The 120,734-nt window shown below is 45.1% G+C and overlaps 2 protein-coding genes across 2 annotated transcripts; one reads left to right on the top strand and one right to left on the bottom strand.

Annotated features, from left to right (window-relative positions):
• The first annotated feature begins 1,798 nt into the window (after positions 1–1,798).
• LOC311523504 (haloacid dehalogenase-like hydrolase domain-containing 5) lies at positions 1,799–59,333 on the top strand. The gene is made up of 8 exons (XM_084633550.1): positions 1,799–2,008; positions 40,178–40,384; positions 41,837–41,949; positions 46,150–46,243; positions 50,216–50,249; positions 52,476–52,650; positions 53,240–53,428; positions 56,299–59,333. Exons 1-8 carry the CDS (start codon positions 1,865–1,867, stop codon positions 56,714–56,716), a joined length of 1,374 nt encoding a protein of 457 aa, XP_084489676.1. The 5' UTR covers positions 1,799–1,864; the 3' UTR covers positions 56,717–59,333.
• A 19,444-nt stretch (positions 59,334–78,777) lies between these two features.
• RAB43 (RAB43, member RAS oncogene family) lies at positions 78,778–107,356 on the bottom strand. Its single transcript, XM_084633066.1, has 3 exons — positions 107,063–107,356; positions 91,829–92,012; positions 78,778–90,587 (listed from the first exon to the last, which is right to left on the bottom strand). The coding sequence occupies exons 1-3, from the start codon at positions 107,279–107,281 to the stop codon at positions 90,334–90,336; spliced, it is 657 nt and encodes a 218-aa protein (XP_084489192.1). The 5' UTR covers positions 107,282–107,356; the 3' UTR covers positions 78,778–90,333.
• Between the last annotated feature and the right edge of the window lie 13,378 nt (positions 107,357–120,734).

Genomic DNA, 120,734 nt, shown 5'->3' with positions numbered 1-120,734 from the left:
AGTTTTGCAACTGCTAGTGGCAAGTATGGCTGTGAAGTTAATGTATCCAAGGCCTTAGGGTAAACCTTTACTTGAGAATTACACTGTTGCAATTTTCACCAGTGCTGCTGGAACAGTGGATAACACCCACAGTCTTGTTTTGGGTACACACAATTAACTGCTTCCACATGCAGAACTCCATGGAAGCCTCAGAAGGCTGTGCCTTCTTGGACCTATCCTACAGTGCCTAGCACAGCTTTCTGAAGTGAGTGTAGAATGTGGTTTATCATGGCAATTAGAGCCTGTTGATATGTCTGTTTTTGTTCTGTTTCTGTTTCTGCCTAGGTCGAACGGTTCTGTCCTGCACCTGATTTGTGCAGGAGCTGCAAGGGGAGAACCCCTGTTGTGCTGTCACACACAAGGGAGAGGTCACATTGATGAGTTTGCATCATATTTCTTGCTCTCACATACAAAATGCTATGGCCCTTGAGATGATGGCCTCGGGCAGAGTGTGTGTGTGCCCCGATGGTGTGACATCTGTGTGTCAGAGAGACAAGGTGGGTGAGGTAATATCCTTTATGGGACTAACTTCTGTTTATGAGAGAGACAAGCTTTCAAGCCACAAAGAACTCCTCTTCAGGTCTAGGAAAGGCACTCAGAGCATCACAGCAAAATGCAAGGGAACAGATAGTTTAGTTTAAATTTATTGTTTGACCCAGTGTCTCGCTCCCAGGTGCAGTGTTGTGTAGCTTTTCTTTGCAGATGAGGACTGATAGGTCAGATATAGAGTGATCGCTTTGTGAAAAGCATTCTCCCACAGTTGATGGGGTGTTTTGTTTTTTATCACTTTCCTGTGTGAGTTCATTCAAGTGATTAGTGATTGTCTTGTTACACCCACATAGTTGTTGTTGGACCACTTAGTGCACTGGTACACCACATGTGATAGGCCCATGGATCTTGAAAGGTGTGTTGTGAGGAGTGTTGATCACAGTAGCAGTGGAGATATGTCTGTAGGTTTTGCATCTGGTGCTGCTTTGAGTTGTTTTTTTCCTCACAAAATATTTTTTAAAATTTCACTAGGAGTTTAAATTCATTACTCTGATAGACACTAAAAGTCCTGGACTGAAGAGAGAGATTGGATTTATGGCTTATTACAACACTGTAACTAGCTAAGGCCAGGTTTATAGTACAGACTTACATGGGTGAAACTACGTTGTTCAGGGGTGTGAAACATCCAACCGAATCCCCAGTGTAGACCCTGCTATGTTGCTAGGAGAGCTTCTCCCTCTCCTAGAGGTGGATTAAATATACTGATAAAATGTTGCATAGCAGCTTCTCCTAAATTTAGTCCAGGCCTAATCTCTTCTTTTTGTCCTATAACTACAGGAGTGGAAGCAGGCTAGTCTTCCTTGACTGGTCCCTTACAATATGTGCTTGCATGTTGCTCTGATGTTCGGAGTCCCTTTCCCTGAAGGCGAGCTGGTCCACCCACCTTGTTTGGCTAATACCCTGGGACCCCCAGGCCTCCACCTCCATGTGTGTCACACGCGAGGGGCGGGGTGGCACCCACCCTGAGCTAGGTGCATGGAGGGACTGGGCCCCCTGGCAGCACAACTCCCCCTACCCCTCAGCTGTGGGGCAGGGTCGGCTCCTGACAGGATCCAAGGTGGAGCCCACCTCCCCTGTGGGTGGAGCTAGGGGGCGTGACCCCGGCGGGGTTGCCGGCGGCGTCGAGGGAGGGAGGGAGGGGGGCGGTTACAGGCTCCGCCCCTTGGCGGCGGCGTATGGGGGGGCGGGGCTAGGGGACCGAGTTCGCTGCCCCGGCCGCTGCCGCGGCTCTTCGGCAGGGCCGGGCGGGCTGTGGGCCCCGCGCGCTCTTGGGGCCATGCGGAGGGGGCTGCCGCTGCTCCGCAGCTGGCTCGGGGGGCGGCCGGCCGGGCCCACGGGACTCCGCGGGCTCTGCAACGCCGCCGCCGCCGCCGCCGGCCTCGCCGCGCCACCCCCCGGGGAGAGCGGAGGCGGCACCAAGGTAACCGGGGTGCAGGGCTCCGGGGCGCCCCTGGTGCGGAGCCGGGTGCGGCGTCGAGGCGCGGGGAGCAGCCGCCTCCGCACCCCGGGGCAGAGGACTCGTGGCGCGGGGACAGGCGGCAGCATCGCCCGGGGGAGCCGGGTCGGGGGCGGGGAGCTCTTCTAGCTCCCACCGGCTGAGCGCATGGAGCCGGGCGATCCCCGCGCAGCTGAGCGGTGGCCGGGAGGGTGCACGGGCCAGCTCTGCCCCATACCCCCCGGCTGCGCTTTATCATGGCTCGGAAGGGAACCGGAGTGAAACCGAAGCCGCTCGAATCCGAGCTGGCCGTGGCCGTGTCGCCTGTCCCCGCTGAGGTTTGACACCGTCCCGAGAACAGGGATGCTCGTGGGGTGCGCAAGTGTCTGGAGGGTTTCTTCTCTTTTGGCACGCTGTCATGTGGGTGAGCAGCTCTGTCCTGTGGCTATAAGACTGTAATGATTCATACTGGTGTTGTCAGGCACTATGTATGTTCGTGAAGCTTTGGGATAGTGCCTCACGGGTATATATTGCTGGACGGTGTAATTATGTGCATAGATAGTAGACTGAAGTTAATGTGAGTAGCTGATATGCAAGAACAACGGAAATCCTCTTTGCTAGTGCCTTCTTGATAGGGTTGGTATCGGTTATGGATTCGCAAAGCTATTAAGCATCTATTGTCAAGTGCTGCTAAAGTAAAAATGTAATTTTCAAGCAACAGGAATATTCTAATAATCTTTGTAACCATGAAATTGATGGACAATAACGAATTGTTTATATAGTAATTACACTAATGAGAACATTTTCTGTTGTACTACTTTGTGGTCCATAAATATCCAGGGAGTAAGAATTGCAAAGCAAAATAGTTCTAGTACTCAAAAGATTCATGGAAACACTTGGAAAACTGAGAGATGTACTCCTGTTCAAACACAGATATGTGGAAGTGAAATGTAAGTACTTGAGAGAGTCTTCTTTGCAAACGTTCACAGTCTGATCTTCCAGTATGATGCCAAACAATAATGTTATGTTATTGTATATAAACAGGCTTACACAGTGGAAATCACCCCTCTGCCCCTCCCTCCTGCCCAGTAACTATTAGCCTGGTGGTAGGTAAGTGAATAGTGTCAGATTTTTGTACAGATTCATTATGGCTTAAATGTAAAAATAAATGGAAGTTGTCTCCAAAATCCTACTGTGAGCTGCAGTGGAACTTGTTTTAGAACGCTGAACAAAATATGTTCTTGTTCAAAATCTGAGGTAGAATGTATGCTGTCTGGCTATAGTCTTTGATCCATCTGTTATACAATCACAGTTTCAGTGGTGAGGACTTGGTTGTTACCAGTACAAATAGGCTTTTAAAAAAAAACAAAACCGGACATATTTCTTGAGCATTGGTCCAAAATTGTACTGTTTCAAAATATGTGAAAGCTCACTAATTAGTGCCATCTTGCAAAACTATATATACTAAGGGTAAGAAATGGTGTGTTTGGCTTTTTATTTTTGGCCAGAAGAGTGAAGTATTAGGGTTTTATTTTTTTATTGTGATGGGTAATAGGCAGGTGAGTAGACTTCTGCCTGTCATCATCTCCGGACTGTATTGTTAGTTTTTTCTTTGGCTCTTCTTGATGTTGATCTTGCATCTGAATGCATCTGGTACTGCATAGGTGTGTGCATGTCAGTAAGTTAGCAGCGTAGGGGCACTGGTGGCTATTTAATTCCCAGATACACATGAAAGTCTTTAAAAAGCCAATTTAATCAGATTATTAAGTGTTCTAAATATAAATGTACCACAATACAATATTTAGAGAATGTAAATAGTTAAAATTTAAAAAAAGCAGATGTGAAGAGTGAGACAAAACTGAAAAAAAAATTCACTCAGGATTTGAAAATAGATGGAAAGGTGATAGGACAGAGCTACAGAAAGGTTCAAGCAACTCAGATATTTTGTAAAGTATGGTTTTGAACTGACTGACAGGAAAGATTGAGGGTAGGCTGACATTTTCCGCGTATACCAAGGAAACAGGGTAGGTGACAGTGGTCTGCCCAACTGAGACCCTTGGAGGTCATGAAGAAGGGACAGTCATCAAGGGAAGAGGAGATGATGTGGATGAGCACCTCAGCAAATATTTTTTGTTTTAACATTGCCTTCAGCTTCTGGTACCTAAGCTAGAAATGTGACCTTTCAGTGGATTTCTGTTTGTAATTATTTAATTTTTAAATTGTGCCATAAGAGTATTTGTTCATTGACAGACATTTATAGGAATTGCTTTGTTACTTCCTGGGGGCGGGGGATGGGGAAACTGGGGAATTAAGGGATTTTGGGGTTGGGTGAGGAAGATAAGCTGTGTACAGGAGACCGAGGAAATGAAGAGCTCCTTCTCCAGCTGCCACCTTTTTCTTGATCTGGTCTGTGGCGCTGACCAGCAAAAGTAGCTCACCAGTGCCTGATGGACCACACTGAAGCTCCTATTTAAAATATTGACTTACGAAATTAGACTTTAGATCAGATAATTTTTATGCTGTGTGCTAGATCTCAACAAGCTTAATGCAATTAATTTAGTCATCACTCTCCTATTTTCTGTCATGCTGAAAATTGGTTTTAAAAAAAGTCATTTTTGGAATTCAGTCATCTCTATTTCTGAAGTTTTATGATTTGGAACTCTCACCTTCTAATCACTTCAGATATCTGAAGAAGAAAATCTACCTTGATCCAGCTCTGTTTTGAGGCTGTTCTTTTTTTTAGTTGGCGATGGAGGGCAGAAAAATCATGCTTATAATGGAAACTTAACTGAAACTTGTAACTGTGGAATGCTGCTCTACAAGGCGTCGATGTTCTGTATAGTACAAGGGGTTTTCAAATTTTGACCCTACAAGTTGCCATACATTTCAAGGCAATACCCCTGCTCTCCTTCCAAAACATTTAATTTAAATCGTTTGATATTTTATCTTCATTTTTCCTTCTGTTTGCTTACATAGATCTTGCTTTTATACCCTGTGCTTAACACAGTCACTCTTAAGTTATAGAGAGTGAAAGTCTTAAAACAGTAGTGAGAGGAAATGATTCAGCGACTTACAGATCGGTGAGATGGGGAAATACAAAGCAAGTGGTTATATCCTTTTTCAACATAATGGGGAGGAGATAGAGCAGGTCAGTCAATATTAGAAGCGGGTAGTGAATGGTCAGGACTGCTGAGTAGATGGATGGGGCAGAGAAGTAGGAAAGAAGTAGTCTATGTAGTTTAGTAAAGCTAGTAGATAGTTTTGCTATCATGATTGTGTCTGCATGGGCATTTTTCATGAACTTTTTGCTGTCACTGGTGGAACTGTACTAATGTTAGTGCAATGGCAGGAGATTTAAGAATATTGCCAGTGTAGTTGAGGCTAAGGGATCTAGAAAACCATTAGACACCGAGATGAAAATTTGAATTGCTATCTACTTCGCATTCACTAACTATCTTTAGAGCTACGTTTCTCAAATGCGGCCACTGGGGCCACCAGGGGCTTTTCTTGCAGCCACAGCCTCTTGGGCTGTGATTGGGTGGGGAGGGGGGAAGAGAGCAGTGGCCCCTCTCCAGGGGGAGCAGTGGGGGATGGGCCTTGCCCCCCTTTGAAGAAACAAACACTGGAGGTATAGGCAGCTGGTGAATATCTCTCTTCACAGCAGCAGACTTACTATCTAGCAAGTTTTTTTTTTTTTTAAAAAAAAGCAACCAAAAAAGCAAAAGGCACAACAACAAAAAAACAAGAACATGCAAAGCACCCTATTTGTGTTTCTATTCTGTTTAGGTCCAGTAAAGAATAGAGACCACTGTACATTATTTTTATTACTGAGTCTGAAATAAAACCCTACATAAATAAATTACAATGCTTTGGACATGTATATATGCATATTTGTTTGTTTTTCCAAAGTTAATTAAGAATTTTAGGAAAAATTGTCAGCACAGCCACCAGCACGAGTTGGTGGCTGCACTCTGAGGCCACCAAAAATTTTGTTGTGAGAATCCCTGCTTTAGAGGCCCCTCAAAACAAAGCAAAAGAAACTGGTGCCTCTTTGAAATTTCAGTCTTTAAATGAGTTGTCAGGACCATACTGTACACTTGTTGAAATGTATTAGTTAATGAGCTGAGGAAGGCATGAAGAGAGGCTATATTTGGGTGTGTAGCCAGAAGCAGCCTTCAGCCAAAAAACTTTTCAGTCTAATCTTCAATGTTTTGGAGCAGAACTGGGATTAAGAAAGAAGCGTGTTACAGATTGAACCATCGGTGTTACCAACTCCAGCAGCTAATTTGAGTCTTCAGAGGAAACACTGGTTTTTAAATGCTGTATAAAATGGCTCAAATCAACTCCTCCGGTAACCATAACATTAAGTAGGTTGTGCTTAGTCAACTGTGCTCCTGTTGTCATCAGCGTACTCGGAGAAGATCAGTGCTTCAGCTGCAATATAATTCACTTTTAAAGTCTTGAGCCTAATTTATTTTCAGTATGTTCCTTAAGTCAAAAATATAATTTTCTTTTCCCTTGTCAATTGCCACAGTCGGTGAGTCTTCCCTCCTGAAGGAATAGCCATTTTCATCCACTGATGAGCTGCTATAGTTCTACCTGTCATAAACCAGTGATTGTCTAAAGCTTCCTAAAAATCTATCATGAGGTTTGGCAACCAATCTAATGAATAGATTAAGGATTTGCTAATAAAGCAGGCTTCTGTGTGCCAGTCTTATGACAGTGCAGTCTGTTTTTGCATCGTTCACTTGATCTTGCAAACAAAAGGAAGAAACTAAGAATTGTACTTACATTTTCTCATGCTGTTTGAGTGTCATAGTCTGCATTTCCCCTCATTCTCATAGCATTGCTTGATGAAGTAGACATTGTCAGGAGAGAGTTCTTGTGTTTTGTAAAGAAAAAATTAAACTCATACGTTTTATAGTTTTACAGTCTTGAATATTCAGTACCTTTATATATGCTCTTTCTGTGTAATTAGCAGCAGGCTGCTTAAACAGCAAAATCTAACTTTGAATAAATCAAAATTCTTTGCTTTAAAACTGATCTTCCCCATTCTTCCCTTTCCCTTTTTAATCTTGTTCGGTAGGCACATTTGTCAATGATTTCACTTGTAAAATGTTTGACATGTTGATGTATTAAAGATTGCAACATTACTATCTTTATCTCATGCCAACACTTGTACGGTGATTGATTTGCCAAAACCCCCCCTGCAAGTTAAAGCATATTAAAGTGCTTTGAGGAAGTCTACTTGTATGATCCTGGAGAATATGCACTTTGAAGAGTACTAATTTACAGGCTAAGTGTTGTTTCTTGTAATTAAGGAAGTAATTACTCAAGCAGGGTGCTTTTGCCAAACCGGTTTTTAAATCAAATATTGGCATTTGCTCGGTGAAATGTTGCAGTTATCAGTATACTGAAATTAAAGTGGGCATTTTTTCCCTCTAAGGCTGTTAGTTTTTGACAGCAGGGAATCAGTTTTTGCAAACCCAGAGGACTGGACTTCATTTTCTTTAGAGTCTGGTGATTACAGCAAAATCTACAGAGAGAACCTAAATCCACAAAATCTCTAGAATTCTGTTGCGAGCTGTTTGCAGCCCTTGTGAAAGTTAATCCAGTTCTGGATCTGAATTAACTTTCAATTTGATACAACAAAGTAGGTTTTGAAATTATGGAGAGTCAATCTTTGGGTCATGCAAAAAGAGGTGCTTGTGGTTTCAGCAGTTTTTTTTTTTAAAAACAAACTTTGAGCTTGCACTTAGCTTAACAATTCTTGCCTGTGCTGTGACAAGGAATTCCTTCACTTACCTTCATTTCAATATGCCCTGGTCTACACTAGGACTTTAGGTAGAATTTAGCAGCCTTAAATTGATGTAAACCTGCACCTGTCCACACAATGAAGCCCTTTATTTCGACTTAAAGGGCTCTTAAAATCGATTTCCTTACTCCACCCCTGACAAGTGGATTAGCGCTTAAATCGACGTTGGCGGCTCGAATTTGGGGTACTGTGGACACAATTCGATGGTATTGGCCTCCGGGAGCTATCCCAGAGTGCTCCATGATGACCGCTCTGGACAGCACTCTCAACTCAGATGCACTGGCCAGGTAGACAGGAAAAGAACCGCGAACTTTTGAATCTCATTTCCTGTTTGGCCAGCGTGGCAAGCTGCAGGTGACCATGCAGAGCTCATCAGCACAGGTGACCATGATGGAGTCCCAGAATCGCAAAAGAGCTCCAGCATGGACCGAACGGGAGGTACGGGATCTGATCGCTGTTTGGGGAGAGGAATCCGTGCTATCAGAACTCCGTTCCAGTTTTCGAAATGCCAAAACCTTTGTGAAAATCTCCCAGGGCATGAAGGACAGAGGCCATAACAGGGACCCGAAGCAGTGCCGCATGAAACTGAAGGAGCTGAGGCAAGCCTACCAGAAAACCAGAGAGGCGAACAGCCGCTCTGGGTCAGAGCCCCAAATATGCCGCTTCTATGATGAGCTGCATGCCATTTTAGGGGGTTCAGCCACCACTACCCCAGCCGTGTTGTTTGACTCCTTCAATGGAAATGGAGGCAATACGGAAGCAGGTTTTGGGGACGAAGAAGATGAGGAGGAGGAGGAGGTTGTAGATAGCTCACAGCAAGCAAGCGGAGAAACCGGTTTTCCCGACAGCCAGGAACTGTTTCTCACCCTAGACCTGGAGCCAGTACCCCCCAAACCCACCCAAGGCTGCCTCCTGGACCCAGCAGGCGGAGAAGGGACCTCTGGTGAGTGTACCTTTTAAAATACTATACATGGTTTAAAAGCAAGCATGTGAAAGGATTACTTTGCCCTTGCATTTGCGGTTCTCCTAGATGTAGTCCTAAAGCCTTTGCAAAAGGTTTCTGGGGAGGGCAGCCTTATTGCGTCCTTCATGGTAGGACACTTTACCACTCCAGGCCAGTAACACTTACTCGGGAAACATTGTAGAACACAGCATTGCAGTGTATGTTTGCTGGCATTCAAACAACATCCGTTCTTTATCTCTCTGTGTTATCCTCAGGAGAGTGAGATATAATTCATGGTCGCCTGGTTGAAATAGAGTGCTTTTCTTCAGGGGACACTCAGAGGAGCCCATTCCTGCTGGGCTGTTTGCCTGTGGCTAAATAGATATGTTCCCCGCTGTTAGCCACAGGGAGGGGGGAAGGTTGAGGGGGTAGTCACGCGGTGGGAGGAGGCAAAATGCGACCTTGTAACGAAAGCACATGTGCTATGTATGTAATGTTAACAGCAAGGTTTACCCTGAAAGACTGTAGCCACTGTTTTATAAAATGTGTCTTTTTAAATACCGCTGTCCCTTTTTTTTTCTCCACCAGCTGCATGTGTTTCAATGATCACAGGATCTTCTCCTTCCCAGAGGCTAGTGAAGCTTAGAAAGAAAAAAAAAAACGCACTCGCGATGAAATGTTCTCCGAGCTCATGCTGTCCTCCCACACTGACAGAGCACAGACGAATGCGTGGAGGCAAATAATGTCAGAGTGCAGGAAAGCACAAAATGACCGGGAGGAGAGGTGGCGGGCTGAAGAGAGTAAGTGGCGGGCTGAAGACAGGGCTGAAGCTCAAATGTGGCGGCAGCATGATGAGAGGAGGCAGGATTCAATGCTGAGGCTGCTGCAGGACCAAACCAGTATGCTCCAGTGTATGGTTGAGCTGCAGCAAAGGCAGCTGGAGCACAGACTGCCACTGCTGCCCCCCTGTAACCAACCGCCCTCCTCCCCAAGTTCCATAGCCTCCACACCCAGACGCCCAAGAACGCGGTGGGGGGGCCTCCGGCCAACCAGCCACTCCACCACAGAGGATTGCCCAAAAAAAAGAAGGCTGTCATTCAATAAATTTTAAAGTTGTGACCTTTTAAAGTGCTGTGTGGCATTTTCCTTCCCTCCTCCACCACCCCTCCTGGGCTACCTTGGTAGTCATCCCCCTATTTGTGTGATGAATGAATAAAGAATGCATGAATGTGAAGCAACAATGACTTCATTGCCTCTGCAAGTGGTGATTGAAGGGAGGAGGGGCGGGTGGTTAGCTTACAGGGAAGTAGAGTGAACCAAGGGGCGGGGGGTTTCATCAAGGAGAAACAAACAGAACTTTCACACCGTAGCCTGGCCAGTCATGAAACTGGTTTTCAAAGCTTCTCTGATGCGTACCGCGCCCTCCTGTGCTCTTCTAACCGTCCTGGTGTCTGGCTGCATGTAACCAGCAGCCAGGCGATTTGCCTCAACCTCCCACCCCGCCATAAATGTCTCCCCCTTACTCTCACAGATATTGTGGAGCACACAGCAAGCAGTAATAACAGTGGGAATATTGGTTTCGCTGAGGTCTAAGCGAGTCAGTAAACTGCGCCAGCGCGCCTTTAAACGTCCAAATGCACATTCTACCACCATTCTGCACTTGCTCAGCCTGTAGTTGAACAGCTCCTGACTACTGTCCAGGCTGCCTGTGTACGGCTTCATGAGCCATGGCATTAAGGGGTAGGCTGGGTCCCCAAGGATACATATAGGCATTTCAACATCCCCAACAGTTATTTTCTGGTCTGGGAATAAAGTCCCTTCCTGCAGCTTTTGAAACAGACCAGAGTTCCTGAAGATGCGAGCGTCATGCACCTTTCCCGGCCATCCCACGTTGATGTTGGTGAAACGTCCCTTGTGATCCACCAGAGCTTGCAGCACTATCGAAAAGTACCCCTTGCGGTTTATGTACTCGGCGGCTTGGTGCTCCGGTGCCAAGATAGGGATATGGGTTCCGTCTATAGCCCCACCACAGTTAGGGAATCCCATTGCAGCAAAGCCATCCACTATGACCTGCACATTTCCCAGGGTCACTACCCTTGATATCAGCAGATCTTTGATTGTGTGGGCTACTTGCATCACAGCAGCCCCCACAGTAGATTTGCCCACTCCAAATTGATTCCCAACTGACCGGTAGCTGTCTGGCGTTGCAAGCTTCCACAGGGCTATCGCCACTCGCTTCTCAACTGTGAGGGCTGCTCTCATCTTGGTATCCATGCGCTTCAGGGCAGGGGAAAGCAAGTCACAAAGTTCCATGAAAGTGCCCTTACGCATGCGAAAGTTTCGCAGCCACTGGGAATCGTCCCAGACCTGCAACACTATGTGGTCCCACCAGTCTGTGCTTGTTTCCCGAGCCCAGAATCGGCGTTCCACAGCATGAACCTGCCCCATTAGCACCATGATGCATGCATTGGCAGGGCCCATGCTTTCAGAGAAATCTGTGTCCATGTCCTGATCACTCACGTGACCGCGCTGACGTCGCCTCCTCGCCCGGTATCGCTTTGCCAGGTTCTGGTGCTGCATATACTGCTGGATAATGCGTGTGGTGTTTAATGTGCTCCTAATTGCCAAAGTGAGCTGAGCGACTTTCATGCTTGCCTTGGTATGGCGTCCGCACAGAAAAAAGGTGCGGAACGATTGTCTGCCGTTGCTCTGACGGAGGGAGGGGCGACTGATGACACGGCTTACAGGGTTGGCTTCAGGGAGCTAAAATCAACAAAGGGGGTGCCTGTACATCAAGGAGTATTTCAGGCAGGACTGCACGGAGGGTTCCAATAAGAAATGGTGCACCTAAGTTATCGTTCTTATTGGAACAAGGAGGTTATCCTGGCCTCTGATTGATACATGGCTAGATTTACCTCGCTGCACCTTCTCTGTGAGTGACTGCAGTGTGATCTAGAGGAATGAGTCCCCTAGACAGGGGAGGAGGCAAATGAGTACAAAACAAATCTGGTCTATTTCTTGTTCTGACCCACTCCATCTATCTTTTACATCTTTGGCTGTCAGCAGACAGTGCAGAAGGACTGCATGCCATCCACATCTCATGGCTGCTCGGCAGAAGATGGTACAGTACGACTGCTAGCAGTCTGTATCGCCTGCCCGCTCACCATAAGACGGTTCAATAGGACTGACTGCAGGACTAAAGAGAATGATCTGGTCAAGTCACTCCAAATTTAGTCCCTGCGCCCATGTCTGCCCAGGCGCTCCTGATTGACCTCACAGAGGCGACCAGGAGCATCTCGGACATGACGATGACGGCTACCAGTCGTACTGTACCGTCTGCTGCCACAAGGCAAGGGGTTGCTGCTACTGTGTAGCAATGCTGTACCGCGTCTGCCAGCACCCAGAAGACATAGGGTGACGGTTACCTGAGCGGGCTCCATGCTTGCAGTGGTATGGCGTCTGCACAGGTAACTCAGGAAAAAAGGCGCGAAATGATTGTCTGCCCTTGCTTTCACGGAGGGAGGGAGGGAACGGGGGCCTGACGATATGTACCCAGAACCACCCGCGACAATGTTTTAGTCCCATCAGGCATTGGGATCTCAACCCAGAATTCCAATGGGCAGCGGAGACTGCGGGAACTGTGGGATAGCTACCCACAGTGCAACGCTCCGGAAGTCGACTCTAGCCTCCGTACTGTGGAAGCGCTCCGCCGAGTTAATGCACTTAATGCACTTAGAGCATTTTCTGTGGGGGGACACACACTCGAATATATAAAACCGATTTCTAAAAAACCGACTTCTATAAATTCTACCTTATTCCGTAGTGTAGACATACCCAAAGTAGGATAGTCTGGGAGTAGGCCTGTTGTATAATCATTCAGACTAGATGTGGGATGTTGTTTAGGGGCAATTTAGGACTGGTGGGATGAGGTGTTGGGCAAGAGGTCCCCCTTCCCTGCAGGAGCAACTGCTTCAACTTTCATTATTTCAAAATAATTTAGAAGTTAACTAAAGAATCCTCACACCTGGTATCATTTTGGGGAAATAGTATGTCTTGGGAGAAAATTCAAGAGGAAGAGAAGGCAACACTTCATAGATGCCAATATATTACAGCAGCCTAAGCCTCCCCCATACTCTTTTGCCTGCCTGTACAAATAGAAGGTGGTTATTACAAGATGATACAGTGTATTGAGCCTTGTGAAGAGTGTAAGTAGCATGACCTAGCTTCAGCCTGTCAGTTTCTTTTTCCTGATGATTATTGAAAAAAATTTACTCTTGAGGCTCTGGAAATCTTGTAATTTCATCCAGCCAATCTGAAGGGTTTTTTACCTTGGCTGCTGAAAGAATAATCTACTTGACAAACAGGGGACGCCATCATAGGGCCTAATCACATCAGCCACACTATCAGAGGCTTGTTCACCTGCACATCCACCAATGTGATATATGCCATCATGTGCCAGCAATGCCCCTCTGCCATGTACATTGGTCAAACTGGACAGTCTCTACGTAAAAGAATAAATGGACACAAATCAGATGTCAAGAATTATAACATTCATAAACCAGTCGGAGAACACTTCAATCTCTCTGGTCACACGATTAGAGACCTAAAAATGACAATTCTTCAACAAAAAAAACTTCAAAAACAGACTCCAACAAGAGACTGCTGAATTGGAATTAATTTGCAAACTGGATACAATTAACTTAGGCTTGAATAGAGACTGGGAGTGGATGGGTCATTACACAAAGTAAAACTATTTCCCCATGTTTATTCCCCCTGCCCCCCCCCGCAACTGTTCCTCAGATGTTCTTGTCAACTGCTGGAAATGGCCCACCTTGATTATCACTACAAAAGGTTTTCCCCCAACCCCCGCCCCCGGCTCTCCTGCTGGTATTAGCTCATCTTAAGTGATCACTCTCCTTACAGTGTGTATGGTAACACCCATTGTTTCATGTTCTCTGTGTATATAAATCTCCCCACTGTATTTTCCACTGAGTGCATCCAATGAAGTGAGCTGTAGCTCTCGAAAGCTTATGCTCAAATAAATTTGTTAGTCTCTAAGGTGCCACAAGTACTCCTTTTCTTTTTGACAGAGTACATAGAATCATAGAATCATAGAATGTCAGGGTTGGAAGGGACCTCAGGAGGTCATCTAGTCCAACCCCCTGCTCAAAGCAGGACCAATCCCCAATTTTTGCCCCAGATCCCTAAATGGCCCCCTCAAGGATTGAACTCACAACCCTGGGTTTAGCAGGCCAATGCTCAAACCACTGAGCTATCCCTCCCCCCATAAAAACATAGAATCATAGAATATCAGGATTGGAAGGGACCTTAGGAGGTCATCTAGTCCAACCCCTGCTCAAAGCAGGACCAATCCCCAATTTTTGCCCCAAATCCCTAAATGGCCCCCTCAAGGATTGAACTCACAACCCTGGGTTTAGCAGGCCAATGCTCAAACCACTGACCTATCCCTTCCCCCCCCCCAAAAGGAGGGGGGAAAATGGAAAGTGACTTCAAACCCATCTACCTCTGTGGCGTGTGCATCCAACTGGTTGGTGCTTTCAGCAAAGCCGCCTTTATTGCTGCCCGCCCTGGGAGTTTTCCCACAGGCACAAGGTAAGCTGCTGGCCGCGCACCGGCGAATGCAAAGCAGCTCGCTGACTCGCGGGATTCGAACGCCCGACTTCCTGTTTCACACGGGAAGGCTCTTTCCGCGAGACCACGGAATCAGTGCTCTTCCAGTATGTATGGATTTGTTCTCTGGTTGTGCAGGAGCTTTAAAGTGTATACCTTTCTTACACATCAATGAAAGAATAAGCATATTCTCCATACAAAATAGTGTGTTAAGGTTAAGAATTTAAATACAAACACGTCAAGAAATTCTACTCCACAAACCTTACTGCTTAGGTTTCAGAGTAACAGCCGTGTTAGTCTGTATTCGCAAAAAGAAAAGGAGTACTTGTGGCACCTTAGAGACTAACCAATTTATTTGAGCATAAGCTTTCGTGAGCTACAGCTCACTTCATCGGATGCATGCCTGCTTAGATCAGTGAGGAATACCGCAATCTTCATTAAATTTCACAATGTTGACAATGTTTATCCTCTGCTTCTCATCCTTCCCCATCTACTTTTGCCTGCATTGACGTCCTTTGTCCTCTGTTTTAACTGCTTTCCTAACTCCTGATGTCCTCTTTCCAGTTGCCTGTTTCAGATTGATTGTGTGAGTGAATGGTAGCAAAGGGAGGGTAAGTAGCATGGAGATTGAGAGATTCCTGGTAGCTGTGAGGTGGAGCAGGTTAGGACTTCACTCTGTGCAAGAGTCCTGAATCCTGAGCTACCTTGTATCTCAGCTACTTAGGGTTCTTCCTTGCTTTCTGGATTATTACCCCTAAATGATCTCCTAAGCAGCTTTTTTCCATTATGCTATACTTGGGGACCAGTAGGTTTAAGAGGTAATGTCATGTATATGATTAAACTGATTCAGGCAATATAAAAAACTAAAACACGCTTTTGGTTTCCCCTTAAATTGAACCAGAAATCTTTTTGCCATTCTAGGTCCATATTCTTGAAGGCCCTAATCCTCATCTTTTAGCTCTTGGGGTTGGGATATAAGACTGCCACAGAAGTTCCTTTTTAAGGCTTTTTTTTTTTAAACCAATGGTGTCCCATCATGCACAACATTCATGGAGAGACCCTAGTCCTGCACATTTCCAAGCCCTCCCAGATATATGGTAACACAGCTGTGAAATATCCTCCTCAAGGCCCCATGGGGAGTGTAGGTGGAACACTGAGAAGTGCTGCTACTACAGGAGTGAAAGAAGGCCCTCACTACGTACAAAACTGAGCATACAGAGGCATGTACTGTACAATCTAATGAAAACCAAACCACTGATCGTAATGTTTGGTACTGTGTAAGTGCAGTGCCAAGTGCTTAACTGGATTCAAAAAGGGATTAGATACTTACATGGCTAATGAGAACATAGAATCATAGAATATCAGAGTTGGAAGGGACCTCAGAAGGTCATCTAGTCCAATCCCCTGCTCGAAGCAGGACCAATCCCCAATTAAATCATCCCAGCCAGGGCGTTGTCAAGCCTGACCTTAAAAAGCTCAAAGGAAGGAGATTCCACCACCTCTCTAGGTAACACATTCCAGTGCTTCACCAGCCTCCTAGTGGTGGATATTTCCTAATATCCAACCTAAACCTCCCCCACTGCAACTTGAGACCATTACTCCTTGTTCTGTCATCAGCTACCAGTGAGAACAGTCTAGATCCATCCTCTTTGGAACCCCCTTTCAGGTAGTTGAAAGCAGCTATCAAATCTCACCTCATTCTTCTCTTCTGCAGACTAAACAATCCCAGTTCCCTCAGCATCTCCTCATAAGTCATGTGTTCCACTCCCCTAACCATTTTTCTTGCCCTCTGCTGGACTCTTTCCAATTTTTCCACATCCTTCTTGTAGTGTGGGGTCCAAAACTGGACACAGTGCTCCAGATGAGGCCTCACCAATGCCGAATAGAGGGGAACGATCACATCCCTCGATCTGCTGGCAATGCTCCTACTTGTACAGCCCAAAATGCCATTAGCCTTCTGGGCAACAAGGGCACACTGTTGACTCATATCCAGCTTCTCATCCACTGTAACCCCTAGGTCCTTTTCTGCAGGACTGCTGCCTAGCCATTTGGTCCCTAGTCTGTAGCAGTGCATGGGATTCTTCTGTCATAAGTGCAGGACTCTGCAGTTGTCCTTGTTGAACCTCATCAGATTTCTTTTGGCCCAGTCCTCTAATTTGTCTAGGTCCCTCTGTATCCTATCCCTACCCTCCAGTGTATCTACCACTCCTCACAGTTTAGTGTCATCTGCAAACTTGCTGAGAGTGCAGTCCACACCATCCTCTAGATCATTAATGAAGATATTGAACAAAACCAGCCCCAGGACCGACCCTTGGGGCACTCCACTTGATACTGGCTGCCAACTAGACATGGAGCCATTGATCACTGCCCATTGAACCCGACAATCTAGCCAGCTTTCTGTCCACCTTATAGTCCATTCATCCAGCCCATACTTCTTTAACTTGCTGGCAAGAATACTGCGGGAGACCGTATCGAAAGCTTTGCTAAAGTCAAAGAATAACATGTCCACTGCTTTCCCCTCATCCACAGAGCCAGTTATCTCATCATAAAAGGCAATTAGATTAGTCAGGCATGACTTGCTCTTGGTGAATCCATGCGGACTGTTCCTGATCACTTTCCTCTCCTCTAAGTGCTTCAAAATGGATTCCTTGAGGACCTGCTCCATGATTTTTCCAGGGACTGAGGTGAGGCTGACTGGCCTGTAGTTCCTGGGATCCTCCCTTTTTTAAAGATGGGCACTGCATTAGCCTTTTTCCAGTCGTCCGGGACCTCCCCCGATCGCCATAAGTTTTCAGAGATAATGGCCAATGGCTCTTGAATCACATCCGCCAACTTCTTTAGCATTCTCGGATGCAGCGTGTCCGGCCCCATGGACTTGTGCTCAGTTAACGTGCATGGTTGGTTTAGATAAGAAAAAATGAGAGATGAACTCTCCTGCTTAACTCAACCAATGACATGGATTAGGAAGACATTTCCCCTATGGGCATTTCATAACTGTCTATTATGGAGTTTGTTGTGCCTTCCTCTCAAGCCTGTGTTATGGTCAACTGTAGGAGATAATATGCTGAACTAGATGGACTGCTGCCCTCATCAGTCTGAAAATTCCAGTCCATACTGGACAGTATTCTGTCTTGACCAGTGGCCAATTCCAGATGCTCAGAAGAAGGTGAAGGAAACCCACAATTTCTAAGAGGAAAAGACACAGTGTCTGTAGACCAGGAGGGTCCGTAGGTAGGCTAGTTTTCTATCCATCTGTGGGAGTTGACCTCATCCCTCCACCTTTGCATGTCTCTCAGGTTTTGACTCCTGATCCAAGATCAGCCCACCACGAATTAGGGAGTGGGTGCTGTTATGCTTCAATTCTAAAGTCATTGTCTTCCAATTTTCTTCAGAAAACAACCCAGTTCTTCCTTCCCCTGTTGTAGAATGTATAGGTTTCTAGGACTTGATGAAAACTGCCGTACCATACCTTGACCTACTTACTAGGCTTCTTTTAGTCAAGGAAAACTGATCTAGCATGGGACTCCTGACTGCATGGGTAGGTCTGTGGACATTTCTCCCCACGCTGTTTGCAGAGGATCAGACAACATTCAAGGTGCTCTGTGCAACTGAAGTGGTCTGAATGGAAGTTGGTTGCTCTCTTGCTTACAGTGTCTCTCAGCAATTCATTCATCTATTGTAATGTCCCTCTGGGAAAGCCCCATATGCTTTTGTTGCTCTTCCACACTTAGCCAGTCAAGCTCTCCAAACACCTCGAGCTCTTTAGGGAATGGATGGCCACTTCATCTTCTCTGGATCCCTTCGTAGATTTCTGCTGCAGGAAGAAAAGGGCTTTCTCCTCAGAGAGATGCCATAGACTTTGAGCAGGAAAAGGATCCTGAGCCAGAGGCATATTATCTGCCCCTCTCATAAGACCTGGAGTCTCTTATCTCCTATGACTTTATCACTTTGGAGTTGAAACACCCCTAGAGGTTTGCTGAAAAGAAATGCTTTTGCAGAGGAAGTCCTCTCATTTCTGTCATTCTGAATGTCCTTAGCCAGAAATAGGATAATTAATTGTGGTGGAATTTGGAAGCAGTTATCCTGTTCCGTCATCAGAGGGTAAACAATTGTATCTTTATTAGTTATGCGTAGGAGTCCTAGTCATGGGTCATGCTTTCATTGTGCTAGACATATTACAAAAACATATCCATACTCCTGAGGGAATTCTGTGCCAAAAAATTAAAAATTCTGTGCACAAGATTTTAAAATTCTGCATATTTTGTCAAAATAGCACAATATAGTCACACCAGTTTCAATTATTTTGGTAATTTATTTCAAAATACCTGTCGGCAAATATGTCTGTAACAATACAGACAAAAAAAAAACCATTCAGGTTTTTGACAAATAGATTCCTTACTAGGCTTATTAATACAGAACTTTGAGTAATTCATTTAAACTACAATACAGAAATGTATTTCCCACACCCCACAAAAGCAGTGTGCAGGCTTGGGGGAGTCAGGGTAACAGAGGAGCTGAGGGAGAGGGAAGGAGCCTGGGAGTGAAGCTGGAGGGTTGTTGGGTGTAGATGGCAGAAGTATGGAATAAGTTTTTTTTGAGGGGTGGAAGAGGGAGTGTTAGGGAGTTGGGAAACCTCCCCCATGCAGACCCTGGCTGACCCTCAGCCTCTCCCATTCAATCAGGAACATCTGCCCCTGTCTCCATGTGGTCCTGCAACACCCTTCCCATTCAGTCCCTGATTCAGTGCTGTCACCCCACTACCTCCTGAGCCCGTATTCCAGTCTGTTCCCCGACTACCCTTCTGAACCCCAGTCCATGACCTCCTAGTAGTCCCAGGTGCCCCACTCTGTCTGTCCTGACCTGGCTTGGTGGCAGGGTGCTGTGATGAACGCATCCAGCTGCTGGCTGTTCTGGTGCCACAGCAGCCTCTGGTGGGTGAAAGGCAGAACTTCAGCACTTCTCAGGCAGAATGTATTTTCTGTGGGGGGAAATCTGCGCTGGACATGAATTCTGCATGTGTGCAGTGGCGCAAAATTCTCCCAGGAGTAATACCAGAGAGACAGTCCTTGCCTCAGAAAGCTTATCTATTCCCAGCCTGCATCTGTTTGTCCTTTCACACACCATTTTTTTTTCTGTTCTTGCCACAGACACCATCAGCTTTTCTCCCTTTCAGTTTGAGAGAATGGAACCTGAACCAAAAAAGTCTTCTGGATGCACTATCCCCTGGATCGCATATTGCTTGGTTTACAATTCTCACTTCTGCTTCTGGGTGTTCACCTTTAAGAGTAAAGGGTATAGGTGCATTCACTTGAGATGGGGTGAAAGAGCTGTGATATATTTTCCCTTTGTTTTTCCTTCATTTTCTAGATTCTGAAAATCAGTATTGCATTGCTGTAGTCCTTTCAGCTGGCAGAGGTGCAATATTGGTGATGAAGTGGCCAAGGCAGATGAATTTTTTAAAAAATCACAAGTTTGTGGTTCTATGCAAGGTGCTATTAAACATGCTTGAAACTTCTTGGTTCTCTGCATTCTTTGTCTGACAGAATGAAATGGATTCTTCAAACCACAGCTAATAGTGTTACTTAAGTCTTCTAGAATCCAAATTAGAGTCTTATTCAATGAATCTCTCAACAGTGATGTTAAAGGCTAATGTGTAGATGATTTTGGGACTTTCTTGTACCTGTGCTTGGCCAGTAATCCATTAAGGGAAGATCTGCTGGTTGACCTAAATTCTTCTTTTTGTAAATTACATAACAGCTGTCTCCCCTCCAAAAGAGTAAAATTGGCTTTAGGGAGTGTGACAAAATTCCTGCTCTACCTTGGTGGGTCTTGCGCTTATTGGTGGATTTGCTCGCCTTGGAGCTTCACGGCAGCCTTCAGCTTGGCCATTTTTCTGAATTCACAGTCCAGGTCGACTCCTCCTGTGTCTGACCAGGAGTTGGGAGGAACCCGGGCCCGCCCTCTACTCCGGGTTCCAGCCCAGGACCCTGTGGAATGCAGCTGTCTAGAGTGCCTCCTGGAACAGCTGTGTGACAGCTACAACTCCCTGGGCTACTTCCCCATGGCCTCCTCCCAACACCTTCTTTATCCTCACCACAGGACCTTCCTCCTGGTGTCTGATAATGCTTGTACACCTCAGTCCTCCAACAGTCCACGTTCTCACTCTCAGCTCCTAGTGCCTCTTGCTCCCAGCTCCTCACACGCACACCACAAACTGAAGTGAGCGCCTTTTTAAAACCCAGGTGCCCTGATTAGCCTGCCTTAATTGATTCTAGCCCCTTCTTGATTGGCTGAAGGTGTTCTAATCAGCCTGTCTGAATTGTCTCCAGAAGGTTCCTGATTATTCTGGAACCTTCCCTGTTAGGAAACGGAACGTCTTTTGCTTGCTCCTTAGCTATCTGCTTTCTATTCTTTCCTAAAGCCCCCTGGCCCGGATTTTTCTTACTTTTTGCACCTGCCTTAGTCCCCCCCTGACCGGGCCAGACGCTTTTTTGTTTTTTCTTTCCATTTTTTTGTTTTTTTTCCCATCTACGTCCTTTGCCGGCCATCCCCCCCACGCCTGCTTTCGGGCGCAGCTATTTGCCTCAGCTGAGCCCCCGGAGGAGGGGGGGGAAGATTGCCGATTTTGCTGTCCGGAGGGGGGAGTGGAAACCCCCAGACCCAGCCGTTTTGCCAGCGGCTCGGACCTTCTAACATTCTTAACATACCGGAGGACTTGGAACACAGCCAACACGGCCGGAGACGGAGATTTCATCGGACAGAAGAAATAATATAAATCATCGTGACGGAGGCCGTAAGATTGAGTAACTTTCTGAATTATACTCTCGTGGGGGGGAGTTTGACTGTGATTACTTGCGTTTGTGGCGGCACAGGGGGTGTGGCGTGGAGCCCCCCACCCCCGATCCATCGGTGCCCCTACCCTCCCCCCATCGTTATTACAACTGTCACGGCCCCCCCGCAGTCTGTCCCTGCTGGCAATCTGCCATCTCCCTTCGGATCCAGCTGTTTGCTTTGAACTTTGCCTTCCGGACCGGACCTAACAACCGACCAACCGAGACTCTTTGGACAAACGTGTGTGGGTCTGCACCCCCCCCCCGGATTGCTTATCCCACAACTTGCCCCTTTTACTGGACCCCGATTTTGTTCCCCCCCTCCTCCCAGCCCCCCTCCCTCGGCATTTTTTCCCTTCCCGTCCGCAGCCAGCGGAGGGAGGGGCTATTCTGCCTCCCCCCCCCCTTCCGGTGTCTCCCTGTCTCTCCCTGCTCACAATGGCGGGGAACGAGAGGGGTGAGACTGCTTTAATAAAATTAGTTGTCCCTTCCCCACCACCACCCCAGCCCAACCCCCAAGGTCCCCCCCCTACTACTATTGTTAAGGTACTTGCCACCCCCCCTGCTGGGGCACCGGTAGCAGGAGGCACCAGGGTGATTGCTGCTGCTGCTGCTGCACCCACCACCCCCCCAGATTCTAGGAAACCCCCCCCGGTTCGCAAGAAGGGCCAGGGCGGGTGGAAGGGAAAGGGCCCCGCTAAAACCACTGAGCCCTCCATGGCGGGAGTTGCCCCCACCGCTGCGGCCTCGTCATCAACCGTGGCGCCCCTCCCAGCGTTTCCCTCCACCAGCTCTGCGATTGTCCCTCCCCCGGCCCCCAGGACGTATGCCCGGGCGGCAGCGGGCTCCCCGCTGCCTGCCGCCTCGTCATCTCGCCCCCCCCCGCCTCTGCCACCATCACCAGCGGCCGAGGCCCTTTCCCCGCCTTGACCAGGAAGCACGGCGTCCGTTGCCTCCTGGTGCCCGCCTCGCCCCACGTGGAGACATACGTGCAGGCGTTGGCGAGGGTGGTGGGACCCACAGCTATTGTGGCGGCCTCCAAGATGTATGGGAAGGTCGTTTTCTTCTTAGCCTCGGAGGATGCCGTCCAGGAGGCGGTGGAGAGGGGCCTGACGGTAGGGGGGGTGTTTGTCCCCCTAGAACCGTTAGAAGACCTGGGCGTTCGCCTCGTCCTTACCTCCGTTCCTCCCTTCTTACCCAATGCTGCCCTGTTACCTGCTCTTTCCACCCTGGGGAAATTTGTTTCTGTCATCAGCCCTCTCCCGTTGGGCTGCAAGGACCCCACCCTCCGTCACATTTTTTTGTTCCGCCGGCAAGTGCAGCTCCTACCACCGGCAGGGGCGCGTGACAGAGAGGCGCTCGAGGGGTCCTTTCTAGTCCCCTACGAGGGAGCCCGCTATCGGGTCTTTTATTCTACCGGAGAGGCCCGGTGCTACCTCTGCCGCTCAGCGGGGCATGTCCGCAGAGACTGCCCTTTGGCTCGGGGGGGAGGGGCACCCGAAACCCCCGAGACCCGGCAGGACATCGGCCCCGTTGCTGCCGACGCCCCTGGCTGCCCAGTACCTGAAACCAACCCTCCTCCTACTCGACCCATCGCTGCTCCCGTCCGGGCCCAAGAGATATCTTCCCTACAATGCCCGGGCGAGCAAGGGGTTTCCACCCTTGCTAATACCAACCCAATAGAGCCCATGGAGGAGGGTGTGGCGAGGATATTATCGGGTATAAGAGAGGGCCCTCCCCAAGGAGAAGCCCCCGCCCCTTATGTTGCCCCACCGCTACCTCCCCGAACCCCTAAACCATCGCCTCCGCCCCCCGACACGACCCCTGCTAACCAACCCCCAGATGATGCTATGGAGGGCTGGACCCTAGTCCAGGGGAAGCGAGGCAAGCGGAAGGCTCGAGCTCCGCTGCATCCACCCGACGTGGAAGCCCCCCGGAAGACCAGGAAAGGAGGCACTGCTATCGAGCCTCCCGCCACGGCCGCGAGCGAGATCCATCCGCCGGTGTCGGGAGGGGAAGACGGACTGGCATTGGAGGGCAGAATCCCCCCTCCACGGGAAACCCTCCCCTCCGAGACTCCTGAGGACACCCCTTCTGCCTGGATGCTACCCGAACCCCCCGCGGACCCCGAGGCGGCCGTTGAGGCGGGCCCTGGAGGAGAAGCCCCCGGGGTGGCAGGAGTTGGCCTCTCCTCCGTGTATGCGGAGATTGAGGCCCTGGATTTGACCCCGGTCACCCAGGGAGGGGATGATTTGCTGCCGGCTGGCCTCGAGCTGGGCAGCCTTACCCCAGCCTCCCTTTCCCCATGCTCCCTCCCCCTTTTTGCCTTCCCGGGTGAGCACCCTGCAGAAGGCGGTCCACCACCTGATGCCGTGACCGCTAAAACCACCAAGGAGCCAGCACCTAGCATTATTGGGAGCCCCTCCCCTTCCCCCTTAACCCTTGATTCTGCTCAGGAGGCACTTTCCTTTAGCTGCTCTCCTCCTGCACCCCAGAACCTTACCCCTGCCCCTGCCCCCACCCCCGCCCCTGCCCAAGGTCCCTCCTCCTGCAATGTTAATGCCGCCCCTGGGGTTATTTCCTTTCCGCCTTTTGCAGACTCCCCCCAGGGAGCAGTCTTTGCACTTTCTAGTCGCAACCCGTTAGGAGTGGCAATTTTTCCCCTGCCATCCCCCTCCACCCCAAGGCGTGAAGTGAATTTAATAACCCCAGCCTGTCAGACGCCCCGTCGGTGGTCCGCACCCTGTCTACCTGCCTTAGCGGACCACGAGGCTGTATTAAGAGGCCCATCAGGGAATACCTTGGGAATTGTAACCCCACCCCCCCATGAGCTGCGGCATGCGCTACGGAAGTTCCTAGAGCACTCCCGTGGCGCCCGCGATAGGGCACAGCTGGCTCTACGGCTATGGGGGGACTTTGATCAACTCCTCCAGGCCACAAAGGCCCTTATAAAGGAGGGCAAGGGGCAAGGAAAGCGCGGTGCTGCGGCCTACGAGCGAGCCCGCAGCTTCCGCAGCGATCTACTCACCTACGGGATGGGTCATGGGTTGCTGTGCAACCCGCCGAGGGCCCTGAACCCCCCCGCCAATACGAGACCCCCACCCCCCCAGCCCTCCGTATGACGCCTCTTACTATTGCGACCCTGAATACCAGGGGCTGTAGGATGGCTCTCCGCAGGTCCCAGGTGCTCTCTTACCTTCGGGAGGGGAGGTACTCTGTAGTTTTCCTGCAGGAGACCCATACAGACCCGGCCGCCGAGGACAGGTGGCGGCTGGAGTGGGGGGACGGGGTATACTTTAGCCACTTTGCGACCTGGCAGGCTGGAGTGGCAACCCTATTCTCCCCCAACCTACGGCCTGAGGTGCTAGGGGTCAATGAGGCCGTGCCGGCCCACGTGCTGCACCTTCGAGTCCGTATGGAGGGGCTCGTGGTTAATTTTGTTAACATCTATGCCCCGCAAATGAGCTCCAGGCGGCCACAATTTTATCAGCAGGTGTCCGACTTTCTCGGCACCCTGGATTCGCACGAGTGCCTGGTCCTGGGAGGGGACTTTAACACCACCCTCGAGGAACGGGACCGCTCAGGGGCCGAACCGAGTCCGGCCGCTGCGAATATTCTCCAAGGGATAGTTGACCATCATTCCCTAGTGGACGTCTGGCGTGACCATCACCCAGATGACACCTCCACGTTTACCTTTGTCCGGGTGGAGGCCCATCGGTCACACCACTCTCGGTTGGACCGTATTTACTTATCCCGTTTCCATCTTTCACAGGCCCACTCCTCCGCCATTCGGCCGGCCCCATTCTCCGATCATCATTTAGTCGCTGTAACGGTTTCCCTCCGTGCAGAGAGACCGGGGCCGGCCTATTGGCACTTTAATAACAGCCTGTTGGAGGACGAGAGCTTTGTGATGTCCTTCCGGGAGTTTTGGTTGGCCTGGCGAGAGCAGTGGCGTGCCTTTCCCTCGGTGCGGCGATGGTGGGATCTCGGGAAGGTGCGCGCCAAGCTCTTCTGCCGTGACTACACTCGGGGCACCAGCCGACGGCGAAATGCGGCGATAGAGCAGCTGGAACGGGAGGTCTTAGAGATGGAGAGGCGCCTGGCCGCCGATCCCGAGGACCCGTCCCTCTGCGGAGCGTGCCGGGAGAAGCGGGAGGAGCTCCGGGCCCTTGAGGACCACCGGGCCCGAGGTGCCTTCGTTCGATCCCGCATCCGCCTCCTTCGGGAGATGGACCGCGGCTCCCGCTTCTTCTATGCCCTGGAGAAAACGAGGGGGGCCAAGAAACACGTCACCTGCCTTCTTGCGGAAGACGGCACCCCCCTCACGGGTCCGGAGGAGATGTGTGGGAGGGCCCGTGACTTCTACTCAAGCCTTTTCTCCCCGGACCCGACCGATCCTGACGCTTGCGAGGTGCTCTGGGAGGAACTCCCCACGGTCAGCGTGGGCGACCGAGACCGACTAGAGCTGCCTCTCACCCTGGCCGAGTTCTCGGAAGCCCTCTGTCGCATGCCCACCAATAAATCTCCGGGCATGGACGGGCTGACCGTGGAGTTTTACCGCGCGTTCTGGGACATTCTCGGCCCAGACCTAGTCACCGTCTGGGCTGAGTCCTTGCAGAGCGGGGTCCTCCCTCTGTCATGCAGGCGAGCGGTGCTCGCTTTGCTGCCGAAGAAGGGGGACCTCCGCGATTTACGAAACTGGCGTCCCGTCTCACTCCTTAGCACGGATTACAAAATCGTAGCGAAAGCAATCTCGCTGCGGCTAGGGTCCGTGATGGCGGACGTGGTCCACCCAGACCAGACCTATACTGTCCCGGGTCGCAGCATTTTTGACAACCTCTTTCTCGTCCGAGACCTTTTGGAACTCGGGCGGAGAGATGGTCTATCGTTCGCCCTCCTGTCTCTTGATCAGGAGAAGGCGTTTGATAGAGTAGACCATGGGTACCTCCTGAGCACTCTGCAGGCGTTTGGATTTGGACCTCAGTTTGTGAGTTTTCTCCGGGTGCTGTATGCCTCCGCGGAGTGTTTGGTTAGGCTCAACTGGACCCTGACTGAACCGGTCAGCTTCGGGCGAGGAGTGCGGCAGGGGTGCCCCCTCTCGGGCCAGTTGTATGCTCTGGCGATCGAGCCTTTCCTCTGTCTCCTCCGCAGGAGGATGACAGGGTTGGTGCTGCGGGAGCCGGAGCTGCGGCTGGTCCTGTCGGCGTACGCCGATGACGTACTCCTCGTGGTCCAGGACCCGGGTGACTTGGCGCGAGTGGAGGCATGCCAAGCCATTTATTCGGCAGCCTCCTCCGCCCGAGTCAACTGGGTCAAGAGCTCTGGCTTGGCGGTGGGGGACTGGCGACAGGTGAGCTCCCTCCCACCCGCACTTCAGACCATCCGGTGGAGTGCGGGTCCACTGCTCTATCTCGGCATTTACCTTTCCGCCACGCATCCTTCCCCGCCGGAGAACTGGCAAAATTTAGAGGGCGGGGTGATAGAGCGGATCCGGAGATGGACGAGGCTTCTTCGATGTCTCTCCCTCCGAGGGAGAGCACTGGTGCTTAACCAACTAGTCCTGTCCACGCTCTGGTACCGGCTCAACACCCTGGCCCCGGCCCCGGGTTTCCTGACCCATCTCCGGAGATTGATTCTAGAGTTCTTTTGGTCAGGAATGCACTGGGCCCCTGTTGGAGTTCTTCATCTACCCCTGAAGGAAGGAGGGCAGGGCCTGAAGTGTCTGTACACTCAGGTCCGCGTCTTCCACCTCCAGGCCCTGCAGAGGCTCTTTTATAGTGCAAGTAGTTCGGCGTGGAGCATACTGGCGCACGCCTTCCTGCGCCGTTTCCAAGGGTTTTGATATGACCGGCAGCTCTTTTATCTTTCTCCGAGGGGTTTTCCGCGAGACCTCTCCGGGCTGCCGGTCTTCTACCAGGACCTCCTCCAGACCTGGAAATTGTTTCTAACAACCAGGTCCGTGGCGGCCACCGTGGGGGCAGATCTCCTCACGGAGCCCCTGCTACACAACCCCCAGCTCCGTGTGCAGGTGGCGGAGTCCCGCTCGGTGCGCCAGAGGTTGGTCCTGGCGGAAGTCACGAGGGTCGGAGACCTCCTGGACTACGACCGGAGAGACTGGCTGGATCCCCTGATGCTCGCTCGGCGCATGGGGCTCTCCAGCCTTCGTACCCCCCGGCGCGTACTTCAGGAGGTGAAGGCCGCCTTGACCCCCGCTGCTCGGGCTTATGTTAGCCGAGCCTTGTGCGAGGGCGCACCCTGCCCATCCCTTACCCCGGGCCCGCCGGACCTTTCCATCGGGCCCCCACCCCGTAGACCCCAACAAACCCCTCACCCTTTCACTGCAAGCCGGCTACACGAACTGCAGCCGGTTAGCTTTCAAATTGCTCCACGGAAATATTTATATACACTTACACTTCACACCCTTCACGCCCACACCCTGGTGTCCCGCCCCGATACAAAGTGGCGGGATCTCCTGCCACCTTTGGAGGGTGAGCAACCTCGGTGGGCCAGCCTGTATTCCACCCTGGTCCCAAGGCCCGTCGGGGACATCAGTTGGCGGCTCCTTCACGGAGCTGTGAGCACGGGCGTGTTTTTGACACGGTTTACCCCCATTTCGGACACTTGTCCTTTTTGTAATGTGAGGGAAACCCTGGCGCACGTGTATTTAGAGTGTGCCAGATTGCAGCCCCTTTTTCGGCTCCTCACAAATATTTTATTACGCTTCTGGCTTCATTTTTCCCCCCACCTTTTTATTTATACACTTCCCATTCGTGGCCCCACAAAGTCGCGGGATCTTCTGGTCAACCTCCTCCTAGCTTTGGCTAAAACAGCCATTTATAAAACCAGAGAGAGGAGGTTGGCCCATGAAGCGTCCTGCGATTGTGGGGCCGTTTTTCGATCCTCAGTACACTCACGTATCCGGGCGGAGTTCCTCTGGGCGGCATCCACCGACTCCCTTGAAGCCTTCGAGGAGCGGTGGGCGCTGTCTGGGGTTCTCTGCTCGGTGACCCCGTCCGGTTCCCTCCGTCTGACCCTTTGATTGAGGGGAAGAGCGAGAGACGCCAGCCCCAGCCGTTGCCGCTGTGGATACCATCATTCCTGTCATCTAGGAGGGGTCCTACAATACATGGGTGTCTAACTCCCCCCCTCCCTAACCTGCCCACCCCGCAGCCGTGCCCATCTTACCGGGCACTCTCAGGAGGGGGAGGATCGGTGACACTGGGCGCGGCACTGGGTAACTCGAGGGGGTGGAAGACCACGAGTGTCGAGGAAGCCCCCCCGCTCTAGGCCACCAGGTAACTCAGGAGGGTGGAAGACCACGAGTGTCGAGGAAGCCCCCCCGCTCTGGGCCCAGGCTAGCCTGAACACTTCTCCCTCCTGAAAGCTGCTGTGTTATACCTTCTGATTGCGTTGTTTTGTTGCATAGTTGTTTTGTTTTTTTTGGTAATTTTGTAAGCGTTATTAATAAATTTTTTTTCTGTTTCAAAAAAAAAAAAACAAACAAACAAACAAAAAAAAAAAAACCTTCCCTGTTAGGAAACGGAACGTCTTTTGCTTGCTCCTCAGCTATCTGCTTTCTGTTCTTTCCTAAAGCCCCCTGGCCCAGATTTTTCTTACTTTTTGCACCTGCCTTAGTTCCCCCCCGACCGGGCCAGACGCTTTTTTTGTTTTCTTTTCATTTTTTGTGTTTTTTTTTCGTCTACGTCCTTCGCCAGCCATCCCCCCCCCCACGCCTGCTTTCGGGCGCAGCTATTTGCCTCAGCTGAGCCCCCGGAGGAGGGGGGGGAAGATTGCCGATTTTGCTGTCCGGAGGGGGGAGTGGAAACCCCCAGACCCAGCCGTTTTGCCAGCAGCTCGGACCTTACAACATTCTTAACATGCCGGAGGCCTTGGAACACAGCCAACACGGCCGGAGAAGACGATTTCAGCAGACAGAAGAAATAATATAAATCATCGTGACGAGGGCCGTAAGATTGAGTAACTTTCTGAATTATACTCTCGTGGGGGGGAGTTTGACTGTGACTACTTGCGTTTGTGGCGGCACAGGGGGTGTGGCGTGGAGACCACCACCCCCGATCCATCGGTGCCCCTACTCCCCCATCGTTATTACAACTGTCACGGCCCCCCCGCCGTCTGTCCCTGCTGGCAATCTGCCATCTCCCTTCAGATCCAGCTGTTCGCTTTCAACTTTGCCTTCCGGACCGGACCTAACAGCCGACCAACCGAGACTCTTTGGACAAACGTGTGTGGGTCTGCACCCCCCCCGGATTGCTTATCCCACAACTTGCCCCTATTACTGTGCCCCGATTTTGTTCCCGCCCCTCCTCCCAGTCCCCCCCCCCTCGGCATTTCTTCCCTTCCCGTCCGCAGCCAGCGGAAGGAGGGGCTATTCCGTTTTTTCCCCTCCCCCCTCCTTCTTCCGGTGTCTCCCTGTCTCTCCCTGCTCGCAATGGCGGGGAACGAGAGGGGCGAGACTGCTTTAATAAAATTAGTTGTCCCTTTCCCACCACCACCCCTGCCCGACCCCCAAGGTCCCCCCCCTACCACTATTGTTAGGATACTTGCCACCCCCCCGCTGGGGCACCGGTAGCAGGAGGCACCAGGGTGATTGCTGCTGCTGCTGCACCCACCACCCCCCCAGATTCTAGGAAACCCCCCCCCCCGGTTCGCCGGAAGGGCCAGGGCGGGTGGAAAGGAAAGGGCCCCGCTAAAACCACTGAGCCCTCCATGGCAGGGGCTGCCCCCACCGCTGCGGCATCGTCATCAACCGTGGCGCCCCTCCCAGCGTTTCCCTCCACCAGCTCTGCGATTGTCCCTCCCCCGGCCCCCAGGACGTATGCCCGGGCGGCAGCGGGCTCCCCCCTGCCTGCCGCCTCGTCATCTCGCCCCCCCACTGCCTCCGCCACCATCACCAGCGGCCGAGGCCCTTTCCCCGCCTTGACCAGGAGGCACGGCATCCGTTGCCTCCTGGTGCCCGCCTCGCCCCATGTGGAGACATACGTGCAGGCGTTGGCGAAGGTGGTAGGACCCACGGCTATTGTGGCGGCCTCCAAGATGTATGGGAAGGTCGTTTTCTTCTTAGCCTCGGAGGATGCCGCCCAGGAGGCGGTGGAGAGGGGCCTGACGGTGGGGGGGGTGTTTGTCCCCCTAGAACCGTTAGAAGACCTGGGCGTTCGCCTCGTCCTTACCTCCGTTCCTCCCTTCTTACCCAATGCTGCCCTGTTACCCGCTCTTTCCACCCTGGGGAAACTTGTTTCTGTCATCAGCCCTCTCCCGTTGGGCTGCAAGGACCCCACCCTCCGTCACATTTTTTCGTTCCGCCAGCAAGTGCAGCTTCTACCACCGGCAGGGGCGCGTGACGGAGAGGCGCTCGAGGGGTCCTTTCTAGTCCCCTACGAGGGAGCCCGCTATCGGGTCTTTTATTCTACCGGAGAGGCCCGGTGCTACCTTTGCCGTTCAGCGGGGCATGTCCGCAGAGACTGCCCTTTGGCCCAGGGGGGAGGGGCACCCGAAACCCCCGAGACCCGGCAGGACATCGGCCTCGTCGCTGCCGACGCCCCTGGCTGCCCAGTACCTGAAACTAACCCTCCTCCTACTCGACCCATCGCTGCTCCCGTCCGGGCCCAAGAGATACCTTCCCTACAATGCCCGGGCGAGCAAGGGGTTTCCACCCTTGCTAGTACCAACCCAATAGAGCCCATGGAGGAGGGTGTGGCAAGGATATTATCGGGTATAAGAGAGGGCCCTCCCCAAGGAGAAGCCCCCGCCCCTCATGTTGCCCCACCGCTACCTCCCCGAACCCGTAAACCATCGCCTCCGCCCCCCGACACGACCCCTGCTAACCAGCCCCCAGATGATGCTATGGAGGGCTGGACCCTAGTCTAGGGGAAGCGAGGCAAGCGGAAGGCTCGAGCTCCGCTGCATCCACCCGACGCGGAAGCCCCCCGGAAGACCAGGAAAGGAGGCACTGCTATCGAGCCTCCCGCCACGGCCGCGAGCGAGATCCATCCGCCGGTGTCGGGAGGGGAAGACGGACTGGCATTGGAGGGCAGAATCCCCCCTCCACGGGAGACCCTCCCCTCCGAGACTTCTGAGGACACCCCTTCTGCCTGGACGCTACCCGAACCCCCCGCGGACCCCAAGGCGGCCGTTGAGGCAGGCCCTAGAGGAGAGGCCCCCGGGGTGGCAGGAGTTGGCCTCTCCTCCGTGTATGCGGAGATTGAGGCCCTAGATTTGACCCCGGTCACCCAGGGAGGGGATGATTTGCTGCCGGCTGGCCTTGAGCTGGGCAGCCTTACCCCAGCCTCCCTTTCCCCATGCTCCCTCCCCCTATTTGCCTTCCCGGGTGAGCACCCTGCAGAAGGCGGTCCACCACCTGATGCCATGGCCGCTAAGACCACCATGGAGCCAGCACCTAGCATTATTGGGAGTCCCCCCCTTACCCCTTAACCCTTGACTCTGCTCAGGAGGCACTTTCCTTTAGCTGCTTGCCTCCTGCACCCCAGAGCCTTACCCCTGCCCCCACCCCTGCCCCTGCCCAAGGTCCCTCCTCCTGCAATGTTAATGCCGCCCCTGGGGTTATTTCCTTTCCGCCTTTTGCAGACTCCCCCCAGGGAGCAGTCTTTGCACTTTCTAGTCGCGACCCATTAGGAGTGGCAATTTTTCCCCTGCCATCCCCCTCCACCCCAAGGCGTGAAATGAATTTAATAACCCCAGCCTGTCAGACACCCCGTCGGTGGTCCGCACCCTGTCTACCTGCTTTAGCGGACCACGAGGCTGTATTAAGAGGCCCATCAGGGAATACCTCGGGAATTGTAACCCCACCCCCCATGAGCTGCGGCATGCGCTACGGAAGTTCCTAGAGCATACCCGTGGCGCCCGTGATAGGGCACAGCTGGCTCTTCGGCTATGGGGGGACTTTGATCAACTCCTCCAGGCCACAAGGGCCCTTATAAAGGAGGGCAGGGGGCAAGGAAAGCGCGGTGCTGCGGCCTACGAGCGAGCCCGCAGCTTCCGACGCGATCTACTCACCCACGGGATGGGTCATGGGTTGCTGTGCAACCCGCCGGGGGCCCTGAACCCCACCGCCAATACGAGGCCCCCACCCCCCCAGCCCTCCGCATGAAGCCTCTTATTATTGCGACCCTGAATACCAGAGGCTGTAGGATGGCTCTCCGCAGGTCCCAGGTGCTCTCTTACCTTCGGGAGGGGAGGTACTCTGTAGTTTTCCTGCAGGAGACCCATACGGACCCGGCCGCCGAGGACAGGTGGCGGCTGGAGTGGGGGGATGGGGTATATTTTAGCCACTTTGCGACCTGGCAGGCTGGAGTGGCAACCCTATTCTCCCCCAACCTACGGCCTGAGGTGCTAGGGGTCAATGAGGCCGTGCCGGGCCACGTGCTGCACCTTCGAGTCCGTATGGAGGGGCTCGTGGTTAATCTTGTTAATATCTATGCCCCGCAAATGAGCTCCAGGCGGCCACAATTTTATCAGCAGGTGTCCGACTTTCTCGGCACCCTGGATTCGCACGAGTGCCTGGTCCTGGGAGGGGACTTTAACACCACCCTCGAGGAACGGGACCGCTCAGGGGCTGAACCGAGTCCGGCCGCTGCGAATATTCTCCAAGGGATAGTCGACCATCACTCCCTAGTGGACGTCTGGCGTGACCATCACCCAGATGACATCTCCACGTTCACCTTTGTCCGAGTGGAGGCCCATCGGTCACACCACTCTCGGTTGGACCGTATTTACTTATCCCGTTTCCATCTTTCACAGGCCCACTCCTCCGCCATTCGGCCGGCCCCATTCTCTGATCATCATTTAGTCACTGTAACGGTCTCCCTCCGTGCAGAGAGACCGGGGCCGGCCTATTGGCACTTTAATAACAGCCTGTTGGAGGACGAGAGCTTTGTGATGTCCTTCCGGGAGTTTTGGTTGGCCTGGCGAGAGCAGTGGCGTGCCTTTCCCTCGGTGCGGCGATGGTGGGATCTAGGGAAGGTGAGCGCCAAGCTCTTCTGCCGTGACTACACTCGGGGCACCAGCCGACGGCGAAATGCGGCGATAGAGCAGTTGGAACGGGAGGTCTTAGAGATGGAGAGGCGCCTGGCCGCCGATCCCGAGGACCCGTCCCTCTGCGGAGCGTGCCGGGAGAAGCGGGAGGAGCTCCGGGCCCTTGAGGACCACCGGGCCCGAGGTGCCTTCGTTCGATCCCGCATCCGCCTCCTTCGGGAGATGGACCGCGGCTCCCGCTTCTTCTATGCCCTGGAGAAAACGAGGGGGGCCAAGAAACACGTCACCTGCCTTCTTGCGGAAGACGGCACCCCCCTCACGGATCCAGAGGAGATGTGTGGGAGGGCCCGTGACTTCTACACAAGCCTTTTCTCCCCGGACCCAACCGATCCTGACGCTTGCGAGGTGCTCTGGGAGGAACTCCCCACGGTCAGCGTGGGCGACCGAGACTGACTAGAGCTGCCTCTCACCCTGGCCGAGTTCTCGGAAGCCCTCTGTCGCATGCCCACCAATAAATCTCCGGGCATGGACGGGCTGACCGTGGAGTTTTACCGCGCGTTCTGGGACATTCTCGGCCCAGACCTAGTCACCGTCTGGGCTGAGTCCTTGCAGAGCGGGGTCCTCCCTCTGTCATGCAGGCGAGCGGTGCTCGCTTTGCTGCCGAAGAAGGGGGACCTCCGCGATCTACGAAACTGGCGTCCCGTCTCACTCCTTAGCATGGATTACAAAATCATAGTGAAAGCAATCTCGCTGCGGCTAGGGTCCGTGATGGCGGACGTGGTCCACCCAGACCAGACCTATACTGTCCTGGGTCGCAGCATTTTTGACAACCTCTTTCTAGTCCGAGACCTTTTGGAACTCGGGCGGAGAGATGGTCTATCGTTCGCCCTCCTGTCTCTTGATCAGGAGAAGGCGTTCGATAGAGTAGACCATGGGTACCTCCTGAGCACTCTGCAGGCGTTTGGATTTGGACCTCAGTTTGTGAGTTTTCTCCGGGTGCTGTATGCCTCCGCGGAGTGTTTGGTTAGGCTCAACTGGACCCTGACTGAACCGGTCAGCTTCGGGCGAGGAGTGTGGCAGGGGTGCCCCCTCTCGGGCCAGTTGTATGCTCTGGCGATCGAGCCTTTCCTCTGTCTCCTCCGCAGGAGGATGACAGGGTTGGTGCTGCGGGAGCCGGAGCTGCGGCTGGTCCTGTCGGCGTACGCCGATGACGTACTCCTCGTGGTCCAGGACCCGGGCGACTTGGCGCGAGTGGAGGCATGCCAAGCCATCTATTCGGCAGCCTCCTCCGCCCGAGTCAACTGGGTCAAGAGCTCTGGCTTGGCGGTGGGGGACTGGCGGCAGGTGAGCTCCCTCCCACCCGCACTTCAGACCATCCGGTGGAGTGCGGGTCCACTGCTCTATCTCGGCGTTTACCTTTCCGCCACGCATCCTTCCCCGCCGGAGAACTGGCAAAATTTAGAGGGCGGGGTGATAGAGCGGATCCGGAGATGGACGAGGCTACTCTGATGTCTCTCCCTCCGAGGGAGAGCACTGGTGCTTAACCAACTAGTCCTGTCCACGCTCTGGTACAGGCTCAACACCCTGGCCCCGGCCCCGGGTTTCCTGACCCACCTCCGGAGATTGATTCTAGAGTTCTTCTGGTCAGGAATGCACTGGGCCCCTGTTGGAGTTCTTCATCTACCCCTGAAGGAAGGAGGGCAGGGCCTGAAGTGTCTGTACACTCAGGTCCGCGTTTTCCGCCTCCAGGCCCTGCAGAGGCTCTTTTATAGTGCAAGTAGTTCGGCGTGGAGCATACTGGCGCACGCCTTCCTGCGCCGTTTCCAAGGGCTTCGATATGACCGGCAGCTCTTTTATCTTTCTCCGAGGGGTTTTCCGCGAGACCTCTCTGGGCTGCCGGTCTTCTGCCAGGACCTCCTCCGGACCTGGAAATTGTTTCTAACAACCAGGTCCGTGGCGACCACCGTGGGGGCAGATCTCCTCACGGAGCCCCTGCTACACAACCCCCAGCTCTGTGTGCAGGTGGCGGAGTCCCGCTTGGTGCGCCAGAGGTTGGTCCTGGTGGAAGTTACGAGGGTCGGAGACCTCCTGGACTATGACCGGAGAGACTGGCTGGATCCCCTGATGCTCGCTCGGCGCATGGGGCTCTCCAGCCTCCGTACCCCCCGGCGCATACTTCAGGAGGTGAAGGCCGCCTTGACCCCCGCTGCTCGGGCTTATGTAAGCCGAGCCTTGTGCGAGGGCGCACCCTGCCCATCCCTTACCCCAGGCCCGCCGGACCTTTCCATCGGGCCCCCACCCCGTAGATCCCAACAAACCCCTCACCCTTTCACTGCAGCCGGTTAGCTTTCAAATTGCTTCACGGAAATACTTATATACACTTACGCTTCACACCCTTCACGCCCACACCCTGGTGTCCCGCCCCGATACAAAGTGGCGGGATCTCCTGCCACCTTTGGAGGGTGAGCAACCTCGGTGGGCCAGCCTGTATTCCACCCTGGTCCCAAGGCCCGTCGGCGACATCAGTTGGCGGCTCCTTCACGGAGCTGTGAGCACGGGCGTGTTTTTGACACGGTTTACCCCCATTTCGGACACTTGTCCTTTCTGTAATGTGAGGGAAACCCTGGCGCACGTGTATTTAGAGTGTGCCAGATTGCAGCCCCTTTTCCGGCTCCTCACAAATATTCTATTACGCTTCTGGCTTCATTTTTCCCCCCACCTTTTTATCTATACACTTCCCATCCGTGGCCCCACAAAGTCGCGGGATCTTCTGGTCAACCTCCTCCTAGCTTTGGCTAAAACAGCCATTTATAAAACCAGAGAGAGGAGGTTGGCCCATGAAACGTCCTGCGATTGTGGGGCCGTTTTCCGATCCTCAGTACACTCACGTATCCGGGTGGAGTTCCTCTGGGCGGCGTCCACCGACTCCCTTGAAGCCTTCGAGGAGCGGTGGGCGCTGTCTGGGGTTCTCTGCTCGGTGACCCCGTCCGGTTCCCTCCGTCTGACCCTTTGATTGAGGGGAAAAGCGAGAGACGCCAGCCCCAGTCGTTGCCGCTGTGGATACCATCATTCCTGTCATCTAGGAGGGGTCCTATAATACATGGGTGTCTACCCCCCCCTCCCTAAACTGCCCACCCCGCAGCCGTGCCCATCTTACCGGGCACTCTCAGGAGAGGGAGGATCAGTGACACTGGGCGCGGCACTGGGTAACTCGAGGGGGTGGAAGACCACGAGTGTCGAGGAAGCTCCCCGGCTCTGGGCCCAGGCTAGCCTGAACACTTCTCCCTCCTGAAAGCTGCTGTGTTATACCTTCTGATTGCGTTGTTTTGTTGCATAGTTGTTTTGTTTCCTTTGGTAATTCTGTAAGCGTTACCAATAAACTTTTTTTCTGTTTCAAAAAAAAAAGAAAACCTTCCCTATTACCTTACCCAGGGAAAAGGGATCTACTGAGCCTGGGGCTAATATATCTGCCTTCTGTTACCCTCCTATAGCCATCTGGCCCGACCCTGTCACAGGAGATAGAGTACATATTGAGATGAAGCAAAGGTTTCATAATTAATCTTACATAATTGAAAAAAATATGGCTCATAACTGAAAGGATTCTAACACCTTAGCTTTCAGTATTAAGATTGCCATTCACCAGAAAAGATAAAGAACAGCCTATTAAGAAATACGACATTATTTATCAAACTACAGTATATTAGTTATTTAGTAAGGCTTCATGACTTCTTAAAAATACACCTGAAACCATTTTCTTTTTAGATCAAGGAATTATGTACTGAAATTTATATCAAATACAACAAATGCAGAATTCATTCAAGAACAGCAATGCAATGTGCTATGCCAATATTAGTTCTAGAATTTAACATTCCCATTTAAAAAGATGACAGTATGAGAATCAGAAAGTTTTGTAGTAGGATCTCAACAGATGTGGTTATCTAGGGCAGCATTTCCCAAATTGTGGGTCAGAAGCCCAAGGGAAGAGAGCATGGTATTGTAGTGAATGTCTCTGGGTGGAGAAGTATGAATTCTTAACAACAAGAAAATCTTTTGATTTTTTTTTTAAAAAATAAACAGCTCATGCCTAGTTAAATACAATTAACAAAAGAAAAAAAACCCCAAACCAAAAGCCACCCTATCTTAAAAGAACATTTTTTAAAGTCAAACCCTCAAAAGTTAGGACATGCCTTCTTGCATGTGCATTTTGATTGTCTTGTAATTACATTATAAACTCCTTCCTCGTTCCGTGCAGAGGATGGACAGTGCTCATTTAAAGAGCAGGTGTTCAAAATATTGAATATCTTCATTGTTCAGTGTGTGGTCCTATGCCTTATTTACTGTATGATATTCACACTTTGCTTTACCTTCTCATGGGCTATTCTATGCTGCTTATCACTACAGTATCTGAGTGCTTCAGAAATGTGAATGAATTTATTTTCGCAACACCCATGTGAGAGGAAGGGGGTGTGTGGTATTATCCCCATTTTACAGATGAAGAATTGAAGCACAGAGATGAATGTAAAAAGTTTCCACTAATTTTGTTTGCTCAATTTTCAGATGCCTAGGACATGATTTTTCAGTACTTGGTATTTATATAGTAGTTCATATGTTCAGAGCACACTCCTGTTGACTTCAGCTGTGAGTGTGCATCACTTCTGCAGATCAGACCCCAGATAGCAAGTCTGGGCATCCAAAAAATGAGGAATGCCATTAGTGATCACCTGTAGAAAAAATTGATTTATGTGACTTGTCTTGGAGAACTGGATTCTAGACCTGCCTCTGCTATACAACATTCAGCTGCCTTAGTCATGAGACCATCCTTTCTCTTCCTGCAATCCCCTGCCTCATTCACGACATATCTTCCAATTTCTACAACAGATAAGGAAAGGATCCTACAGATAACGGCCTCCTTTGCTACATCCAATAGTATGATAGTCTTTAATTATATGATCATAATGCATATGAACTAGAAGGTGATGAGATACACACTTAGTCATGGATTTCACCCAGATTTACTGACAGCAGAGGAATCTAGAGACTCAGGAGTATTTGTTTCAGTCCCAGTCTAGTCTTTTCCCTTCCCTCTAATCTGGCTTCTTTCCCCTTTGCATTTGAATCAGATGCTTTCTGGGTGTCAGTGAGAGCACAGGATGAGACAGTCTCCCTGCTCTCAGTTCCTGTGCCCAGCCCCAAGCAACCATTTCAGAGGAAGTCTGGCTTTATCCCTATAGTCCTGGGCTGGAGGGAGTATGCTCCATCACTGTGTGGGGATGATGGATATGCAGTCATCTTATACACAGGCGCTATGAGGGGATGGAGCATGCTCAGGGAGGACACTTTTCAGATTTTAGCTGCTAAAATCTGAGCATGTGTGAACTGCAGTTTTTCAAAAGCTTGTAACTTGGCCAAATTTGGACACTTTTCCAAAGAGACAGCAAAAGGCTCATCCCTGATACAACGGCCACCCCCTGCCAAATTTCAAGTCCCTGCTCAAAAGCAGGAAGGTGCTAGAGTTGTTCAAAGAGAGAGTCTTCAGAACGTTTTTAACATGAATAAAACATATTTTTCTCCAGCCTCCTCCTTGCAATGGCTGAATCGTTTTGTGTGAAATTTTCCAAAAGCTTCTGTCTGCAGCAGACACCCAGCATGGGAAACTTCAGCCCAAATGGTTAAAGGCTGGCAAAGTTATTAGCAATGGAAAATAGGGTCTTGTAATGAGAAGTGCTGGGCAACCTTAATAGGCTACCCTACTAGTTCCTCCTATAATACAGTATTTCTTGCATTCAGGAAGGTGAGCACTTGCTGGAGTGGGGTGTGAGAAGGAGGAGCCCTGTTAAGCTATAATTCAGTGGTTCTCAAACTGGGTCAAGACCCCAAAGTGGGTCCCAGCCCTGTTTTAATGGGGTCGTGAGGGCTGGTTTAGACTTGCTGGGGCCTGGGGCCAAAGCCAGAGCCCTAGGGCTTCAGGCCTGAGTGATAGGGCTTAGGTTACAAGTCCCCCTGCCTGGGGCTGAATCATAGAAGGTTAGGGTTGGAAGGGACCTCAGGAGGTCATCTAGTCCAACCCCCTGCTTGAAGCAGGTCCAATCCCCAATTTTTGCCCCAGATCCCTAAATGGCCCCCTCAAGGATTGAACTCACAACCCTGGGTTTAGCAGGCCAATGCTCAAACCACTGAGCTATCCCTCCCCCCGAGGTGGTGAGGTCCCCACTTCTGGGGCCATGTAGTCATTTTTGTTGCCAGAAGGGGGTCGCAGTGCAATGAAGTTTGAGAACCCCTGCTATAGTTTAATGTGCCTGGAAACCGGGTGTATCGAACATCACAAGGGAAAACTTAATATCTAAGTGTTGTGTAAAATGAACGCTCTGCTGCACTTGCAGTCACAGCCCACCCACCATGATAACCACATTTGCTTTGTATTATGTTTTGTTGGTAATGGAAAGCACCAGTCTTCTCATTAGACACACGTACAAAATACTGATAAATATTCAGATCAGGAAAAAAACACAGCTTCCACCACCACTCTACAGAGAACATATCTCTCCCTGGCACAAAAAACTAACTGACTCTGAAATGTGTACTTTACATCTCCTTGTACCAGTTTTGCTGAATTTGGGCCAATGTTCTGAAGTATTTTGAAACTTATTCTTATTTGTAAGAATCCCTAGGGAGGTCACAGTTATTTGGGCAGTAAAAAGGGGCTTGGGATAGGGAAAATTTTTTGCACCCCTAACTTTGGCAGTTGTGTTCCCATAACCATAAGATATGTTGCAGTGTCTGGTTTTATCTGTGTTGCACCTGGTGCATGGAATGAGATGACCCATTCACAGAACTCCAGGTGGTCTCACAGCTTTTCTTGGTTTGTATCTAAGCTTTATTGAATGTGTGCAGTGATGGAAATAATTACATATTTTTTCTTGTTACAGCCCAACATACCTACCTTTGGCTTTCTCTTCGACATTGATGGGGTACTGGTACGAGGAAAGACTCCAATTCCTGCGGCACAAAAAGCCTTTAAAAAGCTAGTTAATTCTCAGGGACAGTTATTGGTGCCTGTAGTATTTGTCACCAATGCAGGAAACTGCCTTCGCCAGAAGAAAGCTGATCAGTTGTCTCATATTTTGGGAGTGCCTGTGAGTAATGTAAACTTCTTTTAAAGGTTTCAAAATTTTGTTAGAGGAAATGTAACGGGGGGAGGATCTTGCATTAAATGCATTTCAGCGTTCAGTTAACAATCTTCTGGTTTTCTTTTTTGCATAAGAGAAAATCAGATATTTTGTAAAGCCTTTTGAAATCTTTGGTTGGAAGGAACTATAGAAGTGCAAAGTATTATTATTACTAACTACTCCCAATGGTATTTCTGAATATCAAAGGGTACGTTACTATTTTGGTAGTAATTATCCCCCTAAGAGTTCCACACTAGTAGCTCTATCTCCTGCTGGCATGAAATTCTGCTCATGCAAACTGGTCTCCCGCAGGGACATCAACATCCAAGATGATATCTTGCTCCTACCTCCTTCCTCTCTCTTGAATGTGAAACACTTCTGTCCTGGTATATGATACAAGAAGGAGTGGGCACTTTAAATAAGCTATTACCAGCAGGAGAGTGGGGTGGGAGGAGGTATTGTTTCATGATCTCTGTGTATATAATGTTTTCTGCAGTTTCCACAGTATGCATCCGATGAAGTGAGCTGTAGCTCACGAAAGCTTATGCTCAAATAAATTGGTTAGTCTCTAAGGTGCCACAAGTACTCCTTTTCTTCATGGGGTTAAAGTGCGTGTTGTGAGTCAAGGGCTGGGTGTTTGAATCCTGCTAAGATCAATGTTTAAAGTTTAGAGCAAGATTTTTTCACTCTATAGTGATCCTCATTTCAATAGGTGCCATGGGCAATATATATTTACGAATAAAATAATATCCTAAAATATTACAGATCATTTAGTTAGAAATTCACTTACTCAAGGACAGGATATTGACACTAAGACAGAGTAGTGTAGTGACGTAGCATGGCCCACACAGCAATCTAGTGACAGATCCAGGATTAGAAATAAGGCATTTCTGAGTCCAGAGATTCCATGTTCAGTCTATTAATGGTGTCTCAATTTGATGATTGTGCAGACCCAGGAGGGAAAAATATGATTTGTGCCCATGCTGAATACAGGAATTCTGTACGCTAAAATGGAGGCTTGCTGTGTGCATTTGTAAGCTAAGACTCAGAAGGCTTTTTCCACCATGTATCATACACCATGTATCATACAGTATTCTGGCTAGGAAATTTGGGAACTAATTGAATGATGATTGTAGCAGAGGTGGGGAGGCATATTTTCTGTAAAAAGAAAAGGAGGACTTGTGGCACCTTAGAGAGGAAGTGAGCTGTAGCTCACGAAAGCTTATGCTCTAATAAATTGGTTAGTCTCTAAGGTGCCACAAGTCCTCCTTTTCTTTTTGCGAATACAGACTAACACGGCTGCTACTCTGAAACATATTTTCTGTAGTGACTTTTGGTTAACAGACTGAAATACATTAAAAGTAGCAAAGACAAAGATGATTTGAAAGCAATACCAAATTCTTATTTTATCCCAAACAGATTTCACAAGACCAAGTTGTGATGTCTCATAGTCCTTTACGGATGTTCAAACGTTACCATGACAAATGCGTTCTGGTGTCTGGGCAAGGACCACTTCTTGATATTGCCAAATAGTATCCTTGTGAAAAGTACGTTTTCTGCTTTTAAGTACTTTCATTCAGCCAGTTCAGATTATCATGTAGAACAGGTAAAGGCCATCTGTCACTTGGGCAAAAGTACATGGTGTATTTTAGAGAGTGAGGGAATCCTAACACAATGTTCACCTCCTACATTGAAAAGTAATGAAATTGATGTTCTGGTGTAATACCCTCCAATTTTTTTTCCACTTACTATTGTATATGTTTAAGGAATATTTTCTCATCCTGGCCTAAAACTTAAATGAAAGCGACAAATCACAGCTTAAGGGTTTTGACTGCTTCAGGGATGAGTCTTGAGATGACATAATGCTATTTAACAGATGATGTAATATGTCTAAAATCAGTTTATAGAGCCTCACTTTACAGAGCCTAACAAATTTGCTGGGCCACTTGTCTCAGGTTATACCAGTTCATGAATGAAATTGTTTTTGTTAACTTGAATATTTTTTTTTAAAAAAAAAGCAGAAATGGGCTTTTTGGTGTGAAGTCTGCATTTTCAAATTTGAAACTGCCTCTATATTTTTTCTTTTCCTGGGAACCCATAGTTAATATTTAATGTAAACTGACATAATAATGAACACTATCTTCTATGTCAACTAATGTCCTGCTATAGTGTCTCATTAAAAATTAGTAATATATTAGTGTGCATTTTACCTGTTCTGTCATGAAGAGGTATAGTAAAACATGACTAATGCCTAACACTGTAAAGGTCAAATGTTTCTACAGATTTTGAGATGTGAAAGGTGTTGTAGGAGCAGCAGTGATCTGTATGCTCTGTGTGACTATGCTATGTATAACCTGTATGCTCAAAAGGTCTGTTACACTTCCCCCCCACTTTTGTCTCCTCTCCCTCTTTGAATACCTGTGAAGTGTCTTTCCCCCTCCTCCTCTCTCCTGGAATGCTTGTGGAATGAATGGGCTGCTTGAACAGCTGGAAGATCAGAAGAGCTCCCAGGTAGACAAGGTGTCTGGCACTCTAATTAGGCAGCGATCACACACCCAGTGCATAGACGCTGCATGGACACTGCCCAAGGTGGAGTGTGACCAACCAGATGCGGACAAGTCATCTCTAGTCGCAGGCCATGAGGAGCAAGTCCTTAAAAGGGGAAGGGGCCATGTGCTCAGGAGTGCACTCACAAGCTTGTATCTCCCATGAAGGCCCTTCGCCCGGATCGGCTGGCCAGTGGTTCACCACATTGCATTCCATCGTGCCTTGGGAAGACTTACCTTCATTGCACCATCCATCGCTGCACTGTGGGACACTTACCTTGAAGAATCCTGACATCTCCAGTGCTGAGCTTGTCCTGGGAGCGTGAGTATGTGAGTGTGCCGCCCCGCCCCCATCGCCCCTTCTTTTGAGCTTAGCTATCAATATAATAAACGTACTGCTTTCTGCCAAACTCTGGTGGGTCATTCGTCCTCCCTAAGCTTACTAGCTGGCCCAATTTCGGGTAACAAAAGTTACTAATATTCAATTAAAATGAGATCTAATGGGGGGACGCTGAGCATGGATGTTTGTATTCTTTTTAGTACTTACTACAAATGTTGGGAAATATGACATGTACATGAGGGATTAGTTTTCTTGTCTGGATCTGGCAGAGAGAGAGTAGATATTAAGAAACCATGCGTGTTGGATATTGTACAAGACTGAATTTGAAAATCTATGTAATCTACAGTATAAACCTCAGGTATGATTAGATAATATCTTTACACCGGATAGTATAACTTTAACATGTGACTGAGATGATAGTTCTGAAAGAAACAAATTCTGATCATTTAATTTTCAATTGTTAAACATTTTTATCACTTCTTCTGTGCTGTCACATGAATTATGAAAGGAAGTCCATTTAGTATTGAGTGTAGAAACTATGTGCTGCTTTTACGCAAATTAAACTTTGTTTTTGATTAACTAGGGTTGAAATTAATGGGATTTGTCTCCATTTAAGTGCATTGCTACACAAATTAAAAAAATTCTTTTTCAACATAGGTGACATTGCTCTTTCCCCTTTCTTCCTCCTTTCCATTCCTTCCTAAGAAGCAGTGAATTGCTTATTTTAAATACTTGTAGACGGTAATTTAACTACAGAAATAGCCAAACTGTTTTTGCAACTGATTAACAATTTTAGAATGCGTATTTAACTGGTGTTGCCTTGATTTTTGATTAACTCATTTATGTTTCTCTTTAAACAAAGATAAGAAAGATATGGCAAGTGTGGTGGTTTCTTTCCTTACCTGTGCTATCATTGAGGATCTGAACAACACAGGTTAACTGTTTTTACTAGGTGTGTTGAATAATCGTAGTTAACTCATGTGATTAACTCAAAAAAATTAATTGCGATTTAAAAAATTATTCGCAATTGGTCGCACTGTTAAACAATAGAACACCAATTGAAATGTATTAAATATTTTCGGATGTTTTTTTACATTTTCAAATATATTGATTTCTATTACAACACAGAATACAAAGTGTACAGTGTTTACTTTATTATATTATTTTTTCTTACAAATATTTGCACTGTAAAAATGATAAAAGAAATTTTTTTTCAATTCACCTAATACAAGTATTGTAGTGTAATCTCTTTATTGTGAAAGTGTAACTTACAGATGTAGATTTTTTGTTGTTGTTGCATAACTGCACTCAAAAACAAAACAAAGTAAAACTTTACATCCTACAAGGCCACTCAGTCCCTTGTTCAGCCAATCACTAAGACAAACAAGTTTGTTTACATTTACGGGAAATACTGTTGCCTGCTTATTTACAGTATCACCTGAAGTAAGAACAAGCGTTCGCATGGCACTTTTGTAGTCGGCATTGCAAGGTATTTACGTGCCAGGTGTGCTGAACATTTATATGCCCCTTCATGTTTCGGCCACCATTCCAGAGGATGTGCTTCCATGCTGATGATGCTCGTTTAAAAAAAAAAAAAAAAAGCGTTACTTAAATTAGTGACTGAACTCCTTGGGGGAGAATTGTATGTCTCCTGTTCTGTTCTACTCACATTCTGCCATATGTTTCATGTTCTAGCAGTCTCGGATGATGACCCAGCACATGTTGTTCATTTTAAGAACACTTTCACAGCAGATCTGACAAAACGCAAAGGAGGTACCAATGTGAGATTTCTAAAAATAGCTACAGCACTCAACCCTAGGTTTAAGAATCTGAAGTGCCGTTCAAAATCTGAGAGGGACAAGGTGTGGAGCATGCTTTCAGATGTCTAAAAAGAGCAACACTCCAATGTGGAAAGTACAGAACCTGAACCACCAAAAAAGAAAATCAGCCTTCTGCTGGTGGTATCTGACTCAGATAAGGAAAATGAACATGCGTTGGTCTGCTCTGCTTTGGATCATCGAGCAGAACCTGTCATCAGCATGGATGCATGTCCTCTGGAATGGTGGTTGAAGCATGAAGGGAAATAGGGATCTTTAGCACATCTGGCACATAAATATCTTGTGTCGCCGGCTACAACAATGCCATGCGAACACCTGTTCTTACTTTCAGGTGACATTTTAAACAAGAATAATTTGCAGCATTGTCTCCTGCAAATTATAACCAAACTTGTTTGTCTGAGTAATTGGCTGAAATAGAACTGAGTGGACTTGTAGGCTCTCAAATATTACGTTGTTTTATTTTTGAATGCAGTTATTTTTTATTACATAATTGTACATTTGTAAGTTCAACTTTCATTATAAAGAGATTGCACTTCAGTACTTGTATTAGGTGAATTGAAAAATGCTATTTCTTTTGTTTTTTACAGTGCAAATATTTGTAATCAAAAATAGAGTGAACATTGTACACTTTGTATTCTGTGTTGTAATTGGAATCAATATATTTGAAAATGTAGAAAACATCCAAAAATATTTAAGTAAAAAAGCTATTCTATTATTGTTGAACAGTGCGATTAATCGCGATTAATTTTTTTAATCGCTTGACAGCCCTAGTTTCTACTATTACTTTCAATCTGAGAATTCTCACAGTAGATCTGAAGGACAAAACCCAGTTTTGTATATGAAATATTTTATCTATTTCATACACGAACAGTCAGGCTCATTGATATGTGACTTGCTTTGCCAGCATTGTAAACTTTATATGATAGAATTTATTGACTTCACACACTTTTAAAATCTGGTAAGCTGTACAAATAAGTATTTTTGGATCCTTAACTGGTGCTTTCCCAGTCTGGGTTTTTGTCAACCTATTACCATTGATATACTGCGTGAGACATACCCATTGCTGGATATGGTTGACCATGACAGACGGCCTAAGGTTTTGGTGAGTGCATGATTTATGTTGAAACCTTTCTGTGTCTGTTCATTGGCTGACATTCTACTTTTGAAGATTTCTTCTTAGTATAAAATCACAAAATTGGCTTTTTAGTTTATTCCATTTTGTAATATGTTTTTGACTTTGACTTCATGAGTTCTACTGATGTACTTGTTTCTCTGCAACACTTAAAAAAGCTATTCAGTATACTTGTCTAACAAGTCAGCTTGGCCAGTACTTTTATTGAAGTTCACATTGACTTTCCAGTATAAAGTCTAGGGCATTTTTTAATTGGTTGACTTGAAAAAAGTGTTGCATTACAGTCTTTGATCTATCTAATATTGAGGAAAACAGGCAAAACTTTGGATTTAATGCAGTTGCCTGACAAATCTGCTGCTTTGGAAAGTCTACCAGTTATCTAAGGGAGATGGAGAGGTAACTTCCCCCCCAGCTCCCATAAGAATGTGTCAGTAGTGGCAAGTTACTACTGCTAAGGTGTGGTGTTGCTTTGATTGTACATTAATGTTTTGCAAACAGTTGCATTCTCTCCAGAGGAACTGTTTGCTTATCTATCGTATTAACTAAAATATATCAAAACAGATACACAGGCATACATAAGAGTGTGTTTGTATTTCTGCTGAATTTCCCTTTCACGCTGAACTTCAGGCATTAGGATCCTAGGCTTGCTATATGAATTGTTTCTTCTTGTGGATTGCCAGATCCCTAGCTGTGACTGCATGCATAGCTGCCTCAGCACAGGGATCCAGCATTAAGCCAGTACCATTTCCCAAGATTTCTGAATTTGCTGCAATGGATTCTCTTCATAAATTTACTTCAGTGTCATTGCTGTAGTACAACCTGTGAGATGGAGGCACATTGGTAAGGAAACTTGTAGGTAAATGGAGCGCTGCTTCAGTTTGTAGTGCTCTCAATTCACTACCTTTCATAAGCTCGCAGAAGAAATCTCTTCTCTTTTTTTTAAATAGTATTCTTCTTTGTAGTTTCTCAGACTAAAGAATCTTTTTAGGCTAGTTCCTTAATATTTGGGGTACACTGTCTGAAATTCCTCTGTCAAAAATAAATTCCTTCTCTCCTTTCTTGAAGTTTCTTGGGAGTTTCCTTGTGTAACAGTGTTTCCCTTGCACATTTAATTGTTTGAAGTATTTTTTCTCTTTTAAAAAAATTTTTTTTTTAAACTCAACAATCTTACTTTAATTTTAATAGGCTGCGAATATCTAAATATTTACTTCTTTAGCAAAAATTGGAGCTATACTAACAGTTCTCCAAAATGTTCTTTTCAGGTGATTCTCCCTCAGTCTCCTCCTATTCATCCTGCTCGATCTGTTTCCTTTAAATCTAGGTTATGACTAGTAGAACTGGTCAGGAATTTTCCAATGAAATGTATTTTGTTGGAAAATGCAGATTTGTCTAAACCAAAACTGATAGTGGGGAAGGGTCATTTTGGATGAATCTCCCAATTTTATTTTTTGGCAAAAAGTACTGAAACTATCAAAATATCCCATTTTAACATTTTCTAAATGAAAGATTTGTTTTTTGTCAAAACTTTTGTTTTGAAATGTTAATTTATACTTGTTAGCGTAAATTAAAGGTCTTAATTAAAAGATTGAAACCAAAACATTTTGAAACTATCAACATGAAATGTTTTGATTGACCTGATCTGAAATTTTGTTTGGATTATCAGTTCATGAAAGTTTTTTTGAGATTTTTGCCTTTGTCCCAGTTTGGGTCAGGAATATTTTTTGAAATATCAAATTCTTTTGGGATTGAAAAACAGTTTCCCATCCAACTCTAACAACCAGTTGCCTAACAAAATATAGTACAACATATGCTCCTTTTGAGGCTGGTGTAATACAGGCCAAATGGTTGTGCCCTGAAGTCAAAATCTTTACTAACTGAGTAGCCAGTCAGCCCTTGTTTCTCTGATGCCTGCTCTGGAAATGCTTACCCCAAATCTGTGGTTTCCATTGGAGAATATACAGTATGGCTGCTCAGTAGCTTCAGTCATTTTGCGTGCACGCGTGCACACACACACTCTCTCAGCCAGTTTTCTACAGCAGGTGATGTTCATGTGGTATCTGTCAAAACAAACCAACAACCCAGGATAGCCTTTGTCTGCCCTCGGAATGGTGCCTTTACTGTATTGTTGACTTGATATACATGTGATACTAACTTAAGTACAAATCTGTTTGTCTGCAAATAAGTATTAATGAGAGTTAATTGAAGCATTTAGTTTAACTTCTGTCTGTAAAGGTACAGGTTGTTCTCAGTCACTCAGTATTTACTGATTACAGAATAAGTTTGAACAGTTGAGAACAGCCAACCACAAGAGCATCAGGAAATGACTGCAAGGTAGAATTTGTTAAGTGTAAAAATGCACATACAGTACTTTTAGCAGCCTGGAAAGATAGAGAGAAAAATAGTGTGACTAAGGAACCCAAAAAGGTTGTAAGAGCCTAAATCTTACCTGTCTCTAGGAAACATCTGTTGCATATCTCAAAGTAAACTAAATAATAGTAATTTTTACCCTTTAGTGACTTTATATACTTTAGATGAGAAAATAGCAACTGAATATTATTACATAATCTTTGACATTACTCATAGGTATGATGTACATTATTCAAAATCATTAGCCTGAAGTATGATGTTTCCATAATATGCAAATCTTCTAATGACATGGTTAGAAGCCCAAGTAGCTGTGTTCTAAAGAAGTGTGCAAGAAGAGTACAATGAGAACTAAAACACACTTTTCTTGCTATCGTATGATATGCTATTATGATAGCATGATATCGTGATATCATAGCAAAGCCGGTTGTGTCAGCATTTTGAACATAAATCTGTTTTATTGCGACAGTACAGAACTGTCATCAGAACTACCATGCAAGGTCTCTCAAAAAACCCACTGTCACCACCAGTGCCACTAATTGATATTCTTGTTGGCAGTCTCTATAGAGGTTGATTAACTCCACATGATTAACTGTTTGGGAAAACGAACACTTACCATATAGTTGATTTCCTTGTTATCAATGTGGGTTACTGATGGAGTTAGGAAGCTTGCACTGTGATTACCAGCTATGTGCAGAGAATTTCTAATATCAGTTATTTCATGATCATTACAGTTTGCTTTAAAAATGTACAGGAAAAATGTTTCCCCTTTTTGTATTTTGCGAGATTAAAAATAGGAGCTATAAACATAAAAACATTTTAAAAATGGCTTAGCGCTTGCTGATCATAAGCAGGCCAAATATATGCTCATACTGCGTAGAGAAATCTTGGGGGCAAAATAAACAAAGAAATGACTTTGTTTAGAAATGCAGATTATTGCCCAGAGGCACCTGCTTCCCCCTCCACATTGCATTTTCCAAACAGATATTTGATAAAAGTATTGTGTGTGTTTAGGAACAGCTCTAGAGGGGTCACTAACAATCTATTTTATGAGGAAAGAATTACACAAACTTCAGCTGCTCTTTTGGAGCTCTTGCAATTCTCGATTTTTTTTTTTTTAAATTGAAGAAAATTCATTTTCAATGACATGACAAAATATGGACTTGGGCCAAAATACACCTAATGGGTTAATGTGCATATGAAAAGAGAGCTAGAATCTGGTAGCAGATGCTTTGGAAAGTAACTCAATATATACCTATTTTGCGGATGAGCAAACTGAGGAACAGAAATTCTGATTTACCCAGAGTCTTGCAAATAGAGCAGAGCTGTGAATGTAGAACACAAAAATAGTCAGTCCCAACGTGTCCTTGCTGCTGGACCACGCTTCAGTGTTTGGAAATATTAATTTTTAAGCAAAGTGACATCAAGAACTAGCTACATCCAAATGTAAAGTGCATCTTCTATCAGTTTTCCAAGGAACAGTTGTGGGAGTAATGCTTTGTATTTCTTTTTGTTAGTAACACCAGAGGATGTTTAACTTAGTGGAGAGTACTTTACTTTACTTTTTTCTTGTTGCAGCATTTGCCAGCTGTGGAACTTCCCAAAATTGAGGGTATGACTTCTGTTTTCCTATCTTGCAACTGTCCTAGCATATATTAAATGTCATCTCTTCTTCATTGTAAATTTTATTTACAGTTACAAATTCTTGAACCCCACATTGATGATTTGGACGGTTGGCAGAGGGAACCCTAGTATTTCTTCATAAAATGTATGCAAAACATGCGTGCGCAGTACAGTAACATAGTCATTTGTGTGTGTGACGGGATCCCCGCAGTGCAGCCTGGGACCATGTGTCCCCTGAGCTGTCTCTCACAATGCCTCGCTAGTGACCAGCAGCAAACCCCTCCAGGTGCTGTTACCACTCAGCACAACCGCATGTGGAGCCCTACAGCCAGCTATATTGCATGAATGCTCCCAGAGCCACTCTTGAATCACATAGAGAAAGGCACCAATGCAAAATCCTCCCAGCACTGTACCTCAGGAATTGCCTGTCTTGCACTGCTCAAGACGGGCAATGCAGATTTATTAATTGATTCACCAGTGGAAAATGGATATACACCAGCCTTTGCAAACCTGAGCACATTTGCCACACAACTCAGGCAAACTCACTGGTAAAGATGAACAGTAAAAGAAGTTTATTGACTACAGAAGAGAGATTTTAAGTGATATGCAAAAAGTCAGAGTTAGTTAGCAAAAGAAAATGAAATGTAACCACGCAGTCTAAACTCTCAACCCTATTAGACTGGGCAACATCTAGCTTAAGCAGTTTTTCTCACTGCACTGGATATTGCAGTCTAAAGTATACAGATTTCACCCTTGAAATCTGGGCCAGTCCCCTCAGTTGAATTCTTCAGAGTGTCCTTGTGGCTTGCAGCATAGATGGGTGAAGGAGAAAGGCCCAGCATGTGGCCTCTGTGTCTGTTTTATACCCTCGCTCCTATGTGCTTGGGGATCAGGAGTCCAGGCATGTCTGGAAGTATTGCTGAGTCTCCAGGCAAGGCTGAGCAATTCCCCTGGTGTGACCTCATGCAGGTGAATCATTGAATTGTAGCTCCCTAGCTGGACAATGGTTATTGATGGGTTGTTTGACATCCTTCCTGGGTGCTGGTTACTTTCCTTGCTGTTGCCTCTGGGGAGCTAATATCTGGCTGATTCCCCAACTTATAGCATGCTTTAGTGACCACCATACAACACAATTTTCATAACTTCACATGCATTAGTGATATACATATATGGATAGAGAAATTACTTTCAGCAGATCATAATCTTGCCCCTGATACCTTAAAAGGCATGCTTTATATTCAATATCACAATTATATACAGATGAGGAATATGGGGGCGTTACAGGATGCTTCCCCAAGGCACAGAATGTTCACCCATAGGCCTCTTAGGGGTGATAGAAGGATGATAAGGGGCTTGCTTTCCTTTTTGCCTTCCTCTAGCAGATTGTGCTTCCTTGTTTCTGGAAAGGAGGGCTGAACTGGAATCCCATTAGAGTCAATCAATCCTGCTCCTACACTGGTCAGCAGTCATTTGCAAAGTTGTGGCAAGAGGCATTCCTTCCTCTTCTCACCTCCATCTGTTTGAAATGTGGGGAGTAAGAAACTGGGCCTGAGAATGAAAGAAAAAAATTATGAGCTAGATCTTTCCCGTGACTTATTCCTAGCGTTCGGCGAAATCAGCTAGGAATATAAACATCCATACTGTATTTTGTCTAGAGACAAACAGATGGTAGTTCTGGTAGATCTGATTATTATTTACAGTGCTGTATGTTAATCCATGGCATTCACAATATTATAAATGTGATTAGACAGGTCAGTGCTGTTCAGTGGTATGGGGCAATTTAGTTAACACTGAAGATCAAGTAATTCATCTTGTAAAATCTGTGGATTACAGTATGAGGTTTTAACAACTTCTGAAATTTCCTCTGTAACAAGAGATGTGAAATTTAAGGTAGATTGAACCAAAATCATCATCTTATTATTTATTATTTGTATTATCATAGTGCCTCAGAGCTCTAGCTCATAGGCCAGGACCCCATTGTGCTAGGGGCTGTGCAAACACAGAACAAAAAGATGGTCCCTGCCCCATGTTGCACTTTGATCATTTTACTGAATTTTTAAATATAGAAGTTTGTTCAAATTGATTTAGGATATTTCCTTTTCTTTTATATCAAATTTTAACATGGGTGTGGTGCTGTTTAGAAATCTGAGAAAGTTATTGTACTATATCTACCTTTCATTTTTAATATTTCACAAATGTTTTCTTCTTCTTGCAGCTGTTGTTTTGTTTGGAGAACCAGTCAGATGGGAGACTAATCTTCAACTGATAATAGATGTTCTGCTGACCGGTGGCTGTCCTGGAAAGCCTCATCATCAAGCCAGTCACCCACATATACCTGTGCTTGCTTGTAATATGGATCTGATGTGGATGGCTGAGGCACAGTCTCCAAGGTAGGTGAAATTGTAGCACATACGCCATGTAATGTAGACAGTTTCACCATTCGGGGCTTCTCCACATTGCTAATAAAAGGGAGTAGTCAAAATTCAAGAAGAGACAATGTTTCATACTAATTTTTCATTGAGGTAGTCATTGCCATAGGCATCAAGACCCCAAGCAGAGCTGTGCAGAAGTAACACACCTTTGGCAAAACAGGCAAAGTGCCACATTCTGTTCTTGCAGGGTTTGCAAAAACACACATTTTTTTCCTTGCACCAAATTTTTCAGTTGTAAAAGTTAGCCTTCTTACATGAAACCTCCTTTTTCAGCCCCGAGCCATTTCTCTTCTTCCCCCAAAACACAGCATGAGGTTGCTGCTCTCCGCATCCTACCCCAAGTGCTTCCCAGTGAGTTAATGCAGTGTTCCATAGCATCCAACTGGCTTTAAAGCAGTGCTCAAATCTGCAAGTGGTACCAGTGTCCAGGAATTAATAGTATAGGTTTATTGTTTTAGTATCACCAAAAGTCCATGAAATTGAAACTCTTTATTTTATTTTCTTTGTGTAATTAGTGCAATTTGATTTGTAATAATCTCTTTTCCAGATTTGGGCATGGGACATTCATGGTTTGTTTGGAAAATATTTACAAGAAGATCACTGGCAAAGAACTGAAATATGAGGCCTTGATGGGCAAGCCTAGTGAACTGACCTATCAATATGCAGAGTACCTGATTAGGATGCAGGCAGCACAGAGACACTGGAAGAAGCCTATTCAAACTCTTTATGCCATTGGGTAAGGGATAAGATCATCAAATATGCACGTTAGGAAATTGTTTACAACACAAATAACAGCACGGAAAATTCTGTGGCTCCCACTATTTTATTCCTAGTTTGTCCTAATCTTTTGTTTTAAAAAAAAATAACTTCTTTTATTTGAAAATCTGTTGTTTATGTGAAAGTTAGTGTTGTATTCATCTCAAATGGGGACCTCCAAATGAACCTTCCTTTTCCTGAACATTTTCCTTCTTTTCCTTTTTAACTGCATTTGGAATATAAAAAATGTAACATTGCCAGTAGAAGTTACATTTTCTGTTAAACCAAATGGCTGGCACACTATGAACAAACCTTTTTCTGTGGATCAGGGTCTTCCAGGGCACTTTCAATATTTTAGGGTAAACTGTGACATCTTTCTGAATGTTATAATTCCTCCTCTTTCCTTGTCGTTTAACTGGTGTTGCATTTCTCAGTATAGGGGGATTGGTAGCAACCCCTGTGTTAAGGTTGCCTAACAACCTAACACCATTAAAAAAAAAATGTTCTGAAGAATTTCTATAAAGCTTTGGAACCTCCATGGTTTACAGCAGGACTTTGAAATTTGGGAGACGGATAGTCATGGACAGAAGGAGGTGCCTTGTACTGTCCACCTGTAAATCCATTCAGATTTGGCCAATTTATAAGATGTCAAAAATCACCATTTTTCTTCTGTTTTTTCCTCAGTGCAGCATGTTTTGACAGCTTGCCAAAACCCCTCAATATTCCAATACATGGTGCATAAACCATCCTGGTGTTACTTCAGCATGCCATGTAGCACTTCCTGAAAAAGATTCAGACAAATTGGTGGGAGCAACTGCTTTCTCCTATCAAAATACCCTTGACCTATGGGAAAGTGCAGCGTGCTGGGAATGAGGAGACCATGAATCCCACACCAGTTCTAATAATTCTGTACCCTTCACAACCCTTATTTATTGGGGTTTTTTGTCATATCCCACTGAAAGTCTGTGCAAGCTGGGAAGAGAACCCAGAACTCTGTTATGACAGGCCCAGGTCCCAACCACTTAGCCACAGTGTACCATTTCCAATTCTTTGTGCTTAGCTATACTGTCTGTAAAATGTGGCAACACCTGAATAATGGAACCCCCTGTTTGTGTGTTACATGTCATCTTGCAGTGGCTGGTCCATGGAAGATAACAGCTTTCTGCCACCAGATGTAGTTAGTTCTTTACTTCAGTTGGTAGAAGTCTGTGCCAGTGATTTTTAACCTTTTTTCATTTGTGAGCTCCTAAAATATTTCGATTGGAGGTGTGGACCCTTTTGGAGATCTTAGGCATAGTCTTCTGACCCCCCTGGGGTCCATGCGCTCCAGGTTGAAACCACTAGTCTATGCTGAAAGTTGAGGGTTCACCCTCCCGCAATGATCAGTCATCATGGGAAGGTTGTTAATTACACATAGTAAAATGTATTTTTTTCTTAATCTAGGAGAATACACTTACAAATTGTTAAAAGAATCTAGCTAAGGTTGCAAGTCAAGAACTCAAGTTAGGACATTACAGAATGAAAGTGGTCCTTGCAGCCTTAGTTCTGAACCCTTATGTGTATGTCTCAGTCTTTAATTGCATGACCACATAGTTTATTTTTTCCACTTGACTCCCTATTTCCTTAAGTGCCACAGGATGAATGCCACTGACAGAATGAACCGGGGCTGTGAAGTGAATGTGGACTCCTGTCTCACTTCCAAATGCTGGAAGATGTATGAGATGTGTGGAAAAACTTCATTCTGGCATTTCCCAACTTTAGACTGCTTGACTTTGAAAACCAATAACATTTCCTTAACTTTTTTTTATGTACTAATAGTTTCTGTAGAAGAATTTGGAGTAATTTATACACAACTCCTTTTTCCTCAATTAAAAGTTTCATTTTCTGAAGCAGGCTGTGCAAGTATTTAAGGAAAAGGTGTTTGATTTTTAGATTGTTGGTATATACTATTGGCAAGGACTGATAATAAATGCATGGTTTTTTTCTCGTCCGCTGTCTGCATTAGCAAGAATTATTCGTATCTATAATGTCTCATGAATAAGGCTGCATGTCTATCACGGAAGTCATGGATTTCATGACTTTCCGTGACTTCTGCAACGGCTGGTACTGGCTGAGGGACTTCCCGAGCCAGGCATGTGTGGGGCGGCGCATACCTGTGGGAGGCTACCCGGATCCAACTGGCATGTCCCTGTGGCTCCTAGGCGGAGAGGCCAAGGGGCTCTGCACACTGCCCACAGGCGCTGCCCCTGCAGCTCCCATTGGCTGCAGTTCGTGGCCAGTGAGACCTGCGGAGCCGGCGCTTGTGGCGGGAACAGCGCACGGAGCCCTCTTGGCTGCCCTTCGCCTAGGAGCTGCAGGGACACGTCGATCGGAACAGAGTAGGGAGCCTGCCATCCTTGGCAACCCCCACCCAGCATCAGCAGGAGTTCTGGGCCGTGCGCTGCCTCCCACCCCTCCCCCACCCAGTAGCAGCAGGGGGCCTTCCTCCCCAGCACCTGCAGCACCCCACCCCAAGTTTTAGTTAGTGGTATAGAGTAAAAGTTATAGCCAGGTCACAGGCCATGGATTTTTTTTTATTGCCACTGACCTGTCCATGACTTTTACTAAAAATACCCGTGACTAAAACGTAGCTTTACTCATGAATGATGAAAAAGATATAATAAAAATAGCTATTATTGGGCTGACTTTTTTCCCTATCTATCGTTATCAGATACTTCACATATTTTCATGTATTTGTGTGGGGAAATGGAATTCTGTTGACCAAAACTTTGCAAAAAATATTTTAGATACATCTGAAGTCTGCTAATTTGACTGTGCTTTGCTGATGAAACCATATTTTTGGCTTTCCAGGGACAACTTAATGACTGATATCTATGGTGCTAACCTTTATAATCGTTACCTTGAAGAGAAGAATTCCAGAAAAGGTTCCAAAGGGCGTATCCAGGCCAAAGTTGCTGCTGGGACCAGGTCTGCCACTATTTCTCAGGATGATGAAATAAACCACACTTGGCAAAACGAGCTAGCACCTGCTACTGTCACCAGTTGTAGGTCTGTTCTTGTTTGTACTGGGGTTTACAATCCTCACACAGAGGTGCCCTCTGATACCAGGGAGAGTATAACTGAGACTGTGTTCCATGGTCACAGAGATTTTAGATTTGATCCTGCTTTGGTAGAGCCAGACCATATTGTACCAGATGTTGATGCTGCTGTAGATCTGATCTACCAACTGGAGAATTTTGCACCTAATCAAGATACTAGAACTTTTTAAGGATTACACTAGGTAATTGTCTAAAAGCACATCAGGATTTTTACAGCACAATACAAAATTTTGGTTTCTAACATGTTTAACCCTTTAACCTCAATATTTTAAAACACTTTCCCGAACTCGTTTCTCCTACGTAGCACAGCAGAACTGACCTTGTTTGTCATAATTACCTCCTGACAGTAATGTTATGAGGAAAGTAGAATTTCCATGTATTTTAAAATTTATTAATCATGTTTCTGACATTTCTTCTGTCAATTGTATTTAACTGCAAACAATGCAGGTGGTACCAGAGAGGTGCAACAATGCATAGTTTTTTTACTTGAAACTTCAAACCAGTGTGGTCTCTAACCTGCCTTAGGTTTAATATGCAGCTGAGTTTGTCATGTGTCTAAGTATCTCATATTTTTTTAACAGGTGACTATTCCCATGGCTTTTTGTTTTAAACAGTGATTTAATTTATTTAGTCTGTTACCATTTTTATAAAACACTTCAGCTGTTTTAACACAAAGAGATTGTCTTCTGAAATATTATTTATAGCTTGCTCCAGTTATAACACTGTAGGTCTACTTGCAAAGCATGCTTTGCACATGTCCTATGTTGCATGAGCAAAAATAGCCAAACTAACTAGATGGACCAGTGATTCTATTCATGATTATATCATTGGACCAGTGACATAGAAACATCAGTTAATTGCAGGAAATGCAAGTTCAGTTGCAACTTCATACACAGAATCTTCTCTGGACTGGAAACTCTTTTTTTATAGATGAAAATCCCAGGATCTGCAGCTAACTATGTTTTTGTTTTGTTTTCTTATACGGGTGAGACATTAGATCTGCTCTCTTTAAATAGGAACCTGTTCAGTGAAAAGGCCTTCTGGCCAACTTTTCTTTTCACATCTTCAATTAAATTAGCAGCATGAAATCAAGAAAGCTGTAAAGTCATTGAGTGATGGGGAGAGAATATTTATGATGTCAAATATTTTCAAGCAGTGTTTTTATTACTCTTTACAAACTTTTTGAGTCCATTCTCTACCATCATCACTGCTGATTCAGTCATTCCTAATGTTGCCATAAACAGACTCTAACAAATATTAACAGAATCTAGTCTTCTAGATTTAATTATTTTGATTCGAGTCGAGTAGGTTTCCTGCTCCTTCACTGGAAAAAGCACAACAGCAATACTGTGTGCTTGTGCCTTGCCTTTACTGGTTCTTTCTGTTGTGATTAACCAGATGTGCCTCTTTCCTTAGCAGTATGCTGTGCCATCTAAGTGTACCAAATACTTATATATAAAGACTATGGTTAGGGAATTTTGAAATGCCAGGATTATACTAAAGCTCTGCCACATTTTAGTACTGAAGCGTGTTGCAGAATTCTTTAACTCCCAGTGCAGGAAAGTGGCCTCAACATACATCATGGAGAAGAGTGTGGCGGTTGATGAAGAACAACAGAAAACAGTCTAGTCAATGTTTGTTTTTGTGTGTGTGTGTGAGGTTTTCACATATTTAAAAGGAGCTCACACCTACAGAAGTACCTTCCAGCACCTAGTCTGATGTACAGCTTATGCAAGAATAATGTATGCAGCTTGTCCAAACCAACTAAAATATTAACTCGCGCTTCAGCTGTTTGGAAAACATTTAGTCATATTAGAGATGTAGCAAAATACTTAGCATAATACAGTTGCTAACAAAACTTTCTTCTACCTTTTGCAGTCAATTAAGCTTTAACTGAAAGTAAGGAATTTATTGGCATTGAAGCTCCTTAGCAGTTTAAATGTCTGAGAGGTCTTGTTTGTTCATTTGGATCTGTTTTTACCTTAGTGCACACGAAGGTGATACGCTAAGAAAAAATATAATCCTTTGACTTCTGTGGCTTCTGTTCATCCTGGGGAGGGTGCAGAATCCAAACTAGTGTGAAAGAAGTGTTGTACAAGCAATAAATGCCACCCAAATGCTCTGAAACCCTTTGCCAATTAACTACAATTGGGCAGTGTCTCAAGTACTGTAAATTAAACTAAAATATAGTGATCCCATGTTTGGGAACTGGATAACTAAAATCAAGATGCGGAAATCCCCAAAGGATAATCTCCAAATGGTCTTCACAGTGGAGCGAGGGCCTTAGTTTACAGGTCTGCATGGTAACTACATGCAATGGAGCATTGCTTTTAATTATTCCCCTGAGGACTCAAATTAATATATCAGACATAGGAAAAGACCAGGAACATGAGTTTAACCTTTTCTAGACAATTCCAAGGCAAGCACTGAAACTGACATTCTATACCTGTTGGGGCTAACCTTTGAGAGGTGCTTTTTCCTTGTTCTGCCCCATTATCTGTGTTTTCAGTATCTCTTTCTTCCACCTGTCTCAGGTTCCTACTCTCATTACACTGGAATTGGCAGTGTTTCACACGCATTGCTCCTATGGCATCTAAACCCTATGTTAAGCAGGCTACAGTGCAGTATAGTAGCATCTGCAGATTTAAAATTTAGTACTAAAACAGCTAGAAGAAGGTTAGTGTTTGAATTCCCATAAAGAACTTGCTCCTCATTTCTCTGAATGTTTTATTCTTCATCTTTGTACTTTTTGAAAAATAGTGTATCCTGTACTGATTTTTACTGAAATAAAACTGACAGTATTTTTAATCCCAAATTATGTGTGCTCTTCACTTTTGTAGAATCTGTGCTTTCTTTGAATTTGGAAAATAGCTCAAAAAGAGGAGTGCATCAGGATTTAAATATTTAAAACAAATATATGTGAATAGTTTTTGAATGTCTCCCTGTGCACCACCAGTGAAGGATTGGTTCATAAACTGAAAAATAAGAATTCTCAATTTGAAATCCTTGGCTAGATAAAATGATACAAAATAGATAATTCCTTTCATTGTACTTCCTACATTTGTTAAGCTAGAGTTGTGCTAGTTTTAAGAATAGCTGATACTCCTTGTCTGTTCATTAAGTGAAGAATTTCTTTAATTGTGGATAATTTGTAGAAAATTTTAATTTTTTTAGTTATTTTTTAGATCAAGAGAACTTGACTCTTAAGATCTACTTAGGTGAGCAAACCAGAGGTTTTTGGGGTTGTGGTTTTTTGTTTTTTAATATATTTTCTTTTCCCAGACTCCATGTTGGGAAAGTGTAATGAGAGAGGTCCTTCAAACAAAAGCCAAGTCTTAAGTGCTGCCCATGCTGTGATATATAGTAATCTAGTCTATTTAAGAGAATGAATGAGTTTCACAATGCAATCTTTTAAATTTGTCCATATTTTTAATGTAGACTTTTATGGTGAGATGAAAGTATACATAACACAATCTCTCCAGTGTTGGCGTCAATGGAAACTTTTGGGAAAGAGTGCTGATAACCACTATCAGGAATCATGCCCTTTTTTTGTGAAGCGTTCGGGGGGGGAGTACCCCTACATGCTCTGTAAGTATATTCCTGAAATCTAACACTTGTAAGTCTACAAAATCTTTGCCATAAAGTGGAGATCTAAAACAGATCCTGAACCTTATTCTGCAAATTTTAAGAGGCTGAGTAGACCGTTTTTCTAGACTGACTTACTGCCAGATTTAGGAGCCATCACTACAAAGAACAGAAAGTAGGGATGCAGAAAGAAATGAAAAGTACAAAGCATGAAGGAGCTGATCTGTCTGTCTCGCTCTTAAATCCAAGAGTTAGGGCCCTGCTGCTTAGGAAACAGGTGAGGGCTCAACTTGATAAACTGGGTGAGCACAGAGAAGTGGGTTGTAGTATTGGTGTTTAGAAAGCAGTTAATGCCCAATTGGGTGAGACTGGCAAACTGGCTAATTCCCAAAGGTGCTACTGAAAGCAGTGTGAGCATGGGGAAGGGGATGTAACAGGGCTGTTTCTTTAGAGCCCTGCCTTGCTTTGCACACACTTTCCAACTGTAGCCTTCCCCTCCCCCCATTATTTGTCCAGGAAGCAGATTGGTGATGAAAATAAGTCAAGGACGGAGAACAGCTGGGGGCATGAAAGAACCACGGTGAAGTCCTAAATGATCCTGAATAGGAAGGTAAATGAAGCCTACTTGACGGGGGAGGTGTGGGATGCCTGTGTGTAGGGAAGGAGAAGGAAGTTCAACCTCCTGACTCAGTGGGGAAGAAGGGCTAATAAATTGCTGATTGCTGGTTCTTGATGCCAGCTTCTATCAAATTCACTCCCTTTCATTGCAGAACACTGAGGGTGAATATCCTCTGCTGTGATAGGCTGAAGCTTGCTGCTGAGCAGTGTACCTGTGCCAAAGCTGTCACTGTTCTGTTGAAAACTGCTGCAGTGATCTCCTTCAAGGCAAGCGTGTCGAAGTAATTATGGGACTCTATAGGCCTGCTTTACTTAAAGCAGTTAGCATGGGTTGGTCCCAATGAGGACCTTGCACTTAAGACTGTACCTCCTTGAACTGAATGAGAAGTTCCGGATCACGTAGTGCCTGGAAACTTGGGCTTAAGTTCAAATGTGAATGCTGTGGAAAGCTGATAAGGCCATGGGAGGCTTTCTGGGTGGGTTTGCCCTGGCCCTGCTAACATGGAATTTGCTCTTTGGCTTGATAATGCCATAGAGACATTAGCAAAGACCATTAACCAAGCTTCCAGATGAGGTATCCGGCTGCCTGCACACGTTTTTTAGGGCTGTAAGAACACTTGACAAGATGCTGTCTGCAGCTCACGCCCCACTGCATGGACTCTCGTGAGACAAGGGTATTACTACCTCAAGCTGAGTCAAATTCTCTGCTAGCACCTCCCTGCACTGATGATTACAGTTGGCAGCTGCTAGTCAGTTCTTTGCTGCTGCTAATGGAGGGCACTTCATGTTTTCCACCAAGAGTACAAAGAGCCGGGGGTGGTGGTGAGGTTCTTTGAGTATGCAGTAAACTGGGGGCTCCTCCTATTGCTGCTGCCTCTGCATTATGCAGCTGATGCAATGATGCTGGGGGGGAGGGCAGAAGGACCCTTCAAGTACCCATGCTATTGTGGCAAGGCTCTGGTCTTCCCTTGCTCCCAGGCTCTCACATGGCTCTCTGCCAAATCTCCTCTCCTTCAGCATGGTGCTGTCAATCATCCTGGCCCCTCCAGCCCTTGCTGACTCCTCACAGCCTCAGATGCTGTCGATGCTCCATCCCACAGCCCCTTTTCTCCTCTTCTGCACATGGTTCTCAGCCCTTCCCCTTTTGGTGGTGCTGCTGCTGCCTGGTATGCCTGGGTGCTGCACCAAGCCCTTCTGTCCCTGCACAGCGGCCATGTCTCCCTGCTCCCTTACAGCACTGCTCAGCTATCCATACCTGTTCAGACCCCCATGTTTCCTCCATGCCCCCCCTCCACAAACACACACCCCAGATCAATTCTTGCTGCCCACTCTGCTGAGTGAGCTGGAGAGTTACGTTCTTAAGGATGGGCTTGTTTCTCTGCCAAAGTTAGTAACTATTTTTTAAAGAAAAGATGATTGAGAATTCACTTGGCCAATGAAGGGTAAATCTGTTGAATTTGGAGACTAAATGTAAATATTGATGTGAAAGAGAGAGATGATATTCTTGCTCTAAGTGCAAATCTGAGCACAGCCTTAACTATAGCTCTTCTAGGAACCTCCATCACTCAATGGCATGAAATGTTTGTATAAGGTTCTTCTGCTGTCCTGTAGCTAAGAATATAAGAATGGCCATACTGGGTCAGATCAAAGGTCCATCCAGCCCAGTATCCTGTCTGCTGACAGTGGCCGAAGCCAGGTGCCCCAGAGGGAATGAACCTAACAGCTAATGATGATCCAAGTGATCTCTCTCTTGCCATCCAGCTCCACCCTTTGACAAACAGAGGCTAGGGACACTGACAGAGGCTAGGGACACCAGCTGTTTGAGGTCTGATAACACTTCTGCACAGTGACAAGTCAATTAATCAGTTTTGCTTATAAAAGTCTCATTCCAGTTGTCCTGTGTCCTCATCCCAAATTTATACCACACATGAGGTCCTGGAGCCTCCACCTGCCCTGAGCAGGGAGCTGGGGTGCCTGAGAGCAGCTCTGGCCTGTGTCCCCGCCCCCAGGGCATGCTGCCCAGGGCAGGTGGTGGGTCCAAGGCTCCCCACAGCGGCGCAGGCTTCTTGGGCAGCTCTTACTACTGCCCAGCCCCCGTCCTCTGGCCAGGCCAGAAGCTGGACCTTGGTGGGGAGAGGAAGCGGGGGGTGGGGCCTCGTGGTGGGGGCGGACAAAGGCCCACCTCAGCCCCTCCTCCCCCCACTGGGAAGAGGCTGGCGCTGCCTTGAGTCTCGGGCAGGCGTGGAGCAGCACCCCAGGAAATCTGTGACAAATGCTTCCCAGAGTTATTCATCTTGGGACTGAGATTTGAACTCTGCATTTTGGGACTTTCCCCCTCAACTTGGGACAGGTGGCCACCCTATTTCTTCTACACAGACGCTTGGAAACACAACATGAACAACCCAAGGACAAACTACCAGAATTTTTAAAGCGGACGTTGGCACAGCTAATTGCAAGCACAAAAGTTTTGCGCTCTGCTGCTGCTGACAGTATGAAGGCCCTTGAAGTATAATACTTAGTGAATTACGGAGTTGCAAAGTTAGGGAAACCTCACACCATATCAGAGGAACTAATACTACTTGTGGCTGCAGACGTGGTAAGCACTATGCTTGGAAAGAAGGCACAAAAATTAATTCAGTTAGTGCCATTATCAAACAACACGGTGTCACATTGAATTGATGACATGGCCAACGATGTCCTAACTCAATTAGTTAACCGTGTCAGTGGCCGCCAATTCTTTGCTCTGTAGCTGGACAAATCCACAGATATGAATCATAGAATATCAGGGTCGGAAGGGACCTCAGGAGGTCATCTAGTGCAACCCCTTGCTCAAAGCAGGACCAATCCCCAACTAAATCATCCCAGCCAGGGCTTTGTCAAGCCTGACCTTAAAAACACCTAAGGAAGGATATTCCACCACCTCCCTAGGTAACCCATTCCAGTGCTTCACCATCCTCCTAGTGAAAAAGTTTTTCCTAATATCCAACCTAAAACCTCCCCCACTGCAACTTGAGACCATAACTCCTTGTTCTGTCATCTGCTACCACGGAGAACTTTCTAAATCCATCCTCTTTGGAACCCCCTTTCAGGTAGTTGAAAGCAGCTATCAAATCCCCTCTCATTCTTCTCTTCTGCAGACTAAATAATCCCAGTTCCCTCAGTCTCTCCTCATAAGTCATGTGTTCCAGTCCCCTAATCATTTTTGTTGCCCTCCGCTGGACATTTTCCAATTTTTCCACATCCTTCTTTTAGTGTGGGGCCCAAAACTGGACACAGTGCTCCAGATGGGGCCTCACCAATGCCAAATAGAGGGGAACGATCACATCCCTCGATCTGCTGGCAATGCTCCTACTTGTACAGCCCAAAATGCCGTTAGTCTCCTTGGCAACAAGGGCACACTGTTGACTCATATCCAGCTTCTCGTCCACTGTAACGCCTACGTCCTTTTCTGCAGAACTGCTGCCTAGCAGTTCGGTCCCTAGTCTGTAGCGGTGCATGGGATTCTTCCATCCTAAGTGCAGGACTCTTCACTTGTCCTTGTTGAACCTCATCAGATTTCTTTTGGCCCAATTCTCTAATTTGTCTAGGTCCCTCTGTATTCTATCCCTACCCTCCAGAGTATCTACCACTCCTCCCAGTTTAGTGTCATCTGCAAACTTGCTGAGGGTGCAATCTACGCCATCCTCCAGATCATTAATGAAGACATTGAACAAAACCAGCCCCAGGACCGACCCTTGGGGCACTCTGCTTGATACTGGCTGCCAACTAGACATGAAGCCATTGATCACTACCTGATGATCTAGCCAGCTTTCTATCCACCTTATAGTCCATTCATCCAGCCCATACTACTTTAATTTGTTGGCAAGAATACTGTGGGAAACCGTATCAAAAGCTTTGCTAAAGTCAAAGAATAACATGTCCACTGCTTTCCCCTCGTCTACAAAGCTAGTTATCTCATCATAGAAGGCAATTAGATTAGTCAGGCATGAATTGCTCTTGGTGAATCCCTACGGACTGTTCCTGATCACTTTCCTCTCCTCTAAGTGCTCCAAAATGGATTCCTTGAGGACCTGCTCCATGATTTTTTACATGGCAGGCTTAGCTCACCTTCTAGTGTATGTGCAGTACATTTATGAAGGTGCACTACAGGAGGACATTTTGTTTTGCCTCTTGCTGCCTACCAGAACAATAGCTGAGGAGATTTTCTGGTTGCTTGACAGCTTCATAAATCAACTTATATCACCCAATGTGATGTGGTGCATTGCAGCATACATAGGGAAGCACTTGCTGCTAAAAGCATGCCAATCAACTTGAAGGAGGTGCTGGACAATACGGGGAGGATGGTAAACTTTATAAAAGCTCGACCCTTAAATCCCAGAATCTTTTCTGCTCCATGTAATGAGATGGGAAGCGAGCACATCAATCTATTGCTCCACATGGAGGTTTGATGGCTGTCCCGGGGCAAGGTCTTGGCACATTTCTTTGAACTTCACTCTGAGATCAAGGTATTCTCTACAGACCACCCATTCCCACTCTTTCACTGACACGGCCTGGCTCTCACAACTGGGATACTTGTCAGATATAGTCTCTTGCCTGAATGAGCTAAATTTAGGATTTCGAGGGCTGAATGTAACCATCGTCAATGCCCAGGACAAAAATGAGTCAATGACAAAAAAGCTGGAATTCTGAGGTCGCTGCATGGAGGAAACACTGAAATTTTCCTAAACATGCATGAATTCCTGACAGTGAATGAACTACAGTTGCAGGACAGTGTTAAAGGTGATATCAAGCAATGTCTTACTGAACTGATGAGACAGTTATGTGAGTAGTTTCCCTCAATGGGAAATCCAAACAGATGGGTCCACTACCCTTTCACAAGTTTTTCTGTAGTACTCATGCTGCAAGACTTGTCAATAAAAGAACAAGAGAATCTCCTGAACATCTCAGCTAATGCCAGACTCAAGAGTGAGTTTGAACAAAAGCAGTTTGCTTGCATTTGGATCCAAAATTAGCCGAGTTCCCCGAATTATCAGACAGGGCTGTCAAGGTTTTGATGCCGTTTGCTACAACTTACCTGTGTGAAAGTGGTTTTTCATCACTCACTGGATAGAAATCAAAGTATCGTCAGCACCTTTGTGTAGAAAACAATTTATAACTCAAACTATCACCTATCACTCCAAATATTATAGGCCTGTGCTTGGACAAACCACTTCAGCTGTCATATTAATGGTGAGTAGTACTAGTAAGCCATTTTTAAGTTGGTCAAAAGAAAGCATACATTCAAACTAAAACCATAAATTTATATGTATTATTATAGTCCTATATATTGTGTATATATGTGTATTATAATTTGTACATTTTGTACAATGCTTGGGCATTAAAAGGGTTAAAATATAAAACCTGTATTCTACTAGCGGTATGTGGGCAACTGGTCGATCCGGAAGTGGGTATGCAATATGAAAAGTTTGGGAACCTAGAGGATTACTTCTGCGTTCACATCAGTTGCCCTCTTCCCCAGAGATTTAGCAGAAGGAAGTGAAATGGCTTGAACAAATGGTCTGACTTTTTTGTGACCTCAGCTCTGACTGTTTAGTACTGCGAGAAGATCCTTGTGTGGCTGCAAAGGGCACTGCTTTCTAGAACATTCCATAAACATTCCATAAGCTTAGCAACACTGGCAATGAGCGTGACATAGATTACTGGGTAGTTATAGGGTGACCAGATCGCAAGAGTGAAATATCAGGACACATTGGGTGAGTGGGGGGTGGGGGGAGAGGAAGGAGGAGAGCCACAGGTGCACAGCCCCGACCGGAGCCATGAGAGGGGGCGCACAGCCGTAGGAAGCTGCAAGAGGGGTGTACGGCCCCTGCTGCAGCCTGCACCACAAGCCACAGGGCAAGGACTCATGGCCCCAGCTCCAGCTCCCAACAGAAGCCATGGGGCCAGGGGCACAGGGCTCCAGCTCCAGCCCCCGGCTGAAGCTTCAGGACAGGGGCCCAGGATCCTGGTTGCAAAGTCAGACCCAGTTGCAGGGCAGGGGAATGAAGGGTCCCAGTTCTAGCCGTGGTTCCAGCCCCAGCCGCAGTCACAGGGGGGAGGCCCACAGTCCTGCCTTCAGCCCCAGCTTCAGCGTTACACCTGAAAACAACCTGAAAACCCCAAATTGCCAGTAGATAACAGATCACAGTCGGGTTTAATGGGACATTCCCAATCGACTAATTTTCTATTTCACTACCAAATGTTAAAATGTTACCTGAATTTCGAGACAAATGGCGTCCCGATTGTACATCGAGCAGATGTCCGCCGCCAGGTGCAATCCCTGCTTGCCAATGTGGGTAAGTGAGCTGGGCAGCAGCTTAGCAGTGCGCAGCCCCGGCCTGTCCTGGGGGGAATCAGCACGTGCAGAGGCAGGTGCCTCCTTTCCTTGGCTCTGCAATGAGCTAGGTGGACCAGTCTGCACACACTTTGCTGTGGGGAGCCCGGGCCATGCTGCTGGCTCAGCCCAGCTGACACTCACCTTAGGGACCTGCTGGCTGCTTCCCAGGAGCCGCCCCAGGTAAGCACTGCCAGGACCCACGCCTGCACTCCCTACCCCCACCTTCAGCTGAGGAGGAGAGCAGCGGGAAAGGTGGGGCCGGCCAGGAGCAATGGGGTACACTGGTCCGCCTGGCCCTGTGCTACCAGCATGCCCCGTCCTGTTGGGGGTGGGCCCATGCTGCGCCACACAGCTCCCCTGCCCAGCACCCACTGGATCCACTATGCCCTGCACCCCCTGAACTCACTATGCCCAGAGCCCCCCCACATTTCCACCACAAATGCACACTGCTGTGCACACCACCACCCCTGCCCAGTGTTCCCCCACACCACAGCTGCCCAGCACCCCACACAGAACCCCCCACTCGCTAGTTTCCCAATACACACAGATTTCTCCTCCCTCCCTCCCAGTGCCCTTCCCCACAACTAAACAATGCCCCACACAGATCTTCCCCACTGCCCAGCACCCCCCAACAGGTCCCCACTGCCTAGCACCCCAAAACACACAAACCTCCCCCACTGCCCAGCGCCCTCCACACCCTCACAGCCCAGCACCCCACACACACCTCCCAGACACGCACTCCATCATACCCTGCCCCCTTCCCTGGCCACACTCACCAGCCTTGCTGGGAGGTCTCTGGCTCCTAGGGTCAGAGCGGCGAGGGGGGTCTCCAGACTCTCCATGTGCTGCGCCTGCCACAAGTGCGAACTCTGTGGCTCCCATTGGCTGGGAAAAGGGCCAATGGGAGCTGCTGGAGCCGCAGAGTGGGGCTTGCAGGTGGGAGCAGCCCGCAGAGCCCCCTACCCTAAGAGCCAGAGGGACCTGCGGGGGGGCATGGTGGGGAGTCCTGGCGGTGCTTACCTGGGGCAGCTCCCAGGAAGCATCCGGCAGGTCCCTCTGGCTCCTAGGGTTGGGTCGGTGAGGGGGGTGGGTGGAAGGCTCTCTGCCCGCTGCTGGTGCCTGCAAGCCCCGCCCCCGCAACTCTGATTGGGCAGGAGGGAGCCGGTGCAGCACACGGAGACCCCCTCCACCTCTGTGCATAGGGGCTGCCCACACTGCAGGCCCCTGCTGGTGGGTGGGTGCCGGGAGCTGCCCCAGGAAGCGATGCCAGCCCTGGGACTTTGGTGCGCGCGGTGACTCATGGTGAGTAGTCCCCGATATTGGGACAAAGGGCGTCCCAACCGATGTGCGGTCGGGACATGGGACAAATGTTTTAAAATTATACCTGCATCTGGTCACCCTAGGTAGTTACTTTTCTTTTTTAAAAGCACAAAACTGATCGTCAGAGTTGCAGAGATTAAGCAAACCTTTGTCAATAACTTGATGAGTTTAGAAACATACGACAAGTGTTGCTAAAGCTGAATACATCACATATTGTTGCCTAGGAGAGCTACCTCTCACTGGGCCAGAGAGTTTATTTAGCGTCTGTTTTGTATGGCACCAGACTTATTATCTACTAGGGGGCAATAGAGGAAAGCTATTGTCAATCCCTCCAGTGTGCTATTCTGGTGCTTTTTCTGGCCTGCCTTGCCTTGCAGAGGCATGGTTGGTTTGGCTTTTACAGTAGGATAATATACAGTACTGGATTTGGTTTTTTTGTTCCAATAGTAGAATATGGAAGGAGAATGAGCATCATGCTGGCTTGTGGGATAGTGAAGAGAGGGCCATAAACAAGTATGATGAGCAGATTTTCAGCGCAACAGACAGTGAGAGTTTGTTTTTGTAATTAAAAAAAGGGGCAGCGGACAAGGGAGAGTGAATGAAAGTAGCAAAAAGGAAAATAATACAGACTTAAAGGTAAATGAGCTACATATAGAAAGGAAAATGGTCTTGCTTATCCTTAGAAAATGATTGGGTTTTTTTGGAACAAGCCCTAGACTTTAATTCATTATGGAGTCACTCTAGCAGCTCTGTAGTTAAGGTTGCATTTTTAATTTAAAACAGGGTCCTCTTAATTAAACATGAAAATGCCCCATCATTGTCAAACACTGACTATTTCAATATGAAAGGGTGATTGTTGTACAGATGAGGAGCTTCTGGCCGTAGCTGGGTATTAGAGTAAGCAGGTGCAAGGCATGTGTGATTGATGTGGATGTTAATTTTGCTTTAACTGGTAATTTTTTTGAATATATAGCATTTCGTTAATAGGAAATGCACTTGAGCAACCTTATCTCTAAAGGTAACAAACTTTTTTGTGTGAGTAGATGAAAGATGATCATTCTCTATTAAATTCTGCAGCTTTTTAGAATAATTTCTATAGTACCCTTTTGGTTTCATCTCGATGTAAGCAGTGTCAGGATGAGCTCCACCCTGACATCTGGTGGTGAGGTGTGGCAAGTTGTGGAAAAGAACTTCAGGGGCCGATCTCATTTGCATAGGCACACCCACCCCGCCTAGAATGAGGCCATAGCTGCCCAAATGGTCACTTTGGTTGCTGTGGGATCCCCAGTGTCTCTGTTACTGGGGCAGGAAGAATAAATTGTTGTTATGCTGATTATGGGAACTGTGCTTGGAACTGTACTTGGCCTTTTGTTATGATGGAAGGACTCACCATCAACTAAGTAGCACTCGCTAGGCAAGGGTCATGGATTTTAAAACTCTGTGAAGGGAGAGAGGCTGGGGACAAGTATTAATACTTGGTGGCATGGGCCCTTTGGTGAGGGCCTTACATGCTAATTGCACTTCCTCCTCTCTCCACTGTGGAATATCAGAGCTAATTTTGATTCCATTAGGAGTCTAGTTACAGGCTGCTGAGCTCACTTTGGGCTAATAGTGCACCAGCACTGAGGCTCCCCTCCTACAAGCTGAATTCACCAAAGAGCTGAACTGACTAAGAGCTGAAATCACTGAGCGTTGTGTTAAGTAGTGGGGGAGCCTGAAGATATATTGTGGAGCAGTTTGCGGGATGGCTGGAGTGTCTTGTGGACAGGCTGGTGGAGCAGTTCGTAGGACGGCGGGAGCTGCTGGTGGGACGCGGAGCAGTTTGTGGACCGGCTGGTGGAGCAGTTCGTGGGACGGCGGAAGCTGCTTGTGGGCTGCGGAGCTGAGCGAAGGAATTCGTGGGGCGGCTGGCAGAGCGGAGTGGAGCGGAGGCCTATGGAGCTGTGGGGCGGTCAGCTTCAGATCATGTAAGGTGCCTTTTACCCCCGTCCCATCTCCACCCAGGTTGGGAGGTAAAGCTCCACAGATAAACTTTCGAACTCTGGGGCTGCCCTGACCAGGGACAGAGACTTTTGGGTCATTGGACTTTTGGGACTTTGGGTGATTTGGATGCTGGACTCAAGAACCAAAGGGAAAGGGGCATGCCCCAATTTGCTTGGGGTGGGTTTTTTGCTCATGGGTTGTGTTATGAATCCTGTTGGTGGTGTTTCCCCAACATAATGCCACATTGTTTCTCTCTGTTATTAAAAGGCTTTTTGCTACACTCAGTCTATGTGCTTGCGAGAGGGGAAGTATTGCCTCTTGGAGGCGCCCAGCAGGGGTGGTATATATTTGTCCCAGGTCACTGGGTGGGGGCTCGAGCCGGTTTGCATTGTGTTATTGGAATGGATCCCCTAGATATTGAACCCGGCCCTTGTTGCTGCCAACTCTGACGGGCAGAAGGGTTACATCTATGAAATCCAATAAGCCCTTTAAGAAAAGCAACCTTGGGGTTTTTTTGTTTTTTGTTTACCTTCTTCAGAACTAATCCAGAACTAATCTGCATTTAGAGCTAGACCCGCTTCTGATGCAATCTTAAATCTGATGATCTGCCCCCTAATTAACATAATTCCACTCCTGGGAAGGACCATTTTTAGAAAAGGTCTGTCCTCCATTTTGTATTTGCTTCAGACAAACTTTGTGCTTGAGAGAGAGCATGGCTGGTAGGAAGTAGATGTGAAACAAAATGAGAGAGTGAAGAGGGAAAAAGAAGTGAAAATGCTGTGATACAGAAGGCACATGTTTGCTCACTCTCTGATTGGATGGCAAAAGTATTAATATGCAAAACTTATACTCCATGCATTTCTTTGTGGTAGACAGCACTTCACACTTCTCTGCCTTAATGGGTTAAACTTCCAACCCTGGTAAATAATGTTAAGGATTAAAAAAAAACAAAAACCCAAAATCAAGAAATTGTTTTAAAAGGGTAATGGGGCTTCAACTACTATTTTTAGTCTCCTCTGTAAGTGTCCCATCTTTTCTTGGTTGAAATTCAAATAATGTTAAGTTGCTGATAGCACCTGGGAGTTTGTGGTTTGAATTTCTTTGTATTCTGTTTGTTTTTTAAGGAATGAGAAAACTTGCATTCAAGTACATGAGAGCTGAGCCAAAATTTTAATGGTGGTTTGAAGCCATTGCAGAATGTTAGGTAAATACACAGACTTTTAGATTTCAGAGTAGCGGCCGTGAACAGGAGTACTTGTGGCACCTTAGAGACTAACACATTTATTGGCGCATACAGCCCATGAAAGCGTATGCTCTAATAAATGTGTTAGACTTTTAGATGTGTTTACTTCCCACTTTTGAACGGGTTTGCTGTAGTTTGGGATAGACACATCTAGATGATGCCAGCTTGGTGCATGAGAGCTATTTAAAATTAAAAAAGGCCGAGAATTGTTCAGGTTTGTTGTGTCCTGAAAAATGAGCAGCTACGGTATGGAAATAATACTAGGAATGCTGCTGCTGTGCAGCATGGAAGAGACATGCTCTTGAAAAACCCTTATGCCTTTTTTTTCACCAGTCAAATGATCTGCAAAGAGCCTAGAATTGAGCTATACAGTTATTTCTTCCATAATGGATTTTTGGAGGTTGTATAAGTGATACTGTTGCTAATTTGTCAGGTAGGAACTTCTGAAAACTTGTGTTTCAAAGTGACACATGGTCTCTGGAAAATGAAAAACAATCATTCATAAAGGTGCTCTATTTAAATGAGACTTTAGTCTCGTAATGTAAATCCAACTCTTGTTCCACAAAGACTAACTGTACAGATGAGTTATTTAAAAAAAAAAAAAAGGAACCCAAGGACTGTAGTGTATCCAATTCCAGTAAGCAGTATGTTTATATACAATGACTTCACGACCTCACAGACCAAACTTGTAGTAGCTAGCTTCCCTCTTGTGCATGCGTTTTTATTTCTGTGGCATGTGCAAATGACGTTTAAATTATAGTAATTAGACAGCAAATGTAGGCAAACACTTGTGGACAGAGCTTTGGCTCATGTGTAAGCTTGACCCTACATTCACCCTGTTTGTGGAAAGGGTTAACTAAGTTAGTGCTGACTCTCTGCTGTGGCTGGCTCCTTAACCCACCTGGCTTAAAGGAAGTGGAAGGCTTTGGGCAGATGGAGCTGGGCCAGTGGGAGGAGTCAGAGATGGGGTTAATGCAGAACTGTTTGGTCTGGAGGGCCCCAGAGCAGGATTAGCTTGTGGGCGGGGGAGGCCTGTCTGGAGTGTTTCCTGTGGAGTTGTGTGCTGAGAGTCCCCAAGCACCCTGAGGGGGTGTGACTTTGTTTGTGGGAAGTCACTTGGTGATCAGATCAGAACTGGTGGAGGCAGGGGTTGGCTGTGTTTGAGACTCTGGTATTTTGTGAATAAACAGACCCCAGGCAGAGTGACTTTGGTTAAGACATGAAGAACTTGAAGGTGAGCTTGGAGTGAGTGGGTATATGATGGGATGTCCACCCCACACAGGCAGATCAGACTAAATCAGGGCAATTAACCTGATAGGCTGCATCTGGGGGACAGGCAGGGACTTAGGCGCCGACTTCTTCTGGCGCTGGTGGGTGCTCGACCCCTCTCCCCCGGTCCCGCCCCGACTCCACCCCTGCCCTGCCCCCTCCCGCCCCAACTCCACCCTCTCCCTGCCCCTATTCGACTCCTTCCCCAAATCCCTGCCCCGGTCCTGCCTCTTCCTCACCTCCTCCTCTGAGGGCGCCACGTTCCTGCTCCTACCCCCTCCCTCCCAGACCTTGCTACAGCTGTTTGGCAGCGGCAAGCACTGGGAGGGAGGGAGGAGCGGAGACCTGGCGAGCTCGGGAGGAGAAGGTGGTGAGGTGAGGCGGGAGGGGGCGGGGCGGGGAGCTTGGCTGCCGGTGGGTGCAGAGCACCCACTAATTTTTCCCTGTGGGTGCTCCAGCCCCAGAGCACCCACGGAGTTGGCGCCTATGGCCAAGGACTGAAAGGCTAGTGGATGATGAAATCCAGCTGGGTAGAAACAGGCTGAGCTTGTATAAAGCCAGCAAGCTGAGAACAGGAGAGGACTACAGGGGAAGTAGTCTGCAGTCTCCCCTATGAGAAAGGACTTTGAGCTGGTAAACCCGGGGCAGAGCAGAAGATAGAACAGAGAGGTAGGAAGGAGTCCAGAGAAATAACGTCAGGGTCTGGGTGCATGCAGACCATAGCTACTAGACGTAGGGCCCCTGGACTGGAAGCTGGAGTATGGGTGGGCCTGGGTTCCCCTACCGGCCATTGGGAAAGTGGCATAGGACCTGGCCTTGGATTGGAAGACTTGTCTGGAGCAGTATGAGGACAGCTGATTCAGTGGGACTTTGATATCCTTGAGGAGGAGAATTACATAGTGATCTGGATAGAGGGCGGAGTCATGAAAGGGAGAACTGTGAGTCCTGGAGAGCGAGAGGGGGCGTGATCTGAGCAACCTGTGGAAGGCAGGCATCAGACTTGAGTGGAGCTAATCCCCAGACATGGCCACAAGGAGGCGCCCCAGTGGTGAGTGAACCCTGTGACAGTAGGAAATGGGGCCTTAGTTACCCCATATACCAATGTCTTGTACCTGCAGTATTTAATTAAAAATACAGAAGAACCCCATTTATCCAATCTAATTGGGACCAGGGCCAGACTGGAGGTTTTGATTATCTTGATAAACCAGAGAATGGGGAAATGAGATGCTGCAGCACCGTCTAGTGACCACAGGAGGGATCCCCCACTTCAGGCTCTGGAGTCCTGATTGTTCGGTAAATGCGGAGAACCGATTAAGTAAGGGTTGGATAAACGGAGTTCTACTGTACAATGAACATAGCCTCCTAGTGTTATTGGTCTTTCCCTGATTCTTTAGCGGAATGGCTGAGGCTTACAATAGAAGGTTACACTTTCTGTTTCATGTCCCTTAATGTAGAGCTCAAAAGAGAGGGCAGAAGAAAAACTAGGCTGGCTGAATGACAGAAAACATTAGGGGAAAAGTGATCTCTTAGACAGGAGAATGGTCTCCCCAGGGAAGTAGGGGAAGCCTAAGTGCTTGAGGAATTTTGAACTTTAGGTGAAGTCTAGACAATATCTGGAGTATGGTGTGGTGAGTGGAGTGAGAATGGGCAAGAAAATCTACCAGACTCCCTCATTTCTATGTGGGGGGAAGCAAAGGGAGGCCACAAAGTTCTCTAAAGCCAATGATTCATATATAAAAGGAGCTTTTTGACTCATGTTCATGAAAGCCTCCTGTGGAAACTGCGAGAGAACTGATGGGGGGACAAAGCTCAGGGTGGCTGAATTCCCCAAAGTTACAGAAACAGCTTTTCGACCTACAAACTTTCATAGTTAAGTTCTGCTCTGGGGCTGCTAGTTGATAGAGCCCAGGACACATGAAATTTGATATTTTGCTTGCTAGATGAATGATCCAAGACAACATCATGGTCAGAGCTAAAGAAAATGAATTACCGAGACAACTTTAGAGGTTTCAGCTCTGGCACTTACCAACCACAAAAGCTGTTTAGTGCAGTTGTGTTAACTGTAAACATATTCAGCCACCCTTACCCATAAAACCAGTGTTCTGCCACCATTGAGACTATCCAGAAAGGCTGAGATGGATGAATAGTGATTTGGAGCTTTGAGAAGAGAGAACTGATCAAGAGCTGGTTTCTAACATGAATAACAAAAAGGAGGGATTTAGGAGCCAGGGTGTCTGTGCCAGGACTACTTATGTAGGCAGTGTTGGTGTGGATAACTTAATTAAAATATGTAATAAATGGAATGTTTCACTAATGTTTAGATGCTTTACTGATAGGAACTACAGATGAAATACTTTTACAGTGAAGGCGATGTGGCAAGACGCTTCTGTTGACTGTTGGTGGTATGGTTAGGCAAACTATTGAGGAATATGATGACTCCAGCCTATCAACATACCTGAGGTGGAGGTCCGATCTGTGCACATTTCTTGTGCATGCACCCCCTACCCCCAGTGCCTGATCTTTTTGCCTTTGTATCATCATATCTGTAAACAGTTTTGGAAATTCTAAACTTAAGTTAAGGAGTACTTGTGGCACCTTAGAGACTAACCAATTTATTTGAGCATAAGCTTTCGTGAGCTACAGCTTACTTCATCGGATGCATACTGTGGCATGCAGTTGATAGATTTCCACTCCATACGGCTAAATGCAGTGCCTTGCATAATGACAGGTTTCAGAGTAACAGCCGTGTTAGTCTGTATTCGCAAAAAGAAAAGGAGGACTTGTGGCACCTTAGAGACTAACCAATTTATTTGAGCATAAGCTTTCGTGAGCTACAGCTTTCATGAGCTACAGTGAAGCTACACTTCATCAAAGTGAGCTGTAGCTCATGAAAGCTTATGCTCAAATAAATTGGTTAGTCTCTAAGGTGCCACAAGTACTCCTTTTCTTTTTGCGAATACAGACTAACATGGCTGTTACTCTGAAACCTAAACTTAAGTTAGTGTCTTGGGAAAACCTACATGCCATGGGGTTGCTGCAGGAGAGGTGTAAGTCTTATTGCTTGCAATGTTGTTATAAACAACATGCATTTGAACAGTTCTTTCTTTTTAATCCTAAATTACACTTGTACAGTTTCAGTAGGCCGCCTTATTCAAGTTAGTCTCATGCAATGTGGAAGCATTGGGTAAACAGTGTGTGTGTGTGTGTGTGTGTGTGTGTGTGTGGCCGCCTTATTCAAGTTAGTCTCATGCAATGTGGAAGCATTGGGTAAACAGTGTGTGTGTGTGTGTGTGAAGGACACCAGGAAGCATGGAAGGAATTTTGATTATGTTTGTGTCTCCTCTTTTCCCAGGATTCCGTGAAGGACCCAAAAAGGCCAGTGTCTCAGGAGCAGGAATGTTATTGATTTAAATTTTCATGTTTGTGGGAAATGATGGGGGAGGGGGTCAGATAATGTGGGGATTAGACAATAATTATTCTGACAGTAGACGCTGAAGCTCTATAACCATTAAAATACACAGTCAAGTCACACGTCAAAATATACAAAGTAAATATCATTCAATCAAACTCTAAGTTCTCAAGCAGCATTTTTCTAGCTTTGCCTCTCTGCACATTTTGATTATTATCAATGGAAATATTTTTTGTTGGTTTGTGTGTGTGTGATGAAATCAATGTTTACTGACATTTACCGTTTTAAAAAAAAAATCTAAACCTTCCAAGCCTATAGATAATGGTTCTAGTCTTTTCTGCTTGGATTTTCAAGGCTGCACAACATTTGTATGAAGTGCATTCTGTGAAAATCTGGCTAACCATCACATGCTGTATCAGCATCTGATGTCAGAGTCAGAGGATCGTAGTTGTTTTTCACATGCTGTCATACACTTTGAAATGCGTTTCCCAAAGAGATCTGGGAGGTAGGATGCCATACTAGCCCAGTTACACAGATGCAGGTGTCTCCTTCTACACAGAAGAACTACTAGGTCAGTGGTTCTCAAACTTCTGTACTGGTGACCCCTTTCACATAGCAAGCCTCTGAGTGCGACCCCCTCTTATAAATTTTAAAATATTTTTTTATATATGTAACACCATTATAAATGCTGAAGGCAAAGCGGGGTTTGGGGTGGAGGCTGACAGTTCGCGCCCCCCCATATAATAACCTCGCGACCCCCGAGAGGTCCCAACCCCCCGTTTGAGAACTCCTGTACTAGATGCTGGTTTCAGTCTCTAAGGTGCCACAAGTACTCCTTTTCTTTTTGCAAATACAGACTAACACGGCTGTTACTCTGAAGCTTGACAGTCATGATACAAACTTGGTACAAATCTGACATACAGGCTTTTCCCTTGTTGGTGTGCTGTGAAATTGTAGAATTGCCTGTGAGGGTCAGCTAACATGGTTCTATAGCCAACCTAGAGAACTGACCTAGAGGTGTCAAGATTGTGTTACAAGAATTCCAGTCTTGCCTGTGTAGAGGTGAGACCTAATGGTGTTTTACCCATTACGGCCTCATATTACAGCTGTGGACTTCACAAGTTGTTGTTGAACATATGTATCCTCTGGTATTTATTTTGATTCTCTTACACATTTGCAGATACTACCTTGTAGGCTTGTAATCATAATATATTAAAACTTGATCAAATCTCTCAAAGGTTTGAAACACTTCACTGCTATGTGCCATAGTTATGTTACAGTTGCGTGTGGTATCAAAGAATTCTCCAGAGCATCATGCACACTAATGGCAAAGAATAAATAATTGCATCCAAACCACTGTTTAAAAAAAAAAAAGGGTATGGTTGAAAAGTCAAGATGTCGCTTATAAGGAAGGAAGTCTGTTCAGGAAGCATTTGAAAGTGGGAGCTTGGCATCCATATTAAGGGTGGAAAACTAGAATGTGTTCAGACTTGGTTTCCTATCCCTATGGGAAGTTCCTATGGTCTTATAGTGCCCAGAAGGCAGTGTTGACTTTGTAACTGTTGTCCTGATCCTGAGAGATGCTCAGTACCATACTGAAAAAACAGAATTATTAGTGTATTTTACAATAGTCTCAAATACTGCAGCAGTAGCACTAGAAGAGACATTTTACTGTAGGATAATTGCAGTGCTCTCTTAAAAGGGCATGTGCTACTCCCACTGAAGTAATGGGGAAATGATTGTGCTAGGTGCCTCCCAGTATTAGCCTGCTAGTTTGCAAAGGTAGTATTAGTTGTTAAAACTGCTTTAGCTTTCTCCTAGTGCCAGTTGTGCTAAACTGTGCATCTGAGTCAGAGAGAGTGGGGGAAGGGACTTGCTCTAAATAATTTAATTAGCTGACTGAGCTGAGATCAGATTCTGTGTGGTGGTTCCTCCTCCACCACCCCCAAAGTCTCCTTCTGGAGAAAGTAAACTCCCAACTATGATCTTCAAAGTTCTAGCTAGCTAGGAGTATCAGTGCATTAACTGTAAACCTCAGAGAGGCACTCTACGAAGTACAAATTTCCAGTATGTAAGTGTCCACCTATAGTTTCTCATCTTGAGCCTCTAGGGATAATGGTCAGTAGGAACCCTCTATGTTAGCCATCTTCACTTGAATTCGGACAGAAGCACAAGTGAGTGTAGGGATGCAGTTAATACTTTCATGTGAAGTGTATGCAAATTCCATTCCTGCACAAATGGAAGATCATACACAGCATCAGCAAACAAGTGAAAGATAGTGTACATATTTTCTTAAATTACTGGATTTAAGCTTCCAAAAATTGTTACATTTGTGGTGGGGTGTGTATTAAATGACAACACAAATACTAATTCCCAAATGCATATTTTAATGAAATTTGTTTAACGATACACAGTACCATGTATCCACCATAGGAATTTACCCCAAAAAAGCAGGTTTCATATTTTTAAAAATAAACTTATTTTTATTATAAATTCATAAATAGATGAATGTAAAATATTAAAAATCACTATAGTATGCAAGCTTGCTCCCTTATCTCCACATTCCAAACAATCTGGTCAATATCATAAGAAAGCGTAAATGCAAAATTGTTATCAGAGAGAGAAATGTGAGGCTTGCATCTCTTCATGGAAACATAGACAACTAGCAAGCGATCTGTCATAGTAAATGAAGACTACTTTGTAACACTGGAGTTCTCCAAACCTTTAAGTAATTTTGGAATGCAGTGAGTGAATTCAATATGAATTAGAGCTTTTTGCCCCTAACCAAATGTGTAAGCCAGACTCTTTTGAATGCTGTGGATCCTGGGCCACTGGATTTTCTAACCATCAGTCATCAAGTGAGACACTATTACAAAAGAGGGAAAAAGCACTGAGCACAATTAGGATCTCAAAAGTCTCAGCATTTATCAGTGTAGATTTACAAAATAACAATCTTCCTCTTCTTTAAATATTACAAATAAGCAATCCACCTTTTCTTCATTATAGGCTGAATTCACAACTTTGCTCCACCTCACCCATAAAATATGACAAGTGGGCCAGAGTCTGATCTCAGTTGCTGGAGTTATACTTGGTTTTTACACTGGTGTAATCACGAGTCATACAGGGCTTTGAATTGGCACATTTGTCATTCAATTTGTGATTTTCACTCTATTCCACTTACAATTTTACTGAGCAGTTATGATGTTCAATCCTCTAGGAAGGGGGTCTTAAACAACTGATGTTATTTTGTCAGCATTATTCTCCTCAGTGTATCAGTCCTTGCTGTTAAAGCAACAAATATTATTTTATCAAGTATGAACTGCCTCCCATATTTAAAATATCTTTCCAATTTTTTAAAATATTCATTTACTTAGTAAAAAATACTTATTTATACACAAGGGGTTGAAATAAAAATGGGCTGGAAATGAATAATACAAAATACCAGACACCCTTGTCTTCTGAGCTCTGCTTTTCATCTTAAGATGCGCAATGTCTTTTAATAGAATCACGTTCTGTTAGTGCAAACCTTTCCTAACACAAGTCATTTTGTACTGAACTCTTAGGTCCAGACTTTTACATGCAGATAGGCACCTAGTGGAATTTTCAAAAGTGCTTAACAGCCTGACTCCTACTGAAAATCCCACTACATTCCTATTTCAGTTTTAGGCATCAGCACACCTTAAAAAGAAAACTGGCCTTTATAGCCTTACCTTAAAAAAAAAAAAAAAAAAAAAAATCAAAAATGGTCTTCAAATTGCAAGTACAAGTTTGCATGCCCCTGTTTTTCAATGCACAATTTTTTCACACCCATGTTCTTTCAACTTTGGATGCCCAAAATCGCACCCACTATGTCCTCAGAGGAATGCATACCATCTGAGAACATCAAGTGAATCTGAGAATCAAAGGGCAGAATTTCCTACTTAAAGCAAGAAAAGAAGCAACATCTCATGGCCTCTTAGTCTATTGCAGAAAAATGACACTGACCTTCACCTACTCAGGAGCAGACTGAAATTGCTGCTGTCTGATAATTTACTGTAAGGAGATTGGCTTTTTGGAGTGTAATTATTAATTATGGAAGTGATTCTTGTCTAAGTATTCCTGCATAAATACATGTTTGGGTGCATCAAACAGATGTAACTAAGGGGAGAAATACACACTTTTCTAACCTTAACTCTCATACATAGTTTTTCTCTGGGGACTTGGGGTTTTTTAAAACAGAAAGGGGAGGTGTTATTTTGCATTATCAATTGTCAGAACTGGCATTACATATGTATACACTTTTGCAATTTTGGGTGGGGTTGGGGTCTCCAGGGGCCATGGTCATTAAAGCAATAATTCACCAGGTAAAAGGGGGTGGATGGGTCTCTTCCCACACTACCACAACACTTGTTTATGGCCCACTGGACACAGCTTCCCACCATCGTGAGAGCTGTAGGATTTTGTCCTTTGATAGCTGAATGTGTGTAGTCTAATGTTGGAAATAACTTGACTGAGCTGCAATGCTTTAAAGGTGACTTGAAAAGACTTTTTTAAATAAAATGGATTGCACCCTTTGTTCCCTATAATATATAAAGGAAGCTTCAAAGACTGCCTTAAAATATTTTAATTTTTTATATCAGGAATATCAAGTCTGATCTCCCCTGGTTTTGCTGGAGCTTGTTTGGGGGAAGGGGCCTGTGGATATTAGGCTCTCTCACCTCATAACTGAAGGGGCTAGGGATGTTAAATATTTAACACTACATTTGGAGTTAAAGAGATGTCAACAAATGCCAAACTTCAAAACAGGCCCTTTCCTAATTATTCATTTTATAAGCTCTTGTCATATCCTAATTCCACTACTTCTCCAGCACTCCATGGAGTTCCAGGGTAGACAATGCCTGCATTTCTAATGTAAAAAAAAGCAAGCAGGAAAAAACAGTAACTGAATGTGTGAGGTGTTTAATCCTCAAGAAAAGAATTTTCCTCCAATTTTGTGTTTAAATCTGTTTAGATGTAGTTATTTAACAGTCCAAAGAAAAATCCCCTCGCATCTGAATGCTGTGATGTCATCATGCTGGTTTGCATTCCAGTGTCCACAAAAATCTAAGAGGAAAAACAAGGCAGCAGTTTTGGGCAAGGACTGTGTGTGTACATGTACATACACCACCTAGCATAAGGAGTGACAAATACAAATTATTTGAATTTCTAATGTACAAATTTCTGGAGGGTAGGGATAGGATACAGAGGGACCTAGACAAATTAATCTGATGAGGTTCAACAAGGACAAGTGCAGAGTCCTGCACTTAGGATGGAAGAATCCCATGCACCGCTACAGTCTAGGGACCGACCTGTTAGGCAGCAGTTCTACAGAAAAGGACCTGGGGGTTACAGTGGATGAGAAGCTGGATATGAGTCAACAGTGTGCCCTTGTTGGCAAGAAGGCCAATGGCATTTTGGGTGTATAAGTAGGGGCATTGCCAGCAGATCGAGGGACATGATTGTTCCCCTCTATTCAACATTGGTGAGGCCTCATCTGGAGTACTGTGTCCAGTTTGGGCCCCACACTACAAGAAGGATGTGGAAAAATTGGAAAATGGCCAGCGGAGGGCAACAAAAATGATTAAGGGACTGGAACACATGGCTTATGAGGAGAGACTGAGGGAACTGGGATTGTTGAGTCTGTGGAAGAGGAGAATGAGGGGGGAATTTGATAGCTGCTTTCAACTACCTGAAAGGGGGTTCCAAAGAGGATAGATCGAGACTGTTCTCAGTGGTAGCAGATGACAGAACAAGGAGTAATGGTCTCAAGTTGCAGTGGGGGAGGTTTAGGTTGGATATTAGGAAAAACTTTTTCACTAGGAGGGTGGTGAAGCACTGGAATGGGTTACCTAGGGAGGTGGTGGAATCTCCTTCCTTAGAAGTTTTTAAGGTCAGGCTTGACAAAGCCCTGGCTGGGATGATTTAGATGGGGATTGGTCCTGCTTTGAGCAGGGGGTTGGACTAGATGACCTCCTGAGGTCCCTTCCAACCCTGATATTCTATGAAAACAGAAATGTCCCCTTCTTAAAAAACAAAACCAACTTTGAAGAGGGCACAAACCTATTTTTACCCTTTGCTAGTCCCCTTAAAAGAAATAATCTCCTATCCTGATCCTAGTTCCCAAGTATGCACTGGTCATTCTCATTTTACCATAAAAGACAGCATTTATGTGGATATGAATTTTCCTATCCATTTTTTTGTGTAGTTAATATTTTTGAGTAAATTCAAAAGAAAATCCATTGATCTGATAAACAGAGGGATCCAGTTCCAGGAAGAAGTTAAGGATTGGCTATCCTAAAGCAGTGCTTAATTTGTACTAGGGCTTGCCAGGGTTGGGCCCCGGCCCCTCTAGGCCTGGCAGTTCATAGCTACAGCACCCCTGGGGTTGGTGTGTCAGGTATGAAAGTAAAAAAATTGCTTGAGCCCTGGCACCTCTTTCATTACAAATTAAGCACTCTCCTAAAATACTAATAGACCCTGTATCTGAATGCTTGAATCACTCTTTGCGTCTACCACCTCAAAGGATTCCAAAACTTATTCCAGCTTTGGTGTAAGCATGCAGGTGTAACATTATTACCCCAATAACAAATAAGAGCTAGGGTTGCCAATTTTAGTTGGACATATTCGTGGAGGTTTCATCACATGATGTGAGCTTCAATTAAAGATTAATCTTTAATTCCTGGAGACTCCAGGACAATCCTGACGGTTCATCTGAAAGCTGTTCCTCAACAGAATGGTCAGCACTAAAATGAAACACGGAAAAATCTAAAATTAGCTAAGGTTTCCAAAGGCCTACAAATCACTTGAGTGCATGGGAAAGAATTGTAAGGTCTGATTGGTCAATGACACACTTCAAGCCACCTTTTTCCTTCCAATTATTACATGTAGTGCCTGAATGTTTTCCCCTCTCTCTACTTCTAATGCGTGCCTGTGCACAGACCTGCCTGCTTTCAACTTTATCTCTGACATTATTTCAGTTATATAAAAATCTCCTTTTGACATAAAGGAAAAGATGCTTATGTCAGGAAGGACACAATGGAAGTAGGTTCAGTTTCAAACATTATTCTCTCCCGACCATTTCACCTCTAGACTTGGTGCAAAATGACCTGACTATACTGTCCTTCAGGGCATGCTGCAAGATCTCCCCCACCCCCATTTTTTTGGTCACATTTGGGGGGGGGGGTGGAATATACAGAGAACCGGGGAGTTCAGGATAAAATGGAGTATTTGTTTGCTCTTTGACTCTGGTAGGATTTTGTTAAGGGATGAGGACCGACCGGAGTCTGTATCAGTTCTGTTTTTTATTGAAACTAAATTAAATAAAATGGAGCCAGAATTCAAAAGCTCAATGGCTTTACATGGAGGGATCTGTAAGACTCAACTCCCAGTTATTTTGAGCAGATATTCAACCCTAGTCATTTACACCTGTGAAAAGTCAGTGTAAAATGCTACCTTTCTCTGACCTGATAGGGTCTTGTATTCACTTTGCACTGGTGCAAATGGCTGCATAAGATTTAGTTCTGCCAGGGAAGATCTTCAAAGGCACAAAGAGGAGTTTGGGGGCTTAACTGCTCTTTGTGATGTTGAAATCTGCCCTCAAAGTACATTACAAAGTGGTCAATTAAATCCTGGTGATGCTGTGACTGTGCAGGCCAAAGGGACTGCCCATGCACTCTGAACTGAATACAATACCAACAGGGGGAAATACTGGCCAGGGCAACACTTGTGCCAGTCCTGCAACAAACAAAGTGTCTTGGGATGGCTAGTGTGCAGCCAGCAAACACAGGATGGACCAAAGGGACCTATGTGTACTGTCTAATTTGAAAGATAGTGTGCCAAGATACATTAGCTAGAATCTTCCAGTAGCTTCATATTGTTACCAGTAAGTTTGTAAGGTTTTCTAGGGGAAAGATGCATGAGGGTAACCACAGGCTAAATATTTCCTTGCAACAGATAGCTGTCAATTTAGAGTGTGCACAGTACAATCGTACTTCACAAGGTCTGTAGGAAATGGACAGTAACAAACAATGTAAAACTGGTGTTGGAAAAGAAGCTTTACTTCCCTCCTGCCCCCCAACCTATTTACAGACAGCTGCTAATCAACTTCACAATGGCTTTCAATGTGCAGTGGTGAAACAATAGCCAAATCTCTCTTGCCTTTGTTACTCAGCCCTGGTCTACACTACAAACTTATATTGGTATAACTGTGTCGCTCAGGGGTGTGGAAAATCCACTCACCTGAGCGATGCAGTTATACCAACCTAAACCCCAGTGTAGACAGCGCTCAGGGAGGTGGCACATCTTCATTAAGCGCTACAACGGGCAGCTGCACTGATGTTGATGTGCCCACTGCAGTGCTCTAAGTGTAGACAAGGCCTCATGCCCCATAGAAGCAATGGCTTAGTCCCAGGGCTATGGTTGAGGAGTACCCAGAGCCAGCTCAGAACGGGGCTGGGCCTTTGTGCTCCCAAAGCTGAAACAGTTGTATGCTGGTCAGCCCTGCAGTGCATCTGAGCAGCCTAAAGGCCCAATCTAAGGACTAGTCAGGTCTGGAATAACTTAGAGCCCCGGAACATTGCCAGAGTGCATTATCACTTTTGCTCTGCCCCTTTCCCCACCTGTGCCTTCTACACTATGGCTGTGAGGGGAAGGTCCTCCACTATAGACTGCGTGTGTGACTTCGGGCAAGTCACTTAGGCCCTGTCTACACTACTACAACCTAAGTTACGCTACTCCAGCTACGTGAATAATGTAAGTGGAGTTGATGTAGCATAGGTCGATTTACTGCAGTATCAATGGAAAACGCTCTACCGTTGATTTACCTTACTCTTCTCGTTACAGTGGAGTACCAGAGTTGACTGGAGAGCACTCTGTGGGCAATTTAGCAGGTCTTCAGTAGACCCGCTAAAACGACCCCCGCTGCATCGATCGCATCTATCCCCGGTAAGTGTAGACATAGCCTTAGTCTCTCTGTGCCTGTGAATTGGGATAACACCACCTCTCTACCTCACAGGGGTGTTGTGAGTATAAATCCATCGAAGACTGAGAGACATTGAGATGCTATGGTAATGGAAGCCATATAAGTACCTTAGATTTTCCATGAGAACTAAAAAAAAAATCATTTTAACTCTGTCTAGATTTGTCTACATCTGGTTTGTGTGTCTGTTTATCTACCTCAGTCTTGAGCCTTGTTAATGTCCTGAATGAGTCTACAGAGAACAGGACTAACACGTGCTAAACTATACCTTCCAATCTTGGAAGATATCAGACAGTCACTTTCCCTTTTATTTTCCAGCTCTCAAAGAATGGTTTGTTCTCAATGAGTTTTCCTCCATTGTACAGGCTGATCTGTTAAAGTACACCTGAACTCTGGGAGGCACAGTGGTTGAAGCTAAATAACTTCAACTACTCAGTAATTTATTAGCCAATAAATGCTCTTTAAATTTTAGACTTACATTATGCAAATCTGCTTGTGTGTATTACCTTAATTTTACTTTAGACGTGTGTGTGTAGTTGAGAATACCACTACAGAGTCACTGGGAATCAATACCAGATGGCAAGAGACAATCAAATGGCCAGTCAGATACCATTTTCAACTATAACATTAAATAATGGAACAATACATGGTAGGAGATAATCAAAAACTGCTTTTCAATATTGTTTAAGAATAGTGCTGCTTGAACAATTTGTCAGCACTACACAACAATAAAACCTACTGTTTTAGTAAATCTGATCTTATGCAGTCTTGTTGATAGCGTACCATTCATTATAGAACTCCAGAGGCAATGAAAAAACTGAAGTAAAGCCAAAGCTCTTGTGAAACTCCATGAAGTGGAGGGTCAGCTGGGTCAGATCCTGTTTGAGGTTAACAAACACTGCAGAATGTGACATGACCTTGACTGTAGTAAAACTGATACCATAATTAGGGGATTTTTTTCTCCAGTGTTCAGTTTTTTAGTTTGTTTTACAAAACAAATTATTATCAGGGTTCTATGCTAATACACATTCATTTGAAAATGACACAATTATAAATATTTGCACAAATTCTGCCCATCAAAATGGACTGCATCAGCAACAGGAGGTGAATTTAAAAGTTAGTTCTATCCAAACCAAAACAGGGAAGAGCACCATTCACACAAAGAGAACAAAATTCTGTAAGAATTCTCATTTCACCGTTTGCCATTGAATTTCACCTTGTAAGCTGTTTGGGGCAAGGACCAATACCCCTTTTTTTACACTCTACTGTACTTAGCACACTTCGGGTACTGCCAAAAGCAAACGATAAATACTATAAAAGTAATGGTAGGCTAAGATGATCTGCCTAAAGCAATTAATGCACTACCCAACAGTGTAATGGCTATATATTGTTTTGCTAATGTTCAACTGCCAGCAAACAGGGCTCTTAGCAAATATTTATGCCTTAAACTGTGTTAGTATGCTACTGAGCCACTCATTTGATGTACATCATTGCAGGTTCCTAACCTGAGATTTCCAAGAAATAGTTTTGTGCCTATAAATGTAGGGCCAAATCCTGCTCACCCTCCTCTAGTGCAATTCTCCTTTTGGTTTCAATGGGATTACTGAAAATAAAGCAAGCAGGATTTAGCTCCTACTGCTTAGATTGCATAGCTATGGATATGACATCGATCAAAGGCTAGCTAAACAGTAAAGTTTATAAAAGGGATTATTGAAAAAGATATAAATTCTGTTTTCATGGTTAAATATATTTCAGTACAAAGAACCATGCATCTAGGAGGACTGTACCATTACTATCACATGCAGGTGATATGTATGGTATACGCTGCTGGGGTAGTTGAAACAGTGTATTATGAACCTAAATGCTGTACAGTTGACTGATATGTGGCAAACTGATTTGGATAAATGAGGTTCCTCTCTCCATTTCTTTATTCCCTGACATTTTGCTAGGTAGGACATGCAAACTTGTATTATGGGGGTGTTGTGTTTTTTTAAGTGAGAAGACATAGCTGCTCTAAAACTAAAGGACTATAGCTTTACAGGAAAATCTGAGAAGCTAAAGCATATCCTTCATTTGAAGGCCCAGTAAACAAACAACTGGTACTGTGTTTTATAGTAACTTCTGACTGAAACAGACTAAGCTCTGCAGGTGGATTCTTAAACTTCAACCCTGCAGTTGAAACAGCAGGTGAACTATGGCAAAGGATTAAGAAAAAAATAAAGTGCTTGATTTATTTCTATTCGGTTGCTAAACTTAGGTCAACATTAAAGAAACTCGCATGCTTATATTCTTTAACATGATGGGCTCAAATCTGCCTCCATTTATAGTGAGTGGCAAAACTTTCGCTGAATGCAATGGGAATAGGGTCCAGGTCCTTTCTGGCTCTTGAGATATATAGCTCATCCAGGCCTAGAATGCATTATCTAAGCTACAGAAGATTAGCTGTGATCTAAGTAGTTTCAATATTCTTGTTTTTACATGCACATGAATTTTTATTAGCATGGTTTTAAGAATGTAACTTGGCACCAGTCCTGCAAATAATGGGACTGTGGATTGATGTAAAGGTCCATGTGTTGGCACACCAAATTGTTGGATTTGGGCTTATAGATGTACACTAAAACTTATGATGACAAGACACAAGTATTCTCTGCTTTAAGACCTTGTCAGCTTTTCTACTGTAAGCACTTCAGAAATGGACAGAATAACTCTACCCAGCCTATTCAGGCTGATCAACAAACAGGAGAGGTTCTTAAATATATTTGCTATGGAACCTTTTCACTAGAAAAAAGATTTCAAGACTGAATTTTAGTTTTTAATCAGACCTCTTTTCTAGATTAAACTGACTTTTAACCCCTCTTTGGGGATGGAGTAGGGGGTTTGCTGTTTAGTAACCAATACTAAGTTAGTTGGCTAGAGTTTTGGAAAAACTTCATCTCCAGTGTTTAGTTACTTCTGGGCACTCAGTGCCTCTTATCTTTGGATGTAGGAGACCCTAGAGTATCCTGGAAAACTGCCCTATTTAAAACCAAAAACTATATTTGTGCCTCACCCTGCATTTCCATATAAAATAGAAATGTGAAAACTAAACTAACTAAATGTTTTAAGGCCCCTTTATTCTTACAACTATAAAATCTGAAGTCAAGTTTATCTTAAATTACAAGCAAACAGTCTACAAAACATACATCATTTTTTAGTCAACTACTTCAGTAGAAAATAGTTCAACATTTTCTGCAGGAAAATGATTTTTCTGATGAATCAACATTTAAAACAGGGTCAATGATATTAGCCCTTTCCTAGTTTCTTGGCTTTCATTCTATGTGTGGAATGGCCATAAACTGTATTCCTGGTAATAATAATCCAAATACACCCTATCCTTTTAGGTTAAGACTTTCAAAAACAACTACTGATTTATTTTTTTTTAAATAGGTGCAGCAACCTGAAACACCTTAAGGGGACCTGATTTTTGAGGACGTGTATTCTGAAAATCAGGCTCTTTTAAAATATCTTGAGTCAGGCACCCAAAATCACTATTCTGAAAACCTTGGTTTTAAACTGTAGATTTAAAAAATCCAGCTTCTGTTCCTTTTGTAAATCCCTGTTTGTAAGGTGCTTGAGAGGGTAAATCCAGGGATAGTTGATGGCGTCAGCACTTTCTAACTGCAGACACAACATAAGCTCATAATAAAGAGCTACATCTTTAAGCCAACTACTTAGCTGGGTTATTAAAATCAATTTTAGTTAATATTGCAGACTTTTGGTCAACAGTAAAAAGATTTTTCTTGCTGAAGATCTGCAAGAAATGAAAAGCAACCGGCAACTTGTGATTGTGAGAGAGGGAATCAGAAAGATCTCAATACGTTCCTATAGCCAAGAAATCATGTTTCATACAATCCTCAGCTAATCTGAAGTTCATTGTCCCATCAAATGCCCAGGCTGTAGTTAAAGAATGGGACAGTCACAGTCACTTGTGCAATGAAACCTCTGGCAACAAAAATTAATCACATGTGATTGGAACTAACTTTGTATGTGACCAGTTAGACATACTACAGCATTCCAAAGTCAGTCATGGCTAGCAAAGTCTTTCAAGGCTTCTCCAGTTCTTATTTCCAGTGGTGCTGTTCTTGAGTTATGGAATGAAATGAATAAAGCTGAGGGTAAAAACTCCATGACACCAAGTAGGAAAAGGAACTATTCACTGTGCAAATAAGTAACAAAATAATCAAAGCCCTCCTTCTCCAAGAGTGAATTTAAGAAACATTAAATGTATTGACTCATCTTGCTAAACAAGCAGGCAATCAGTATTGCTCAGGCTTATTTCACTATTTGAATGATGATTTTTTAAAAATCAGTGAGACAGCCCACTTAAGCTTGTACCAACAGTATTTAGCAGTCCATGTGCCACATTTCATTTTCAAGGAGAGAGCTTCCATGGTGGTACAGTGTTCTTGGACAGAGGATTGCTGCTTGGTCCTGTGTTCAAAACATTCAAGTTTTTGATACTTGAAACACCTTTGCCAGTCACTGTCTAACCTGTCTGGTGTATGTGGTCATTGGTGGAATGCTGAGAATTTAAAAAGACCCTATCAAGGGACTGACCTACAGGCAGAAATAGTTACACCTTTGCCAGCTATCCCATACGGAAGGGTTTAGGACTTCAGGTATGTGGTGGTTTCTTGTGTAGTTACCTTCCCTGCCCTCCAACAAACAGATCCATGCTGCTTCCCTCAGATTCATAACTTACTGAGAAGGTTGCAGCAAAGAAAATAATGGGGGCAAATTCAGAGTAAATGTCAAGGAAGGTTGAATTTTCAGGTCTAAACCTCAAAGTCCCTTTTTAAAAGTAAAAGACAAAATCTTGATTGCATTGGTGTCTAACATCTACAAAAATGCTGGTCTCTCAGGAGGAGGATACAGCTACTGTGCTCCCCAGCCTGAGGGGGAAACATCCCTCTAAATTCCAGTACAGTCAGGGATACCACCTAGCTTGTATCAGCAACCGCATGGCCCCCAGCCTTCTACTATGTCTTTGCTGTCAAGTTTGATGCTGTCTGTGTTTTTCTCATTGAACATGGGGCCTCCATGCCTTATCATGAGCTCCGTTGCCATCTTCACAAAAGCTTCCTCCACATTGCTGGAGTCTTTCGCAGATGTTTCTATGGCACAAATGATATCGTAGTGTTCAGCCAGATTCTGAGCCTCCTCCAGCTGAACCTCTCGAAGGTCACTTAAGTCAGACTTGTTTCCTGGCAGAAGAAAGTGGAATTGTTTACAGATTAACTTTTTTATAATTACTGATGTCTGTGCAAATGTTCAGGAGGGGGCGTGAAGGAGAAGAGATAGTAGCAGGAACCATGGGAGTGGGGCAGGAGTTCAGCAGCAAGAGCCTTTGGTGAAGCAGGGAAAATGGGCTGGCGGTCAAAGCCAAAACCGTTGCAGGGGTGGGGATAGGGAAAGGAAGGTAAAGTGAGAGCGAGTGCAAGCTGTTGGTCAGCCTGCAGGATCTGGATGCAGAACTGTGACCCATGTTATTATATAAAATTAAACTAACATTCACTCTTTGGACTCTCAGACTACAATTTAGTCTTCTGGTGCTTATATATATATATATATATATATATATATATATATATATATATATATATAAGCTGCCATGATGACAGTCATTGCCCTTGAGAAATGAAATTACACACAGGGACTGACTTTTCAAAAATCAGGGGTCAACTGTGTGCCTAACACTCAACTTGCACATACAATTGCGGTAACTGAATGTACAAATCAAGTGCACAACAGTGCATGCATTTTCACCCGTGCCTGACTTTGAAATTCAGATCTACAAGAACGACACTGAACAGTGAGTGAAATCAGAGAACGCAAGCTCTACCAGGGTTAATAAAAAGTGAAAAGCAAAGGAAACCTCCTATCTAACATAATATGAACTCAGTAAATTTTAAACTTCCAGGAACTGTCGTTTGGTGTGTCTGTACCTTGTCTAGCACAATGGGGTCCTGGTCCATGACTAGGGATACCAGATGGTATGTAATACAAGTAATAAATAATAACACAATGTGGTATAAATGGTATATGCTGGACTGAAGCCATGACTGAAGAAGGGAAAATACTGATTCAAGTACACAATATACTCACCAGAAAGTAAAGTATTTAAAGGACAGAATGGTAGGCTGGCAGTCTCAAAACTAGCGCCTTAAAAGTTGGGAATAAACATGTTTGCTGAGGCAATGATTAACAAACAGGAGAGTGGAACCCAGAAACCTCTTGAGTTAGAACCTTGTGTGTGACAGTGACTTCTCATAAACATATGATTGAACTTTATTCCATCCGCTCTGACTTCTGTAAAAGGAGGATAAAACTCTTACCTGCCTCACAGAGGTGGTCTGTGTGGTTAGTGTTTGCACAGTGCTTTGATGCTGTATAGTTTTATTTGAGTTCCTCACTCATCCAGAAAGGGATTAATTTCCAAACTCACCAATCAGTAACTGTACTATGTTGGAACCAGCATACTTCCTCACATCCTCAATCCAGCGAGGAATGGACTGGAAAGAGCCTCTCTTGCTGATGTCGTAGGCTAGGATTGCTCCATTGGCGCTTCGGTAGTAGCTCTGTGTGATGGTTCGGAATCTCTCCTGCCCTGCTGTGTCCCAGATCTGCAACTAAACAAAATAAAACATGCAGTGAGATACTGGCTATTCACATATAGGGAACTGGTCTTGCTTTTCAGGTTAAGTCCTTTCCTCCTGAATGAAATGTGACTGGGTCAGGATTTAAACACACACTGAGCTCTGCTGGTTAACAAGACAGGAGTTGGTTCAGTGACCTTATAGAAAATCTATGCACAAACGTGGTGCTTTTTAAAATTTCTCTTAAAAAAAATCCTGTGTCCCTCAGCTGAGATGAAAATTATGTACTCAGGGTAACATTTTCAAAGTTGGCTGCCTAAAGTTAGCACCAAAATCCATAATTAGGCACCTATGCAAAAGTGACCTCATTTTTAGGAGTGCTAGTATTTCCAACTCCCTGTGAAGTCATAAGGAGCTCAGAATGCCTGGTAATTTGAAAAATCAGCCTAATTTTGCCTAGATATCTAAATATTTTACCTAAAAATCTTCCCTCCACACAACTAGGAAGATAAAGAGTGTCACAGAACTGAATGTCTGTCAGCCATCCTCTTCATTTAGGAGGCTGAATAGACATTATGCACAGGTAGTAATGGGCCTGTCTAAACTGTAATGCTCTTGCTTAAATCCAGTACCATAGGAACTGCCATCCCATATCAGATTGACGGTCCATCTAGACTAGTACGCAGTGTCTGAGTAGTCAGCCTGGGATGCATCAGAAGAAAGTACAATAAAACCGATGGTGAACAGTAGAGAATAACCTGCTCATGGAGGAAGTTTCTTCTTATCCTGTCATGTATTGGTGGTCTTATCTCCTGAAGCCTGAGAATTTATCCCATACAGCTTTTTAATTTAAAGTAACTGTGGATATTCTCATTCACCATATACATTTCTAATCCTTTTTGAACGCTATCAAGCTCAATATATAGTAGCAATGACTTCCACAGTATTTTCTTTTCAGTTTAAATCTGTTGCCTTTCAATTTCATTAAATGTTTCCTTTTCCTTGTATTCTGAGGGGGTAAATGGGAGTGTCTAGTTTACTTTCTTTGTACTATTCATTATATTATGTACCTCTGTCATGACTTCTCTTTTTTTTGTCCCCTCTCTAAGGTAAACAGTCTTAGCCTTTTCAATCTCCCCAGACATGGAAGTCTTTCCATTTCTGAGCCCTTCTATTTCTTTTATATTCTTTTTCAGATGACATGACCAGAACGTAACACAGAATCAGAATCCACAGAATCTGGATCAATATTATTTTCCATACCATTCCTTGTGCATCCTAACATTGTGGCTGCATTTTTTTGACCACTGCTGCATAACTGATCAGAAGTTTTGTTTTTGCTGTCTACAATGCCCTGATCTTTTATAGTTAAAATTAATCCTTCCAATTAACAGGTTATTAGAAATCTTGGTTAGAGAGCATTTTCAGAGGAGTGGAGAAGGGTAGAAGCTATATTAGAACACATCCAGGATGGAGAAGAACTCCAGGCAATGGTTGTCAATGATCTGGAAATGATGGATGCTATGTACGTGGGGCAGTAACTGGAGAGTTGTAGGTTATGTAGGTAGTTTGTGACAGTGCTGGGAACAGAACCTTAATCTCTGAGAAGGAAGACCCATACTTTTCCCACTAGAACACAATGCCTTTCATGGGTTCAAATCTCAGCACTTGGTCAGGCCAATTGTAAAATGAAGGTAATAATGCTAACCCAACGTTCTGGAGAGCTTTGAGATCTCCTGTACAGATGAAGAACCACTATATAACCATAAAGTGTGAATTATTAGCCACACTTATCAGATAACGTAATGAAGAGTGATTTACCTGTGATGTGACTTTCGGTATGTCTATACTGCAGCTGGGAGTGAACCTCCCAGGCTGGGCAGACAGATTTACACTAGCACCCTAAAAACAGAAGTGTGGATGTTGCTGCACTGGCAGAGGCTTGGGCTAGCCACCTGAGTCTGTCTACCTGGGCTGGGAGCCTTGCTCTTAGCTGCAGCGTAGACATCCCTTAGCAGGTTAGGCAATGGCTTTGCGGTCAGGCAACCTAGGTTTTAGTCCTGGGTCTCATTACTATGGGCCCAATCCTGCACACGCTTCTGCATATGAGTGACTTTACTCACCCATGTAAGTGTTTGCAGGTTCAGGCTTCAGAATGGTCAGAGTTCCTATGCTATTCTCAACAGAGGATACAGACCCCAAGTTTGACTTCATTGGTAGCTCAAATGGTAACGCAACAGATCTTCTCCTAAGCCTCCTCCCTACGTTGGGTTGTTTCCTTCTAGAACCTCTTGGTCTTAGCTCCCTAAATCCCTCTACATTCCTATACAAGGACTTAGGTAGCCTCTTGCAGGACCCTTACATTGCTGACTTTTTACCAGTATTACAATGATTATAGGCTGTGCTGTGTGTGACTGATTTACCTTCCTTGGGATCTTGTATCTTGACAGCTATATACTGAATGAGGAAGGCTATTATTTTGACCAGCACAACTCACCTCTTTTAATTTAGGAAGGAAGGAAGGAAGGAAGATTAAGTAAAAACTCACCTTGGAAATTCTAAAAATCAAACAACTTCGTTTAAAAAAAATTAAGGTTGCTAAGTGGCAACACTGTTTTGTTTAGACAGCATCACTAGAAAACCCAAGCACTTCAAATCAAGGAAATCAATCGTTGATCCAAACCAAATGCAGTTTTTTCCAATAGTCTCAAATACATACACATACAAAATCCTGTTGAAAAAGAAACACAAATACTCTCTATATGTACACATTAGTCAGCCTCAAATGCAAGTCATATATATAATTTTATGAGGAATCAACAGTTACACATTCTCCCATTAAATTACATATGCAACATCATTGGCAAGAAACAGCAATTACAATTTCTTTACCAAAAATTGTACTCTTAATAATGACTGTTTCTCATTTAAAAGCATCCTTGAAAAAAATGTAAACACTAAAATAAAAATAAATACATAAAGGAACTGTACGATCCAGGAATCATTGTTAAGGATGTGATAAAATATTTTTATATTTCATAACAATGTTGTGTTCACAATATTGTGTTCACAGTGTAAGAGATGAAGCTCTTAACTATTTCCTTGTAAAGTGCTTAGGTTCTGTAAATGTGATAAGAAGGTGCATTTGTCACTTAGCAACCTTAACTGTTGTTTAAACAATTTTTGTTTTTCTAATTACATTGGCAACAACTCACATTAAGACAATGAGATAGAGAAGTTGGGGAATAAATACATGGAGAAGGCCAAAACAGCTATATATTGAGAGACTGGCAGGACGTTTTTAAGCAATGATCAGCAGGAGCAAGTGGGTACAGGAGAGAGGATAAATACTCACTGTTCTCAGAAAGTGTGACAGGATATTCTTATTGAACAAAACAGAGGAGCTGCCCTTGTCACCCATCCTGTGATACTGAATGCCTATTTATTACATGAATTAGTTATTTTGGTCTGTTTTTCGCTTTGAATTTTGTGGACACCACAGGACTTAGCACTGGCTGGCACTGGGCTACACTGTGCTAAACAGAGTGTACTACTTTGACACACAACCACCTACTTGTACAGGAGCTACTCCTATTGCAAAAATAATGAGCATACTGCACACAAACAACAGACGTTTCTCCTATTCTTTATTGCTGCGTAAAGTTTAATGGCGTGAATGCTGAATAACTACCAGATAAACTGGGTAAAATGCACATCCAATGCTGTGCATGTACACAGGTATGTTACTTTGAACTATCCCACAGTGCTAAAGCAACAATGAAAGAGAGCTTTTAAAGACCAGTGGAGAACCTTCCCCCCTCAACCCCCTCTTTTTTTCCTTTAACATTTTGATAGCAGATGGATCAAAATGTTACAAAGAATTTTGCCAGCTGCAATTACAAACCACACAATCCAAAAGAAGATGGCACATCAGGTATCCCTCAGGGATCAATGTATTATCATTACTTAATATTACACAAGAAAACAGAAGTGATTGTAAAGAAAGCCTGGGATGGAAAAATACAAACAAATATATACCATACCATCCACATATTTCAATGTGGATTTAGCAATTCCATATACATTAGGAAAAAGGTTACCAATATTTTATGGAATCCATCAATACTCTTTTGTTCCCTACAGCAAACTCTCTATGTTCCAAGCAACAGGGCTGACCAAATTCTCAGGTCACAACCTCTCCCCAAAGTCCAAAGCCTGGTTCTTTTGTTTTCTTGAGGGAGGGAACAGAGCACAAATACCTAGGGTGTTCCCCCCCTCACTTTTATATTCCAGTCACCCTTTGAAAAGCATTTTCCTGGGGGTTACCCCTAGATAAAGTTCCTTCCCACTGTGAGGACAGAGAGACATGGAGTCTCGTGGTAAATGAGCTTCCCTGTTGTTTGTTAAAATGCAGATCGATCTGTTCCTGCCCCCTTTGATTGCCAAAAAATGATTACTTGACTGGTGATTGCCAGTCAACGTTGAAGCCACTTGGCTTGAGTCATTAGCTTGTTTTTTGTGCTCGAGAAACAGGTTTACCTCCTCCCCAGACTTGTCTGGTAAATACATTTCAGTCATAATTTTATCTTATGTTCATGTCACTGTCACTGTATGTCATGTCACTGCATACATTGCACCGTGATATTATTGACCAGTGAATTATTAGTTTTCAAATGATACCTCACAAGGCACATTTTGTATGAAGATTATTACAGTGCTGTATAGGGTGTGATTACATGGTGCACACATGATTACTGGTCACAGCTAGCCTCCAAGAAAGCTCTGATTCAACTAACTGAAAATGGACAAAGTTTACATAATCTTGTCATTGCAGAAAATGGTAAGTTTATCATTGGACTTAACAATACAGGATTAGGTCAACATATGTCGTGCAATGTACATTTAGAAGAGAATTTTATCTGTGAAATAAGATAGCAAAATAAGCATCTGGAATTTAGGCTTTTGCTAGATTTTAAAAGAGCAATTCCAAAAATTAAGCACCCAAAATAGCTTTCCTGTGGGTTCAGCTTAAAAGTTACAAGCAAACAAAAACATCTGGGGTGAGCACAGAGGAGTCCATTAGCCAAAAGAAATAAAGAGAAATAAACCTAATCACGTCTTTCTAAACATTCCTGATCCACTTACACATCTGGGAGTTCCAAGTAAGCAGTTCTAGGTATGATCTGATGATTTATCTGGCTTAAAGCTTCTCAAAGCATAACTGTTCCCCTCTTTCCCGGAGGAAAAACAACAGAGCAAAGGGGAAGTTTTTCACCATTTTAAAAAGTTCTAGCCTTCCCATTGGCTCTTTTGGTCAGATGCCCACTCCCTTTTCTTCACCTGGGGGACTTTTTTTTAACCCTGTACAGGTAAAGCAAGCAGAGAACAGCCACTAAGGGGGACTTTATAGCTAACTGGCTGGCTGGGTGTCCATAAAAGGGAGCTGCCCCACTCCCTTCATTTATCACAATTCCTAAAGAAGTTGGAGATAGTGGGGATGCATGTTCACTTTGTTTTTGCAACAGCATCAGTGATATTTCATCTCTAGGAAGTATTTAATCGTTTAGCACTATAAACACAGCGGGGGAGTTTGCATGTTATGAATCCTGCAGAGAGTAGAAACTTTCATATAATTTCTTTGGTAATGGATGCAAAGGGTGCTTCCTCCTAAATGATTCTAAGCCAGCTTACCATGTTTAAACCCTTTCATATCAAATGGCAAACAACAGGATAGATTTCAGTACACCAGCAAATTCCTGTATGTACTTGGAAAAAGCTTTACCAAAACAATTTTTGTAACTTAATCTGTATGATCTTTCCCAACAAGAACAAAAGCAAGGTTTGATCAGGCAAGACTTCCTTTCCACTAACGCATTTCAATTTAAAATTCTATTAATATACAGAACAGCGAGGGGAAATAAATGAATGCTCATCCTGTCATGTGACATTCTAAAAGAAAAGAGGTGCCAGGCTGAATTCCAGTTTGCTGGGAATGTTGCACTCCTGTTTTCTCCAATACCAGGGCTGTCAATTTCATTGAGGAGAAGGCCAAATTCTACCTTTGTTTATGGTCTGTGGGCTGGGGTAAAAAGAGATCCGGGGAGAATATGGCCTATATATAGTAATTCAGGCTGAGATCCACAAAAGGACTTAGGTGCCTAAGATCAAAATTTAGGCACCACTGATACTCAAGACCCTGCTCAGCTGCTGCCTAACTCTGGAGGTGCCTAAAATCCTGCGGCACCTACATTTTTGGCATAAAAGTCCCCTAAGTTTCTGCTATTGGGCATGCACACAAGGTACGCAGGTGCCTAGCTCATGCTGAAGCCCCAACCCACCTCAGCATCCTCAAAGCAGGTGAAAACAAGCATTGCCTGGCCTACGTTACCTGCAGAGTCGGATCTGGTAGGCATCCTCAAGCACGCCTGACTATGCAAAATGGTCAGGGGTGAGAAAGAGGGCCTCCCTGATAACCTTTAGTTCAGTGCACTCATGCAGGAGATGGGAGACCCCAGTTCAATTCCCCCCTCTGCTTGAGGTGGAGAAGGAATTTGAACATGATTTCCCACCTCTCAGGTGAGTACCCTAACCACTGGACTCTACAGTTATGCTAACTTTTTCTCTGGCCCAATGGACAATTAATGTACTATGTGGAATGGCTTCGACAAGCGAGACAGAGAGCCCCACATCAGACTATCCCAGAGCTCAGGACATATGGGAGATCCCCCCGTAACCCTGCTTTTGTGTGGAGTTGGGTACGCTCTGCTGCCATTCTAATAAGAAACAGCTTAGGCGCCTGACTCCAGAAGAGGGTTCCTGGCTGTAGATCCCAAGCAGATATAAGTGCCTCCTTTCAGCTCAGATTTAGGCACCTAACTCTTTGAGGAGGTTCGGCTTAGGAAACACTCCTCTCCTCAGTATCTGGTTTGGTGGGTCCCCACTGGCTTTTGCAGATCCCATTCTGAGGTGATATTTCTCCCCTGCATCGTAAAGGGAACCTAGGCACCTAACTTAGGGTCTGTGGAGGACATGACTATTTCTGTCCTTTGTTTTTCATCTGTTCTTCCCTCTATTTCTTTCCGTGCTGCAAATCCCAAATCATAACACCTGTTATCTTCACTCACTCCCACTGTTCCAATTGATTAAATGACCGGCGATTAAATAATTCATGTTGCCACTGATGTGTGAACTCATTGGGCTTTAGAGCAGACACTCCAGATTGGGGTGAGGAAAATGTAATACTTAAGTCACGGTGTGATGAGGTTTACAGACCTCTCGCTGAGACTCAGGAAGTGATGGAGAAGTATTGGTCCAAGATGGCTCTGTTTCTCAGCAGCTGCAGAGCATGCTCCAAATGTTAAGACCTGCTTAAATGGGGACTCTGGCAATCAAGCTGGGGAAGAGTGAAGAAGGGGTTGTTTGCAAGAAGCAAGCCAGTTAGTAGCTTCTTAGACAGAAAACTTTACAGGGAAAGGCTCTGGACTGTGAGTAAGGCCTGACTGGGCAGCCAGGGGCCACCTGACCCCTCTTTCTCTTGTCTTCTTTCTGATAAGGGGGAATAAATGGACACTGAGAAGGGAGCTTGGAAGCTCCCATTGACTATCTGAATAGTTGAGACTGTCTGAGGCTGAGCAATCCTCTGCTGGGAGGGAAGCAGAGTGCTGTGACCACACCCCAAACAGAGGAGAGAAGAGAACAGGGGAGGCAAGAAGTGGCCTGGGGAGGCTGGCCTGCAGTATCAGCTAGAGGGGACTGACAGCCAGTGGAGAGGGAGGGCCTGGGTTCCCCTATCCTTCTCTCTGCCCTTTGTTTGACTGGGAGGACCCTGAGATTGCTGGGGGATGACAGATTTTCACTCAGCTGTCTGGCTCTCAGATTGCCCAACAAAGCCATCCTAGGACTTTGGGGACTGTTGAACTGCAGCCTGCCCACTAGGCATGCTGGTCCCTAAGTGATGTCCACAACACACAGTTTCAGGCTGTCTGCAGATTCAGGCAGATGTCACTGCATTAGTTGTGGTTTGTTCGCACTAGGAAGACTGTCACTGCAGCCACAAAAGCTGAAACTGTCAGCTTTCATTTAAAAAGAAAAAAGGAAATCAAAATATATGCCATGTGGGCCACACAGAAGCATCATGTAGGCAGAATCCAGTCCACGGGCCTATGTTTGACACCCCTGCTCTATACCCCGTGTGAGCTCCACAATTGTGACTACATTATGTAACACATACATAAACAGATGATGAAATTATTAATTAATTCTTAAATACTGATATGAGACAAAGCCCAATAACCAAAATGTTGAAGATTTGAATTTTTAAAGAATATTTATCAAACCAAGGAAACCCATGAAATCACGTCAAAAGGACTTGAAGGAAATCATCATACTGACTCCAGTCCTTTAGACTTCATTGAGACTATCTCCTTTAACTGAATCACACTCCCATTTTCCCTATCTCATTGACATAAGAGATTTTATCAGCTCTGTATTTTTTTTATTTTTTTTTATCATAAGCTCTTGGACAGAAACTGTGCCTCCTTCTATGTTTGGAAAATGACTCCCACATTCTGGGTGCCATTGAAAGTAATGAGTAATTTGAAAAAGCCACAGCAGTCTATCAAACCAAGGGAGCCTTTGTCATGGATCGATTCATACATTGTAACTCTGTTCTAAAAATCTTTAGCTATTTTGCAATTAAATAATCAGCCATTTGGTTATTTAACAGTGCCCTAAACTGGGTGATTAGGCAGAAATTTAAAAACTGTCAAATGAAGGACTGGGTAGCTCTGGGGAGACTTGATGGCTGATTGATGGCTTTTTCAACATGTGAATTAATAAATCCAGTACTCCATAAAAAAGGATTCACATTACAAAAGCTATTTCCCTGATTTAAACAGAAAGCTTCTGTTGCTTTAAGAAAGACAAACAGGAGGAACTCACTACACAAAGGAAATAGTGATACTGACTACATACAAAGTGCTATCAAATGAACAAAGTAAGCAAATGGGGGAAGGGATTATTCACTAATCTTACAGGTATTACAATCTTAATTGTTACTTTTAACAACAGTTGATAAAGTTTTTAGAAGCGTGATTCATAAACTGTTGTCTCTTTAAGACAAGGACAGTTGTCAGTCTCACAGACTAATGCCCTGATCTCTCATTCAAATCTTTGCAGGCAGATTTCGTGAAGATAGATATCTAGGGGTATGCAAAGGTCAGCCTGCATAGATACAACAACAGAATTGGGGCCTCTGCTGTTTAGTGTAAACTTATTTTATAAATGAAAGCCTCAGAGCTTGTGTTGAATGGACAGTTACAGGCAAATGCACTTTGCCTGCTCATCTGAGGGCCACTACTTGTTCTGAACTACTGCCCTGCTATTGCTTTAATTTTGGCATTGACTGTTTAAATGAGAAGATTGAGAGGTTCTATTTAGGACACAACAACTTAAGGAAATCCAACAGGTGTTTATACAGAACTTTAAAATGTATATCAGCTGATATGTGCTTTTCTCACAAACCAGTAGGTGAGTGTAGTTTTTAAAATCGCCAGTCTAACAACTAATCCCAAAGATTAATGTCAGATTTAATTCATGTTTTTTTGTAAATTTCCAGCCAAAATAAGTCACTGTTAGGTAACCTAAGGGAACTTTCACCTGTGTAAGTGATAAGTAAACATAAACAAAGGAAATTTTGCTACCATGCTAATAAGGATTTGCAGATTTGTATTTTGTTATCTGTCTCAAAAGTTTTCTATTGCTCCCTCAGAACAAACTACTGTTTTATTGATGGGAGTGTTACCATTTACTTCAATAGGGAGCAGTTAGACCAATGCTGAACACTCTTAAAATCCCACCATCTATCCTCATAAATTTTAATCTGGTTAGAGGGATACAGTTAGGTCTTGTATACTATAGTTGTATACTACAACTTTTAACTATACTGAATTGGGTTGCCTGGCACTGTTGTTGCTAGAGATCAGGCCTATGTTCTTCATCTTTAATAGAGCTGGTTGGAAAAAAATCAGATGAAATGTTTAGCAGAGACTGGTTTTTGACAAAAAGAAAAGGAGTACTTGTGGCACCTTAGAGACTAACCAATTTATTTGAGCATAAGCTTTCGTGAGCTACAGCTCACTTCATCGGATGCATACTGTGTAGAAGATCTTTTTATATACACACAAAGCATGAAAAAATACCTCCTCCCACCCCACTCTCCTGCTGGTAATAGCTTATCTAAAGTGATCACTCTCCTTACAATGTGTATGATAATCAAGTTGGCCATTTCCAGCACAAATCCAGGTTTTCTCCCCCCCACAAACCCATTCTCCTGCTGGTAATAGCTTATCTAAAGTGGCCACTCTCCTTACAATAAAAAAAGGAGTACTTGTGGCACCTTAGAGACTAACCAATTTATTTGAGAGTGAGCTTTCGTGAGCTACAGCTCACTTCATCGATGAAGTGAGCTGTAGCTCACGAAAGCTCATGCTCAAATAAATTGGTTAGTCTCTAAGGTGCCACAAGTACTCCTTTTCTTTTTGCAAAGACAGACTAACACGGCTGTTACTCTGAAACCTCTCCTTACAATGTGTATGATAATCAAGGTGGGCCATTTCCACCTTTCCTATCCCGCCCCCAGGTTTAACAAGAACGTCGGGGGGGGGGGGAGGCGGGATAGGAAAAAACAAGGGGAAATAGGTTACCTTGCATAATGACTTAGCCACTCCCAGTCTTTATTCAAGCCTAAGTTAATTGTATCAAATTTGCAAATGAATTCCAATTCAACAGTTTCTCGCTGGAGTCTGGATTTGAAGTTTTTTTGTTGTAATATCACAACTTTCATGTCTGTAATCGCGTGACCAGAGAGATTGAAGTGTTCTCCGACTGGTTTATGAATGTTATAATTCTTGACATCTGATTACTCTGAAACCTGGTTTTTGACAAAGTTCCAATCAGGCAGGTTTCCTGCCACCTTGCCCACCTGGCCAGTGCTTCATTTGTAACGAAAGAGGTGCTGGGTCTCAACCAATTTTTTAAAATTTCATAACTGAAGTAGCAAGCCCAGAGGTGCTGGGGCTGAGCCTTGGCACAAATTAAGCACTGCGCCTGGCTACTTAGCAACCTGCCTATCTTGGAGCTGGCTGGAGAGACTTCAGGGTCTGCAGCAACCCACCAAGCGGACAGCCCCGGAGCTGAGACTCCATTCCCTTTCTGGAAGAATTTAGAAATTTTTGACTTTCCTTCCAAATTCCAGTGAAACCAAAATTTGAAATATCAATATCCTCCGTAAAGTGGAATTACCTCTCTCCACCCAGCTCTAATCTTTAAATTGCAAGTTTAAATCCAGCCCAAGTCAGTAGTGAGCAAAAAGTGACTACTCTCAAATGGCTGGCTGCTGCAGTTCCCAGTGGACAGAGATCTACCTCACAGAAACACCACATGTGGCAGCCTTATTGACAGATCAAGCAGAGCAACCAAGGGGTGACTAGGCGGGAGTGGGGGGAGGTGTTAACTCTCACTCCTTGAAGATGGTAGGGTTGAGGCACACTGTGGAAGCTTGTACTGGGGCTGCCAGTGCTGTAACTGTTCTATTTCTAAAGAGAAATTTTCAGGGCTGTCAGTGCAGGACCATTCTCAAGCACTAAAGCCCCACAATGTCTCTCCTTTTCTATAAAGGCTGACTAAACCTAAAAGGCAGTGTGGGGGGGGGGGGGGGAAGAGTGGCTAAAATATCATTCCAGATGCCTAAAGGGACATAAGGTTTGGGTCACAGAAAGAGCCTCATTTAAAAGTTTTTTTGCAGGAATAAAGTTGAGAATTCTGCAATATGTTCCTTTCTCCCCTGCCAACCCTGATCAGCAAAGGCCCAGCAGGAAGGGGCTACTTCTATAAAATCCCGACCTGGAAATGTTTCTGGAAACCCTAAAAATTGTAATGAAGACATGTAATGTCCTAAACAGCATTTTTTTTTTTTACAACCTTTTTGTTTGAATCCCCATCCCAAAGACACATTAGCTTGCACTCCACTGTGTTTTGATACCACCACTGCCATGATGGAGAATGAAGCCAGGCCCTAGGGGGTCAGGTATATGGTATGAATCTTTAGTCCATGCTGTTGTTCTGAGAAGGACTTTTAAAGATGAGTTTATGTACCGAAGGTTATAACAACAAATTGTCAATACTTCTCATAACTGCACCATTTGCTAATAATAATAATTAATAATCTACCACGTACATGACCCCTATGGAGAAACTCCAATCACTAGCAGAACTCCCCAGTCACTGTGAAGTCAAAGCAGCACAGAAGTTATCCGGCATGAGCATCTGAATAGCCAAACAACAATTATTTCAATCATATGTAGTAAATGTCCTTTTGTTTTAAGACATTCTGTATACAGGCATACAATTGGCCTACCTTTTCAAAAACCTCTTTTAGCTCATCTTTTCAAAATGGAAAAACTGCCATGTCTTGCATGATCTCAATGGAAATGTGTTAACATGTGACATCTGTCAAAGCACATGTACAGGCTTGTATGCTCACAGGCTGTGAGATGCTGAGTTTATATAGTAAGAATAAGGAATCCTCCCTGCCCTTGCCAGAATCATCACAAACTGCACTGAAACCCAGTTTGTCAAGTATGTAAGGCCTATGAGTTTCATGAAGTCCCATTTAACTCCAAGTTGTAAATTTGGTTACAAAATTAAAATAAAATGCCTCCCTATTCTCAGCCTCCTGCAACATCCTGAACAAACCCTATTTAGATTAGATCCTCAAGAACTGAATACCTCTAGGTAAATTTCAAATCCAGAGATGGATCCAAATTTCACAGTCACTATCTCAATATGCCAAACAAAAGACCCACATCCAAACATTTTCAGAGTCTGGGCATGTTATGATCTCTTGTTCCATCTCTAATTCAGACCAAAACGTAGAGTCAACTAAGGTATGTCTACTAGCTGGATCTATTAGTAGACCTTACTAAATACATACTGTAGATTAATTTGCCTACAGTAATGCCTATTAGTGCTGAATTACAGATTCTTTTTCTTATTGTCAGTACTTCTGCAATACCTAAGGAGTCTGGTTTAGACCCTGAGCTGGAGCTGCCTAATTTTCAGTGTCCCTAACAGAGATACCTGGCAAGAGAGACACATTTGTTACTTTGCGTGTGTCTGGCATTTAAATTGAGCCAAGTTTCAATCTTAGAGGGGAAAACCCCACTTCCTGTGCCTCCTAACTTGGTGAAAAGCAAGAAAGAGGAACTAATAGAAGATTAAAAAAAACCCAAAATGATATTTTTTGCAGGGTGACTTGAAACATGAACTGCTTACCCCAGCTGTTCAGACAGAACTGGAACCTGAAAGACAAAACACCTGCAAAGGAAGTAAATGCCCTTATCTTTGAGCTGCCCACAGAAACCATACTCCTTACTGTAAGCTCATCATTCCTCTCCTCCCAATAACTTTGATCATGCTTTTCTGCCACCTTTTTTCCTACTTGCTAGGATTGTTGCCCACTCTGCTCACCAAAGCCACTCTGAAGGAAGAAGCATTGATTAGAGGACCTGGCCCCCTACCTTGGCACACAGCTGTGAGGCAGACCAAAATACAATTGTAATTACCATATTTATATAACTCTTTCATATTAAAGAGGCCCTAGCTCTACGCTGTGACCAAACTGAGCTCTGCTCAGCCCTTGTGGGAAAAGAAAGGAAATGAGCAAAGATGGCTGCATACTACCTAGATTCTGGAGGTAACTGGATGACTGGGCTAGTCCACAGAATAAATGAAGCAGCCCCAGGGTTTAGGCTGTTCAGCATCAAAGAATAAACAGTTGGAGTACAGTGTACTGCAGCCATGCTTTCCCTCTTCTGAACTGCCCCAAGAGATGGTCTGCCACTTCTATGCCATGGATACAAAGGGGCTATTTCCCAGTGGGTAGATATGCCAGTTTTCTTTGGCACCTGTATGCCCACATAGCTGATATACACAGAATGAGGAGAGGCTAGAATGAAAGCCACTGAGTCATTCTGTTTTGTAAAAAGGATCCTCCAAGTGGCTTTGTGTGTGGTTCCTTGTACACTGGGATCTCAAGGTGACAAAGTGCTTAGGAAAAAATCTTAGTTTTAAACTAACTACCAGCCCTGCAGCTTCAGGCTGGGATCTGAAATTCAAGCTGTGTTCTTTCTAGCTTGTGCATTACCACCAATAACCTGAACCAACTGAGATTCTGTATTTTACTCAGTTGTACCTGAACTGTCTTGAAGATTCTGCAGTTAGAACTTAACTAATGCTGCTGAGATGTGAACAGAAGCAGTTCAGTTAATTGTGTCATAGTTGACTCCTAGGTGGTAAACACAGTGAAGGTAAACTTATTTTTGTCACACACATATGCAGCAGATCTTTAGAGTAAAAGAAAGGGATCCCAGCACAGAGCATTGAAATGCAGTCACCTCTCCAGGGAGAGGTGGCAGTTGTTTCATGGCAATGCGATAGCTAAGTTTAGGAAAAAGTATACAACTTGTTTGTAGGGCTCTCGCTGCAGAGGGAAAGATGGAGTGAACAGGTATGAGGCAGTAATACGCTAGTGCTGTGATGTTTGCTGCCAGCCAGGATATCCTCTTCCTCTGCCCATCCTCCAGTAACGGCACTGGTTTCTCTGGTCAGGGCAGCTCAGCATTTACGTGACAGCCACCCTACGGGCTCTAGTGCTCTCTCCACCGCTGCTCAGGTGACCACATGGTACCACCAGACAAAGGCCACTATATGAAATGCAGAATGATACTATTTTTTGACAGCTGTCTCCCTCCCTTCCCGTGCCCATGTTCAACTTATGGTAGAAACCCCCACCTCTAGGTGCCAGTTTTGACTGGAAACCAGGCTGCTAGGATCAAAGGCTGCTGAGTGCCCCTGGGCGGATATGGGTCCTGGCTTTTTAGGAACCACCTGAGGGGCATCCCTTCGGATACAGAACAGGGCTGGTCCCTCTCCAGAGCTGTCTCCTGTGCCCCCTAGGTTCCCTCCAATGCCTAGGGGGCTCTCTCCTGCCTGCAGCCCCACGGTTCCGGCTCTGCCCGGCCCACCTTGACTCGCTTGCCCTGGATCTCCAGGCTCTTCATGGTGAAGTCCACGCCGATGGTGCTGCCCTGGCGCTCGGCGAAGGCCCCGGTTTTGAAACGCTGCACCAGGCAGGTTTTGCCCACGCTGGCGTCCCCGATCAGCACCAGCTTGAAGAGGAAGTCGTAGCGCTCCTCCGGGTCCGGGCCGGGGCCTGCCGCCCCCAGCGCCGGGGGGCCGGGCATGGCCTGGCCGGGCTCGGCTCCTTCACCCTCCGCAGCGGGGAGCCGGGCTCTGCGCAGCGCCCGTCACTCCGGGCCTCAGCGCCCGGCCGTCAGCGCCCTCCCCCCGCCGGGCGGGGCCTCGCCTCGGACCAGCCTCTGCGCCCGCCCTCCCTAGCATGGCCCAGTCAGAGGGAGCGGCTGAGCGTGCTCGCCAGCGGGCGCCCTCCGCCCGCCTCCCGCTCCTGCCGCCCGCCAGCGGGGCAGGGGGAGCCGAGCCCGGGCTGCCGCTGGCGGGCCCCGCGGAGAGGGGGCGGCAGCCTCGCCCGATGCGTGGCGGAAGGGGAGCCGCCGCCGCCGCCTGTTAGGGCCCTGACCCAGCCACCGGCTCCTCCGGAGTTACCGGCTTCTAGGCGTAGTTTGGGATTTTAAAAGAAAAGCCCACGTGCCCCATGGCGTACAGAACAGAGGCATGAGGCTGGGGCAGCTGCCCACACCAGTCATCGGGGGGGTAGCCGTGTTAGTCTGTATCCACAAAAACAACAAGGAGTCCGGTGGCACCTTAAAGACTAACGGATTTATTTGAGCATAAGCTTTCGTGGGTAAAACCTCCATTTCTTCGGATTCTGATTGGTATTATAGTAGCACCAACATGGACCAGGACTCCATGGTGCCCGGCCTTGTACAAACCCTGAAGGAAGAGAGCTGCCCCCTGGGAGCTTACAAGCTAAGTCATTAAAGTCACTCCATGGCCATCTGGTTGCTGGCTTTTGAAAGTATGGGCCAGATTCTCTGCTGGTAACCTAAAGATGATGCTGTGTCTGTTTACACCAGTGGACAACGGGGCCTAGTTTTGTTGAGTAATTCAGAATCTCAAGTGGGATAGCAAAGGATAGAGCAGGAGGGGAAACATTATTTAATCTAGGATGCACATTACTTTTTGCCTGAATATCATTCCCGAACAATCTTGATAAATTACACCACATAGAGTATCTTTTTTTTACAGTATTCACAAGTGGGTCATAATTGGAATCATAGACATGTTCTAAAAATATAGCTTCATCCCAAAAAATTAAATTTGTATAACTTTAAAGGTAAACAGTAGTTCCTTCAGAAGGAAATAGTAATTCTTGACTGGTGAGATGACGCACCTGGCAAAAAGTGAACCCCCTTAGGACAAGTGCAGAGAAGAAGTGGGGAAAGCTGTTTGTATGTGACAGATGACAGAGAAGTGTACTCCTTTTCTTTTTGTGAATACAGACTAACACGGCTGCTACTCTGAAATGTGTCAGAAACTGTGTCCCCAGATTAGCATGAGCTCAGGTCCAGAGGATGCAATTTCTGAGGGAAGCCAGTGAAGCGTGTCAGAAACTGTATCCCTGGAATATAGTTGAAGATAAGATGCGGATTCATAAGAAACTATATCACTTCAACCAGGAGCTGAGAAAATAGGAAATCCAGGTGCGATTTATGACAGTGTTCCCTCTTTCAGAAATTGTAACCCCTGAATCAGGGCTGAGTAGGATGAATTTTTTGATGAGGGTGCACAAACAGATGCATAACCAGATGCAAAATCGGACTGAGGTGCTTATTCTGACATTGCACCTGGCCTCTGTCCTTGCCAACCCTGTCTTCCTGCAATTCTTGAGCACCCAACTCAGCAGCCCCTGCTTGGTCTTTACATTACTCTTGACCATTCTTCAGCTCTGTCTCCCCCACTGAGCCTCCAACCCAACACCCAAAGCTGGCTCCAGGCACCAGCAAAGGAAGCCAGTGCCTGGGGAGGCCAATAGAAAGGGGCAGCACGTCTGGGTCTTCGGCAGCAATTTGGTGGCAAGCCCTTCATTCCCTCCCTTCCTCTTCGGCGGCAGCTCAATCGGGTGTTTCTTTCTTTCTTTCTTTCTTCCTTCGCCACTTGGGGCAGCAAAAAAGCTGGAGCCGGCCCTGCCAACACCCCTTTACCTTAGGATTTTTGAAGGAAGAGTTTGGCAATAGCAATCTGCCCTTTCATTCCCACTCATCATTTGGTGGGGACCTGCCCCACATCTTTACCCTTCAGGTCTGCACAGTCCCTCGAATGTTATGAAGAATGAAAATTTTCTGAGAAGGGAAAATGCCCTTCTCATCTAGCATTGCAGGTACAGGGAACAACTCCCTCCCCCCTCCAAGCATAGGCTCATCCTTTGTGGGAAAATTCCTATTCTATGTGGATAGACAGTCTCCTGCATTGTGGAAAAAAATCCCTCATTAATGGAGGGGCTTCTAGGGGCTTAGTGCTCAGCTATCCCTCCCAGTCTACAACTCAGACCAAACATCGCTGCCACTCCCCAACCCAGCATCCCTCCCTTTATCTCTCCCAGCCAATCCTCTCTTCCTGCTGCCAATTCCCACACATCAGCTACTCTTCCTGCCTAACAATCTTGAGCCATCTAACAAGATTTATGACCTAGGTGCTGGGCTCCTCAAGCACAAAGCTTTTTTGCTTTTTTTTTTTTGCTTTTTTTTCTCCTTTTCAAGCTTTGGGGATAGCTTTCCAGCTGGGCTGGTTTTATTCCTGCCTGCTTGGGGAATGGGTTACTCAGATTGTAGGATAGAAACTGTGGAACCTGACTCACACTAAAATATCCTGTTTGCATCAAGGTGCTTCCAGTGAACATAAAGAAAAAGGGTGGGTGACAGTGTTAGATGACGCACTTGTTTGGGGGAATTTCCCGTAGCCATCATACATGATGCACCACTGTAGTTAGTCAACTTTTTTCTCACTATATTTATAGGCTGAGGTCAAAAAGAAAAATAAACAGCCCATTTTTCATCCCATCCATTATGAGCAGTTCTTTATGTAGATAAAAAGCAAATTAAAGGATTTAAAGGGGGTTCATTATTAATCCTGTTTAATGAGACCTACATAAACAATGGCCAAGTCCAGCAATGAGCTAGCTGTGTGTGAAAGAATCTGCCCTGTAGGATCCAGGCTACTCTGGTATTTAAATATCCAAATACTGTACTGATAGTAGCATATATGATTAGGCAGGTGCAGTTACAATATTACCTGTCAGCTTCACTTACAATATGTTGGATTATCATGCTGGCCGTTGTTTTCATGGCTGCAAGTGGGGGTATGGCTTGTTTCCAGGCTGACATAATATTCAGTGCTATATTTTTGCACCCTGTGCAATGTGTTGTGCTGTCCAGACACATCTTTAAAAATAGTAACACTGTGTTGGGGCTAATTAAAAGGTAGCAGTCTTCAAGGCAGTTATTTGAGATAAATACGTCTCTTTAGCAATCTGAAAAATGTTTGCTTGTGTTTTTCTCTGCAAGTTAGATAGAGTTTCTATAAAATACAAAATATTGTTTTAATAGACATGCTTTTTTGTTTGGGAAATGTATGGCAGAAGTAATTGAGATGTGTTAATATCACTGGACATTGTTAATGAAGAACTTTGACAATACCTGTCCGAGAGTGTCTTTTTTATTTGTATCTAGTGTGTGTGCCAAACTGCAGCCTCTGTTACATCCATTAAACTCCACTGAGAAGGCCCCATAGTTGTAAATACAATTAGTAGAATTAAGAAGGTTGTAAGGTGAATGTGTTTAATGGCGTTATCCAAGAGGGCACAGGGTCAGGTTTGTCATCACCTAGTTGTGCCGGAGGAGGGCAGCTTTAATTTATGACTGAGACAGAGAAGACTGACCAGGCAAGGCTGCCTTGGACTGGTACTGAATCAACACGTTTCCTGGATTTCCTGGTTTATCCTTCTTAATGTGTCTCTACTTTTTTTGGTGCGGGTTCCACGAGCTGACTCCAGACTCCCAGCAGAGTGGAAGTTGTAGGCACCTTGTACTGTTATGACATCCCATCCCCCTCAAGGAAGACTTTCTGCTAGTGGGACCTGTAAATGTGGGTTAAAAAGTCAGTGTAACCATAAAATATTGGTCAGCCAGGGAAAAACATTTGTTAATAAGGAAATAAAATATTGCTATAATGTACAGTGTCCAATTAACTCATTTCCATTTTATATTGTGCTGTTGAAATGATCAATGTCTGAGTGTAAACTACATTAGAGAAATAGATTTCTTAGGAAAGAATGTCACATGGTCTGCCAATCTTTAAAAAAATGTTGTAGCTTGATTGCAAAATTAGATGTATTACTTCTCTGCAAGTGGTTACAGAATTATACATTACATCTGCTCCAGGTGCAGCTTGCCTGGTGGAATTTACGGTTGCCAACTTTCTAATTGCACAAAACCCAACACTCTTGCCCTGCCCCTTCTTTGAGGCCCTGCCCTCACTCACTCCACCCCCCACCCCTCTGTCGCTCACTTTTCCCCACCCTCACTCACTTTCACCGGGCTGGGGCAAGGGTTTGGGGTGCGGGAGAGTGTGAGGGCTCTGGCAGGGGGTTTGGGTTCTGGGGTGGGGCTGGGGATGAGGGGTTAGGGATGCAGAGGGGTTGGGGTGCAGGAGAGGGTGTGGGATTGGGGCAGGGGGTTGGGGCGCAGGAGAGGGTGTGGGATCTGGCTGAGGGTGTGGGCTCTGGGGTGGGCCAGGGATGAGGGGTTTGGGTGCAGGAGGGGGCTCCAGGCTGGGGCTGAGGGGTTCGGAGTACAGGAGGGGGTTTGGACTCTGGCAGGGAGTTTGGGTGTGGGAGGGGGCTCAGGGCTGCAGCAGGGGGTTGGGGTGCGGGAGGGGGTTCGGAGTGCAGGCTCCCGTTGGATGGCGCTTATCTCAGGTGGCTCCTGGAAGTGACCGCCATGTCCGGCTCCTAGGCGGAGGGGCCAGAGGGCTCTGAGGACTGCCCGCACGCGCAGGCACTGGCCCCACAGCTCCCACTGGTGGTGGTTCCTGGCCAATGGGAGCTACAGAGCCGGACTCTGGGCGGAGGCAGTGAGTGGAGCTTTCCTGGCCACCCCTGTGCCCAGGAGCCACAGGGATATGCCATCCGCTTCCAGGACCCACGTGGAGTCAGGGTACTCAGGGAGCTTGCCTTAACCCCACTGTGCTGCTGACTGGAATTTTAACAGCCTGGTCAGCAGTGTCCCTTTTTGACCGGGCGTTCCGGTTGAAAATCAAATGCCTGGTAACCCTAGTAGAATTTGGCCTATGAAGCTGCCCTTGTTTTGAAGGTGCCTTCAGATTTAAAGTTGCAAGGTGGAGTAATTAAGTTCACACCTGTGATAGGGTGTCCACCCCCCCAAACAGGACTTGGAAGGGGTTAAGGGGACCAGGTAGGCCTATTAACTCCACATGCTACACCTGGAGGAAGTGGGGGGGGGTGGGGGGAATTGATTACGAGCAGGTTCAGCTGTGCAGGAATAGGCAGACCCTATAAAGCCAGGAAACTGGCAACCCTCAGGGGCTGTTAGAAAAGAACAGTCATTTGTGGGAGAAGGGCTTGGAGCTGGTACTCCCAGGAAAAGGTGTGAACTAAGTGTGGTGGAAAGTAGTCTAAGGAAGAAGTAGTGAGGGCTTAGAGAGTAAAGCTCAGAACTGCTGGGTTGAGGGTCTCTGGACTGGAACCTGGAGCAGAGGGTGGGCCTGGATTCCCTACCAGCCACTGAAAGAGTGGCATCTGAGGCAGTGAGTAGGAAGACTGCCTAGGACTGCTGAAGGAAAGACTGATATACCTCAGAAGGGGGGAACACTGAGTGACCTGGCTGGAGGGCTGAGTCATGAAGAGGATGCTGGGGTTTTTGGAGTCAGAGGGGCTACAGACCAGAAAAACTGACAGCATGCAACAGTGGGAAGGAGTGTTGACCTGCTTAGCTAATCATCAGAGTGGCTAGGAGGAGGTGCCCAATTAATGGTGTGTGGTGCACCCTGTCACAACATCTAATAAGATGTGGGGAATCATACACAAAATACTTCCCTCCTGTGGAAAAACATGTTGGTTTCTCAAAAGGTATTGTAGCCACATCCTTTGTTGTGCCTTTAGAAGGAGTGGCAATAGGACTTTTATTTATAGAAAAAAGCTAAGTCAATTCCATAACAATATGTAACTTCTGTAATAAGTTTATATAATCCAGTGCTATAAATATAGTAACCAGTGCTAATAGTTAATAACTTTCAATGTTATACATGTATATCAGTAGCCAAAGTGGTTAGTGAAAACCATGATTCAGATATATTTTTGGGCACTATGTTGGTATTCATTTTGTTCCAAGATAAATTTTGAAAAGTTCAGCCTCTTCTTACTCACCTGCTGTAACATGGAGGCACGTTTCCTTCTTGACTTGTTGAAACTCCTTAGGAAGTTAGACTCTGCTTAGGTTAAACTTTAGTTAACCCTGAACAGAGTTTTTGAATGCCGAGTGTAACTGTGTGTCTGTGCTTTGAGTATAATTTTATTAATATTGTAAGTGCTAGCATTATTATTAATATTTAAGAATCCATCACTTCAGCCATTATTATAATCAGCAGGTAAACTAAAGTGGCACAGGCACATGTTTTTATTCCCAGATGCCAGACCATATGTATTGGTTTATCTGGAAGGGGCATTTAGGCTCTGCTGGCTTTTTGCTTTTTTATTATTATTATTATTATTATTTTCCATAGGGAGGTTTAAAAAAACATCTATGCTTAGGCTTTTGAATGAGTAATAACTTAGTCCTCAACATTATGCTCTGTTTTCTTTTAGAGAAATGTACTTGTAGTGGATATTAACCAGAAGAATTTTGTAATAATAAACTGTTTGCTTACTGAACTAAAAACTATGCCTATGTTAACTTGAATGACTAGAATGTCACTTTAACATTAGTGATTATAGATCTCTGCCAAATGAAATCTTGGAAGCACCTGAACAGAGAACTTTAAATGGTTGAGATCTAAAATATTCCTTTTATTCCACGGTTACAAGCAGCAATGGAGTTGCAAAATTATGAGGGGGGTAGCAGCAGACAAGAATGGAGGAAAAGAACACAGATTTGTAGATTTCAAACCTCTCCAGATTAAGCAGAGGTTTGGTGAGAAGCCTCTTATGTCCCTTCTCTGGTAGATTTGCTGAGGAATAGTCTATTGCTGCTAATATGCTTGTTAGTCTTCTCCATGGATGCTTCTTAGCAGTAAGATAAGAAATTCTGATATGCAGTTCTTTTCAATAGTACCCTTCCCCGAAATTTACAACTCAATTACATGTGAAGCTGGGTGTCCCCCATGAAGAGTGTTGAATTCATTACCTGCTGAGTTATACGGCAAGGTGGCTACATGAATTTTAATTGCATTTGTGGTTCACTGTTACCAGTTTTTAATATTCTAAAGCAAAAGCCACTAGGCCTATTGTTGGATGTCCTAATTGTAGGTACTGGAGTGACTGCCACAGGAAAGGCCACTTGTATAATTCCTTTGTACGTTTATATGAACAAAATGCAAATACTCCTCCACTTAGTTTTTAAAGACTTCAATCAGCTACTCTCAGACCACATTTTTCCTTGGAAACTGTCTTCTGTATAGAATGCAAGCCAATCATTTGCATGGTTTTTTTTATCTTGAAGGCTGTAAAAGTAGACTAGGCACTTCAGAGAGGCCTATTCAAAGAGGGCCAATTCCCAACAACTTTCTCTAATGAAAATAGAATTGTTAAAGTGCAAGATCGGTGAGAATCTCTCTAAAATTCTAATTAGTGAAGAGATGCAGGTGAAACTAGAAGCTTGTATTCTTAAAGTTGGGTTGGTTGGCAAATCATCCTAGGTCAGTTACAATTTGTTTGCTTGGTGTGGTTCCTGGAGCTGTTTGCTCATCTGCATAATCTCTTTACTAGTGGCTGAAGATGCATCTTTGCTGTAGCTCTCGAAAGCTTATGCTCAAATAAATTTGTTAGCCTCTAAGGTGCCACAAGTACTCCTTATCTTTAGGAATATTGCCTATAGGAATAAGGTAGTATCCCTTTAGATAGTTTGAGCCCTCTAGTGGCCCTGTCTGCTATGTTCCCTAAGCTGCCAGAACGTTGTCAGAGCAGCCTTGTATATCTGTAGCTAGGGCTTGCATGTTGTAGATCACTATCAAACATGATTATTGGACCCCCACTGTGTCCACGTGTTTCCTTCATATTACATATGTTTTGTAAAGATCCAAGGACACAACAAGAAACAACCCCAAATCCTGCCTAATCCACTGCTCCACAGCTGTCAGTTTGACCCTTTATCCTTCTGAGGGATATAAACTCTGTGTGACACTAAATTAATCAGAGAATTTGAAACCTGAGCTCTGGCAAGCTCTTTGTGTATGTTTTAAGATCACTTGGTACTTTTCTTAAGAATAAAATTTAGTTTGATGGCCTGATGAAAACATTATACTTTGCAACAATAATCAGGAGGAAAGACTGTTCTGACTGGCTGCTGACCCTTCATTTAGGTGATGTTTGTAGAGTTTGAAGTTCTTTGAAAACCTTCAGGATGAAAGGCTTTCTATAAATGGAAACTAATTATTTAAAGTGATCCAGAGGTTCTGGTATAACTTACAGTATGCATTATCAACCTTTCATGAATGATTGCATTTTTGGCTCTTAAGAATTTGATCCTCTGAAAATTTTCAAAATTTTTAGCAAAGACATTGTTAATTTCTCCCCTTACCCTTTAAAACTCTTGGACGCTTCAGCCTAAAATCTAGCATATAGCGTCTCTTTGACATCTGATGTGTCCTGTCTGTGGGACTATACTCTGACCTAACTGCATTGAGGAATAAATTCTTGTCTAGTGCTTTTCCATCTCTGGCTACTCTTTGTGACTCAGGTTCCATATAAACATAGGAATTACCATACTGAATCAAACCCATGGTCCATCTAATCCAGTATCCTGTCATTGAAGTGGCCACTTACCAGATGCTTCAGAGAGGTGCAAGAAACCCAGCAGTAAATACTGTAGTTGTGGAACAACCTGTCTCTTGGGAAAGTTTCTTCCTAACCCCCAATAGTTAGAGGCTGGTTCATGCCCTGAAGCACAAGGATTTAAATCCCTTCCAAAATTCTTCATTTTCAGAAATATTTACAGTTCTAGCTCTTATTACCCATGTAAGGTCTAATCCTTTTTTGAATCCTGCTTAGCTGTTGATTTCAGTGATGTGGTAATGATTTCCACAGGCTAACTGTGAAGAAAAACATGTATTTCTATTGCTTTTGAAGTTGCTACCTTCCAATTTCATTAAATGCCCCCTCATTCTTACGTTATGAGAGCGTGACTAGAAGTTCCCAATCTACTTCATTATTTTCTATAGTTTTATCATGTCTCTTGTCTCCTCTCTAAAGTAAACAATCCCAATCTTTTCAGTCCCTCTTCATATGAAAGCTTATCTATATTTCTAATCATTCTCATTGGCCATTTCTGAACCTCCTCTAATTCTTCTTCCATCTTTTTGAGATGGTGTGACTAGTATTGAACACAGTGTTACAGGTAAGGGTGTAACTTTGATCTACAGAATAAGATCATAATATAATTCTCCATTCTTTATTTATCCTAACATTTTATGTCCTTTTTTGACTGATGTTGTAAACTGAGCAGAACTCTTCATGGTGCCCAGGTCTTTCTCCTCAGCTGATGAGGTTAATTCAGAAACCAGTAAGTTGTAAGTGTAATTCAAATTATTCTCTGGTATGCATTATTTTGCATTTTTTAGCATTGAAATTCCACTTCCTCTCTGTATAAGTGGGTGTTGGGAGGCATAATGAAATAAAGCTTATTAAGTACACTGGAATAACTGCATAGATACCTTGGTGCTGGTGGGACCATTTGAGTATCTAGATCTTTTGGCTGGAAGACCATATAAAAGCAGAGTGGGAAGAACAGTCTGTCTTGTCTGCAAAGTTCCCTGCACATCAGTAGTACTCTATAAATATCTGTGATCCCCTGATAAACTGATTCTCTTGTTAGTTAAATCATAGATCATTCCTCTGTGGTGCTTTCTGTAACACCTCTCCTCTCATACCAGCAATCCCTTTCCTCTCTGGCAGATCTTCACCTGTGAAGGCAGAAACAGAACAACCAACATGTGCTATTTCCTTATCCCTAGTCTGCAATTTTCCACACATTTCTTTGACTTACTTTTTTTTTTTTTTTTTTTTTTTGCAACTAGTTGTAGTCTCTAAAAATGCTTGCATTTTGTAAAATGCAGATTCTCTTGTGGATTGATTGATACACTTTTCCAGGTCTCTACTTAAAACATGTTAACCTCTATTAGCTTTTGAATTGCGTAATTGGGATACGTTGCAACTGCAGACTTTCAATCTGTTTCTGCAGAGGATTTCCTATTTCTGCTAGAATTGCAGTAATACACAGGTTTCAGAGTAGCAGCTGTGTTAGTCTGTATCCACAAAAAGAAAAGGAGGACTTGTGGCACTTTAGAGACTCAAATAAATTTGTTAGACAGTAATACACAGAAATGCCAGGGGGAGGAGGAGGAGGACATGAAACACCCTCAAGTCACCTTCCAAAAGTGAAACATTCTTGTAAGTGCTACTAAGGGAAGCAAAACCCTAATGAGTATTTTAGCTCTATGGAGACTATGCAAACTAGGGGCTTTCAAAGTTCATCCTTGCCTATCACACTCTATCTCCTAGGACTTGGTTCTATCTTTGTGAAACATGAGAAAACAATCACTTGCTACATCTAGAAAATTGGGTCCAATTTGCAAAACTCAGCTTCAGATTTAAATGCCATTTCCCCCAAATTCAGATAAATGACTAATATGACATATTTGTGTGTGGATGATAAGGAGATAAGCTTAGGTTTAAACAAGTGTTAGAGCCAATGTCTGCACTATAGTGCAGACATACTCATGGAGACAGGTCCAAAAATCACTTTCTCCTCCTTTTGTGTTAGTACTTTTTCAATCTTTTAATTTTTTATTGCATACATTCTGCAATCTAACTTTTAAAAGCTTAGTAATGAGACCTTACTGTTACTATGGTCTGTTCTATTAAATCTCTGCTGAAAGATGTGATGAAGGGTATAATATTTTGGTATTTATAACATGTACAAGTTAATGAATTGTGGATAAATGAGATTCTACTAGAACACTAATCCTTGGCACTTGTCAAATAATTCATATTTTCCAGCATGAGTTTTTAAATTTAGAGTTGTAATATGGCAAGAAAGCTGGAGAAACTATTTAAAAGCATGCAGTATATAGGGGCTGGTAAGGAGAGCATTCCCTCCCACCTCACAGTTCAAGATCCCATTAAAATCCCCCTCAACAGTTCTAGAATTTATTGTGAATGTTAATTCTTGGGATCTCCTCAATGCCTTCCCATCCCCTCCCCTTAGATTTATGTGGCTGCAACTCTACTGCACTGTAGCTTAACTGCTAGACTGAACGAGGCTAGGCTGAGAATGCAGCGAATTCCAAAAACCTTTTGGGATGTGAAGGCAAAGTTGGGCTCATTCCATTTCATGCATCACCAGTAGGCCAAATTAGACCCAAGTTACATCTCTGCAGCCCTATTCCTTTGGACTTGTGTAGGTGTAACTGATTAAACTTAGGTCTTGTCCACATGGCGCATTAGCCCACACTAATGGGGTGTACATTGTAGTGCACACTACAATGTTGTGCATTAACTGGCCTTTGAGGACCTTGCTGGCGTGCACTAATAGTTCTCTACTGTGCCTTAATGTAGCACTGTTAGAAATGGGACTACATTACCACTCATTAGGGAACTTTTAGTGCACACCAGCAAGGTCCTCACAGGTAAGTGAATACACAGCATGCTAGTGTGCACTAGAATTTCTCCCCCTCCACTCAAGCACTGTGTTTAGAAGCTCTTAGTAAATAACTCTGTTGCCCAATAAGCAATGGAATCTGGGTTTTTGTCTGTCATGTTATCTCTGCAGCATTATTTTTGACTCTAAAGTAGGTAGATGTCCCTGCATACATAAAAGGGGAAATTCTGTTAGGAAAATACCACTTTTATTTACACTGTCACTTCATGGGGTACATTCAGTCTCCATTTCACAGACAGCATGTTCAACATTTATTATTTAAATCTTAAAGCAAGTAAATAAGAATGAAAGAAGGCCCAAGTTACTTTACTGTGAGACAACAGTATGAACTCACTAATCATGGCACCAGAAATACAATCTCAGGCTGTATGCATATTTTAAAATAAAGGTACCCTTTGGGTCTAAATCTAGATCGCAAATAAAAATACACTACAGTTGGACTATCATAGGCAAATATGTCTTTCCTATAGTTCTAGAATATGCTGTGAATTGACTTAAACTTTTGCACTACTGCTGTGGTCTTTGGAAGAGGATGTTATATGTCAAGCATTAATAATAGATGAAAGATCACATTTCTGATGTGAAACTGGATTTGCAGCTAGGTTCAGTAAATCTCTGCTTCAAATCTTTACAATGAGACTGAAAGGTCAAAGCAATTTTGAATTTGCTACAAGTGTACTCTATACATCTCTGCAGTTTACCTTCACGTAAACACTTCAAAATTCTTACTGAAGATCAACTTCTCATAGTTTCTATTAAACCGGCAGTCACCAGCAGGATGTAAATCTGCTGGCACCAGGGCCTTGGTTCTTGTTTGTTTTGGGTGCATGCTACTGTGTGCAAATGTAAATAGGTATAAGACTAGATAAGCATGTAGACATGTGGGGTGTGAATCCTTGAGAGACTGGATTTGTATGTACAGTAGTGTGCATGTAAAGCAAGTGTGCAGTTGCCTGTGAACATATGTTACAGAGCTGGCTACTAAAAATCAGGCCTCTGACAACCAGTGCAATCCCCTCCACTGGCTTATACTTGTTTTATGACTGTTCTCCTGTACTAAATCATATGTGCCAATCTTTATGAATTCAGCGGTGGTCTCCTGCTGATTTAAACACTGTGCTTTCTTCTGCACGTAATCTGATGTTTGTCCCTGATTCTTGAAGGTACTGATCCAGCAAAAGTCAATGGGACTATTTATGTGCTTATAGTTAAGCATGTGTTTGCATGCTTTGCTGGAACAGGGCCTAAGAGCTATTGAATTATATGTAACAATGCAAAATCCTTTTTATTTTTCCCCAGGATGACCTAATAAATCTTAGGTGGCCTATGATGTTTTTATGCTTCCAGACTCTTTAAATGGAGTGCTGTTATAGACTGCTAAATCTAATAACTAAAATGTGTTCCAAGATGCTCTAAGAGGTTTTATATATGTGCAAAGCAATATTTGGATTCCTACAAATCTACTAATGTTAATGTCTTTATCCTTGCAATGTACATTTAATAACTTTGAACTAACTAGTTTCTGGGTACAAAAACAATTCTTATCAGAATTTATTTCAACATTTTTTCCCCACAGCTCCCTACTGACCTCACTCTGATCAGGCAAAGTATGAGGCAGCTTTATTCAGTATAACTTAAAAACGGTTTACCTTTATAATCCTTTAAAATAGGTCAATTCTTCACCATTTCCCACAAAGAGTGGTGAATTTCCCATTGGTCTTGGCTAAGAAAATGAAATATACACTTTCTGCCATGCTAACAAATATTATTT

Source organism: Lepidochelys olivacea (assembly GCF_965140295.1).
Source record: "Lepidochelys olivacea isolate rLepOli2 genome assembly, chromosome: 7".
NCBI lineage: Eukaryota > Metazoa > Chordata > Testudines > Cheloniidae > Lepidochelys > Lepidochelys olivacea.
The sequence above is the reverse complement of the archived record's forward strand: the minus strand, read 5'-3'. Positions and strand labels throughout refer to the sequence as shown.

Coding starts and splice junctions, on each gene's coding strand:
- LOC311523504 (XM_084633550.1), top strand. CDS start 1,865: ATGCGGAGGGGGCTGCCGCTGCTCCGCAGCTGGCTCGGGGGGCGGCCG. Junction 2,009..40,177: donor AGAGCGGAGGCGGCACCAAG/GTAACCGGGGTG, acceptor TTCTTGTTACAG/CCCAACATACCTACCTTTGG. Junction 41,950..46,149: donor CTTCTTGATATTGCCAAATA/GTATCCTTGTGA, acceptor GTGCTTTCCCAG/TCTGGGTTTTTGTCAACCTA.
- RAB43 (XM_084633066.1), bottom strand. CDS start 107,281: ATGCCCGGCCCCCCGGCGCTGGGGGCGGCAGGCCCCGGCCCGGACCCG. Junction 92,013..107,062: donor TCCAGGGCAAGCGAGTCAAG/GTGGGCCGGGCA, acceptor TATTTTGTTTAG/TTGCAGATCTGGGACACAGC. Junction 90,588..91,828: donor CATAGTACAGTTACTGATTG/GTGAGTTTGGAA, acceptor TTCTTCTGCCAG/GAAACAAGTCTGACTTAAGT.